This window comes from Papio anubis, unplaced genomic scaffold (genome assembly GCF_008728515.1).
Source record: "Papio anubis isolate 15944 unplaced genomic scaffold, Panubis1.0 scaffold66, whole genome shotgun sequence".
Classification (NCBI taxonomy): domain Eukaryota; kingdom Metazoa; phylum Chordata; class Mammalia; order Primates; family Cercopithecidae; genus Papio; species Papio anubis.
Genome location: NW_022166823.1, coordinates 186,528 through 330,706, shown reverse-complemented (window position 1 = coordinate 330,706; position 144,179 = coordinate 186,528). Strand labels below are relative to the sequence as shown.

Here is a 144,179-nt window from a genome sequence, read left to right as displayed (position 1 = left end):
CATGCTCATGGATAGGAAGAATCAATATCGTGAAAATGGCCACCATACTGCCCAAAGTAATGTACAGATTCAATGCTATCCCCATCAAGCTGCCATTGACTTTCTTCACAGAATTAGAAAAAACTACTTTAAATTTCATATGGAACCAAAAAACAGCCCGTATAGCCAAGACAATCCTAAGCAAAAAGGACAAAGCTGGAGGCATCACGCTACCTGACTTCAAACTATACTACAAGGTTACAGTAACCAAAACAGCATGGTACTGGTACCAAAACAGATATACAGACCAATTGAACAGAAGAGAAGCCTCAGAAATAACACCACACATCTACAACCATCTGATCTTTGACAAACCTGACAAAAACAAGCAATGGGGAAAGGATTCCCTATTTAATAAATGGTGTTGGGAAAACTGGATAGCTATATGCAGAAAACTGAAACTGGACCTCTTCCTTATACCTCATACAAAAATTAACTCAAGATAGATTAAAGACTTAAACATAAGAACTAAAACCATAAAAACCTTAGAAGAAAACCTAGGCAATACCATTCAGGACATAGGCATGGGCAAATATTTCATGACTAAAACATGAAAAGCAATGATAACAAAAGCCAAAGTTGGCAAATGGGATTTAATTAAAGTGCTTCTGCACAGCAAAAGAAACTATCATCAGAGTGAACAGGCAACCTACAGAATGGAAGAAAATTTTTGGAATCTATCCATCTGACAAAGAGCTAATATCCAGAATCTACAAGGAACTTAAATTTACTAGGGAAAAAAAAAAAAATCAAAAAGTGGGCAAACAATATGAACAGACACTTCTGAAAAGAAGACATTTATGTGGCCAAGAAACATTTAAAAAGCTCATGATCACTGGTCATTAGATAAAGGCAAATCAAAACCACAATAAGATACCATCTCATGCCAGTTAGAATGGTGATCATCAAAAAGTCAAGAAACAATAGATGCTGGAGAGGATGTGGAGAAATAGGAATGCTTTTACACAGTTGGTGGGAGTGTAAATTAGTTCAACCATTGTGGAAGACAGTGTGGTGATTCCTCAAGGACCTAGAACCAGAAATACCCTTTGACCCAGCAGTCCCATTACTGGGTACATACCCAAAGGATTATAAATCTTTCTACTGTAAAGACACATGCACACGTATGTTTATTGCAGCACTATTCACAATAGCAAAGACTTGGAACCAACCCAAATGCCCATCAATCATAGACTGGATAAAGAAAATGTGGCACGTATACACCATGGAATACTACGCAGCCATAAAAAAGGATGAGTTCATGTCCTTTGCAGGGACATGGATGAAGCTGGAAACCATCATTCTCAGCAAACTAACACTGGAACAGAAAACCAAACACCACATGTTCTCACTCATAAGTGGGAGTTGAACAATGAGAACACATGGACACAGGGAGGGGAACATCACACACTGTGGCCTTTCAGGGGTTGAGGTGCTAGGGGAGGGATAGCATTAGAAGAAATACCTGATGTAGATCATGGGTTGGTGGGTGCTGCAAACCACGATGGCATGTGTATACCTATGTAACAAACCTGCACGTTCTGCACATGTATCCCGTAACTTAAAGTATTAAAAAAAAAAAATGGCAAAGTAATGTCAGGGAAAAGATGGAGTAGGTAGCTTCAAGGGCCCATCCTTCCACAGAAACAAAACAAAAATGATCTTAAAAAACCTGTCAGATTCAATGTCATCAGAACTCTGAAAAGTAGTCCAAGGTTTACAACAACCCAGGGAATGTTGAATAGAGAAAACAGCAGCTTAAAAATAGTAGGGGAGCTTTGTGGTGCTTTCGTTTGCCCTTGATTTACTTTTCTCTGCAGCTGGGTGATGGTCCTGAAGGTGACAGCCTATATTCCCAGTGTAGGACACTGATACCTCGCTCCAGCGGCAGTGGAGCAGACCTTGTTCTCAATTGTATTTGTCTGTTTTGAACTGTCTGAGGGCTACTTGAAGGACTGTTGCAAGTCACTTGGTTTTATCTTATCTGACTTGGAACTCTATCATGGTGGAAAAGTGGCTAATTGAAGAGTACATTCCTCTAAATCACTGAAAGGCAAATGAACAACCCACTGTCACTTGAGGTGAGAGATTACTGTTGAAGCAAACAGTATACAGGATGACAACTTGGGAGGAAAATCTGGGGAGAGAGATTCTGTGAGGAAGTAGGGTATTGAAAAGCTCTCTACATACACCAGGAAATTTAGAAAGGCACGCACATGCTCAGAGGAGAACATATGTTCAGAAATGACCTGAAAAGACTGCAGGCTTTTACCACTGACTGATATTCGGCTTAGTGCAAGCAATAAGAGAAGGCTTTGGCAGAGTTGTAAATGGCCTGGTTAAGCATTGAAAGAGGGCTCCAACACAGAGTCATTGCACAAAGAGTGGGCAAATATTTTTCCTTTTTTGTTTGTTTGTTTTTCATCCAGACATTCAAGGAAATCCCTGTTAACACAATGGGTAAAAATAAGTGAAAAGAATAGAGGCCTTAGATACCACACAATACAGGAAATGTCAGTTTTACAAAAAAAAAAAAAAAGTCATTTAGAAAACTCACTATTCATTTCCCAGAGCTGCTGTTACCACATGGCACAAAATTGGGTGGCTTGAACAATAAAAATTTATTTTCTCCCAGTTTTCTGCAGGTTAGACCTCCAAAATCAAAGTGTCAGAAGGGCCATGCTCTCTTTCATTACCTCTTAGTAGCTTCTGGTGGTATCCATTCATCTTTGATATTCCTTGGCTTTTAGCTGTATCACTTCAAGCTCTGCCTCTGTGGTCACATGGCATTCTCCCCATGTGTTTCTGTCTTGATATGGTATGTTACTCTTCTAATAAGGACATTGTCATACTGAATGAGGGTACACCCTAATGCCCTCATCTTGACTGCATCTTCAAAAACCCTATTTCAAAGTAAGGTCATGTTCACAGGTTAAGACTTCTACATATCTTTTTGGGAGACACAATTAAACAGTCACTAAACAAACCATTATAATCCACAATAAGATAAAAACAAACTGAGCAGGAGGAAGAATCTGACTTTAAGAGATACCACATTATAAAACAACAACAACAACAACAACAACAACAAAAAAACAGAGCATGCAAATAAAAAATTATGGTCCATTCCCAGAATAAATGAACAGAAACTGTCCCCAAGGAAACACAGACACTGGACTAGACAAACACTTTAAATAAACTGTCTTAAATGTTCTCAAAGAGCAACAGGAAACCATGAACAAAAATAATAAAACCAGGAGAATGATGTCTGAAAATAAGATACTGAATAGGTAGAAATTATTTAAAAACCATGAATTTTGGACCTGAAGAGTACAATAACTGAAATGAAAATTCACTAGAGGATTTCAACAGCATATTTAAGCAAGCACAAAAACCAGTGAACTAAGATAAGTAAATTGAAGTTATTCCATCTGAGGAGCAGAAGGAAAAATAAGTAGAACTAAGATATCTGTGGGATGCCATCAAGCATATCAACATATGCACGATGGGAGTCACGATAAGAGAGGAGAGAGAAAGGAGTATAAGGAATATTTGAATAAATAATGTTCAAACACTTCTCAAACTTATAAAAACGTGAGTCTACACATATAAGAAGCTCAAGGAACTCCAAGAGGAATAAATGCATAGAGATCCATACCAAGACACATTATAATCAAACCATAAAAAGACAAAGAGAGGCTCAAAATCAGCAAAAGGAAGTGACTCCTCATGTACAAAGGCTCTATAAAAGATTAATAACCCACTTTTCATCAGAAATCATGATCTCCAGAAGCCAGTATGATGACATATTTAAAGTAACAAAATAATTAAAAAAAAAAAAAAAAAAAAAAAAAAACCTGTTAGCCTAGAATCCTATATCTGGCAAAACTATCCTTCAAAAATTAAGAAGAAATTAAGATATTCCTAGATAAACAAACACTGAGGGAGTTCATTGCTAGTTGGCCTGCCCTACAAGAGATACAAAATACTTCAAGCAGAAGTGAAAAGACAGTAAATAGTATCCTGAAGCCATGTAAACGAATAAAGAACACTGGTAAAGTAACTACATAGGCAAACACAAAAGCCAATATTATTGTATTATTGGCTCATAACTCCTATATGATTTAAAGAAAAATGAGTAAAATAATTATAAATCTATGTTAATGGGGCACACAATGTATAAAGATGTAATTTTTTCAAATCCTAAAGGAAGAAGGACAGATATATGGGGGCAGGATATTTTATACTGTAGAAGCTAGGTTAGTATTAATTCAGACTATATTAACTTCTTTAATGTATTATAATATAGTTTGAATTAATACTATTCAACACTTTTGCATCTTTAAATTTTTTCACAGTAGTATTTGGAAAAATAGGCCAGCTGTGGTGGCTCACATCTGTTATCCCAGCACTTTGGGAGGGTGAGGCAGGAGGATTGCTTGAGGCCAGGAGTTTGAGAACAGCCTGGGAAACATAGAGAGACCCTGTCTCTACAATTTTTTTTTTTAATTAGCTGGGTGTGATGGCACATTTCTGTAGTCTTAACTATGCAGGAGTCTGAGGCTGGAGGACCACTTGAGCCCAGGAGTTCGAGGCTGCAGTGAGTCAAGATCACACCATTGCACTACAGCCTGGGTGACAGAATGAGACCTCATTTCAAAAAAGAAAAAAGATGTTAACTGTATTCCAAGGTTAATCACTAAGAAAATAAAATATGCAGAAAAGGGAATAAGAAGAAAATTTAAATGGTACACTACAGATCAGGCATGTGATTTATGCCTGTAATCCCAGCATTTTGGGAGGGCCAAGGTGGGTGGATCACTTTAGGTCAGGAGTTTGAGACCAGCCTGCCCAACATGGTGAAACCCCATCTTTACTAAAAATACAAAAATTAACTGGGCATGGTGGTGCATGCCTGTAGTCCCAACTATTTGGGAGGCTGAGGCATGAGAATCACTTGAACTCAGGAGGCAGAGGTTGCAGTGAGCTGAGATCACACTACTGCCCTCCAGCTTGGGTGACAGTGAGACCCTGTCTCAAAATGGAAACAAAACCAAAACAGGTATGCTACAAAAACGTCAAACAGAAAAGAAGGCATTAATCGAGAGACCTAGGAACAAAAAACATAAGCCATGTAGAAAACACATCACAAAGTGAAAGAGCAAGGCCTTTTCTAAATCGGGAATTAATTTAAATGCAAATAATTAAGCTCTCCAGTTAAAAGGCAAAAGTTGGCAGAATGGATAAAACAGCATGATCCAACTATATGCTGTCTATAAGAGACTTATTTGCAATCCAAAGACAAAAATAATGTTGAGTGAAAAAATGGAAAAAAATTATTCCATGCAGGATGTAAAAGAAGAGAACTGAGGTGACTGTATTAATATTAGACAAAAATAGACTTTAGGTAAAAACTTGACGAGAGACAAACAATGATATTATATATTGACAAAAGAGTCAATGCATCAAGAAGATATAACGGTACAGATATTACACAGCTAGTCCCCAAATATATGATGTGAAAATTGATGGAACTGAAGGGAGAAATGGATATTTCTACAATGTTTTCAGACTTCAGTGTACCACTTTCGATAATGGATAGAACAACCAGACAAAAGATCAATAAAGAATTAGAGGACTTGGAAAGACATAAACCAAACTCCTAGCAGATATATACAAAGCACCCCACCTAAAATCAGCAGAATACACATTTTTCTCAAGTGGTCACGAAACATTTTCTGGGATAGATCATACATTATGGCGCAAAACAGGTCTCAATAAAAATAAAAAAAATCACGTATCAACAGAAAGATAAAGTCATATGAAATGTTCTCAGGTCACAAAAAAATGAAACGGGGAAATCAGTAATGAGAAAAACTGGAAAATTCACAAATGTGTGGAAATTAAACAGCACCCTCATAAAAACCAGTGGGGAGAGAAGTTACAGGGACGTTAGAAAATACTTTGAGATGAAAACAAAACATGATTCAGAATTCCTTTGGTACTAAAATAATAACAAAATTCTGCTGACTGAACTAAAAAAATTGTAGTAGAAAATATCGAAGACAGTTTCCTACCCATCCTATACACAATACCCACCCCCTATAACTTAAATAAAACAGAACAACTTTCTCCTTTCTAGAGAAAACCACATTGGAAAGAAAGTCTCTGCAAGAAGTCTTGATACACGTGCTTTTACAAGGCTGTTAGATAATTACTTCGTTTTGGATTCCACATTGACTTGATGTGTTGATGATCATTCTATTGTATTTATCATCTCAAGAGCAAGCTGAGTGGATATAAAAAAATATAAGTTGAAATAAGAAGCATTTTCAAGATATAATTTAGGTGTTTTTTTTGCAAATTACAATACAGTTGGCCCTTGAACAACACAGGTTTAAACTGCACGGGTCCACTTACATGTGAAAAAGCTCACAGATAAGCCATGTAGCCTAGAAATATCAAACAATTAAGAAAAATTTAGGTATATCATGAATGCATAAAATATATGTAGATATTAGTCTATTTTATCACTTACTACCATAAAATATATATGAATTTATTATAAAAAGGTAAAACTTATCAAAACTTACACACACAAACACAGACTGTACATTCACAGTGAGGAGAAATGTAAAACAAAGATGCAATATTAAATCAAAACTGCATAAAGTTAACTGTAGTACATGCTGCACTACTGTAATAATTTAATAGCTATCTCCTGTCACTATTGTGGTGAGCTCATGTGTGTGAATATCTGCTTAAAATTCCAAGTGATGCTAATCATCTCAAAATGAGCAGTTCATCTCTCCAGTAAATTGTATATTACAGTAAAAAGTGATCTCATGGTTTCCTCTTATTTCTTATTATGTTTAGTGCAATACCATAAATCTTGAATAATACCATGGGACCTATGTGAACTGCCACTAGTGATGTTGGAAGTGCTCCTAAGATGCATAGAAAAGTCATGACATTATAAAAGTTGGATTGCTTGTTATGTACTGTAAATTGAGGTCTGAAGCTGCAGTTGCCTGCTATTTCAGAAAGACAGTTTCTTAAACAGATGGTGTAAACTTACAGTATCAATACAGTACAGTACTGTAAATGTATTTTCTCTTTCTCTTGATTTTCTTTTTCTTCTTCTTTTTTTATTTTTAGATGGAGTCTCGCTCTGTCGCTCAGGCTGGAGTGCAGTGGCACAATATTAGCTCACTGCAACCTCTGCCTCCCGGGTTCAAGCAATTCTCCTGCCTCAGCCTCTGGAGTAGCTGGGATTACAGGCATATGCCACCAAGCCCAGGTAATTTTTGTATTTTTAGTAGAGATGGGGTTTCACCATGTTGGCCAGGCTGGTCTCAAACTGCTGACCTCGTGATCTGCCCCTCCTTGGCCACCCAAAATGCTAGGATTACAGGCATGAGCCACTGCACCTGGCTCCTCTTGATTTTCTTAGTAACATTTTCTTTTCTCTAGCTTATTTCATTGTAAGAATACAGTATATAATACATGGAACCTACAAAATATGTTTTAATTGTTTATGTTATCTATAAGGATTCTGTTTAATAGTAGGCTATTAGCTGTTTTTTTGAGAGTCAAAAGTTTTACGTGCATTCTTTTTAACTTTTTTTTTTTTTTTTTTTAAGGTTAGTCAAGTGAAGCAGTTGGAGTGAAGAAGGAACAAAGAAATCTGGAACTGGTTGTGATCACCAGTTGTAACACTACTGCACCCAAACCAGCCTATAGATGCATTTTTGACTGTGTGATGGGGGTGACTGTCCCAATCCCAGAGTTGTTCAAGGGTTGACTGCATTAATTCTTCCAATCAATAAATATGGAATATCTTTCCATTTTTCTGTGTCGTCTTCAATTTCTTTCATCAGTGTTTTATAGTTATCAACCTGGAGTTCTTTCACTTCCTTGGTTAAGTGTAGTCCTAGGTATAATTTTTTTGTAGTGTTTGTAAATGGAATAGTTTCTTGATTTCTTATTTTAGATAGTTCACTGTTAGCATATTTCCTTCACTTCCCTGCCAGCTCCTTTCATTTGCCAAAAATCCCTGTATTTCAAAGTGATCAATTAAACCCAACAAAAATGAGAAAATTTTGTTGTTCTGTGACCCGATCAAAGGTTACTTTTCCTTCCTGTGAGTCTTTAACATCTTTGAATCGCTCATGATAGATATCATTGTCTAGATATATCCAGGCACATGTAAAGAATGCAATAAGATAAAAAAGAGTTTGAGATTCTCTGTTCACCTTTCTCTCTATACAGCCACATTTACTTCATTTTTTAATTTTCTTTTTTCTTTTCTTTTTTTTTTTTTTGCCTCTCCACTCTTTGAAACAGCCACATTTAACTTTCCAGTCACACTTAGTTGTAGTGTCACTTTAGAAAGGAAACAAAGAAAACAGAACAGGGAAGGAACAGAAAAATAAAGGTCAAGCGCTAATAGCCCCTGAGAACAGTTAACTGAATCCACTAACATACTTAAAAATAAATAAATAATTTAAAGTGGCAAGGTCTGCCTTGCGGAAGATTTTAGGAAGCGTAGTGCGTGAGAAACAGGTAGCTAAGACTACTTCCGTTTGGCGGGGCGGGACGGTAGCCTGTTTCCGCTCGGGCATTCTGGGAAGTGTAGTGCAGGAGTCGTTGCAACCTTGTGCACTTCCGCTGCAGGAGGGCGAGGCAGCCGTCATCAATCCCCTCTGGGAGGTGAGTCAGCGCGGAACCTCTGCATCTACAGCGAGCTTTCCTGGCCTGGGCGTGGGACTCGCAGGTGCCTGCCTTCGCCCTCAGTAAAGAGAAGCTACAGAGGGCGGGGTCGATGTTTTGCTTGCTCTTTGCTTTTAGGGCGGTGCATGGGTCTCCAATTTGGGAATGGCTCCTGGTCGCACGTCTGGTTTGAGGGTGTCCTGGGCGCTCAAGTTCCCTGGTTTTCCCCACCTTCCACACGCTCTGCCGCCTTCTGGCAATATAATCTTGGCATATAATTTCTCCGTTTCTCCTCTGTAAAGTGAATTTCATAGTAGTACCTATCTGGTAGGAGTTTCGTGAGATTTACGTAAGATAGATGTAAAAATGCTTAGGACCGATCCTGGCACACACTGAAAAGGTGGCTGGTTGTTGCCAATCTCTTATTTCTTCCCGGAGAGGAGAGGCGTTCAGTCTCTGAAAGTTTCTGTGAGCCCGCGGTGGGTTCTGAGCTCCAGGTGCAGCGCCACTCACCCTTCTCTGATCCTTGCACTCCGCGGGGCTGTTCCTGGCTTCCTAACGGGGGGAGGGGGGCGTCAATTTTCTCTCCATCTTTTTTATTTTTCCTTCTCCTTTAAGGCATGAGTGTGTCTCACCTCCATGTGGTGCCTGGGGATGTCCACTGTCATTCATCCTGGACCAGAAACACAGTTTGGATATCTTCCAACCCCCTTTCCTTCCTCAGCCCTGACTAACCGGAGGGCTGCAGAGAGGAGGGTCTCGACCCCCTGACTCTTTGTAACATTGTCCCAACGTGAGAGGACTTAATACATGCTATTGCTATTTCTGCTCAGTTGGAGAACAGATTTCCTTCACTCATTAGCAATATTATTTTTCCTGCTGGGCAAAAGCTCAAATATTTATGGAATAAACGGGAGGTTGGATTAGGCATGTGTTCATGAATGAGTAATAATTGTTAATACAATGAGTGCCAGGGTCTCTTCTATAGGCTTTACATGCATTCATTAGCTTAATCTTCATAACAATGATAATATTATCATTCCTATTTTACAGATGACAACACTGATGGGTAAAATATTTATCTTCCCAAAGTAAAACAACAGGAAAGCGCCTGAACTGGGAGTTTGAGCTCAGGCAGAGTGGGTTCTTGACCTTTGTGCCACACTCTCCTTCAGCCCTGAGAAATGTCAGTCCCATGGGGGTGCAGTGGCTCATGCCTGTAATCCCAACACTTTGGAAGGCTGAGGCGGGAGGGTGGCTTGAGCCCAGGAGTTCAACACCAGCCTGGGCAACATAGTGAGACTCCATCTCTACAAAAAAAATTAAAAAATTAGCTGGATGTGGTGGTGCACACCTGTGGTCCCAGCTACTCGGGAGGCTGAGGTAGGAGGATCGCTTAAGCCCAGGAGGCAGAAGTTGCAGTGAGCTGAGATCATGCCACTGCACTCCAGCCTGGAAAAGAGAATGAAAGTGTGTCTCAAAAAAATTAAAAATAAAAATAAAAAGAGGAAAAGAAATGGTTTCACAGCTTAGGCAATGACTGGGAGATGCTCAAGAGTAATAATCAAAGAAAAAATTTTTAAAGGATTTGCAGGGAAGAACTCTGAGGAGATGACATTTGAGTAAATACCTGACACTGCTATTAAAATAAATAAATAGATAGGGTTTACATTATCCACAATCTATGACCCTTTTATGAATGATTTCACTTTTTTTTTTTTTTTTGAGACGGAGTCTCACTCTGTCGCCCAGGCTGGAGTGCAGTGGCCGGATCTCAGCTCACTGCAAGCTCCGCCTCCTGGGTTCACGTCATTCTCCTGGCTCAGCCTCCCGAGTAGCTGGGACTACAGGCGCCCGCCACCTTGCCCAGCTAGTTTTTTGTATTTTTTAGTAGAGATGGGGTTTCACCGTGTTAGCCAGGATGGTCTCGATCTCCTGACCTCATGATCCGCCCGTCTCGGCCTCCTAAAGTGCTGGGATTACAGGCGTGAGCCACTGCGCCCGGCTTAATGATTTCACTTTGAAGGATGACCTTGATGTTAATTGAGCAAAGCAAATGAAATTAAAAAGCAAGAAGAAATTGACAGATAAAGTTCATCTTCTCCTCCTCCCAATTAGGAATAGTCTCAGAATTTTGTAGCTCAAGAGAATCTTGGAGATCAATTAGTACAATCCTTGTCTGTGTGTCATTCTTTGATTCCGTGTGCATCAAATACTCACTATACTCTAGGTGCTTGGGATAAAAAGATGAGTAATTGTTCATTATCTCACAGGCAAAACAGATGCTTGATTTACTAATTATACCCCAAATGCCCCAGCTACTCAGAATGCTTCCAAGAGGAGGGATTACAGAGAAGGACAGGGAAGCTGGTCCTCTCTGGAGGCAGAGTGGCAGGAGCAAAGGCACGAGAGGACTTGACAACCTAGGAATGAACAAAGTCTGGAAATTCAGGCCTAGAAAAGTGGCCCTGGTACATATAGTGAGCAGAGCTGAGCCAGGCACTCCAGACCCCATTTGCTTTTTTCTACTAAATGTTGTGAAATGTCAAGTCTTGCAAAATCCTGTTACTGAGCAGAGCAGGAGGGTGCAGGGAAATATAGGACCAGAACAAAGGGAATTGGATGTTAAGAATTGATCTCTCCCTAGCTTTGAGAAGAGAATACATTGCTCTTTTCCCTACTAGAGTGTTTCTGCCTGAAGTAGGAGGACCCGTGAACGGGAGTAGCTATCTGTATTGAACGCTATCTTGTATATACTCACTGAAACCTCTTAATAACCCTACGAAGTAGATGCTGTTGTTGTCCTCACTTTATGGGCAAGGAAACAGGCACAAAGAGCTAGTACGTCAGAAGAGTCAATTAGGATATTAGGTTCCTCATCATCTGGCTCCAGTATCTCTCAGCAGATCATTTTCAGCAGTTCACACCCTCCAACTCCCCTTTCTCTGATCTCTAAGACATGACTCCTTCCATGTCTTCATATTTCTGATTAGAGAAGGAGACACGATTAAGAGACAGGCTCCGGACTCAGCTGGATTTAGATGCAGTCTCACCTCACCAGCTCTGTGACCTTGGGTAACTTAATCTCAGTAATCCTCAGCTTCCTCATCCACTAAATGGGAACAACAGTCATCATGTCATCACTTACTGAGAGCTTATATAATGTGCCCGACACTGAATCAAGGCTTTTCCCCACTATTTTAAAAATTGAGTCATAATTCATATACCATATAATTCACCCTTTTAAAGTGTACAATTCGGCGGCATTTAGTGTATTCACAATGTTAGGTTGTACAACCATCACTATTTTCTAATTCAAGAACATCTGTATCACCCCCAAAAGAAACCTCCTATTCCCTAGCCATCATTCTTTACTATCTCCTCTCTCAGCCTCTGGCAACTATTAATTTATTTTTTGTCTCTATGGATTAGCCTAGCCAAGACTATTTGATTTGCTCACTTAATCCCAAAAGCAACTCTGTAGATTAGGATCTATTATTAGTACTACAGTATTTTTCACTTAAGTGAGACACATACTGTCAAACTTTCATTCAAAATTAGAAAAAACAATCGCAGAGACACATTTTAAATTAGTATTTCCTTGCGACAGTGAGCATGGGAAAGGGAGATACACCACTAAGACTCTCCTGTCTACATGAAGAAAATTCATAAATATTTATACCTTTTATAAAACTGAACACTGATATCAATTAAATATTACAGGACAACAAAGTAGTAAGTAATGTAGCCAATCAGAATTATAGACTTTTCAGAGGTAAAGGTGAATTTCATAAGATAAAGCATTGTACAGTCTTTGAAATCTGGATGTTATAAAAGATTCTTTTGTTGGAAATGATGGCAAAAGACATTTGTAACAACAATTTTATGATGCATAATATCATCTGCTTTTGTGCAACTACAGGGAAATCATTTATAAGAGTTTCCATCTGTTCACACATTTGACCCTTATAATAATCTTGCAAGAAAGCACTATTTTTCTCATTTGCAGGTGACGGATTTGAGGAATGGGGAGGTTAATGAGCTTAAAGAGTTAGTAGCCAAGCCAGGATTTGACCCCAGACCTTGTGACCCCAGAATCCACTTTTGTAGCAAGTACATTCTGCTGCCTTTCATTTCCCACAGTGTCCAGTATGAGAATGATAACCCTGGAAACTACAAAGGGCTCTTATGTTAGGCTTGCTACTTAGAATCGGGCAGGTTGTTTACTGCAGAAGGGCCCCTGGCTGAGCGGCTAGTGATATGTGCTGAAGAAAGGGTCTTTTTTTTTTTTTTTTGAGACAAAGTTTGGCTGTACTGCCTAGGCTGGAGTACAGTGGCACCATCTTGGCTCACTGCAACCTCCACCTTCCAGGCTCGAGCCATCCTCCCACTTCAGCCTCCAGAGTAACTGGGATTACAGGTGTGTGCCACCACACCCGGCTAATTTTTGTATTTTTTTGTAGAGATGGGGTTTCGTCATGTTGCCCAGGCTAGTCTCGAACTCCTGAGGTCAAGCAATCTGCCTGCCTCGGCCTCCCAAAGTGCTGGGATTACAGGTGTGAGCCACCATGCTCGGCCACCTTTTAAAAATTCACCCAGAACGGCCATGTGGGCTATGTCCTATTTCTCATGGCTTCTTTCTTTTCCCAGTTCTGCCTTCGCAGGACCCTGCCCTTCCCTAGAAGGAGCAGGAGAAAATGACCAAGTTTCGGGTGAGTTGAGTTTTGATTTTTATCTCTTAAAATGACATCTCTTTCCCTCAAAGATTAGACACTTTTTTTTCCTCTTCCTTGAGAAAGATAAAGGAGGAAAACTGGTATTTGGGATCTGCTAGTTACTTGATTGTCGATTGGTTCAATTTTTTGTTTATGTCTTTAGCTTTTGTTTTGTTTTTAGTTTTGGTAGTTTTATTTTATCTTCTTTATTTCATAAGTAGTAGTACAAAAATTCATAGATATCAAAAAATGGGAGAAAACGTCCACATTACTACACTAAAATACAAATCATCTATTTCCTCCATACTACTTTATATGTATTTACATATTGTGTGTCTTATATGTATACTCATCAGTGTATTTTACAGAACTACAGTCACATTCTATATATAATTTTCTTTTTTCAGTTAATGTTATCGCTGGAGTTTTGTATGATTTAGTGTTTATGTATTTGTCTCAGAAGGGTTTTCATTTTGTGTCTAATTTTTCAGAGGCTATGAACAAACATACACAATATTGTGTCTCTAAATGTTATTTCAATTTGCAATACTTTTTCATGAGGCTTTAAAAATGCAATATTTACTTACAAAATTACATATCTCTTAAGTGGTCAGGTCAATAACAGTTGTATATCCCACTCTGACAGTTGTATAATTGCATTAGCCCACCACTCAGAACAAGATATAGGACACTTATATTACCCCAAAAAGGTCCCTCCTGTCTCTTTCAAGTTAGTTCCTTACTCCCCAGAGGCATCCTCTGTTATCCCTCAGCTGAGGCCCTAAAGTCCATTGTGTCATTCTTATACCTCTGGATCCTCATAGCTTAGCTCCCATTTATGAGTGAGAACATACGATGTTTGGTTTTCCATTCCTGAGTTACTTCATATAGAATAATAGTCTCCAATATCATCCAGCTTGCTGTGAATGCCATTAATTCATTCCTTTTTATGGCTGAGTACTATTCCATCATATATATATACACCACAGTTTCTTTTCCCTTTTTTTTTTTTTTTTTTTTTGAGACGGAGCCTAGTACTGTTGCCTGGGCTGGAGTGCAGTGGCGTGATCCTGGCTCACTGCAATCTCTGCCTCCCGGGTTCAAGCAATTCTCCTGCCTCAGCCTCCCGAGTAGCTGGGATTGCAGGCACTTTCGACCACTTTTTTGTATTTTTAGTAGAGATGGTTTCACCATGTTGGCCAGGCTGGTCTCGAACTTCTGACCTCATGATTCACCTGCCTCAGTCTCCCAAAGTGCTGGGATTACAGGCGTGAGCCACTGTGCCTGGCCACACAGTTTCGTTATCTACTCATTGATTGATGGGCATTTGGGTTGGTTCCACATTTTTGCAATTGCAAATTGTGCTACTATAAACATGCATGTGCAAACACCTTTTTCGGCATTGGTACTAAATTGACCCAACATTTCTAGGACAATTTCGTAGTATCAGTCAAGTTATAAAATACATATTCCGTGTGAGTCAAGGTTTACAGTGCTGGGGCATTTACTGTTGGAATACTTACAAATGTCACCAAATACACAGGGGTTATTTTTTAGTAGCATACACTTTTGATGTGACTGTGGAAAAGTAGTCTATGAGACTGGCATGTGGGATGGAGAAAAGGAGGAAGCTACTTAAAGTTGATTTGAGGCCTTCACAATCCAGAACATTTTCCTGCCTGTTCTTTCTACCTGCTTAGTGCTGCCTCTCTCCCAGTAGATATTGGCCATCAGATTGAGATTACATCTACTTGATGTTGTAGGAGATGGTGACATTCAAGGATGTGGCTGTGGTCTTCACCAGGGAGGAGTTGGGGTTGCTGGACCTTGCCCAGAGAAAGCTGTACCAAGATGTGATGCTGGAGAACTTCAGGAACTGGCTGTCAGTGGGTGAGCACAAGCACCTCAAATTGTAACTGAAAGTCAGCCCTCTGGACCGTCCTGCTTTCAATTATTTAAGACTTTGAGATGCTTAAAATGCTTCCCTGAACTTGGGGATGTGAATTTCCTAATTCCCCAGGGATACCTTGTCTATACTTTGTCTATTTTTCTCAAATTGCTGTTGTGAAATCTTGGTGGGCTTTGAAATCAGTTGGTGAGTTATATTGTGTTTAATGAAGTAGAAATATTATAGCTCCTTGTCAAGAACTGCACTCAGTGCAGCAAAAATTGTAAGCAGAAACAGGAAAGATGTGATCAAAGTAGACAATGGATAGGATCAGATTATCTGATCACTTGATTCAGTGATTGACACTTATGTATTTGTGTACCGGATCACAAATTAAAAGGTATTCAGATAACAGTTCATGATCACAATTTTGAAAAATACTACTTAGAGCGCATGAAAATGGTAGTGTTGGAATTAAAATTTTTGACTATAATGTATTCACTTTATATATATGCCATTTCTTTTTCACAGGCTATCACCCCTTCAAACTAGATGTGATACTACAGTTGGGAAGAGAAGACAAACTGTGGCTGACGGAGACAGAAATCCAAGGAGATGGCTGTTCAGGTGAGAACCATGCAGCTCTGAGTCTTTGCGTGGTACAACCCAGTCCTCTCCTCCTCACCACCTCCTAGGCCACCAGCCTGGCCCAAGCCCTCAGCATTCATCACCCCGGTTTACTGCAGCAGCTTGCACATGACCTTCCTCCTTTTACCTCCCTCCAGTCCATTCTCCACCTAGCAGCCAGATCTTGTAAGTCAGATCATATTGCTTCTTGGCTCAAAACCCTTCTGCAACTTCCCATCTCACTCATTAATTCCGAAATCTGTATGAGCCTTCAGGGTCCTATGTGACCTGGCCACCCACTCCCTGTGAATTTATTTTCTATCCTTTGCCTTTCACTCCTTTCCAGCCACACAAGACTGCTGTGTGTTTCTTATACATGCCCAGTGTGCTTTTGTTTTTTATGTTTTTTTAAAGACGGGTCTCATTCTGTGGCCCAGGCTGAAGTGCAGTGGTGCAATCATGGTTCACTGCAGCCTCGACCTCCCGGGCTCAATTGATCTTCTCACCTCAGCCTCCTGAGTAGCTGGAATGGGACTACAGGCACATGCCACTAAACCAGGCTAATTTTAAAAATACATACATATATTTTATATATATATGTATGTATTTTTTTGGTAGAGATGAGGTCTTACCATGTTACCAGGCTGGTTTCAAACTCCTGAGCTCAAGCAATCCTCCCACCTCAGCCTCCCAAAGTGTTAGGATTACAGGCGTGAGCCACTGTGCCTGGCCTGCATGTATTTCTCTCTACCTGAAGCCCTGCTGTTCTGTCTGCATGGGATGTTCTTACCTCATACATCCTCTTGGCTCCCTACCTACTTCCTTTGTATCTGGTCAGATGTCATCTCATCATAGAAACATCACAGAAACCTGCTTTGACTACCCTGTTTAAAATACCTATCCTTGGTTGGGCGAGATGGCTCATCCCTGTAATCTCAGCACTTTGGGAAGCCAAGGTGGGAGGATCACTTGAGGCCAAGAGTTTAAGACCAGCCTGGACAACACAGCGAGACCCCACCTCTACAACAAATAAAAAAATTAGCTCGCAGTGAGCTATAATTGTGCCACTGCACTGTAGCCTGGGTGACAGAACAAGACCCTGTCTCAAAAATAAATAAAATAAATAAATAAATACATTTAATTAAATACCCATCTCTTTATTCTGCCTTTGTGATTAACCATCAATCACCAGCTGACATATTCATGTATTATATTTTGTTTACTTTTTTATGGTCTCTTTCCCCACTACAGTGTAACTTCTTGAGTGTAAGAATTTTACCTGTTTTCTTTTCATTTTTCTTTTTCTTTTCTTAGAGATGGGGGTCTGGCTTTTTCACCTAGGCTAGAGTGCAGTGATACAATCATAGCTTGCTGCAGCTCAAACTCCTGGGCCGGGACTACAGGAGTACACTACTGTGCCCAACACTAATTTTACCTGTTTTAAAATTGCTGATCCTTATTGCCTTTCATAGGCTTGGCACATAGTACACGTTCATTCAATATTTGTTGAATGAGTAACTGAATGGGTTAATGGACTGATGTCAGTAACGTCAGTTAATGGATGAAGGATAGGTGTTTTCATTTGAATAGTAGTGAAATGGCTCCCTCACAGCTCTCCCTAACCTGTGTTATCTGCGTGACCTTTGGTGAGAGTTGCCTTATCCATACACCCAGGGACAACCTCCCTGCGCTGCTTTCACCCCTCTCTTTCTATTCTTTCTCTTCCTTATTTCATTCCCCCTTTTCTTCACTCCTTCCTTCATTTATCTTTAATTTGAATATACATCATAAATACCTAAAATATACGAATTAAAGTCATTCCTACTTGACTTTACCCACCAAAACCCAAAACTAAATCAAACAAACAAAAAAGCAAACCAAAAACCCAGGAGAATCTCTCTGCTTAGCTGAGAGAGACAGACCCTGGATTTTGGAAGTAGCTGGGGTAGTAAAATCTTTTCAATCTTCTTATCTTTTATTTTCTTGTATCTCCATGCTGCATGAAAGTTTACTGCATTGCAGTCAGGAATGCTGGATGCTGACTTCTTTGGCTGACTGCCTCATTTTTAAAAATTTTCTTTTTTTTGTTTCTGACTGCCTCATTTTTGTGTACAAACCTAAACTTGGGAATTTGATCCCAGTTATTGCCATTGTCCTTTTTTTTTTTTTCTTAATAGGTAGCTTCCCAACTTCTTCTTTGCCTCCTTGAGCAAATCTTTACTTTTTTTTCTTTTTTTTTTGAGATGGAGTCTTGCTCTGTCGCCAGGTTAGAGTGCAGTGGCACAATCTCGGCTTACTGCAACCTCTGCCTCTCAGGTTCAAGCGATTCTCCTACCTCAGCCTCCCAAGTAGTGGGGACTATAGGAGCACGCCACCACACCCAGCTAATTTTCGTATTTTTAGTAGAGATGGAGTTTCACCATGTTGGCCAGGATGGTCTCCATCTCTTGACCTTGTGATCTGCCTGCTTTGGCCTCCCAAAGTGCTGGGATTATAGGCATGAGCCACCATGCCCAGCCACAAATCTTTATTTTTTTTTTTAATTTTTGGCCAAATTTTTATTGAAATATATACAGAAAACTGTACAAATTATAAGTGTATAGCTCCCTAAATTTTCAGAAAGTAAAATGGCTTGTTTTACAGTTCTTTTTTACTGAGTTAAAATTTACATGTGCACACCTTAAGTGTGCAATTGGATGAGTTTTGACAAAAGGATATAACTATGTAACTTACAGCCCTTGGAAAACTGAACAAATCTGACAGTGTATTCTACCCTCACCTCTCTTCAGAGTGAACATCAGAATTTTTCAGGGTTTCACACTCTGCCTGTCCATCTAGGTACCCAGCTCCACCTACACAAAATATTCCTGAGGTCTATTTTCACTGGACAGAAGTACAAATTAAAGGGCATCTTCTCCCTCAAGGATCAATAAAACAAAACCTCACAGAGAAGGGTGCTGAGTGGATCTCACTGTCTTTACTTCTCCTGGAGAAAGTTCACCGGCAGGGAATAAAGAGGTGTCATTAAAGGACTATTTCAGCACATAGTTACTCTTCTGACGTATGTTCAGCCTAGTTATAATTTTTATGACACCTATGTTAGTCATCAATTATTGTATAACAAATTACTGTAAAACTTAGCACCTTGGCCAGATGCGGTGGCTCACACCTGTAATCCCAGCACTTTAGGAGGCTGAGGCAGGCAGATCACCTGAGGTCAGGAGTTCGAGACCAGCCTGGCCAACATGGTGAAACCCCATCTCTACTAAAAATACACACACACACACACAAATTAGCCAGGTGTGGTGGCGGCTGCCTGTAATCCCAACTACTGGGGAGGCTGAGGCAGGAGAATCACTTGAACCCTGAAGGCAGAGGTTGCATTGAGCTGATATCATACCATTGCACTCCAGCCTTGGGAACACGAGCGAAACTTCGTCTCAAAACAAAACAAAAACCTTAGCACCTTAAAACAACGAACACTGGTTTACAGTTTCTGTGGGTTAGGCATACGGGAGCAGCTTAGCTGAGGGGTTCTCGCTCAGGATCTCAAAAAGCTGTTGTCAAAGAGTGACGCAGCTGCAGTCCCCGGAAGGCTTGACTGGGACTGAAGGACCTGCTTCCAAGGTGGGCTCGTTCACATGGCTGTGGCAGGAGGCCTCGCATCCTTGCTAAGTGAGCCGTTCCCTAGGCTGCTGAAGTGTCCTCAAAACATGGCAGCTGGTTTCCCCCAGACCCAGTGATTCAGGAGAGTGGAAGATAGAAGCGCAGTGTTTTTATGACCTAGCATCAGAAGTGACAGATCATCACTTCTGCCATATTCTATTGGTTTCACAGACCAAGCTTGATACAGTGTGGGAGGGGACTTCAAAAGGGAGTGGATTGCAACGGGGAGTGATCACTGGGGACCATCTTGTATTAGCCATTTAGGTTTATCAGAAAAGTCAGTCAAACCAAGTGGCAACAATTTTCAATGCCTTTACTCTCCTATAGGGTGTGTCAGCTATGGGAATATGTTTTCTCATTTTTTTTCACTTATCATGTTCACTAATTGAATATTATATACTTAGAACCTCATTGAAAAGAAGGAGAATTCTCCCAAATCTAGCTCATCAAATGTATATTTTAAGGACTAAATTAAGGAAATAATGGTACTATCTTATGGGTTCATTCTCAAGACAGAGAAGATATTTTTCTATATTCTCTTCACTTTTGCCAAAGATGTCCCCTCTTTCTCTGAGAATTCTTGGCATCACTTAACAATCCACTTATAAATGCTGAAGGAGAGATTCAGGCTTTTCTAACCATTTTGGACTTTTTATCATATACAGATGCAGGTTGTACAATGTAACCATGATTCTGAGGCTTACATATAGCCAGGATTTTGTAGATTTTATACATCTGCCATGGAAAAGAGGAGAGGATTTTTAAGTGATTATTCTTATGGACAAGGAGGTAAAGTTACTCTTCTATAACATCTTTCTAGGACATCTTTTTGTTGCTCTGTATGTGTATTTGACCACATACATAAGTCTTGGTATTGGCCAGGCATGGTGGCTCACACCTGTAATCCTAGCACTTTGGGAGGCCAAGGCAGGCAGATGACTTGAGGTCAGGAGTTCAAGACCAGCCTGGCCAACATGGTGAAACCCTGTCTCTACTAAAAATACAAAAAAATTAATGGGGTGTGGTGGCATGCACTTGTAGTCCCAGCTCCTCCAGAGGCTGAGGCGGGAGAATCACTTGAACCCCAGTGGTGGAGGTTTCAGTAAGCCGAGATCATGCCACCACACTCCAGCCTGGGTGACAGAGTGAGATTCCGTCTCAAAAAAAGAAAAAAACAAACAAAAACAAAACAATCTTGGTATAGCTCTAAATGAGTCTCATTAACATTTTGTATATAGAAACCAGCCTTTTTTGTTCCCATAGGCATGAAAAAAACCAATGATAGGCCGGGCACGGTGGCTTGTAATCCCAGCACTTTGGGAGGCCAAGGCGGGCAGATTATGAGGTCAGGAGATCGAGACCATCCTGGCTAACACAGTGAAACCCCATCTCTACTAAAAATACAAAAAAAAGAGCTGGGCATGGTGGCGGTTGCCTGTAGTCCCAGCTACTCGGGAGGCTGACACAAGAGAATGGCGTGAACCCAGGAGGCAGAGCTTGCAGTGAGCCGAGATCACACCATTGCACTCCAGCCTGGGTGACAGAGCATGACTCCGTCTCAAAAAAAAAAAAGAAAAAAAAAAAAAAAACCCAATGATAAAGTCAAGCTGAATTCTCCACTGGTTTATTAAGGTTTCCCAGTGTGGTCAACCTGTGAAATGTTTTTTATTTCTGAACAAATATTCACTTGTCTTCATTTTCATTTCTGAGTTCTCTTTATCATTCCAGGACACAGGAATCAAAATGAGATAGATATCCTTCAAGAAGTAAGATTAAGATTCCTTTCATATGAAGAACTTATATGCTGGCAAATATGGGAACAATTTACAAGTAAATTAACCAGTAATCAAGACTTCATAATAAATCTTCAAGGCCAGAGGTCCAAGTTGCTAAAACAAGGTGATTCCCCCTGTCAGGTGTGGACAGGAGAATCTATTCAGGTCTCTGAAGATGAGAACTATACAATAAAGGGGCAAGGGGAGAGTTCAAATAGCATCAAAAATCAAGAGCTTCCAATGAGGACCACCTGGGATTTCTGGAGGAAAATGTATCTGAGAGAACCACAGAATTATCAGAGTAGGTGTCAGCAAATTGATGTAAAAAATAATCTCTGTAAATGTGACCATTGTGTTACGCAAAGGATTGCTTATCAACATGATGGTCATGGAGTACACAAAAGAGAGAAAGCTTTTAGCCACAATAATTGTGGAAAAGACTGTGTGAAGGAATCATCCCAACATAGCGTAATCCAATCAGGAAAGCAAACCTCTAATGAGAATGAAAAAGGCTTCAGTGTTAGCTCTAATCTTGAACTTCACCAGCAACTACACTTAGAAGACAAGCCTCAGGTAAGTGTCGAGTATGGGAAGGGCATAGGTTACAGCTCAGGGCTTCCCAGGCATCAATGTGTCCACATAGGAGAGAAATGCTATCAGAATGGTGACAGTGGTGAGGGCTTCAGTCAGGGCTCACATGTGCAACCTCATCAGAGAGTCAGCACAGGAGAGAACCTCTACAGATGTCAGGTATGTGCCCAGAGCTTCAACCAGAACTCCTGTCTTCCCTCCCATGAGCTTACTCACCCGGGAGAGAAGTTGTGTACATGTGGCACGTGTGGGAAGGGCTTCCATCATAGCTTAGATTTTGACATTCACTGTGTAGATAGTGCTGGAGAGAGAGCCTGTAAATGTGATGTATATGATAAAGGCTTCAGTCAGACATCACAACTTCAAGCCCATCAGAGAGGTCACTCTAGAGAGAAGACATACAAATGGGAAGTAAGTGACAGGATATTTAATAGGAATTCTGGTCTTCATCAGAGAGTTCACACTGGAGAGAAACCATATACATGTGAGGTATGTGATAAGGGCTTCAGTAAGGCCTCAAATCTTCAAGCCCATCAGAGAATCCACACTGGAGAGAAACCCTACAAATGTGATGTGTGTGATAAGAACTTCAGCCGTAATTCCCACCTTCAGGCCCATCAGAGAGTCCATACAGGAGAGAAACCCTACAAATGTGACACATGTGGGAAGGACTTCAGTCAGATCTCTCACCTTCAGGCCCATCAGAGAGTTCACACAGGAGAGAAGCCATACAAATGTGAGACATGTGGGAAGGGCTTTAGTCAGAGTTCGCATCTCCAGGACCATCAGCGAGTCCATACTAGAGAGAAACCCTACAAATGTGATGTGTGTGGGAAAGGCTTCAGTTGGAGTTCACATCTTCAAGCCCATCAGAAAGTCCACACAGGAGAGAAACCATACAAATGTGAAGAATGTGGGAAAGGCTTCATCTGGAACTCATATCTTCACGTTCATCAGAGGATCCACACGGGAGAGAAACCCTATAAATGTGGCATGTGTGGTAAGAGCTTCAGTCAGACCTCACATCTTCAAGCCCATCAGAGAGTCCATACTGGAGAGAAACCATACAAATGTTTTGTGTGTGGTAAGGGCTTTAGTAAGAGTTCATGTCTTCAGATTCATCAGAGAGTCCATGATGGTGATAAATCCATTAATCATGATGAGTGTGATAGAGGTGCTCTTCAAGAGTTAGACTTCTCATTTTCCTAGAAAATCCGCACAGCAGAGAATATTTATAAAATGTCATGTTTTAAGAATTCACGAGTGAGCTGAGTTTTTATAGTCATCTGAATTCCATTGAAGAAAACCTATTTTTTTGTATGAATATGACCAGTTTCAAGCAGAGCTCAAAATGTCACAGTTGTCAAGAGAACACAAAACAAAGAAACCCTATAAAGAATGATACAATACATTTGAATCAGAACCTTCACATTCAATAAGCAGTATGCAGGAGTGAAGACTTCAAAATGATAAGGTCAGAACTTTATCAAAAGTATAATGAGGGACATGACAAAATCTGTGTCCACTAGAATCTAAGCTCCATGCAGGAACATTGTTTGCTGCTGTATGATCATGACCTTGAACCAGTACCTAACAAGTAGTGGCTTCCCTGGAATTGTTTAATTTGATAGGAAAAATCTATCATATATAGGACATATATTTGAACATTTTAGTGAGCTCAGCCCCAATTCTTCATTATAATTGTACTGAGAAAAGGATTCTTGCAAGAAGCCTTAAAATAAATTCAAGGAAATGACATTTAATTAAAACACAGAAAACCATGCAGTCTACAATTTGAGTAATATTTTAGCAGTTGGCTTCTGTCCTCAGTTCAGCTTCATTTTTCAAGCAGTAACAGGCCAAAATTTCTATCTGATCATTTAAGACTTTTTCCATACAGTGTACAGCTGTGCTGTTTTTTTGGTGGGGGCTTTTACTATCTTTCTTTCTGGGAGCTTTTGTGACAGAAACAGACTGAATGAAGAAAAAATTCCCAACTGGTTTTTAGTTCCATAAAGCTTCATGAGAAAGGTTTTGCAAAAAAGGGGAACATCATATGGCATGCATTTTAGATGTTAGACTAACCTGTTAAGGACACAGCATTTTGGACAACACCCCACACTTCTCAGACACCATTACACGTTATGCAGTGTGTAATGATCAAATCATAGTAATTGGATGAAGGGTTTACTCAGGTGTATTATTTAGTGGAGGTGGCAGAAAGTTTCCCACTGGTTTTTTTTGTCCTGAACCTTACCTTCCAGGACAATGAGTACTTAAGTTCCATGATATCTTGTTTCATGCTACCATCAGAAATACAGGGCCAATAAATGAAAAAGAAAAAATAAATAAAAAAGATAAAAACAAAAAAAGAAATACAGGGCCAATAATGCTCTGCTTTGTCACCACCAGATTACTAGGGTGGGCTGCTGGAGCTCATGGTTGTTTAAATCAAGATGTTTTCAATTGTGAGAAATAGAAAATCACACTCCAACTAGCTGGAACAAAATTTATTGGCATGCATAATTAAAAAGAAGAGGCTGGGCACGGTAGCTTATGCCTGTAATCCCAGCACTTTGGGAGGCTGAGGCGGGTGGATCACGAGGTCAGGAGTTCGAGACCAGCCTGGTCAACATGGTGAAACCCCATCTCTACTAAAAATACAAAAATTAGTCGAGTGTGATGGCGGGTGCCTGTAATCCCAGCTACTCAAGAGTCTGAGGCAGGAGAATCGCTTGAACCCGGGAGGCGGAGGTTGCCATAAGCCGAGATGGCACCATTGTACTCCAGCCCAGGTGACCAGTGTGAGACTCCATCTCAAACAAAACAAAACAAACAACAAAAAGAATACAGGTAGGACAGGACTAGGTTTGGTTGAAATAGGGCTCTGGGTCAATTCTGTAATTCCCTCACCTCTGCCCTTCTGGTTGAGTTGATTCCCATATTTGTTCATTCCAACCTACTGAGGAAATTTACTTAAAGAAAAAATGCTCAGTTAACATTCTCATATCACACTCCCTTTTCTGTGCACTTCTAAAGCAGCTATTTTCTGAACCTCTTTTTGCTCTTAGTCATGTAGAGACTTTTCATTTTCCTAAATACATCATATCTAAATAAATATTCATAGCGGTACTGTGGGTTATGGTTTGCCATTTGAACCATGCATCAACCTTCTGGAGAATCTTTTAAAGTATACACATTTTTCCAGAGTAGAATTAATATTTTTTTCTAAAAATAAACACTTGAAATAGTTTTTATTAATATATTAATAGTTCTATATATTTATGGGATGCATGTGATATTTTGATTTGTGCACATACAATGTATAATGATCAAATCATGGTAATTGGGATATCCATTACCTCAAACATTTATCATTTCTTTGTGTTGGGAACATTCTAAATCTTCTATTTATTTTGAAATATACAATAAATTATTAACTGTAGTTGTCCTACTGTGTTATTGATTAGATAGAATAAATAAGTTCTAGTGTTACTGACACTGTTCTATCTAATCATATTTTTGTACCCATTAACTAACCTCTCCATCTTTCCCTCACCCCTGTCCATCCCAACCTCTGATAACCACCATTCTAAATCATTTCCTCCTTGGGATCAATATTTTTAGTTCCCATATAGGAATGAGAATATGTAAAATGTGTCTTTCTATGCCTGGATGATTCCACTTAACAATATCCTCTGGTTCCATCCATGTTGCTACAAATGACAGGAGAAAGAAAATGTGGTATATACACACACAATATTGTCCAGCCATTAAAATAATAAAATCCTGTCATTTGCAGCAGGAGATTGTCTGGCTTTTGTTTTTTATTTTTTTTATTTTTTTTATTTTTATTTATTTATTTTTTTGAGACAGGTCTCAGTTGACCAGGCTGGAGTGCAGTGGTGCAATCTTAGTTCACTGTAGTCCCAACCTGCCGGACTCAACCAATCCGCCTCAGCTTCCTGAGTACCAGGGACTACAGGCATGCACCAACATGCCCAGCCAATTTTTTGTAAAGACGGTCTCACTGTGTTGCCCAGATTAGTCTGAAACTCCTGAGCTCAAGCGATTCTCCTGCCTTGGCCTCTCAAAGTGCTGGGATTACAGGCATGAGCCACTGCGCCTGGCCTGAATAAAGAATTTTATCTATATATACTTGGTCTAAAGAGAAAAAGATCTGCAAACAAATCATGAACACTAACAAAGTTTGTTATGTGCATTCATGTTATTTAGCAACTCCAAAACTAGTTGCCATGTACTGGAGAACTGAACAGATGAGTAAACATACTGATGATGCTGGGAGCCAATTTCTGACTCTTAGAGAAAGAAGTAAATATGGAATGGGAAAATACCTTAGCAAGAATCCTGCAATACTTATTTAAAATGAGAGGGATCATTATTTTGCACAGACACACACACACACACACGACTATTATCCCAATAATGATTAGTATGCACAGCACCCAGATCTTGGTTTCTAAGTATCATTCCCCACTAAAAGCAATCAGAGCTCTGTGGCTGGGACAGGGAATATACAAGATAAACCTAATATATTATTGTACCAGAAAACAAAGGTTCATATGGACGACAGACAGGTAGAGAGATATGGGGGTAGGGGAAGGAAAAGCTCTTCTAACAAACAGTAGGATGCCAATTCCTAAAAATAGAAGGAATGACAGAGTCAGAAAGTCATCATTTTGCAGTCATCACAATAATAATTGATTCAGACAAGAATCATCAATGAACACTAAAACCAGTGGGTGAAAGATGAGATCTTCCACACAAATTGCTCAAAGATCTTCCTGCAAATTGCTTATCAATTTCAAAGCCAAAATAGCCATTTTTTAGTGGAAAAACCTGGGAGACACCAGTTTATACAAGTTATCAATGCTAACACCAACAAAACACATCATGTGTTTCCTATTGTGATGCACTGAGAAGTATGCATTATTCATGCAATACTCAATCTACAAACATTTAACTTGAATCTAATCATGAGGACTCAAATTTAGGGTTGTTCTACAAAATAGCTTGTTGTCTTCAAAAAGGCTCATTTCATGAAAGAAAAAATGGCTATGGAACTGATCTAGGTTAAAGACTAAAGAAACATGACAATGAAATGCAGGGCATGACACATTTTAGATTGGACCCTGAAATAGAAAATGCTATAAACATTATAGGATGACTGTGGAAAATGAATAAACTGTAGATTAGGAAACATTACTGTATCAACTTACAATGGTCTTAAAATATGTTTACAGATTATTTTCCTACCCCCTTGATTGTGGATAGGCTTTTCACTGTCTCAACGAACTGAGGCAGAAGTAATGTTGGAACTTCCAACGCTAGATTAGGAAAGGCCATAGTACTTGCGCTGGCTTTTATCTGGATACTAGCTTTGAGCCACCATGTAATGTCCAGTTTCTGTGAAGTCACCATGCTGAAGAGGTCACATGCCTGAGGAACCAAAGCTGTGTCGTTCTCTCAGTTCAGGCAGTAGATGTGGAAATGAACAGGTTTAACTGCAATCACATTAGAGACCCCAAGAATATGTGGGATTCTTTTGTATTATTCTTGCATCTTTTCTTAATGTTTAGAATTAATTCAAAATAAAAGTTTTAGAACATTTACAAAACATTACAAAAATGTTAAAAATTACTACACTAGCCCCCTTAAAGTAACAAGATCATATGCATACATACATACACACATCACATACACATATATACACATTCACACAAAATCCTGTCTCTGCCCACTTTCCTAAACTTATTCTGAGTAACTACCAATGCCAATAATTATAAATTTACCTCCTCTCATTTCACTCTGTATTCCGCTGAATGGATAAGCCATCAAACATTTTGTCAGTCCAACTGATAAATGCAAATTTTGCTGTTATCAACAATGCAACTATGAACATCCATTTACATACATCTGTAACCGAGTGTCTCAGTCTTCAAATGCATCTTAAAACTTTTTTCCCTTTCCTTCCTGATATGGTTTGGCTGTGTCCCCACCCAGATCTCATCTTGAATTCCCATGTGTTGTGGGAGGGACCTGGTGGGAGGTGATTGAACCAAGGGGTCAGGTCTTTCCTATGCTGTTCTCATGATAGTGAATAAGTCTCACAAGATCTGATGGTTTTAAAAAGGGGAGTTTGGCTGGGCGCTGTGGCTCAGGCCTGTAATCCCAGCACTTTGGGAGGCCGTGGCAGGCAGATCACGAGGTCAGGAGTTCGAGACAAGCCTGACCAACATGGTGAAACCCCGTCACTACTAAAAATACAAAAATTAGCCGGGAGTGGTGGCGTGTGCCTGTAATCCTGGCTATTCAGGAGGCTGAGGCAGGAGAATTGCTTGAACTTGGGAGGGGGAGGTTGCAGTGAGCCGAGATCGCACACTACATTCCAGCCTGGGTGACAGAGCAAGACTCCATCTCAAAAAAAAAAAAAAAAAAAAGGTGGGGGTTTCTGCACAAGCTCTCTCTTTGCCTGCTGCAATCCAGAGACTCCGTCTCAAAAAGAAAAAGAAAAAGAAAAAAAAGGGGGAGTATCCCTGCACAAGCTCTCTCTTTGCCTGTCATCCATGTAAGACGTGACTTGCTCCTCCTTGCCTTCCACCATGATTGTGAGGCCTCCCAGCCATGTCAAACTGTAAGCCCATTAAACCCTTTTTCCTGTATAAATTACCCAGTCTGGGGTATGTCTTTATTAGTAGCATGAAAACTTGCTAATACACTTCCCAATCTCAGAACGTAGCCTTGTACTTTAAAACTCTTTGTATTTCCTTTTCCCACCAGGTACTTCCATGCACAGTGCTTGCATATCTAATTATGTGTTTGCTTAGAAATTCCGGGGCTAATTATAAAACAGCCCAGACATAGAGACCCAGCTGCATAATCCTCTCACTTAGGGAGAGTTACAATTAGTTCACCACTAATTGGGCCAAAATCAGGATGACACAAACTATTTCTCTGGATGGGCAATTACTCAAGATATCCATTGGAACAAGACATACAGATCTGCATTTTCCTGTATCACTCCCACACATATGTCCCACACCAAGTTTTCCTTCTTAAACCCCCTCAGTCAACCCAAAAAGAAAGACTGGACTTTTAAGGCATGAGCTTGGCCATTCCCCAACCACTTGCATTTAATTAATAAAATTGCGTTTCTTTCACAACACCTTACTTGTGTTTTCAGCCTTTGAGTGGCAAGCAGTGGATTTTAGCTGGTTACAAATTTCGTGCCCCATGTTACAAACTGTGTGTTTTGAGCAGCTCAGCCTGTACACCTGGTTTCCAATGAATGGAGCAATTGGGCACAGCAGATGCCAGAACTTACCCATTCATGCTACCAGGCAGTACAGCAGTCACTTGCAAATGCTAGCTGCTTATGGCTAGCTGACCCTGCAGTTGGGACCTTACGGAATTCCCAACAACCGTCAATACTGTTTGTCTTGGGGATTTGCCCTTCTCTCTTCTTCATGGCATCAGCTGCTATAATACTGTGTTGGAGTGAGGAAAGCCACATCTGGGAAGCTGATGGGCTTCAAGAACTGGGCAACCAGAGTGCATCCAAAAATCCTCTGTCTTTGCTATCTGGGCTTTCCAGCTATCAGGACCTAATGCAGGTCACTCCATGGTCCCATCTGGGTTTGAGACAAGATCTCAGGACTTTTCTCTAAAATACCCTGAGTACCAGTCTGGAACACTCTGTCTACACTGGATCCATCTGTGGTTTTTGTCTGTTTAGTGATTCGTATCCTTCTGAGGATGCTTTGGCAGTTTCCATCCCACCAGCCAAGACCAGGTCCAACTGATTATCAGAGGGCAGCAAGATAGGCTACTCTTCTTGCTAGGGGAAAAGCAGGTTTTATCATTTTGGCCACCAATTTTGTAACTCTGAGACTTTAGAATATTTTAGACACTTGTGTCAAGCTTTGTGGGGAGAATGTGTGAGAATTCTTTTCTAGACTATCTGGGAATCCAGCTGGTTACATATCTATGGCCGTTTTTGTACACATTTTAAATTGATGGGAAAATTACAGCAATAAAAATTCAGAGCTCAAATGGTTAACCTGCAACTATAAAGTTAAGCAGAATCTTCTAAAGTCTCTATTTATGTTTCTCTTTTGTTTTCAGCCTGTGCTGACTCTACTGTTAGTAAGCTACTGATGTTGAGATAAAACTCACTGTTTCAAAGTAATGTAGATAATTTTTTATTCTTATACAGTTCAGCTAGTTCTGGCTAAAATATAAACATTGCAAACTCCTTTAAAACTTAATTTAAAAAAGGTAAAAGAGGTTTTTAAAAATTAAAACTGCCATAAAAACTGTTTTACCCAAAATTTTGATCCACCCTTTTTCTTGGATTACCTATCAGGGCAAACAAAGTTTAGCCATGTAAACAGATTCCATTTCATAAAAAAAAAAAAAAAAAAAAAAAATTTGGATACAGCTGTCTTTTATAAAATGGTGAGTCTGTATTGCTATCTTATGGCTAGAACTCTAAGGTAAAAGCTATTGGATCTTTGTTTGTATATATGTGTATACATATTTAGATATGTTTATGTGATTGCATTATTACATGTATGTAACATGTATTGTTATGTGTTGCTCTAGCATGCTACCAAATGACCTTATAAGTAGATGAGTAATTATAAATTAGGTAAGTACAAATGCTTTTCAAGTTCACACAATAAAACTGGTTTTAAAATCATTAGTAAGATTAAAATGTCTTCAGAATTGTCAGCATACATTTTTGTCTGGGTTAATAAGTTTTATAGTTTTATAGTTGCCTTGGCTAAATGTTTTAAGGTGTCATAGTTTGGCACAAAGGTTCTGAGACTATAAACCCAACTGAAAACAGAGTAATCTTTGTGCAATTTTTTTTTTAAAAAATAAAATTTACAATTGTTAGTTTAACAGCTAAATCTTCTGAGTTACTGGCAAAATGCCCAGTGTTTAAGGTTCTTAGTTAGATGCATATCTGATATTCAGACTGTAAAAATGGTTAACAGGGAAATAACTTTAAATAATGACCAACTTTATGTGATATCTCAGTTTGCAGTAGTAATCTAGATAAGCTGTTAAAAATGAGAAAATACTGAGTACATATAAATGAGATAAATGCTTATAGACTTTTTGTGTAATTTAAAACCCTAAAAATTTTAAATTAAATAATACTCATTCACCCTTTCTACTTTCCCATACATTATGGCATAGAACGGTTGAGGACAGTGTAAATCCAGGTAATGGGTCAAGACTTTTATGAACTGAAAATAAAGTGCTACTAAAATCCTAGAGAAATCAAGGGCCAGACCAACAGCTAGCCAAAAAGTAGACAGTAACTCAACCATCCATTCATCTGTCAGATTGGATGGAGTAAGACCATGGATACATCACACTGAGGTGAAGGCAGCTCCTCCTGAACCTGATGCCTCAGACAACCGGACTGCTTGGTCATGTAAACCAAGAGGACCTAAAGTTATTTATTAAAGAAAAATCATACAAATAAGTAACACCCTTCTGTTAACATAAATTGTTAATGAATTGTACAGTTATAAGTACGTTCTTTATCTTTGCTAAAACTAACCTGTTTGCTGAATGGGCACAGCTGGTGAGTTACCTCTAAAATAGAAGACTGTTGGATCTGCAGGGTGCCACCCCTTTCTTTAATCACAGGCTTGCCATGGTGCATACAAACTGCTAACCTGAGCACTTGAGTATTTTTATACTTGGGGTAAAAATACTAACCTGTTTCCCTTCTATGATTAGAGCAGCACTTACCATGAGTTCCCCACCTCTGAGAAAACACATAAACATATTTTCCTTCTGTTTCATAAACAGGTTAACGCCACCCCCACTACAGGATATGCCATACACGATGGCATAGGATGGCTGATGGCAGCGTAAATCCAGGTAATGGGTCAAGACTTCTATGCACTGAAAAACACAGTAACAGTACACCCTGCACTATCTCCCACGATATGGGATGATTACCTCTTCAACAATGTGGCCAAACCCTTGGACTGACTAATAACATGTGACCAGGACGCACAATCAAAATAGCATCCACCTCCATAACAGAGCTTTATCCTTCCCCCTGGGGTTTGCTATGGGTCTGCAGCACCCATGGTTGGCCTTACCGTTGGGGACCAGCCTTAACACCACCCGTAGGGTACCCGAATTCCAGTGGCAAAGTGGCGACAAAGGAATGAGAAGACACAGGTTAAGAGTTCATAAAGGTGGGAGCCAGGGGGCCAGAGCAAATCAGAAGCTGCAAAGGCCCAGAGTTTCGGTCTCTACACTATTTATTGAGTATAATCACTTAGATCTAAGATGTTCAGGGCAAACCAGTGAAAGGGAGGCAGTGCGTTATACGCGTGATCTATAGCAGTGGTGGTTTAAGTGAATCTCCTTTGTGCTTAAACAGTGTTATCTTTAATTTATCGGAGAGTAGCTGGTGGGAGTGGGCTTAAATAGGAGCCTGCGTATCTGTCTACACTTCAAGGCTTTAAAGGAGTGTCTTTTTTCTTGAACACAGTGTTTACAGGTAAGAGAGCAGGTCTCGCTCTGAGTATGGGAACATGATGGCAATTAGGAGGCTTTCTTCCTCAGAGGCCTCTTGTGGCTTTCCACAAATTATTGTCCCATATTTTTATGGCCAGTTTATGTAGGCATCCCCAAGCCCTTTTCCCAACACTTACAACTGGACTGGTAGGCGCACCTTCCCTACCAGGATGTATCCTTTCCCATTTAGACTCTCTCCATGCCAACTGGGAAAGTGTAAAGGCTAGACAACCCCATCAAAAATAGGCATCAAGGTGGTTGTACCCACTAGGCTTCCCCCCCCCCCCCCCGGCAGTGGCCATAGATGTAAAATTACAAATAAAAGACCTGGTTAAACATACGGCTGCTACTTTTAATAATATCCATCATGCCATTCCCTTTCTCACTGAAAGACCCTCACAAGATTAGACAAGTGGCCCTGCAGAACTATACGGCCTTAGATACCCTGACTCAGCACACGGCAGCCCTTGTGCACTGATTAAGACTGACTGTTCTGTCTGGGAGCAACGGACCACAGTGCCTGTAATCCCAGCACTTTGGGAGGCCGAAAAGGGTGGATCACTTGAGGTCATGAGTTTGAGACTGGCCTGGCCAACAAAGTGAAACCCTCTCTACTAAAAATACAAAACTTAGCTGGGCATGGTAGTGTACACCTGTAATCCCAGCTACTGGTGAGGCTGAGGCATGAGAATTGATCTTGAGAGGCAGAGGTTGCAATGGGCCAAGATTGTGCCATGGCACTGCAGCCTGGGTGACACAGCAAGACTGTCTCAGGAAAAAAAAAAAAAAAGACTAAGTATTATGTATATATACCACATTATTCTCACAATATGACCCAAGCTGTGCATGCATTGGACACCCATATTTCTGATACAGATATAGGATCCTCTCCCAGGACCCTTGAACAGTGTGGTCCAGCTGACTTCCTCATAAAAGACTTTCATATACTGTATGGTTGGTATTCTTCTCATTGTCCTCATCAGCTGCTGTGGATTTTACCTCTGCTATACACTGAGGACAGACTTTCTCAAAAGTTCCTAGGTCCTTGGTCTTCCTACTGTAAGGCTCCAGCAAGTTCCTGCTACAGATCTGGGAATGCGGATATATTTCCAACTCCAAGTGAATAGATTCCATTCTGGTACTTCCCAACTACGCCCCCTTTCAGCAGGAAGCAGCCAGATTAACTGTGTTGCCCACTTTCCATAAAAATAGGATGAAGTTCGACAGTGGGGAATTCTAACAGAGTATTGCAGCTTTGAAATGCATTTAAAAACTTTTCTCCCTTTCCTCCCCAATCTCAGAATGTGGCCTTATATGTTAAAATTCTTCATCTCTCCCTTTCCCACCAGGTACTTCATGCACAGTGCTCCCTTGTATAATTGTGCTTACTTAGAATTCCAGGGACTAATTTTAAAGCAAAACAGACACAGAGACTAAACAAATCAGCCGCGCAATCCTCCCACTTAGGGGCAGTTATGAACAGTTCATCCACCACCCCTGGGCCAATATCAAGATGATGCAAACTGGACTCCAGATGGGCAGATTACTCAAGAAAACCATCAGAAGACGACATGCAAGACCTGCACCTGACTGCACCGCTCCCACTTACTTCCCACACCAAGTTTCCCTCTTAAACTCCCTCACTCAGCCCAAAACGTTGGAATGGTCTTTTAAGGCATGAGCCTGGCCATTTCCCAATTGCTAACATTTGATTAGTAAAACTGCTTTCCTTTCACTACATTTTGCTTTTCATGTTTTCAGCCTCTGAGTAGCAAACAGCTGGACTTACGCCGGTTACACATCCATAACACAGGATTACATGCCATATAATGAGATAAAGCAAACAAGATTTAGCTGTAAGGGATTATCATCAATTTTATCAAAGTGAATCACTTTTACTTTGATAAAATTGAAGTCACCATAATTTTTTGAACAGTTAAAATATCATCCCAACCTTCCATGTCACAGTAAACAACTGTTAGCATATTAATATCCTTCTATTATTTCTATGCATATAATCACATCATTAGGTGGACAGACTTCTATTAATTGGATCCATCCCAGGAAGGAGCTAACCTAGTTTTCTCATGAACAATGTTTTCTCTGGTCATTATAGACCTGTGATCATCTTAATGGCTGTATATTATAAGGATTTATCAAGACTTACTCAAATATTTTACTGACATTTTCCTTTTTGAATTCAGGATAAAGATCCTTGTGTACAATCTTTCTCGCTTTTGTCACAATCTCCTGAGTGAAATTTCTAGTGCTAGGACCGCCAGGTCAAAGAGTATTTATTGTCCACTAATACCAAGAGGTATTAAGCATAGAATGCTGTGTAAACAGTAATCCATCTAAATCATTACATTGAATACAATTTCAAGGTTGGGCACAGAGGTTCACATCTATAATCTCAACACTTTGGGAAGCCAAGGTGGGAGGAATGCTTGAGGTCAGGAGTTTGAGAACAACCTGGGCAACATTGCAAGGCTCTATTCAACAGAATAAATAAACAATAAGATAAAATTCCAATAAAGACCCAACAGGTTTCTTGCCCTGCCACTTCCTTTTAAGGGGATAAATGTGACAAATTAATGTGCTTGAAATCTGCCAAAGCTCCTTCTAAAGTGGTCTAGATGCAGGAAAGACTATACGTAGAAAAGCAAGTAGACCTGAACCTGAATGAAAATAATGAAACCAATGATTAACAATTCAAGTTTACTAAGAAACTTTTTGTCATCAGTAACTACTTTTAACACTTTCAGAGTTACAGTAAAGCTTAGTGTCCAAAAATTCTAATCATGTAAATTGCAGGGTCACATTAGATAAAAACAGTATTGTTCAGTCTATAAACTAATGACGCTAAAAATCATACTGTACACAACTAATACACTGTACAAAGAACTAAGGCTGAAGGATGGGAGCCAGTCGTGTCTTTTTTCCAAATCTGTATTAGTATGGATGGCAGTATTACACACTTTTCAGTACTTACTGAAACTAACGTTATTAAGGCTACTTGTAGGATTCCTCTTGAATATAAATTAATATAAATTTATGGTACAAAACAGACTAGAATTTTCAAGTATTTGTCCTAATTATAGGTATTTTCTTCACTTTCTTCAGTAATTGCTGGGCCCTATTATGAGCTAAGCACAATTCTACATGGTAGAGATACAGTGGTGAAAAACACCTCCTTACATAGAGGTTACATTTTAGTTGACATCAATTTTTTCTGTCAATCATATTTTTGTTAAAGGAAGGCCTCTCTCCTGCGCAGACTCTGACAAGACTTTTCTGCTGTGTTACATCTTGAGAACTGGGACACTTGGTAACTCTGATATAAACACTGATCATATTTACAGAACAAAGTTTTCTCTCATCTGTGAAATATGACGTTTGTAAAGAATCATGTCCTGACCAAGTCTAAAACACAGCATTTGAGAGACTTCTTCCCCGTCAAGATTCTTTGAAGCTTCTAGTTTTACAAGAACTTTTCAAAATCATCAGCATGGACTTCCCAACGAAGACAAAGATGTGAGCTCTAACTGAAGGCTGAACCACACCTCTCTCATTTCTACAGATTCCCTCCAGTGTGGACTCTCTGATGGTAGACGAGATGTGACCTCTGACTGAAGCCCTTACAACAGACATCACATATGTAAGGCCTCTCTCCAGTGTGGACTCTCTGGTGTGTGTGAAAATGTGAGGCCTGACTGAAGCCCTTCCCACACTGCTGACATGTATAGGGTTTCTCTCCCGTGTGGACCCTCTGATGAGCACTGAGACCAGCACTCCAACTGAATTCTTTCCCACATTCCTCACATTTAAATGGTTTCTCTCCAGTGTGAATTATCTGATGGACTTGAAGATTTGACCTCTGGCTGAAGGCCTTACCACAAGTGTCACATTTATATGGTTTCTCTCCGGTGTGGACTCTCTGATGGGCTTGAAGGTGTGAGGCCTGACTGAATCGCTTCTGACATGCATCACACTTGAATGGTTTTTCCCCAGTGTGGACGCTCTGATGGGCTTGGAGATTTGAGGCCTGACTGAAACCCTTACCACACTCTTCACATTTGTAGGGTTTCTCTCCCGTGTGGACTCTCTGATGATTGTGAAGATTCAAGCTCCAATTGAAGCGCTTCCCACACACTTCACATTTGTATGGTTTTTCTCCAGTGTGGACTCTCTGATGTGCTTGAAAATATGAACTCTGACTGAAACCTTTACCACACACGTTGCATCGAAATGGTTTCTCTCCTGTATGGACCCTCTGATGGCTCTGGAAACTTGAGGCTGAACTAAAACCCTTACCACACTCTTCACATTTATATGGTTTTTCTCCTGTGTGGACTCGTTGATGACTATGAAGATTAAAGCTCAAACTAAAGCACTTACCACACTCATCACATTTGTATGGTTTCTCTTCAGTGTGGACTCTCTGATGGGTATGAAGATTTGAGCTACAACTAAAGCGTTTACCACAATCCCCACATTTATAGGGTTTCTCTCCGGTGTGAATTCTTTCATGGGCCTGAAGATGTGATCTCTGAGTGAAGCCCTTCCCACACACCTCACATTTATAAGGTTTCTCTCCAGTGTGAACTCTGCAATGAATGTTAAGATCTGTGCTACGACTGAAGCCCTTCCCACAACTGTCACATCTATAGGGCTTCTCTCCTGTGTGAATAGGCAAATGAGCATAAAGATGTGAGCTCTGATTAAAGCTCTTACCACACTCGTGGCATGTATAGGGTTTCTCCCCTGTGTGGACTCTCTGATGAGTTTGCAGATTTGAGCTCTGACTGAAACCTTTACCACATTCATGACACCAGTAGCGTTTTTTTCCAGTACGAACACTTTGTTGAACAGGAATACGTGAGGTATGACTAGTGTCCTTCTCGTGCGTACTATACGCTGGAGACTTCTTTCTCAAGTGTACCTGCTTATGAAATTCGAGACTGGAGCTATCATTGAAGGCTTCTTCACATTCATTACCCTGGTAGGTTTTCTGTCCTGTGTGAACACTACACTGGGTAAGAGATGATACCTTTAGGGTATCTTTACCACAGTCACTATTGCTGTGCGCTTTATCTCTTTTGTGCAGTATCTTATCATCACGGTGGCGTGAAATGCAACTGAAAATGTCAACATATGGAGCGAATATACATAATTGGTTTTTCATCTGAGTCTGCTTACAACTTCTCTGATAATTCTGTGTCTCATTCAGATATATTTTACTCCAAGAATTCGGAACTTTCCCAGTTGGAAATTCGTGATTTTCAATGATCCTGGAATGATCCCCTACGTGATTCACTAGAAGGCTGTCATCCACAGAAGCTTGAACAGATTCTCCTGCTCCCACCTGACAGGGGGAATCATGGTGCTTGGGGAACTCAGAGCTCTTTCCTTCAATATTTATCATGGAGTCTTGACTTCTGGCTAATTTACTCACAACATGTCTCTTGATTTGCCAGCATGAAAGCTCTCCCAGTGAAAAGCACCTTAATCCTGCTTTGTGAAGAGTCGCCATCTCGTTTTGATTCCTGTCTCCTGAAAGGATAGAGAGAATAAGGAATAAAGGACCAGAGACTGACATTAGCAAAGTAGAGAAATTAAGAAGACCTAAGCTCTAATTTTCCCCATGGAAATGTTAAAAAAACTAGACTGGCTGAAATAAATTTATAGGAGCTCCGAAAAGCAGCTGCAACCAAGAGAACACTAAATTTTTTTAAAAGCCATATTTAAGATAGAAAATTTGAGATCAGCCCAGGGTGAGTGCTTAAGGTATATCGTGGGTCTTTTCTGAGTATGTGTCTTGCTGTCTGTGTGTATTCTCCAGTATACACAACTCCAAAATGAATGCTTTGTCCAGATGTTTCCAAATTTTACACATAGTTCCTTCGGTATCGGGCTTTAGTTCGTGATGGAAATTTTCAGCTTATCTTTACCATCATGGATTTTCTTGGATTTTATGGCCTGTGGAAACACAGAACTACAGATCTAAGAATAGGACAGGGGGTAGAAACCAGCCAGCTGCAGAGCAACAAAATGATATCTCAGTAAGTACCTGGAAAGGAAAAATTGACTTCCTTGCCTATGAGAATGGTAAATTAAAAGTCACCTCTTCTTTGGCTACAGGAACTGAATCATAAGTAGCAACTACATAAATCAGGCAAAATACATGCCTCAATTATAGGCTCTCATTATACAACCTGCACAGTTAGAAATGTGCTCAAAATAACTGATAGACAAATCCATATTTATAGCTGGAGATTTCAATACCGCTTTCCAACAGCTAGTAAAGCAAGTAGGAAGATGCATGGTGGCACTCATGTAACCCAGTCCATGCTGTGAAATGGACAGCTGCCCTGGCCCCTTGGGGGTCAGAAGTCACCATGCCAAGGACTGTGTGAAGGGCACTAAGTTCCACTGGGACCCAAGCTCCAGTTCTTGAGAAGCCAAGAGGAGGGAGCATCAGACTTCCTTCCAAACAGTGGTGCTGGTAGCCTCCAAGTCTCTTCCTCCAGGCCGCCTGTGGATATGCCATCCAGAAACCAGTCCAGCCCAGCCAAGATGATGACCTGTGCCCTTGTACGCTGCTCAAAGACTACCAGAACTTTCCCAGAGTTGAGAAGGTTGATGACGCTGTGAAGACACTTGTCTTTGGAGATGGCTAACCAGTAGAAGCCAAAAATTAAGCCGAATAGTTCATAAAAAAGGACATGGCAAGCCCTGAGGACACCAGTTCCCCAGAGACTAGAATTATTGACTTGAACATCAAGGTCCACGGTTTTTTTTTTTTTCTTTTGAAATGGAGTTTTGCTCTGCCCCTCAGGCTGGAGTGCAGTGGCACGATTTCGGCTGACTACAACCCCTGCCTCCTGGGTTCAAGTGATCCTCCCACCTCAGCCTCCCAAAGTGCTGGGATTACAGGCGTGAGTCACTGCGCCTGGCCAAGATCTGCAGTTACGAAAAACACATGCCGATACATTGAAAGGACAAAGCCCACAAATGCTATCTGCTGATGAACATCAACCAGAGGAAAAAGATGCTCAAAAACCTCCATAAGACCTATTATGACAACTCTGGGAAGACATGTAGGGAACTGGGGACTGAAGACACCTTTCCCCTCTGAATTATTAAACAGCCCACTGACCGTGGCTTTTGACTAAGAAGGCTCTGTGAATCCAGGTTTTCCAGAATGCACAAAAGCTGAAGAAACAAAAAAAGTCTTAGCTGCAGCAGCGGCAGCAGCAGCAGCCAGACAATAAAACAAAACAAAAACAATCAATTATGTTAAAAAGCAAACACAACCAAAAACAAGTAGGTAATAAGTGAAGATATAGGCTTGAAGCAATATTATCAACCAAGTTGACTACTTGGCCTTTACAGGACACTCTATCCAATAAGAGCAGAAAATGTTATTTTCAGGTGTACATGGAACATACTCCAAGACAGACCATATTCTAGGCCATAAAACAAGTTCTAACAGAAGCAAAAGGAGTCAAGTCATACAAAGGGTATTCTAACCACAACTGATTTAAATCAGAAATTAAGAATAGAAACATCTCTGCAAAATCTTCAAATATTCAGAGCATAAACAACATACTTCTAAATAAACTGTGGATCAAAAATAATTCAAAACTTTAGAAATTGAGTGAAAATAAAAAACCAACATATCAAAATTTCTACTTAAAGCAAAATTTATAAAGCAGAAATGTGTCAAAGAAACTAAAAACACAAGAACAAATTAAATGCAAAGTAAGCATAAACAGAAAATAAGAGAAATAGCTAGTTCTTTGAAAAGAACAATAAATAAACTCTAGCATGCATGATAAAAACAGAAAGAAGATACAAATTACAAATATCAGTAATGAAAGGTGACATAATTATAGATCCTGTATACATTATTAAAAAGATAAAGGACTTATGAATTTTATGGCAATAAATGCAACAATGCAGATGAAATGGACAAATTTCTTTAAACACACAAAATAAGTTTACTTGAGAACATACAGATAATCTGAATAGCCCTTATCTACCAAAGAAATAGAATTCATACTTACAAACGTTTCCACAAACAAAACTTGAGGCTTACAGAGCTTCATCTATGAATTTCACTAAACATTTAAGGAAGAAACAATACCAATGCTAGACAAACTCTTCCAGAAAAATGAAAAGCTGTAAATACTTCTCAACACATTTTAGGAAGCCAGCATTATTCTAACACCAAAATAAGACAAACACATTCCAAGAAAAGACAACTACAGACTAATATTCCTAATGAACATATTTATAAAATTCTTAACAGAATGTTATCAAATCAGATCTAACAATGTATAAAAAGGATAAATCACGACAAAGTAGTGATTATCTCAAGATAATCACTACTGATTTAACATTCTAAAATTAGACCTAAATGCTTCCCTCAGAAAATCAGAAACAACGCAAGTATATCCACTCTCGCCACCTTTATTCAACATTACTGAAAGTTCTAGTCAGTGTAGTAAAACAGGAAAAAAACAACATAAAAGAAATACAGATCATAAGGGAAAAAATGAGCCAGATAAATAATTTGAAATACTAATTTTAAGGAAGCTCAATGAGATACAAAAGAAATTTGAAAAGCAATACAAAAAATCAATTCAGGATATCAATGAGAAATTTACCAAAGAGAAAGAGATAGATAACTTTTTTAAAAAGCCAAACGAATAAAAACTTCTGGAAATGAAAAAATCATTGAAGAAATTACAAAATACAGTTGAAAGCATTTACAATAGACTAAACAAGCAGAAGAAAGAATCTCAGTACTTGAAGACAGGTCTTTTGAATTAATTTAGTCAGACAAAAGTAAAGAAAAAAGAATAAAGAAGAAAAAACAAAGCTTTAAGAAGTATGAAACTACATAAAGCAACCAAACCTACGAATCATAGGTATTCCTGAGGGAGAAGAAAAAGTAAAAAGTTTGGAAAACTAGTTAAGGAAATAATTGAGGAAAACTTCCTAATCTAGCAAGAGCTTTAGACATCCAGATAAAAGAGATCTAATGAACTCCAGGAAAATACATTGCAAGATGGAACTCACCACAGCACACAGTCATCAGACTAAGGTTTATATAAAGGATAAAATCCTAAAATCGGCAAGAGAAAAGTGTCTAGTCACCTGTAAAGGAAGCTCCATCAGATGATTCAACTTGTAGAAACCTTACAAGCCAGAAGAGATTGGGATTCTATTTTCAAGTTACTTCAAAAAACAAAAAAATTGTGTATCCTACTAGAATAAGCTCTATAAATGAAGGAAAAATAAGCCTTCCCCAAATAAACACTGAGGGAGTTTGTCACCACTAGACCAGCTCTACAGGGAATGCTCAAATGAGTTCTAACCATGAAAACAAAAGGTTGATACTTGCCATCATAAAAGACACAAAAGTATAAAACTCGCAGGCCTTATAAAATAATTACACAAAGAAAGAAGATAAAGAAATCAAATGGCAACATAACTCATCTTACTGATAAAGACACAGACTGAAGGTAAAGAGGTAGAAAAAGATATTCCATGCAAATGGAAACCAGAAACAAGCAGGAGTAGCTATTTTTAGATCAGATAAAAAAAAGACTTTAAATCAACAGCAGTAAAAAAAAGACAAAGAAGGTCATTACGTAATGATAAAGGGATCAATAAACAAGTAAGATATAACAATCCTAAATATATACACACCCAACATCAGGGCACCCAAATTCATAAAACAAGTATTATTAGACCTAAAAAAATACACAGCAATACAATAACAGTGGGGGACCTCAACACCCCACAGACACCACTAAATAGACGACTGAGACAGAAAATCAACAAAGAAACACTGGACTTAAATTTTAGGTCAAATGGAGCTAACAGATATTTACAGAACATTCTACCCAACAGCAGAATATACACTTTTCTGATTAGTGCATGGATTAGGTCACAAAACAAGTCTCACTACATTTTTAAAAACCAAAATCATACCAACTATCTTCTCATACCTCAGAATAAAACTAGAAATCAATTCCAAGAAGAACTCTAGAAACTATACAAATACATGAAAATTAAACATCATCCTAAACAATCTTTGGGTTAATGACAAAATTAAGACAAATTTTTAGATTTCTTGAAATGAATGAAAATGAAAATACAATATACCAAAGCAAAAGCAGTGCTAAGAGGGAGGTTTATAGCGTTAAATGTCTACATTTAAAAAAAAAAAAAAAAAAGATAAAAAATTAACAACCTTATGTCTCACCTCCAGGAACTAGAAAAACAAGAACAATCCAAACCTAAAGCTAGCAGAAGAAAGATAACAAAGACCACAGCAGAATGAAATAAAATAGAGAACCAAGGAACCATACAAAGGATCAATGAAATGAAAAGCTTGTTTTTATCTTTGAAAAGATAAAACTGATAAACTGACAGTAAGACTAGCCAAAAAAAGAGAAGATCCAAATAAACATAATCAGAAATGAATAAGGAGACATTACAACTAATACTATAGAAATACAAAACATGATCAGAGACTATTACGAACAATATACTTGAAAACTAGAAATTCTAGAGAAAATGAACTAATTCCTGGAAACATACAACCTCCCAAGATTGAACCAGGAAGAAACAGAAATCCTGAACAGACCAGTAATGAGCAGTGAGATTGAATCAGCAATGCAAAACCTCCCAAGAACAAAAAAGCCCAGGACTAGACAAATGTACAGTGGAATTCCACAAAAGGAACAAAGAACTGGTATCAATTCTACTAAAACTCTTCCAAAAAATCTAAGAGGAGAGAATCCTCCCTAACTCATTCTACAAAGCCAGTATCGCTCTGACACCAAAGTCAGACAAAGACACAACAAAAAGAGAAAACTACAGAGCAATATCCCTGATGAACGTAGATGCAAAAATCCTCCAAAAATAAACACAACCCCCCCCAAAACACCCCAAACCAAATATAATAGCACATCAAAAAGATAAGCCACCACGATCAAGTGGGTTTTATTCCAAGGATGCAAGAATGGTTCAACATACACAAACCAATAAATGTGATTAAGTCTATAAACAGAATTAAAAATCACATGATCATCTCAACAGATATGGAAAACCATTTGACAAAATTCAGCGTCCTCTCATGATAAAAACCTTCGACAAACTAGGCACAGAAGAAACATACTTCAAAATAATAAAAGTCATATATGACAACCCATAGGTAACATGCTGAATGGGGAAAAGCTAAAAGCATTCCCCCTAAGAACTGGAATAAAACAAGAATTGCCCACTTTCACCACTCCTACTCCACATAGCACTGGAAGTCCTAGGAAAAGTAATCAGGCAAGAGAAAGGCAGAAAACTATCTAAATTGGAAAAAAGAGTAAGTCATTTAGTATCTGTTTTCTGACAATCTGATCGTATACCTACAAATCCCTAAAGACTCCTCCAAGAGAATCTTAGATTTGATAAATGACTTCAGTAAAGTTTCAGGATTAAAAAAATCAATATACAAAAGTCAGTAGCATTTCTATACAACAATAATGATCAGGTTAAAAACCAAATCAAGAACATAATCCAATTTATAATATCTACAAAAAAAATTAAAATACCTAGGAATGTATTTAACCAAGGAGGGGAAAGCGCTAACCAAGGAAAATTATGAAACAATAATGAAAGAAGTTGCAGATGACATTAAAAAAATGGAAAAATATCCCATGCTCATGGATCAGCAGAATCGATATTGTTAAAATGACCATACTGCCCAAAGCAATCTACAAATTCAGTGCAATGGCTATCTAAATACTAATGTCATTTTTCACAGAATGAGAAAAAACAATTCTAAAATTCATATGGAAACATAAAAGAGCCTAAATAGACAAAGCAATCCTAAGCAAATAACAAAGCTGGAGGCATTATATTATTTGACTTCAAATTACACTACACAGCTCTAAGTAACCAAAACAGCACGGTGCTGATATAAAAATAGATACATAGATCAATGGAATAGAAAAGAGAACCCAGAAATAAGTCACATACCTATAGCCAACTGATCTTTGACAAAGTTGACAAAAACATACACTGGGGAAAGGACATCCTATTGAGTAAATGGTGCTATTTAATCCATCTTGAGTTCATTATCTGAGATCTCCTGAGATCCATGACAGATTTTAGTAATAGCCATTCTGACGGGTATAAGATGATATCTCACTATTGTTTTAATTTGCATTTCTAGAAATCACTGGTGATTTCAACCACAGGAGACAACCTGAAAAAGCTCCAAGTGATCAAAGTAGAAACAACTTGGTAACAAAATAAACAATGCAATACTGGATTATAACACAAAGTATACAATAAATACATATGAGCCCATACTGCTTACAGAATGGATATTAAGTGACAATAAGGAATTACTGTTGTAGATAGACACTGATAAATCTATGGGTGATAAGACATTCTCCAGAAAAAAATATGACATTCTCCAGAAGAAAACAGAAGGGAATAGAAAAAACAGGAACACTGGAAAGTTGATAACTGCTAAGACAGTATGGATATACAGTTTGTGGCATTATTTACTTTTCTATGTTTTTTAAGTTTTCAAAATAAAAAGTTTAAAGTCATAGAAAGGAAAACAAATAGGTCATCCAAATTATGTGTATGTTGGGGGAAGGGTGGAGAAGCAGAAATTATCCATTTAAACTATCAAGTCAATTTTCATTAACAGAAAAAGATGTAAAATGAATGTTAAAACTGAACTGAATGGTGGCATTACAAATGGTATCCTACTAAGTCATTTTTATCACATATCTCCCTCAGTTTGGTGGATTATATGATATCTTAACAAAGGACATAAGCAATTTTAGAATTAATCAAAGTTCTATGTTTTATACATTTCTGAAGTATATGGAAATATATACATGTAGACTATGATTATACAGAACACTCCACCCAGTAACAGCAGAATACACATTTTTCTGAAGTACATGCAGAACATTCTCTAGGATACTCCATATGTTAAACTACAAAAAAGCTTTAATAAATATAAAAAGATTAAAATCACACAAAGTATCTCTGCTGATCAAAATGAAATGAAACTAGCAATGAACAGCAGAACAAAACCTGAAAATTCCATAAATATGTGAAAATTAATACACAAACAACCAACAGATCAAAGAAGAAATCACAGGGGAAATTAAAAAATATCTTGGGATAAATGAAAACAAATCCACTGCAAAAACAGTGCTAAGGGGGAAATTTATAGCTATAAATGCTTACAAAGAAAAGGAAGAAAGGTCTCAAATCAACATCATAACCTTACACCTTAAGGAACTGAAAAAAATAACAAGCCATTGCCATTGCCGAGACCAAGATGGCTGCAAGACTTGCTGCCTTCTTCAAGAATGCCTGGGCCAGAGTCGGTGCTGGTTGTGTCCTTCACCATTGCAGGCCACGCTATAATTCTGCCCCCACTCAGCCCCTACACCAAGTACGCCATCATGATCAACCAGGCCACACCCTACAATTACCCAATGCCTGTCTGAGATGATGGCAGTGTGCCTGGTGCCTGGTGTCCAGCCAACCCCAGGACTCCTAGGGCCCAAGCCTGGAGTGGCTGAAGAAACTGTGAGCACCTCCACTGACAGGGAGGAGGACCCTCCCCAGTGGCTTCCAGTAAAAATGTGAAAACCAAAAAACAAAACCAAATTAAACCCAATGCTGACAAAAGAAAGGAATCTAATCTTTTTTTTTTTTTTTGAGACAGAGTTCCGCTTTTGTTGCCCAGGCTGGAGTGCAATGGTGTGATCTCAGCTCACCGCAACTTCTGCCTCCCGGGTTCAAACGATTCTCCTGCCTCAGCCTCCCGAGTAGCTGGGATTACAGGCATGTGCCACCATGCCCAGCTAATTTTATATTTTTAGTAGAGGCAGTGTTTCTCCATGTTGGTCAGGCTGGTCTCAAACTCCCAACCTCAGGTGATCTGCCTACCTTGGCCTCCCAAAGTGCTAGGATTACAGGCATGAGCCACCATGCCCGGCCAGGAATCAAATCTTATGAAGATAAGAGCAAAAATAAATAAAATTGAGAATAAAGGATAGAGAAAATAAAACAAGAGTTGGCTCCTTGAAAATATCAATAAAATTGACATTTAGCTACATTGACTAAGAAAAAATAGACTCAAATAACTAAAATCAGAAGTGAAAGTTGGTATATTACTACTGAGTTTATAGAAACAAAAGGATAAGAGAGTATCATGAACAGTTGTATGCCAACAAATTAGATAACCTAGATGAAATGAACAAATTCTCAGAAACCCACAACCTAACACTGAATCAGGAAGAAACAGAATATATGAATAGACCTATACCTACAAAGGATATTGAATCAGTGATAAAAAACCTCCTAGCAAAGTCCTGGACTTTCACAAGTGATTTCTATTAGACATCTGAAGAATTATTAGCACCAATTCATTTTGCTCTTCCAAAAAACTGAAGAGAGGGGGAATACTTCCTAGTTCATTCTATGAGACCAGGATTCCCCCAATACCAAATACAAAGATACTATAAGAAAAGGAAACTACAGACCAATGTCCCTTATGAACACTGATATAAATATCCTCAACAAAATCCTAGTAAAGAGAGTTCAGCAGCATATTAAAAGAATTACACCATGACCAAATGAGATTTAGTTCTGGAATGCAAGGATGGTGTAACATATGAAAACCAATCAATGTAATATACCACACCAACAGAATGAAGAAGAAAACACATGATCATCTCAATTGATGTAGAAAAAGCATTTTACAAAATTAAAAATCTTTTCATGATAAAAATATTTAAAACAGGAATAGAAAAAATCTAACTCAACATAATAAAGGCCATACATTAAAAACCCACAGCAAACATCATATTCAATGGTGAAAAATGGAAAGCTTTTCTTCTAGTACCAGAACAAGGCAAGGATGCCCACTTTTACCATTTCTATTCAACACAGTAGTACTGAAAGTTCTAGTCAGAGATATTATGCAAGAAAAATAAAGAAAAGTCATCTAAATTGGAAAGGAAAATGTAAAATTATCTTTGTTCACAAAAGATGTATGTAGAAACCCTAAAGATTACAGAAAAAACCTGTTACCAATTAAATATTGTTACCAAAATCACCCAAAGCAATCTATAGATTTAATGCAATCCCTATTAAAATCCCAATTTCTTCTTTGCAGAAATACAAAAACTCATCCTAAAACTCACATGTAATTGCAGGAGACCACAAATAGCCAAAACAATCTTGAAAAGAAGAAAAAATACGGAGGAATCTTTTTTCCTTTCTGATTTCAAAACTTATTATAAAGCTACATTAACCAAAACTGTCATAAAGACATATAGGCCAAAGGAACAGACTAGAGAACTCAGAAATAAACTCTTGCATGTAGGGCCAAATCATTTCTGATAATGCTGCCAAGACCATTCAATGAGGAAAGGACAGTTTTCAACAAATGGGGCTGGGAAAACTGGATATCCACATGCAAAAGAACGAAGGTCAACCCTTACCTTACACAAAGATCAACTCAAAATGCATCAAAGCCCTAAATGTAAGAGCGAAAACTGGCTGGGTGTGGTGGCTCACGCCTGTAATCCTAGCACTTTGGGAGGCCGAGGTGGGTGGATCATGAGGTCAGGAGTTCGAGACCAGCCTAGTGAAGATGGTGAAACCCCGTCTCTACTAAAAGTAAAAAAACAATTAGGCAGGCGTGGTGGCAGGTGCCTGTAATCTGAGCTACTCGGGAGGCTGAGGCAGGAGAATGGCTTGAACCCAGGAGGAGGAGGTTGCAGTGAGCTGAGATCGTGCCACTGCACTCCAGCCTGGGCAACAGAGTAAGACTCCGTCTCAAAAAAAAAGAGAAAAAAAATGAAAACCACACAACTTCTAGAAGAAACCATATGGCGAAAGCTTCACAATGCTGGATTTTATAGTCTCTTGGATGTGACAACAAAAGCACAGGCAATAAAAGAAAAAAACAGACAAACTAGACTTCATGAAAACTAAAAACTTTTTTTTTTTTTTTTTTTGAGATGGAGTCTCACTCTGTAGCCCAGGCTGGAGTGCAGTGGCGTGATCTTGGCTCACTGCAACCTCCACCTCCTGGGTTCAAGCAATTCTCCTACCTCAACCTCCCAAGTAGCTGGGATTACAGGTGCCCGCCACCATGCCTGGCTAATTTTCTTTATTTTTAGTAGAGACAGGGTTTCACCATCTCAGGCTGGTCTCCAACTCCTGACCTCGTGATCCACCCACCTCGGCCTCCCTAAGTGCTAGGATTACAGGTGTGAGCCACCACGCCCAACATAAACTTTTTATATCAAAAGACACTGTATCCACAGGGTAAAAAGGGCAACAACCAGAAAGGAGGAAAAGATTTTCAACTCATACATCTGATAAGGAACTAACATCCAGAATATATAGAGAACTTCCAAAACTCAGCAACAAAAAAACCTGATTCAAAAATGTACAATGGACTTGAACACATATTTCTCCGAAGAGGATATATTAATACAAATGGCCAATAAGCATATGACAAGGTGCTCAACATCACTAATCATTGGGGAAATGCAAATCAAAACCACAATGAGACACCACTTCAAACCCATTCAGACGGATATTATTTAAAAAAAAAAAAAAAAAAAAACAGAAAATAACAAGTGTTGGTGAGGATGTGGAGAAATTAGAAACCTTGTGCACTGCTAGTGGAAATGTAAAATGGTGCTGCTGTTGTGGAAAACAGTGTTCAAGGGTCAACTGTACTATAATGAAATATTATTCAGCCATAAAAAAGAGGAAAATTCTGACACATGCTACAACATAGATGAACCTCAAAGATATTAGGCTAAGGGAAATAAGCCAGACACAAGAGGGCAAATATATAATTCCACTTGAGTACGTGGAATGGTCAAATTCAGAGTCATAAAGTAGAACAATGGTTAACTGGTGCTGGAGAGAGAGGTGGAATGTGGAGTCATTGTTTAACGGGTACAGAGTTTCGTTATGAACAACGAAAAACTTTTGGAGATGGATCGTGGTAATGGCTACACAACAATGTAAATGTACTTAATGTCACTATATACTCAAAAATGGTTAAAATGTTAAAGTTTTATGTTATATATATTTTACCACAATTAAAAAATAAATATATGTGAATAAGCCTTGGTGGTATAGTGCTTACACATAAATTCAGGCAAATTAAGGACATGGAGAGTGAAGGGAAGATGGAATTTTTTTTTTTTTTTGAGACAGAGTCTCGCTCTATTGCCCAGGCTGGAGTGCAGCAGCGTGATCTTGGCTCACTGCAAGCTCTGCCTCCCGGGTTCATGCCATTCTCCTGCCTCAGCCTCCTGAGTAGCTGGGACTACAGGCACCTGCCACCACACCCAGCTAATTTTTTTTTGTAGTTTTAGTAGAGATGAGGTTTCACCGTGTTAGCCAGGATAGTCTCAATATCCTGACCTCGTGATCTGCCCACCTTGGCCTCCCAAAGTGCTGAGATTACAGGCATGAGCCACTGCACCCGGCCAGAAGATGATATTTTAAGAAAGCCTCTCATGAAATGACTTCTGAGCAGAGGTATGAATGAAATAAGGAAGAGGGGCTGGGCGCAGTGGCTCACGTCTATAATCCCAGCATTTTGGAGAGGCTGAAGTGGGCAGATTGCTTGAGTCCAGGAGTTCAGGAGCAGCCTGGACAACATGGGGAAACCCTGTCTGTACAAAAAATACAAAAATTAGCCGGGTGTGGTGGTGTGCACCTGTAGTTCCAGCTACTCAGAAGGTTGAGGTGGGAGGATCGCTTGAGCACAGGAGATGGAGATTGCAGTGAGTGGAGACTGTGTCACTGCACTCCAGCCTGGGCAACAGAGTGCGACCCTATCTCAATCAATCAATCAATCAATCAATCAATCAATCAATCAGAAAGAGGACAGAGGTTTAAGAAAAAACAGCATTCCAGCCAGCGAACAGAAAGTAAAAGGCTGTGATGCAGATGTCATATTTGAGGAACAAGTGAGGATGGCAGAGACAAAGGGAGGGGAAAAAACAGAATACTAAAGCTAGGTGAGTAGGCAAACATTATACAGTCTTACAAGCTCCTTAAATACACTGGATTTCAGTCAGTGAAATGGGAAGCCAGTGGAGGGTCTGAAGCAGAGAAGTGACATGATGTGACAGATGTTTTTATTCTTTTTTTTTTTTCTGAGACAGAGTCTTGCTCTGTCACCAAGGTTGCAGTGCAGTAGCGGATCTCGGCTCACTGCAACCCATACCTCCCAGGTTCAAGCAATCTCCCCATCTCAGCCTCCTGAGTAGCTGGGAATACAGGCACATCCATCACATCTAGCTAATTTTTTTATATTTTGTAGAGACACGGTTTTGCTATGTTACCCAGGCTGGTCTTGAACTCCTGACCTCAAGTGATCCACCTGCCACAGCCTCTCAAAGTGCTGGGATTAGAGGCTTGAGCCATTGCGCCCAGCCATGACAGATGTTTTTTAAAAAAAATCTCTCAGCTGGGTGGAGAAGAAATTATCCTGAATGAAGGAAAAACAACAGCTGTTAACTATGATTCCAGCTGCACAGTTCTCACCTGAATGCTTACCTCTTTGGGTCTGAAACTCTTTCATCCAAAGCTTTTCTTCCCTCTCCAACTGGGATATCATATCTGGTTTGAAGGACTGATGTCCTATAAAAAGATAGTATTTAAGTGAAAATGTTGAAGTGTTAAAAGCAAAGAGTACTGAAAAATTCTGGTTCCAATCACATGATGTAAATCTCCTCCCTGCCCCTCCATGCAATGTTCAGGAAACTTCTTTTTTTTAATCACAACACATTATAAGAAATACATTTACTACCATTGGAAATACATTACCCTATGTAAACTATTGAAATAAAATATTAAAGGACCTGTTTCTAATCTGTATCTGTTTTCATCACATCCCTTACTGCAAGCAGCAGCAGTTATTGCCACAATATGCACCATTCTGGCTAAGGGGCTCTGATATTGTTACTCTATTTTATTACAGAAATGCTGATGCAACTTACTAATTTCCTGACCCACCAATGGATCATGACGGACAAGTTTAAAGAAAGCAGGAGGAGCCAAGCTCAACTGTTCTTTTATAGTTCATTTCTAAAAGAAAATCATTTGTCTTGGAACAAAGGCCAGAAACATCTTGTCTCTATGCTCTAAAGAGACAGAAAAACTCTAGTCTCTGAGCAGTCCCAAAGCCTTAACAAGGGGACAGAGGCCAGGAATGCCACTAACATCCCAAAATACACAGGATAGCCTGATACAACACAGAATTATTTGGCCCAAAACATCAATGGCATGGAGGTTGAGAAACCCTGCTGAATTACAGAGGGTGCCTGTCCTTACCCACTGAAACCAGGTTCCTAAAGTTCTCCAGCATCACATCTCGGTACAGCTTCCTCTGGGCAGAGTCCAGCAGCCCTAGCTCCTCCTCAGTGAAGGCCACAGCCACATCTTTGAATGTCACTGCCTCCTAGAACATCAAGCACACGTAACCTCAATCTCGTACCCAATGGCCACTGGCACCTAAGCAACTCTTTCTGTAGAGTTACTATTCTTTCCTTTCCACAATCACACCAAAAATGCTAGGGGGAAAAAGGAAAATACCTTGTACATGTAACGTGGTGCCCTTTATATAGTTAAATCCCTTAGAACTGTCATTGTTAAATCACGGCATACACACATTTTACCATTTGACTGATAGCACCAAATTTTATAAGAAATTTTGCATTAATTTCTTCCCAACAGTGTTTAATGGTACCTATCTTCTCTCATTGGATAGTACCACTATTTTGTCAATCCAACAGGCCTTCATAAAGCTCTGAGACAAGTATGCAGTTCATTCTCTGGGTTCTCAGGAACATGCTATATTGGTCAATTGCAGCAGCATTTAGGGTCAAGGTTAACAGTGCAGGCTCTTGAGTTTGACTGCCTTAGTTCACATTCCAAGGGTCTATCCACTGTTAGTTTTGTGACATTGCTCAAGTCACCTAACTTCTCAATACCTCAATTTCCACATCTGTATAAGAAGACCTCTATCATAGGGTCCTTGAAGGGATTAAATGCGTGAATACTATAAGGAACTTAGGACACTGTGTGACATACAGTAAGTACTCAATAAATGTTAGTCATTACTCTTATTATCATCACCATCATCTCTTTCATCCCATTCATGGCTGCATGATAGCTCACAAACATGATCTACAATATATTTAACCATTCTAAATAATGCACATTCAATCATTTTAAATTCAAAAATGACAAACAACGCCACAAAAAACATATTTTTACATAGATCTCGGCCAGCTCATATGGTTATTTCCTTAAGATAAGTTCCGGCTGGGCGCGATGGCTCACTTCTGTAATCCCAGCACTTTTGAGAGGTCGAGGTGGGCGGATCACTTGAGGTCAGGAGTTCGAGACCAGCCCAACCAACATGGTGAAACCCTGTCTCTACTAAAAATACAAAAATTAGTTGGGCATAGTGGCGCAAACCTGTAATCCCAGCTACTCGGGGGGCTGAGGCAGGAGAATCGCTTGAACCTGGCAGGTGGAGGTTGCAGTGAGCCAAGTTCATGTCACTGCACTCCAGCCTGAATGAGAGAGCAAGATTCTGTCTCCAAAAAAAAAAAAAAAAAAGATAAGTTCCAAGAAGTGGAAATTACATTGTAAAAAATATATATACACCTTTGTTTTGCTGGTCTTTGTTTTGCTGGTATAATGTTAATTTTCTCAACTAACTCTTCCTGTAAGAGATTGTAAGTACTCCCGATTCTCTGTACTGTGGCCAAAACTGGACCTTATATTATTTTTTTAAAATCTTGAACAATTTGGTGAGTGATATAAACAGCTATTTAATTTTTTTAAAGATGATCTGATATTATTTTTCTTCACATATTGCCTTTCCTTAATCCTATTGGGATTTTTCATGTATCAATAACATTACTATTAAGGATATTAAGTCATTTTCTAGAATATATAAATTCCTACCCCTGCACCTGTTTCCTATTTGTCTCATAAATCTGTATATGGCATTTTTTTGTATGGAAATTAACATTTTTATTTTTTACACTGCTCATCCTTACATTTGTTTTGGCTGGAGTTCTGATCATCCACGTACTAAACAACTTGATGACACACCTGGCAAAGAGTCATGCACTGAGAAAGGGAATCTGGTGAAGAGCAATGTTATTTTTGGAGCTCTTCATCCACCAGGACATGCCAGGGACACATACACGTGTAGCATAGCCTCAGGTCCCTGAATAGTCTCTTCTGTTTTTTTCTTTTTTGAGACAGTCTCACTCTATCGCCCAGGCTGGAGTGTAGTGGTGTGATCTCGGCTCACTGCAACCTCCGCCTCCCAGGTTCAAGCAATTTTCCTGCCTCATCTACACGAGTAGCTGGGATTACAGGTGTATGCCATCACGCCCAGCTAATTTTTGTATTTTAAGTAGAGATAGGGTTTCACCATGTTGACCACACTGGTCTCAAACTCCTGACCTCAAGTGATCCACCCACCTCAGCCCCAAAGTGCTGGGATTACAGGTGAGCCACTGTGCCTGGCCTTCACCCAAATGAAATACCTGAAACTTCTGGCTTAGGCACTGAAAGCTTTAACTTCAGCTGGGCATTGAGTGGACTTCACTAAGTCTAAAGGTTCACACCTGTCTATGTTTAAAATGCAGGTAAGGCCATCTACATCCTCACAAAGCTGTTCCATGGAGCAAATTTCCTGGCGAATCTCCAAGTGCTATAAAACTTTTAAACTAAGTATGTACATCTTTAAAATATAATAACATGTTAATGAATAAAACAGATACTTAACTATAATACAAGGTTTTACTTAGAATTAAAGAAAGAAATCTAGCTCTTGTTTGAAACTAAAATTACTTTCTCTGAGTTTGGCATCAGTCAGATGCTACTGCACCAAGCTATACTTTATTCTTTCCATAAAATGAGGTGTCGTGTACGAGAAAATGAGTCTAAAACTTTAAAGATTTAAAAAATGGTAGAATTCTCAAAATTCCTATTTGGGAAGAGAAGTTATATGGGGAAAAACTGCTATTGTCAATGTCCTTAAAATGGCAAAATTCATAGATTACATGAACATGGAGAATGAGGAAAAATAAAATCAGGTAAACGATGGAAAATGACATGATAAAACGTAGGTGATATAAAATTAAATTTAAAAAACTCAAAATTGTACGTAAAGTACGATTATATATATTTGTGAGTGCAAATGAAAAGGAAGGTGGGAAATTATTGGTAAACATATTTGTAATGTGACAGTTGTTTTCCATTTAAAAAATGTATCTGTTAGGCCAGGCAGGAGGATCACTTCAGCCCAGCAGTTCAAGACCAGCCTGGGCAACACAGGAATATCCCCTCTCTATTAAAAATAATTAGCCGGTTGTGGCGGTACGTGCCTGTGGTCCCAGCCACTCAAGAGGCTAAGGTGGGAGGATCTATTGAGCCCAGGAGGCCCAGATTGCAGTAAGCCACTGCACTCCAGCCTAGGAAACAAGGTGAGACTCTGTCTCTAAATATATATATTTAGAAATTTATATTTACATATATAAATATATTACACATAAATAGATTTTAAAATATTTAAGATATATATATATATAAATGTTTATACTATTATTTGGAAATAAAAGGCAAGAGCCTGGCATATAACAATCTTTCAAGCACCTTTCGTTCCCTTTACTCTTCCAAATGGGAAAAATGTGTCCAATCTTTGTGCAATGAGATGTCATTTTAAGAAACAGAAAGGCAAAATAAACTTACCTGGAACTTGGTCATTTTCCCCCTCTTCCTTCCGGGAAAAGGCAGAGTTCCGGGGGAGTGAACCTGGGGGAGGGAAAGGCATCATGAGATAGGTTAGGGATGCCACTAGTCAACATGGCACTTTATGTGGCACTTTAGAGAAAGGTCTCCCTTTCTCTAGGCAGGCACAGTTACACACAGCTTAGTGAGAACGGGAGCTGGATCCCAGCTACCACTGGGCCCCCTCACCCAGCTGCTTTTGTTCATGAACATTTCATATTAACAGACCTAAATCAAATGCAGCTCCCTGCGTACTCCTTCTGAATCTTAGTCTCCAAGGAAATGAGACAAAGACAGGCAGGGTAATGTAACAGAGCCAAAATGCCTGGCTTCAAATTTAGGCATTTCTACTTATTTTCTACTGATCAGTATAAACAGTATAAGCAGTATAAACCTTAAGTGAATTATTAATCTCTCTGTGCCTTAATTCAGTCACCTGTAAATGGGGAAAATAATGCCTGTATTCTCTATTTCCTGCAGCTTCTGACAAGCAAGTGCTATTATGCTTCATAAAACTGCCCTTTTGAGTATGCTTTCTAGAAAATGAATTTTTCAAGAAACCCAGAACTCAAAGATAATTGCTCTGTCCTGTGAGTTACCATGACCCTCAGAAAAGTCTGTAACTGTGATTGGTTGTCTAACATAATTAGGTCCGTTGGTAATGACAGTTAAACTGCTACGGATTTTTTTTTCCTCCAATAGATGTAATTACTTGCAAATGTTACTCAGCTGGAGGAGCCTCAAGAAAGTCTCTTTTTCCATATGCATGAAAGCAATGACTACTAAAACCCTAAAACTCTCTAAGAAATGCTGTTACACTTAAGTTAACCACACGGGATTACTGGTTATAACCACATACTGAACATTTATTAGCTCCTCAGGACACCTCTGGCACTCTGCAAATCTGTAATGACGATAGCTTCTCTGAGATAAAACACAGAGGACATTCCCCAGGCTCCGGCTGGAACTAATCTCCTGTCAAGAGGCTAGAAAAGTACAAGAATCCAGGAACGGCCCCACCTCAGGCAAGGATTAGAGAAGGGACAGCGGCTCCGTAGCTGGATCTCCGACCCCATCCCAGGTTCAGAGGAGTTTCCAAACAACAGGCGTATTTTTGAGTATAACAGAATTAACGGCGGCATCCAACATTTTCCTATGCACTGGTTTTAAGCTTATTTCTATAAAATCTCATTTAATTCTCACAAGAACATCACTGGGAACGCACTAACCCTTTACAGGCACGAGGAAACTGAGACAAGGAGAGATTAAGTAACTTGCCCAATATTTTGCCGCGAGGAGCAGGCAGGACTGGCTGGTATGTGCGTGAGGCTGGCTAGGGCAGCAGAGAGGGCGGGAGACCCTCAACCTCGAAGCACGACGCAAGCCCGCCCCCAACGCAAGAGGTTCCGCCGAGGGGACGCAAACTCCCGCAGTCTCCCAACCCTGCCCTCGAGCGCGGGCCACAGCTTCTCTTCCCCAAGCCAAGGACCGGTTCATCGCTGGCCCCACGCCCAGGCCAAGAGGGCTCGGAGAAGTCTTGGAGACCCGGAGCTGACTCACCTCCCTGGGAGCTATCTCAGGTCCGACCTCGCCTTCCTGGAGCGGAAGTGCCTGCGAGTGCCCACGGTTCGTGGACTCCACTTCCCAGAATTCCTAAGCGGAAGCGTCTCAGAGTTCTCTCACTCCTGGACTACAGTTCCCAGAATGCTCCAAGGGTCGCGCTTCCCACCAGCTGGGTTTTGTTTTGACTCAAGCCGGTTGGGTTTGAGACACTTCTCTGGCGCTACTACTGTCAGATTCCTTTTAGTTTTATTCATTTTAAAAATTCATGAGAAAATAATTGTAAAATTTTTAAAGTGATGGCATATAAAAGTGAAAAGTTCAGCTTGTATTATGAAAATAAGCTAGAAACCAAAATTTTTAGCAGAAACAAAGGGTAGGCTAAAAATGGGAAGCGTAAAAGTGACTTAGGCTGAGCTCCGATGGACGCCGAACGTTAAGGAATACCAGATCTCAAACTTGTGTCAAATGCCGGCTCCCCGAATATCATCAACTCAACCTGTTGATAAGACAAACAACGGAATTTGTTGCTGATTGCAGCAATGGAGGACAACACTTCGACGGAGCGTTGGCACCTTCACAGAGAAAGTGTCAAGGCAAGGTTGGAACTGATTGAGAACTGGATGTTTAAGGCGGGTCTTTCATTGCAAGGGATTTTATTAGTATTGCATAATGATCATGATACTACAGTCCGGGATTGGTGGATATAGCAAGGATTTTTGGTACTTTCTTTGGAAGAGATTGAAAATTTGATGGGTCTCTGCGGAAGCATAATGAACAATTAAACAGTTTGCTTGGGCAGGAATCTCCTCGAATAAAGGCCTGCTGATGAAGACAGCTGAACAATCATGTTAGTGCCGAAAGTAAATTGTGATGAAACGGGAAAAGTTCGCTTGTCCCCCTCCCAGGGCATGTAATGGGGGTGTGGCTCGTTTCTTCGTGCCCAGCTGCTCAAACCTCTAGAGGGAGCCTGCACACGGCAGGTTGCAGAGCTCCAATCCAACGACAGTGTCTAGGGGTGAATGTTTACAGCTCCTGAAGCCCCAGTGGGCGTGTTTCACAGGGTACTTTTTTAGTTTAGCCATCCATAGGAGGCTTGTGTTAGCTCAATTAGACCCCTGCCTTATCGCAAGCACAAGAGGGGTCTTGTATCCCAGAGATTCTTGCCTTGGTGTACCAGAAGAATCGTATCACACATGGGCTTGGAGAAAGAGTGCAAGGTTTTACTTGCACATAAGTTTACTTATGAATGATCTATGGGGAAAGCTCTTCCCAAATACCTAAGGCTTTTCACCTTTCATGGGGATCGGGCTAATGCACAGCTGTTCATTTGGAAGAGGGTATTACAATTCATGAACTCCAGGGCTTAATCTCCACATTTGCCTAAGTTTGGAGGATCCTGAGATTTTTATTTTCCTTTACATACCCAATCTGCTTTAAAAATTTCCTGATTACCTAAAAGTATCTTATGACTGGTTTGTCAAATCAATATCCAGTCCATTCATTTTATTTATCTACTTAGGTGTATTTATTATTGAACACTACTGCATCATCCCCTTTTTCAGACCCTGGCCTGTTGAAGGAATTAGGTCAGTTGTTATGATGTTACACATTCTGGATTTCTCCAACTTTTTTGGCCTCTGTCCCTAGTTCCTGGGAGATGGCATTTAAACTCTTAAAATATCCTGAATTATAGAAGCTGTTTGTTATTCACAGTGGGCCACTCACACTCTATCTGACAGATTGTCTCTGACAGAGACACATCATGGGCCTCTAGATAAGTTATGCTAGTGAGATTACTTCAGATAGGTGCTGGTTACACCAGACAGATCGATCATGTGATTTGAAGTTTACGACTCTGAGCCAAATAACATCAGCCTGTGTAGAGGATGGGGGCTAGAGATTGAGTTACACGTCAGTTCTCAATCACACCTATGTAATAAAGCCCTAATAAAATCTATGAACACAAGCTTGGATAGACGACTTTGGTTGGCAAGTATTCTCATACAGCTGTGTGCTGGGAGGGTAATGTGTCCTGATTCCAAGAGAAAGAACCATGGAATTTTCTATCTGGAACCCTCCCAGACCTTGCCCTATGCATTTTCTACCTTTGGTTGGTTTTGATTTGTATCCTTTTGTTATAATAAAGCTGTAATTAATAAATATAATTTTCCTGGGTTCTGTGAGTTGTTTCAGTACATTATTAAACCTGAGAGGCTAGTGATCAGAAGTGGTCAGCTGGTCAGAAGTGAGGGTGGCATGGAAACCCTTGAACTTGCAGTTTGGAATGAAAAAAGTCTTATGAGGACTGTGCGCTTAATCTGTGAAGTTTGACCTAACACTGGGTAATTAGTTCCAGAAGTAATTACACCACTTAATAATATGGGCTAATACCTTTATGAACCTCAGGGCAGAAAGTATTTTGTTTAGAGACAGGGTCTCATTCTGTTGCCTACATTGGAGTGCACTGGTGAAATCATCATAGCTCACTGTAACTTTAAACTCCTGGGCTCAAGTAATCCTCCTGCTTCAGCCTCTTGAGTAGCTAGGACTACAGGCATGTACCACCATGCCTGGATAATTTTTTAACGTAATTTTTTTGTAGAAATGGAGTCTTCCTATGTGGCAGAGGCTGGTCTCTAACTCTTAGCCTCAAGCAATCCTAATCCTCCCACCTCAGCCTTCCAAAGTGCAGAGGATTACAGGCATGACCACCTTACTTGACCAAAGTTTTCTTAATATGTGCATACCTGGGAGATATTGCAGGTTTGGGTCCAGACCACCGCAATAAAATGAGTATCTCAATAAAGTGAGTCACATGATTTTTTTGGTTTCTTAGTGCACATAAAAGTTATGTTTATACTATACTGTAAACATACCATTTACCTGTGTAATAGCATTATGTCTAAAAAAAAGGCAATGTACGGCCAGGCACGGTGGCTCACGCCTGTAATCCCAGCACTTTGGGAGGCTGAGACGGGCGGATCATGAGGTTAGGAGATCGAGACCATCCTGGCTAACACGGTGAAAGCCTGTCTCTACTAAAAGTACAAAAAAATTACCCAGGCATGGTGGCGGGCGCCTGTAGCCCCAGCTACTTGGGAGGCTGAGGCAGGAGAATGGCGTGAACTCAGGAGGCAGAGCTTGCAGTGAGCCGAGATCGTGCTACTGCACTCCAGCCTGGGCGACAGAGTGAGACTCTGTCTCAAAAAAAAAAAAAAAAAAGAAAAAAAAGAAAAAAGAAACAAAAGCAATGTACATACCTTAATTTAAAAATACTTTGTTGATAAAAAAATGCTAACAATCATTTGAGCCTTCTGTGAGTTGTGTAATCTTTTTTCTGGGAGAGGGTCTTGTCTTGATGTGTATGGCTGCTGATCAGGGTGGTAGTTGCTGAAGGCTGGGGTGGCTGTGGAAATTTCTTAAAATAAGACAACAATGAAGTTTGCCCCAGTGATTGACTCTTCCTTTCATGAAAGATTTCTCTGTAGCATGTGATGGTGTTTGATCGCTTTTTACCCACAGTAGAACATCTCTCAAAATTGGAGTCAGTCTTCTCAAACCCTGCCACTGCTTTATCGACTAGGTTTACATTATATTCTAAATCCTTTGTTGTCATGTCAACAGTGCTCACAGCATCCTCACTAAAAGTAGATTCCATTTCATGAAACCACTTTCTTTGTTCATCCTTAAGAAATAACTCCTTATCAAGTTTTATCATGAAATTGTAGCCATTTTGTCACATCTTCATGCTCCACTTCAAATTATACTTTTCTTGATATTTGTAATACATTTGCACCACCTGAGTGCTACTGTCCATTTCAGAGTCTACTTCCCAGGGAATGCAACCTGTAACAATGCTTCTCTTTGGGCAAAAGGCTCCTTTCTCTAAAGGCTGCTAATCTTTGACACATCACCCAGTCAGTGCATATTTCTCTTGGTACCATGCTTAGCTAAGCAATACTTCTTTCATGGATTCTGGATTGAGAAATTGCATTTTCCACTTCTATCATATAACTGGGTATTTGTTAACTCGATTTCCCCTATCAGTAGTAATGATATTATTAGTATTAATATTTTTAAATTACAAAATGATAATCTACTATTTTCTTTTAAATTATTATAATACTAAAGATACAGTTAACATCTCCTTCGACCACCACAGCTGCCCAGTACTCTTCATTCCCTGTCTTTAAGGTAGAGATCATTATCAGTTTAGTATCTATTCTTCTGGACTCTTTTTTATTTTTATTTTTTAATTTATTACTATTCTGGACTCGTTTATATGCATTTAAATGTGTAGAATGTGTACCCTTGTAAGACTTAAAGAACATCATTCACCTTATATGCTACATAATATTTTGCAAATCTGTTTATACAGTTTATATGATGAAAGACATTGAAATTATTTTCACTTTTTCCACTATTACAAAAAAGCTGCAATAAACGTCTCATTCATGCCCTCCTATGAGGTGTGAGCATTCTCCATGGGAGGCGCAGAAAAAATGCAATTGCTAGGTCATGTGGTAAGCATATTTAAACTTTTAATAGCTACTGCTAATTAATTCCTCAAAGCAACTGCACTAGTTTCCACTCCCACAAACAGTTTATGAGAGTAGCAGATTCACCACATTTTCTTGAAAAAATTTAGACAACCTGGCAGGGCGCAGTGGCTCACACCTCTAATCCCAGCACTTTGGGAGGCCGAGGTGGGCAGATCATCTGAGGTCAGGAGTTCGAGACCAGCCTGGCCAACATGGTGAAACCCCATCTCTACTAAAAAAACATATTAGCCAGATATGGTGGTGCATGACTGTAATTCCAGCTACTTGGGAAGCTGAGACATGAGAATCACTTGTACCTGGAAGGCGGAGATTGCAGTGAGCCGATACCATGCCACTGCACTCCTGTCTGGGCAATAGAGTGAAGCTCTATCTCAAAACAAAACAAAACAAAATTTTGACAACCTTAAGGGATAAAAATAGATCTGGTTGTAGTTTTGACTTCCCTAGTTACTAAGATGGTTGGGTATCTTTACATATTTTCACTGTCAATTTGAACTTTTAGTGACTTACCTGTTCATTATGACATTTTTTTCTATTTTATATATATATATTTTGCAATATGTGTTGTTGGGGTTTCCTCTCTCTGATTTCTAATCCTTTGGTTTTGTTCACACAGTGAAATATTATTTATCTCACATATCACTGTTAGGGATATTCAGCTGTGTGGGCACTTTTATTGTCTCCAAGGAGGTAAAATCTTACCATAGCCCTAATTGCAGTATCACATAAAGGGTCTGAACACACACATGTATGGATTCTAATGTTAAGACTCTTGCTATTCTTCAAACCGTTAGATCCCTGTGTTGGGTTGGCTGTTATTAACTTGGCATCACCAACAACCCCTTCTAACAACTTGTCTGTATTGAAGAAGAAAAGCAAGCATCTACCGTTTTCCCAGGATCTCCTTCCCAAGATGGTTTTACATTACAGGCAGCAATGGAGGAGACTGTTATATAACATTTAGCATGTGGAAGACAATGAGAAGAAAAGACCCAACTTAAAATGGGCAAAGAATTTCAAAAGGTAGTCCTCCAAAGAAGTGTCCAGTACACACAAATGGCTAATGTAGAGTCCTCCAGTCACCCTCTTTTTCTGTGTCCTGATCAAAAATCACAGAATGCTTTGACCACTCTGTGACCCAACCAGCTGCACATTTTTCCAGCAGGCTTGAACCCAAACCGGGGCCTTAAACATTTCCAGACATTGACAAAGACTTTATCTCTCCTTCATATTTGAAGGATAACTTTGCTAGATACAGTATTCTTGGATGATAGATTTGTTTTGTTTTGTTTTGTTTTGTTCCAGCACTTTGAAAATGTCTCTCCACTTCCTCCTGGCCTGTATGGCTTCTGTTAAGAAGTCTTTTGCCAGATGAATTGGAGCTCCTTTATATGTGATTTGCTTGTTTTTTTCTTGCTGCTTTTAGAATTCTTTCTCCTTGACCTATGAGAGTTTATTACATGCCTTGGGGTAGTCTTAGTTGGGTCAAATCTGTTTGCTGTTCTATTACTTCCCTGTACCTGCATATTCATCTCTTTCTTAAATTTTGGAAGGTTTTCTGTTATTTTGTTGAATACACTTTCTATTCCTTGCTCTTGCTCAACTCCCTCCTGAACATCGATAATTCTTAGTTTTGGTCATTTGAGGTATTTTCTGTATCTTTCAGGCAATGTTTGCTCTTTTTCCTTCTTTGTTCTCTTCTGTGTATTTACAAATAGCCTGTATTTGAGCTCACTGATTCTTTCTTCTGCTTGATACATTCTGCTATTGAGAGCCTCTAATGCATGTTTCAGTTCAGCAAACATATTTCTCAGTTCCAAGACTTCTGATTTTAAAAAATTATTTTATTCTCTGTTCAGGTTCTCTGATATACTTCTGAATTGCTTCTCTGTGCTATCTTGGAGATTACTGAGTTTCCTTAAAACAGCTCTTCTGTAGTCTTGGTCACAGTTCACATATTGTCTTCCTGTTAGGATCCGTCACTGGTTCCTTGCTTTGTCCATTTGTGGGACACCATGGCTCCCTGTTTGCTGTTGTTGCTTGTGAATGTGTGTCTGTCTTTGCATCGAATGATTACATATTCCAGTTTTCTCTGTCTGGCTGGTTTTGTTTTTTATTGGATATGGCTCCCTAGAGATTCTTTTTATTTTACCTGTTGATTTTCTTCTTTCCTGCTAGGTTACTGACTTCTTTTTGGTACTAGATGGCACATTAACTCCAGGCTTGCCTCCGTTCTAGTAAATAATCATAGTGCCACCCATCCCAAAAGGGGTAGGTCCCACAGAGGATATCCTAGTTGTAAGAAAGCTGGCTAGTGGTTCATGATTGGGGACCTACAGTGTAGTGATGCTGAACAGCCACTCTGATTTTTGTCTCCTTTGGCTGAGTTGCAGAATAGAGTTTCCATGACGGGAGCAGTATTCCCACCTCCCTCCTTTGTCTCTGGCTGTCCTCAGGGATATTTCTCTCTTCAGTTACTCCTGATGCTCTCTGTAGGTTGAGTCAGGGACAAGTCTCCTGCCAGGGAACCCAAGATGGTGAGGAGGCTGGTTGTCCACCTTAACATTTTCCAGTGTAGAAACTGTGAGACAGGGAAAATTTTCCACAGTCTTGGTGCCAGGCAGATTAGGGGGAAGGGCATGTGGATAGGAAAGTCCAATTCTCTTACCATCTGCTCAGTTTTTTTCACTTATTTGTATCCTCAGGAACTGTCTCCTTCTATTTGAGTTCTGGGATATTGCTGGTGATAATCTTGGTGCTGTATATTTGTCTTTAGTTTTCTATTGAAAGGAGTGAAGCCAGCTTGCTTCTACATTGCTATTTTTGGAACCAGAATTTAATCTCTACTGCTGACTTATGAGTTGTACTTTAAAAAATTCTTAAATGGTTACTCTAGGGCTTAAAATATATTCCTATATTTTTTCACAGTCTATCTTCAAATCATATTATGCCAATTAATGTATGGAGTACCAACATATACCTCTAATTTCTGCTGGTATATTTCTAATTTCTGTCTTCCCTGTTTTGCAGTGTTCTTACAAAACATCTTACTTTTATATATCCTCTAAATTAATAAAACCTCATTCCTAATTTTGCTTTACTGAATTATATTTTGGAGTAATAAATTATTTTACACTTAAAATGATTGAAATAACTATTTTCATAGTTATGTCTTTTGGTAGATCCAAGTCTATTTCTGGTATGCTAAATATCTCTTACAGTGCAGGTCTGCTAACAGTGAATTCTATCAGCTTCCATTCATCTGAAAATGTCTTTATTTCGCATACCTTCTGAAAGATTTTTTTCCACCAGGCTTAGATTTTTGATTGATCATATTTTTTGTTGTTGTTTCTAAATGTTAAAGATATAACTCCATTGTCTTTTGCTTGCATGGTTTGTGATAAGTCTGATGTTTTTCTCATTCTGCTTCTTACATGTAATGTGTCCCTTTCCTCTGTCTGCCATTAATATTTTCTTTGCACTGTCCATCCATTTTTAGCCACTTGACAATAATCTAGTTTTGTTCTTTTTTTAAAAAAAATACTGCTTTGGTATTCTGAGGTTCTTGAATCTGGGTGAAGTCTTATTATTTTTGGAAAATTCTCAGTCATTATCTCTTTAAATGTCTTTTCTTCCCATTCTCTCCCCCTGCCCTTGGGTTTCCAAGTATGCAAATATTAGATTTCTATTGTTTTCTTCACACTTTTTCTTTTTGTGTTTTACTTTCTGTGATTTCTATCGACCTATATTCAAGTTCTGACACTTTTCTTAACTATGTTGAGCCTACTCATAAGTCCTTCAAAAGCGTTCTGATAAAAGTAAAAGCAGTAGCATAAATTTTCTTTTCCTAGCATTTCCCATTTGACTATTAAATTTTACTGAAATCCTTATCAGCTCATGCATATTATCTGCCCTTTTCACTGGAGTCTTTAGTACATCAATCAGTTATGTAAAATTCCCCAATATTTCCAAAATATGGTTATCTATAAGTGTGGTTTTATTGATTGGTCTGCTATCTATTGGCAGAAGATTGTTCTCAACTTTTGATCTTGTATTTTTAAAACAAAATGCCAGAAAACATATACAGAACAGTAGAGACTGAAGAAAACATTAATTTTTGCCTAAAACTGGGCACACATGTTCTGCTAGGATGTCAGAGTGGAGTGCTGAATTAATCTTGTCAGGAATTAAGCTGGAATTGGGTTTTGTTGTTGCAATATATATCTTAGTTGTACCACTGGCTTCAAATTTCTCTAGTGCTATCTTGTGCTTAGGGTGAGAACTGGAGTGCTAAAGTTTTCTCAGTGTTCCTGTTGCCCCATCCTCAGCTTTTGGCCATCCCTTTGCACTGGGGCCACAGAAGGATTCTCCATGTTCTTCCCTTTCCTCATGGTAGCCTGCTGTTGCTTCTCACTAGGAGTAGGCTGGGGACCAGCAGTGTCCTTTGTTGTCTTGGTTAGTCTCAGTTGTTAGTGGGAATCAGAGTGTGACAGATTCTATGCATTTTGCATTTTAGGGAGCCAGAACCACACAGGACTAAAATGATACAGAATATCTCTTCCTTCGGCTGTGAAATAAGAAAGCAGGTGAGGCTGCTATACTGTGAATAATGTGACGACAAGAATTCACAAGAAAAGAGAGGTGAGAGAATTAAAGGAAAGCAATATAAAATCCCCCTACCTTACCCAGACCCTAGCCTTACACTATCTGTATCTTTTCATTTATATGAACTAAGAAATAGTTTTGGTTTAGGCAACTCTAAATTTTCTGTTACTTAGAACTAAAAGCATTCCAATTGATAAAACCACCATGAGCTCTCCCCTGTAAGTGATGATATCAAAGACATGCTTTAGAAGCCCTGGATTTCTGATGACACTGTGCAACTTGAACCAGCACCTTGAAAGCCAAGTTATGCCAGTGCTTTGGTCACCATATTCATCCAGCAAGGGGAAATCTGATGGAAAAGCTGTGAGCATCAATTTATAAAACTGGATTGCACTAGGACATCCTAGGCAACATGGATTTTGAGACGTAAGGAAATTTCACAGAAATATAAAGTTACTGGATACCTAATTTATCTGTATTCTCAAAAATCCAGGAAATTTAAAAAATTAACTTCAGGGGGTTTATTCTTTACTGTTGGTCCTAATGTCATACAACGAAATCGAGTAATCATATCATGAGTTCTTAAGTATAAGGGATAATATCAATAGCTGTTCACTGCTTTGGTATAATTGGTAAATGTCCATTACAAATATTTTTAAATAAAGCACACAAAAAAAACCACTAAGCCAAAAATTTTGCTTTCCAGAGAAAACTACTGTATATATAATAATGAGTAATCTTTCACACATTATCTATAAGCATATATTTGAACATACATGTAAACAGACTTAAATTAGCTGGTTATTATGAATGTACAATCCAGGTTTTTACCAAATAATATGCATGACCTATTCTTGTCATTTTAGAGCTAAATCATACTTTCTGTAGATCTACAGTATAGAACATATAGAAACTTACCCAAATTCATATTGATGGACATTTACTTCCAGCTTAAAACATTACTATCATTGTAAAATCCTTCCTTCCTGCTAAAATTGCTTAATTATAAATTACTGTTCTATGATTTCCAGATCGGCATGCACATTTTACATTTTGATACATATGGGCGGCTTAATAAATATTTTGATATATATTAAATGACAAGCTTGTATTTTTCACTTTCACCAACAAAATGCACCTCTTTTTTTTTTTTTTTTTTTTTGAGACGGAGTCTCAGTCTGTCACCCAGGCTGGAGTGCAGTGGCCGGATCTCAGCTCACTGCAAGCTCCGCCTCCCGGGTTCGGGCCATTCTCCTGCCTCAGCCTCCCGAGTAGCTGGGACTGCAGGCGCCCGCCACCTCGCCCGGCTAGTTTTTTGTATTTTTTAGTAGAGACGGGATTTCACCATGTTAGCCAGGATGGTCTCGATCTCCTGACCTCGTGATCCGCCCGTCTCGGCCTCCCAAAGTGCTAGGATTACAGGCTTGAGCCACCGCACCGGGCCAAAATGCATCATTCTTTAAGACAGACACTAGCAAGTAAATGGCAACTCTATCCTACTAGTCAATACATTGATAAATATGCTTAGAAAAATTCAAGATTTTTCCCCTTTTTTGTGTGTCAGTGGGAGAAGTATGGGAATGGAAAACTTGACAAAATTAAAATCCTTCAAACTTGACCCTGCTTAAGGAGGTGTGGATTGGAAAAGGTCACAACATTTACAAATCAGTCAGATCAAATGGACTTTGAGAGAAATATGGAGAATAAAAAAAAACAAGTATTGTGATTTTGACATTTATTAAAAAGTATTTGTTATCAGTAACCATTTTGGATACTTGCAAATATTATAGTAAAACTCTGCCTTAACTCACAGGGCAGGAGTAGAAAATCAATTATGTAAAATACAGTGTATTTTTGCAATATTAACCAGAAACATTGTTTATCAGTTTGTACTGATATTTAAAGTGCACACATGTGTACATATACACCTACACAAAGCTAAACTTCAACAGATGGCATAATGTATAGAGACCAAACGTTAAGAAGTGCAGTACATCTCTGCTCAAGATGGAACAAAGGATAGGAACTAACCCCAGTAGGGTTACAACAAAATTAATGTTATTTCAGATCATAATAATGCATATTGTTCTACATTTCAAATATTTACTTGAAATGATTTTATTAAGATTACTTGCAAGATTCCTCTTTCAAATACATTTTAAGTGAAGTTTTAAAAAATGAGCTTAAAAGTTTTCAAACTTTTACCTTTATATACTTTTACTTACTTAGCAAAAAGTACTGAGCACCTACACTGAGTTATGAAATGTCACAGTTTTGTAGACTAGCAACGAACAAAGTCCCTTCTCTCACCAAGCTTACATTCTAGAGAACATGGATTTCGGTATGCTCATCACTGTACTTTTATTAAATTCCTCACCATACCCATATTTTATAAGCCTTAGCTCCTGTGCAATGATTGATGTTAAAGTTCTAACAAAATCCCTCGTGAAACCCCTCTCATTAAATGTCTCTGTTGTGTGGTCTCCCGGCCATTATGAATGTTGAAGTTGGGCAGAAACATTACATTTTAATTTTTAAAAATTCTTTTTCTACTGAAAGAACTCTAGTGACTGGAAAATTTCAGCTCCCATTTGAGGACTTCAAAACAAAACAGAATCTTCATTTCTGTGTAGATTCTCTGATGAAGGGTAGTCCTTACCAAAGTCTTCACTTCTATAGAATTTATCACTAGTATGGACTCTTTGATGAATCAGAAGACCTGAGCTCCAACGGAAACCCTTACCACATGCATCACATTTGTATGGTTTCTCTCCTGTGTGGACTCTCTGATGAGCCTGAAGATTTGATCTCTGACTGAAGCCCTTTCCACATACCTCACATTTGTATGGTTTCTCCCCAGTGTGGACTCTGTGATGGGCTTGAAGACTTGAATACCCACTGAAACCCTTACCACACTGTTCACATTTATAGGGTCTCCCTTCTGCATGAACCCTTTGGTGTGCTTGAAGGCGTGAGCTCTCACTGAAACCCTTTGTACACACCTCACATTTGTATGGTTTCCCTCCTGTGTGAACCCTCCGATGTGCTTCAAGGCGTGAACTCTGACTAAAGCCCTTCCCACACATCTCACACTTATACGGTTTCACTCTAGTGTGGACTCTCTGATGACCTTGAAGATATGCTCTCTGACTGAAGCCCTTTCCACATACCTCACATATATATGGTCTTTCTCCAGAATGGACACTCTGATGACTTTGAAGGTATGATCTCTGACTGAAACTCTTACCACACTCATCACATTGGTATGGCTTCTCTCCCGTGTGGACCCTCTGATGGGCCAAAAGTGTTGAGGCCTTACTGAAGCCTTTACCACATTCTTCACATTTATAGGGTTTTTCCCCTGTGTGAACCCTCTGATGAATTTGAAGATTAAAGCTCCAACTGAACCCCTTCCCACACTCCTCACATTTGAATGGTTTTTCTCCAGTGTGGACTCTCTGATGGCCTTGAAGGTGTGAACTCCGACTGAAGCCCTTCCCACACTCCTCACACTTGTATGGTTTTTCTCCAGTGTGAACTCTCTGATGGCCTTGAAGGTATGAATTTCGACTGAACCCCTTCCCACATTCCTCACATTTATAAGGTTTTTCTCCAGTGTGTACTCTCTGATGGGCTTGAAGATATGAACTCCGACTGAATCCCTTATCACATTCCTCACATTTATAAGGTTTCTCTCCTGTGTGGACTCTCTGATGAACGTTTAGAACTGATCTATGATTGAAACCTTTGCCGCATATATTGCATTTGTATGGCTTCTGTCCAGTGTGGACTCTCTGATGATCTTTAAGTTTTGAGCTCCAGTTGAAGCTATTCCCACACTCCTTATGTGGTTTCTCTCCAATGTGAATTTTTGGATGACCTTGAAGATACAAATTATGGCTGAAGCTGTTACCACACACATAGCGTTTATATGGTTGTTCCTTGGTGTGCACTATCTGAAGGTCTTGAAAATGTGAGGCCAGACTGAAGCCATTACCACACTCCTCAGAATTGTAGGAATTCTCTTCCATATGAACCCTATGCTGAATGTCAAGATTTGAACTACAAATGAAACTCTTTCCATACTCTACATCTGTGTATAGTTTCTCTTCAGTGTGGATTTTTTGATGGACTTGAAGACATGAACTCTGATTAAAGACATTCTCATTTTCCTCACATTCATGGGGTTCATCCCTAGTATGGACCCTAAAAATACTATTAAGGTCTAAGCTATGACTGAAGGCTTTCTCATAAATGTTGCGCCTATAGGACATCTCACCTGTGTGGATAAGTTCATAAGTGTTAAGAGGGGAATAGTGATTGAAATTCCCACCATACTCACTACATTTGCATGGTTTCTCCTCTGTATGCACTCTCTGATAGGATTTCAGATGTGAATTCTCAATATCATCTTCTCTCTGAATATTTTGATGAATGTGAAGAAGTGAACTATAACTACAGCCCTTTCCATGTGAACTGTATGTATAGGGCTTCCCTTTCAAATGGAACTGCTGATGAACTTCAGAGCTGGAGTCATTATTGAAGGCTTTTCTATACCCAGTACATGGATAGGGCGTCTCCTCTGTTTGAATTGAATCCTGATTAAATAATGATACCTTCACGATATCTTCTCCACAGTCATGGCAGCTGTAGTTTTCTTTTCTGTGTACTTCCAGTTTATCATTGTGATGTGAGATCCAACTGACGCTGTCACACTTACAGAAATTATTTTTCATGGAAATTTGCTGACATCTACACTGATAATTACATGACTCTTTCAGATACATTTTTCTCCAAGAATGATGTGCCCTCCAAGATGGATACTCTTGACTTTTTATATAATTGGAGCCATTCCCTATATGAGTCAATATATAGTTCTCATCTTCAGAAATCTGAACTGGTATTCCTGCCCAAACCTGGCAGAGGGAATCACCTTGTTCTTGCAACTGAGAATTCTTCCCTTGAAAAACTTTCAAGAAATCTTGACACCTGATTAACCCACCTGCACTTTGTTGCCAGGTCTGACAGGAGGAAAGCTCTTTGGGGGAAAGGTAGCTTACTGTTACTTCCTGAATACTCTCCATCTTTTGTTGATTCTTCCTTCCTATACGGATAAAGAGAATTCAGACGTGCATGAGTGAATGCTTTATTCAAGAGATTTGAAGATTTTACACTTAGGTCATAACATGAAACTTGAATGAACCAGAGGAATATTCATGCCACCATTTCTAAGAATATTTACAAAATGCCTCTTCTTTGGCTATACCAGTTACAGGTTGAGTATTCTCAATCCAAAGATCTGAAATCTGAAATGCTCCAAAATCCAAAACTTTTTGAATGTTCTACATGATGTTCAAAGGAAATGCTCATTGAAACATTTCAGATTTCTGATTAGGGATGCTCAACTGGTAAGTATAATGCAAATACTCTAAAATCTGAAAATATTTGAAATACGAAACACTTCTGGTCCCAAGCATTTTGGAGAAGGAATATTCAACCTACATACAAATAGCATTTACATAATTCAGGATATTTGTATGCCTCAAAATAATGACGTTGCAGCACAACTTGGACAGCGAACATGATAGTTATGTTCAAAAGGCCTAGTAAAATCATAAACATGGCTGGGTGCAGTGGCTCAAGCCTGTAATCTCAGCACTTTGGGAGGCTGAGTCAGGTGGCTCACCTGAAGTCAGGAATTTGAGACCAGCCTGGCCAACATGGTGAAACCCCATCTCTACTAAAAATACAAAAATTAGCCAGCCATGGTGGCGCACACCTGTAGTCCCAGCTACTGGGGAGGCTGAGGCAGGAGAATCGCTTGAACCCGTGAGGCGGAGGTTGCAGTGAGCTGAGATCACGCCACTGCACTCCAGCCTCGGCAACAGAATGAGACCCTGTTTCAAAAACACAAAATGCAACAACACAACCATAAACATGTTATCATGGATTTATCATGGGCTTCCAGGAAATCTGAAGGGGAAAAGATGATGTTCTTAAATTCAAAAAAATATAGTTGCAAATGGACAAACGCCTTTTGTCCTAATAACTTTTTCTTTTTTGTCTGGCACATGAACATGATAATGTTGTTCATTTGTAAGGGTATAGTATGTGTTAAATGATATGCTGAAGAAGGTAAACACAGACCTTTACTTTATGCTTGAGGCATCACATATCCTGTCACAAATGAGCTATTTATCCTCATGAGAATAATAAGCTCTTCTAAGTCCCTGTAGGCCATTATAAATTTTAACTCTTTTCAAAAGATATTTCACAATTATCAATGGCCATGGCATAGGTCAAAATGTGAAAGACTGTGACAGAATTCAACTAAAAAAAAATCAGAAAAAAAGTATGGCACCTGTAGGTGTCCTCTGAGGTGCTCATGAGCCATGAACAAAACTCAAAGAATACTGACTTTGGCTTGTGCCGTTTTACTGGAAAATTATGTTAATGTTTAGGAAATTTGAGGCACCAGAAGGGGTTGAAGATGGGATATTTGAGTAGAAATATTTTATTACCAAGTTATTAAAGTTCAGATTATAAGCAGACAGCAGATCTTCATATACTAGTGACAAATATCCTCCCTAAGGACAACTGGTTAAACAGGGTTGAATTAACAACATGCACTCTTCTAACACTTAGAAGTAGATTAAGTCTCTATAATATCCAGAAGAAAAGCAGTAAAAGGAATGTTTTTTCATGAATATTACCCTCAAACATAATCCTGCCTTATTTCTTTGTGTTTGTCTGCCTCTCCACACTGGAATGTATTGTCCATGAAAACAAACACTGTTTTGTGCACTGCATTCCTTTCACTGCCAAGTGAACAGTAGTTGCTCAATAAACATTGATGAATAAATCATAGTTTGAGTTGCTCTCACTCATAGAACTAAAAGGGCATGTAACGTAGCTTTTTAAATGGGAAAGGAACTGGTGATGGTGACAACTTTGCTGGAAAGCTGAAAGGCTATAGGAGAGGTAGGGTGACAATTCAGAGTGATACTGCTGATGAGAAAAGCAAAGGTCACAAGAGTCTACTGTGGATGAAATAAAAATGTAAGATCAAAAAGACCAATAGGCAGGGCCTGTGGATTGAGTCTTTCTCATTTTTAAAGTAACTTTTTAAATGGTATAACTTTGAGCCAGGCATGGTAGTGCAGTCCTGTAGACCCAGCTACTCAGAAAGCTGAGGCAGGAGAAATGCTTGAGCCCAGGCATCTGAGGATGTAGTGACCTATTAATATAATCACACCTGTGAACAGCCACTGCACTCCAGCCTGGGCAGCATGGCAAGACTCTCTCAAAAAAACCCAAAATGGTGTAATTTTTCTTGAACAAAATCTTCCCTGTGAGCCCTACCCTATCCCAACTTTTAAAAAAGGAAAAAAGGCCACACTGATGACTCTGTGTCACTAGGCTCTGGGGCAGCACACTGATTGTGGGACAACACTTCAAGGTATGTCCATAGGTATGCATCTTGGTACTTTAAAAGCACATTTACTGATGTCTTTGCCTTCTCAAAAGCAAAGCTTTCAGTTATTATAATGATATTTTATCATATAATGATGAAATGAAGGGATATATTATAGGAGGCATATCAGATAAAGTATATAGCTTATATGTGAGAAGTTTGAGCTTCCAGCTTGGGTTAATCATAATCCTTGTAGTTTTGTTTTACTATTATAAAAAACACTCAATATACATCCATAAAGATACAGTGGAGTATGTCCTGTCTTTTGGGACTGATATAGTGGCTTGAGAACATGAAAGCAGCTTGTTAGTCTAAACCCAATTTCTTACAAAGCAACTGCTTCAATGCAAATTAGTACATAATTCATGATATAAAAATATCTCAAATATATAAGAGATTAAAGTTTCTCTCTGACCAGTGGGTTTTGCAATGTCAAGGACATAGAGGAAGAAAAAAAACAAAAGGTCATTTCACTTTGTTTCAAATTCTTCTAAAAAGGACCACACACGTTAACAACATTAATTTCCTTTAGTCAATGGTACAGACTGAAACACCTTGTTACTTTATTTAAATATCTCAACATTTAAGTTATATTTCAATATCAATGGTAGAGTGGTAATAAGAAATCATGTTAAGCTTATAAATGAACTTTATTTGATGGAGAAAATAAGCATGACAAAAAACGACAAAGACCTCATTTGAGGTAAGAAGGTTGAGAATTTATTATGTCTTCATAGCAATCCTGCTTTAGCACTTAGAGGTTGAGAAAGTCAATCATTCAAGCATCCCAAATTGATCAATTCAATAAGAAAGGTGCTATATTTGTCATAAAAACAAATAATTCCTTTGAATTTAATACTTAGCTATAAGGAACTCAGAGAAAAAAATCTTTATGTCTTCTTCTTTTTCTTCTCCTTTAACAAAAGCTAAGTGAGAACATCAGCTCAGGTAACCCAGCTGAGATCACCTTCCATTCTTAATTTGCTTTTAGATAGAGAAACTAAGGCATTTTTGTGGGCACTACAAGGTATAGTGGTGACAATGTTTAGATCACAAATATTTAAGCTGCAAAAATATTTTGACTCCTTTCTTAACCACTGATATGGTTTTGCTCTGCATCCCCACCCAAATCTCATGTTGAATTGTAATTCACAATGTTGGAGTTGAGGCCTGTGGGAGGTGATTGGATCATGGGGGTGCTTTCTAATGGTTTAGCACCATCCCCTAAGTGCTGTCTCATGAGATCTGGTTGTTTGAAAGTGTGTAGCACTCCCCACCCTCTTTCTCTTCCTCTTTCTCTGCCATGTAAAACATGCCTCCTTCCCCTTCACCATCCACCATAATTGTAAGTTTCCTGAGGCCTCCCCAGCCATGCTTTCTGTATAGCCTATGGAACTGTGAGTCAAGTAAACCTCTTTTCTTTATAAATTACCCAGTCTCAGGTAGTTCTTTACAGCAATGGGAGAATGGATGAATAAAGAAAATTGGTACCAGAAAAGTGGGGCATTGCTATAAAGATATCTGAAAATGTGGAAGTCAATTTGGAAATAGGTAATGGGTAGAGGTTGTAATAATTTGGAGGGTTCAGAAGAAGACAGGAAGATGAGGGAAAGTTTGGAACCTCCTAGAGAATTGTTACATGGTTTTAAACAAAATGCTGATAATGATATGGACAATGAAGTCCAGGCTGAGGTGGTCTCAGATGGAGATGAGAAAGTTATTGGGAACTGGTACTGGTGATAGATTTAGATATATTTAGGTTTGTAAATGCATTTATACATTTTCCCAACACTGGTGCTATGCTTTAGCAAAGAGACTGGCAGCATTACGCCCCTGCTCCAAAGATCTGTGGAACTTTGAACTTGATAGAGATGATTTAGGCTATCTGGTGGAAGAAATTTCTAAGCAGCAAAGCATTCAAGATGTGGTCTGGCTGCTTCTAACAGCATATGTTCATATTCATGGGCAAAAAGATTATCTGAAACTGGAACTTGTATTTAAAAAAGAAGCAGAGCATAAAAGTTTGGAAAATTTGCAGCCTGACCCTGTGATAGAAAAGAAAAATCCATTTTCTGGGGAGAAATTTAAGGCTTCAGAAATTTGCCTAAGTAAAGAGGAGCTGAATGTTAATAGCCAAGACAATGGGGAAAATGCCTCCAGGGCATTTCAGAGCCGGTCATGGCAGTCCCTCCCATCACAGACCTGAAGGCCCAGGAGGGAAAAATAGTTCTGTGGGTTAGACCCAGGGCCTTGCTGTTTTCTACAGCTTAAGGACATGGCACCCTGCATTGTAGCTGCTCCAGTTCCAGCCATGGCTAAAAGGGGCCAAGGTATAGCTCAAGCTATTGCTTCAGAAGTTGCAAACCCCAAGCCTTGGCAGCTTCCATGTGCTGTTGGGCCTGTGGGTATGCAGATAGCAAGAGCTGAGGCTTGGGAACCTCTGTCCAGATTTCAGAGGATTTATAGAAACACTTGGATGTTCAGGCAGAAGTCTGCTGCAGGGGTGGAGCCCTCATGCAGAACCTCTACTAGGTCAATGGAGAGAGGAAATGTGGGGTTGAAGCCCCCAGAATCCCCACTGAGGCACTGCTTAGTAGAGCTGTGAGAAGAGGGCCACTGTCCTCCAGACCCTAGACCCACCAACAGCTTGCACCATGTGCCTGGAAAAGATGCAGGCACTCAATGCCAGCTCATGAAAATAGCCAAGTGGGCTATACGCTACAGAGCCACAGGGGCAAGGCCTTGGGAGTTCATCCCTTGCATCAGCATGGCCTGGATGTGAGACATGGAGTCAAAGGAGATTATTTTGGAGCTTTGAGATTTAATGACTGCCCTGCTGGGTTTCAGACTGGCATGGGGCCTGTATCCCCTTTGTTTTGGCTGATTTCTCCCTTTTGGAATGGGGGCATTTACCCAGAGGCTGTACCCCCATTGTATCTTGGAAGTAACTAGCTTGTTTATTAGAATATTATGCATCCATTACAAAAACAAGTTATAATCTTAGACTGGGAGGGATTTCCCCAAGGTAATGGCAAAGAAGAAAAATTAGTATATTAAAAATAAGAATATACATATCAAATTTTTACATTACTATGAGGTATATGATCATATTAGTATATGTAAAAAAAATTGAGGTATTTTAAAAGGTGACATTATGTTCCAGCTGACAGTATCAGGAAGGTAGATTGGCACGGCATGGCCTCAGCCTGTTTTTGTACAACCCAGGAGCCAAGAGTGCTTTTTACATTTTCAAAGTGGTGTAAGAAAAACAAAGACTATGTGACAAAGAGCACACGCAGCCAGGAAAACCTAAAGTATTTAATACTGGGACCTTTAGAGAAAAAGTTTAACTCCTACTCTCAAGGGTCATGTAGGACCCTGAATCTTGACCAAGATGGAAATGAACAATTATAGAAGTAAGTTAATTTGTTTTGAATTTTTTGTTGACTCTTTCTTCTTACCCAGCAGCATTCTTAGCTACACAGTTGCGACAGTGGCTTTTGATGTCAGTCTTGAGGACTCAAGAAACTATCAAAATGTTTCAATTCACACAAATGTCCAACTTGAAAATTCTACTTTAAGACTGTGGCTATGTCAAGAGACTGTTTCGGGCGAGAGTATGGGACAGAATGGGAAGATAAGAAGCTGGACATAAGAATACAAGCGTGTCTCACTTGAAAATGCTGCATGAGGAAGACCAGTTATAATGTTGGCATTGGTCATTTTTGATACTTACTTCAGCTGATTGGCTATTCTTATCTTTTAGGATTAATGGCTATCCATCTATGAATACCCAAGGACAGCTAAGCAGTCAGAATAGGTATCCATCAGATGAGAAACAGTATTCTAGAATATCCTTCAATTACACACATTTATTCTACACCTATTAGCTGCCTCAAGGTGAATGGAAGAGAGCAAAGATCATGCATCTATTACCCAATTCATTCAGAGAGAAAAGCAAGTCAAGGAAACTGACATAGAAGCATAATTGAGAGGTCTGAGGGGCAATCATGGGGCAGTGCCTCTGAAACAGACTGAATGAGCAAAAACAAACAATAGTAGGTGAATATGGAAAGTGAGAGCAGGTTGAGGGGACAAATACCTTAGGACCTAATAGGCCACTTTAAGTACTTTAAACTTACTATGTGTGAAATGGGGAACCACAGGAAAGTTTAAACAGAGAAGTGATGTGTTCTGACTCGTTCTAGAAGGGGCTCCATGGCTGTTGTGTTCCTGCAGCACAGTTCTTACCTGAACACCCATCTTTTGGGGTTTCCGTCTCCACCATCAAAAGCTTTTCTTCTCTCTCCAACTGGGATATTAGGTCTGGCTTGAAGGGCTGATGTGCTGTAAAGAAGGCAAGGAGAGCAAAAGTTTTTAAGTTTGATGACATTCAGTTGGACAAAACTAGACAAAAAGGTATACACAGACAAGTGTGACTTCCCCACATCCCTTCCACCCTGTTACCTTCCACTCACTCTAAGAAACTAACTTCATGATTTTCTATTTTTGAAATAGGCTCTTACTCTTCTGCCCATGCCAGCATGCAGTGGCATGATCATGGCTCACTACAACTGCAGCCTCAACCTCCTGAGCTCAAGCAATCCTCCCACCTAAGCCTCTACAGTAGCTGGAACCGTGGGTGTGCATCATTATGCCCAGCTAAATTTTTTGTAGAGACAGGGTCTCCCTATGTTGCCCAGGCTGGTCTTGAACTCCTGGGTTCAAGCAATCCTCTTGCCTCGGCCTCCTAAAGTGCTGACATTACAGGTGTGAGCCACTGTGCCCGGCCATTATTTTGGTTAAACCTTCCTTCTTGTATTTCTTCTTATAAAAATAAGTATATATATATATATATATGTCTGTACCCACACACTGTCTATTTACTTATTTTACCTTCTTTCTTAAATGAATTGTAGTATACTATTAATATTCTTTTGGACTTGGCTATTTTTAGGGAAAATTCCTAGAAATGGGTTGCTGGGGAAGGGGAAATACCTAGCTTTGTTAGATACTGTCAACTTGCCCTCCCTAAGGGTTGTACCAATTTGCATTCTTCCTTTCAATGCATGAGAGTTCCTCATTCCCCACAGCTTTGCCAAAAAATGTATATTGTTACATTTTTGAATTTTTGCCAATTTCATGGGTGAGAAATAGCATTTCAGTATAACTGTAATGAACATTTCTTTTGCAATAAACTGAACATCTATTCATATGCATACATATTTATATGTGTGTATATTTGTATGTATATATACACATACACACACACACACATATCCTAGCTCCATGTTCTGAGACAAAGAAACGTAGATACTACAATGACCATACCTAGCATCCAGACTTTGGCATTAAATACCATTCCCCAGTAAAAAAACAAAAACAAAATATGGATAATTGCAGAGCCAAGGCAAAGTACAGATGAGCACAAAATATTGTGCTCTGCCAATAAAGTAAGAAAGTGCTCAAAAAAAAAAATTGTGGACATGTTACAAGGTCACAGGAGCCAGCTTAAAGAGGCCAAACTTGGGACAATTTTAACATCTAAAAAGTTACAGTAATAAACTATAAACCTTTAAAAAATTTCACAAATCCCTACAAATAACAAATGAATTGATGCTTGAGAAGTGGGGGACTCTTGTTGACTGCAAGTTTATGCAGGTGCTGGCTGCTAAATGTGGAGGTGAAGTTAGAAAAATCGTCATTTTGTAACCGTCATGATAAGGACCAGATAAGGCAAGATCATCACCGGGTGCTAAATCTACAGGAAAATACTTGTGTTACCCTATGATTACAAATGGGAAAAAAAAAAAAGCAGTAATTATATAGTGGGGAAACTGCATAACATCGTGACTGAGTAAGCAAAGTTAACACCACCTTTGAGGGACAAATGACTCCATGTGCCTCCAGATGTGATTCCCTCAAAAGTGCACACTCTACCTACGTAGAGTTCCTGCTGCATGGATCATGTGAATCTAATTTTGTGGAATCATTAGGAATGTTCTATTAAAAATAAGGGAAGAGGTGATAATGTTCTTCAAAAATGTTACTGTCATGAAAGACGAAGAAATGCTGTGGAAATGTTCTAAATTAAAGAAGGCTAAAGAGACAGAACAACTATACTAGACTATAGACTAGATCCTGTTCTGGAGTGAGAAAAACAAGCTTTAAAGAATAAAATTAGGCCGGGCGCGGTGGCTCATGCCTGTAATCCCAGCACTTTGGGAGGCCGAGGAGGTCAGATCACCTGAGGCCAGGAGTTTGAGACCAGCGTGGCCAACATGGTGAAACCTCATCTCTACTAAAAACATAAAAATTAGCTGGGCGTGGTAGTAGATGCCTGTAATCTCAGCTATAGGTGGCTGAGACACAAAAATCACTTGAACCTGGGAGGCAGAGGTTTCAGTGAGCTGAGATTGCACTACTGCACTCCAGCCTGGGCAACAGAGTGAGACTCTGTCTCAAAAGAAAAAAAAATTGATACATATATAAAATATATATATAAATGGCTTTATGGATAACGTTACAGCATAAATGATAAGATAAAAGCATTATATCTGTCCTGAGAATAGGTAAGAGAATATTCCTCTTTTTCTAAAACAGACTGTGCAGTAAAGGAAAGAATTAATCTTGTCCAAAGAGAGATCTGGATTTTGCCTTGGCTTCTGGAAGGTAATCTCTAAGTCCCTGGAATATTCTGCCCAATTAGAGTGTCTTTTGTTTACCCAGAAGCCTTGGGCCACACACCAGATAATTAAACAACTGATTTACAGTGGGGGCTTTGAGCCACGTGTTATTAGCTTAATCTCTGGAGAAACTGGAATCTAAGAGCAGCCACCCAGGTGGTCAATCATATCTAGGGAACTAAGCTCCAACAAAAACTCTGGACACCAAGGCTCGAATGAGCCTCTCTGGCTGCCAATGCTCCTTGTGTATTGTCACACATCGCTGCTTGGAAGAGTCAGTGCTGTCCACAACTCCACTGAAGATGACAAATGGAAGCTGACACCTGGAACACTCATGGACTCTGCTCCCTGGGCCTCTTCCCTAAGCTGACTTCAATCTGATTCCTTTCCCTATAATGAATCATTAACCGTGACAACTGCTTTCAGTGAGTTCTGTGAGTCCTTCTAGCGAATTATTGAGCCTGAGTGTGGGGCTCAATACTCTTGGGTCTTGGGGACTCCTAATCTTGCAATTGGTATCAGAGGTAAGAGGGAACTTGGGGACTCCTGAACTCTGCATATACACTGAAATATTTAGAGAAAAACAGCCATGGTATATTCACTACCCTCAAGTGGTTCAGAAAAAGATATTAATGACTATATATATTTTTTCATATACATACATAAGTATGTATGGAGAGAGAAAGAACATGAACATAAATGATAGAGCAAATAGGGTAAAATGTTATTAGAGGTGAATCTAGGTAGAATCTCGGTGAATCTATATGGGTATTCTTGTCCTTTTGTAAGTTTTCGGTGAGTTTAAAGTTATTTACAAATACATTATTTTTTTAAAAAACCGCTCTAAAAAGTCAAGTTCATCAACAGTTACTGGTGCCCTGAAAAAAAAACTTACTAATCTGAAATAACTTACTAAACTGTTAGATGGCAAATCAATGAAGCAGGACCATATTTACTATTCCAAGGATAGACTGGAAAGAACCGTCAGAAACACCTTGTCTGCGCTGCACAGGGATTATTAGGACTCTCAGGCACCCAATCTCAGAGAATAATTTCAGGGGCTTCAGAGTTTCTAACAATTGAGCACACAAAGACACCCCAGGAGACTGCCGTTGAGTTACCAAGAGCACCTATCCTCACCTACTAAGAGCAGGTTTCTGAAGTTCTCCAGCATCACATCTCGGTACAGTTTCCTCTGGACAGAGTCCAGCAGCCCCAGCTCCTCCTCGGTGAAGACCACAGCAACATCCTTGAATGTCACCATCTCCTACCATACCAAACACACACATACTAAGTTTACAGAAGAAGGGCAGTGCTGAGAAGGTGTAAAGGATGGGAAGCTGTTCTGGAGTCTGGGCAACTTGAATCAAATTTGCAGTTCTCTTCTGTTTGCCTTCTTTAATGCTAATACCACTCACCAAAAGGGCTGCAAGAAAAGAAATCCTTACACTTTAAAATTACTTCCTTTGGTTAGCACTTATAAGTAAGCCTCTGGAACTCTGTTGCACCCTAGGTTACCAATATTTTAAATTGTATTAATAATGTCATTTGCTCCACAAAAGCTTTCGTTCTAACAGTGACTGATGCTACCTGTTTCTCCTCATTTACACACACACATCACTTATTTAATTTGCCAGATTTACAGGGTATCAGTCATCCTTACCGCTCAAATATCTAGCTCATCCTCTGTGCTCATCTGGAGACTGTTGCAGTGATGGGCACAGCTCTGGAGCCTGACTGCCTGTGTCTGGATCTGGGCGCTCTGCCCAATGCTAGCTCTATGATCTTGGACAAGTTTCCTTCCTTCTCATTTGTATGGTGAAACTTATCCCATAAAGTCCTAGTAATAAAATGAATGACCACATGTAAAGCATTGAAAAGCAGTGCCTGGCACACAGTAAGTACCCAACAAATGTTAGCTACATTATTAATATTTTCATCGTATCTTCTATCCCATTTCTGGGCTGCAAAGTAATTCAGAAAACTAATGGTCTAGAATATAATGATTTGATCCAACTAAAGCATACTTAGTTTGAGGTTACCTATACGAACAATGTTGCAAAAACAACCTTTTGCATTGATGTTAGCCTCTGGAATTCTGTTGATTATCTCCTCAAAATAAATAGCAAAAAGTAAAAATGGCAATGCTGAAGAATAATGACCTTTAAAGTTCTGAAATCATAATGGCAGGTGTTTTCCCAAGACAGATTTTTGCCTTCCATCTTAGCCTTCTTCCAAGAAAGTATAAATCCTAGTCAACACTGGATATGAAAGCTTTTAAAAAAAACCTTTCATAATCTCACAAGTAAATGTGGGAAGTAAAAACCAGTTATTAAAAAAATTCTCACAAACTTATTAGTAATAAAGTTCATTCTCTTTGCACACATTTGCTGTTCATCTCTATTTCTTGTTTTGTAATAATAATTCATTTGGGGGACAATGAGGTCTTTTCTTCCATGGACATTGTAAATATTTTTCATTCCACTTTGCTGTCTTGCAACTTTTTGCTGTAGGATAATTTTAAATTTTTAAATGAACAACTGTTCATTCCCATATTTCTTCTGGCTGCAGTTCTGAGCACAACAACTTCAGCTCTAAATGCAGAACTCTGCTTTGGTTTGATTTGCTTTGCTTTTTTGTCAGTCTTTCCACCCCAGTGATATGCCTGAAACTCTTGACCCAGAAGGCAAAGGCTTTAGAGTTGGCCAGATGCTTATCTTCCTGTATGAACATGAACCTCTTATCTTCAAGGTAACAGTGCAAATGACTCTACGGTCCCCCTCTAACAGTCATCTGGGGCCATGAATAGTGTGACAGATGCAAAGTGCCTATACATCCTATGGTATGACTAAAAACTTTAAGAGCCTGTATTGCTCTAATAAAATTAATAATGAAACACACACAGACATACAAACATATATAAACACATAGCTACAGGTACTAAGAAGAATCCAGCTCTTCTTGTCCAAAAACATCTATTTTTTCCCCCAACTTTAGCTTCAATATAATCTTGTTAGACAAAACCATATTTTGTGTATTCCACCTGAGACATCACTTTGGAGAAAATATTTTTAGTTTGGAGTCCCTAGAACATTATGGACAAATAATATCAAAATTCTCTCAGATTGCTTTTTGAGTCAAGATTATTTGTAGGAAAACTGATAACTGCAATGTAAAACTGCAAGAATCCTCAGGAACTTAAAAGCTTGTGAGTTGGAAATAATTTAAAGAAAAGAGCCGGGCACGGTGGCTTAAGTCTGTAATCCCAGCACTTTGGGAGGCCGAGGTGTATGGATCACAAGGTCAGGAGTTCAAGACCAGCCTGACCAAGACAGTGAAACCCCGTCTCTACTAAAAATACAAAAAATTAGCTGGGTGTAGTGGCAGGCGCCTGTAATCCCAGCTACTTGGGAGGCTGAGGCAGGGAACTGCTTGAATCCAGGAGATGGAGGTTGCAGTGAGCCAAGATCACGCTACTGCATTCCAGCCTGGACCACAGAGCGAGACTCCATCTCAACTGAAGAAAAAAAAAAAAAAAAGAAAGAAAAAGAAAAAGAAAAGGGGGGGAGAGGGATAACAACAGTTTACTTCAATAATATTAGATGATAAAAATTAACTGCTATTATTTTATGCAGATAAAAAGCCTAATTCAAAATTGTTATATATTACTGCAAGACTAGTTATATTTAAAAAAATGACCACGGACAAAAACAGATTTGTAAGCAGGGTAATAAGGTGTAGGATTTTAAAATTTCTATTCTTTTTTTGTACTATTATTTATGAAATAAATAATAAAACCCATTTACAACTAAAAGGAAATTTTAGAAAAGGACAAAAGCAAAAGCAAGAGCCTGATACATAAATGACACTAAATGCCTGTTGTCATTCTTTACCCTTGGCAAAGAAGGGGGAAAAAGATGTGTCCACTCACTGCAAAATGAGGTCACATGTAAAATAGCGGAAATGAAAACCAGCTCACCTGGAATTTGGTCATTTTTCTCTTTCTTGTTCTAGAGAAAGGCAGAGACCTGAGAAGGGAGAACAGGGTAATACGAAAGAAGCCACGATTAAAAGGGAAATGTATCTTTGTGCAAATTAGAAAAAGGTGTCCCGTCCCCCAGCAGATGTGGCCACACACCTGCGTTAAGGAGCAGGTAGCATGGGCTGGATTCCAGCTACCACGTGGCCCTCCTGGCAGGGTGCCCTCATGCATGGAGCAACCTGCACAGCTGTACCCAGTAGCCTCACATGCCTTACAGCTCCCAGCATGCTCATTCTGATCCTGGGAGAGGTGGGAAAGGAGAGGCAGTGGCATGTCACGTACCGGTTAAAAGTGGACTCTGGGAACAAAATGTCTATGTTGAAAACCCGGTGCTACTCTATACTTTCTGAGTAACCATGGTTAAATTCATGAACCTTTCTAATGTTTCAGTTCTGTCATCTGCAAAATCCAGACCATACAGTGCCAACAATATATGATTGTTATTAGGATTATCTGTGTGTACAGAGGAAACCCATTATAACTACACCAGGGATCTCTATTTCCTTGCAACTACAGAGATGCAGATAGTATTCTGTATCACAAAATTGCCCTGGGAAATGTATTTTGTAAGACATCTGGACAGCAGAGATTACTGCTCTGTCCCGGGAAAGTCACCCCTAACTTCTGGAATGTCTGTAGCTCTGGCTTCTTACTTTTATTTGTTGCCACGGTATATACTATATACATCGAGACCACCCTTATGAAAAATACAGTGGCTAGTAAATACTCCTCCTGAGCTCAGGGGAAGTTCAGTGGTACATCCCTTTTCCCACAGGGTACAACAAAAGACTAATGAAACCTGTGAGACTACTACGTTTCTTAAACAACAATGTGATCCTCTGTCTAGCTATGACAAAATCTCATTGGTGATGAGAACATCTAGCCTTCAGCAGTAAAAGAGCTGAGGTTTCTTTCACTTATCCAGTATTTATGGATCACCTTCTAAAAGGGATATAGTGCCCAGATAGATGCCAGGGTAGAGGGTGCATGGAGTCCTTTGAGAGAGCATGGAAGGGCCCTCAAACCCATACATGATGAGGGAGGATGGATGAGGATGGAGAAAATGAGGGCTATCTTAGTGTTGGAAGCTGACTGACCTATATTTGCCGCTCAAAGAGAAAGGAGTCATCAGACTATTGAAACAGAATGAGAGTTAGTGGGTATCTAGGGCAAGAGAGGAGGCAGAAAATGTGGTGAGAAGACCAACGCATATGCTTTAGAGGAACTAACTCCCTCAGTTAATCCCACAACCACCCAAGAAGTTGGGACAATTTGTAACTCCTTTTACAGTTGAGAATACTGAGGCATCAATATTTTAAGCGGCTTTGCCATTTTAGCTAGCAGAACAGCCAGGACTATTAGCCCAGGGTCTGTGTTCTCAATTACTAGGACAGTGGCTCTTAAGCTGCCAGCTAACCAGTATCAATGGGGAGGTTTAAAAAAGAATACCAACGCCCAGACCCAAGTCCAGGATCCATAAATGAGGATCTGTGGAAGAAGAGTTTTTATGAAATTCCCCAGATGACTACAGTGTGCAGAGAGGATTGCAAACCACAGACCGGGACATAAATAGAGGCAGTCTGCAGGATAAGTCCATGCAATTAACCACTAGGCCATTTGGCCTCTCAAGAAAATTGTCAGAGAACATTCAAGCCAGGAACAGAGAAGGGCCTGGGAGCCAGACCTCTTGATTCCCAGATCCCCATTTCTCTCTTTTAAAAGATACTCTTGGAGCTGTCGCTAAGAGGAAGGAGCAGTAACATGCACTGTAGATGTCTGCAGGCATGCACTCTGTGTGAAGATAGCCTTCCAGTTTAGACCTCTCTGATCACCTTTATCAAGCACGGGGTCACTAATCAGCCAAGGGACTTTGAGAATTCAAAAGAAAAGGGAATTCTTGTTAAATATGAAGTCACACAGTGGCCATCCTATAGACTATTGTTGCTTCTTCATGTTTGATAGAATTAAAGCCTGATTATGTTGCTTTCTTGGTTAAAACATTTGCATAGCTGCCTTTGGGATAAAGTCTAGATTCTTAGCAAGCCACACAGGAATCTTTCATGTCTGTCTGCTCATGTTCTCTGCAAATCTTCTCTCCCCTTTGATCTCCAGCCGTGTAAATCACTTGATCTCATAAAAACGTCTCCAGGCCCTTGCATGTGCCATACCTCCTGTACTCCTCTTTTCACTTAGAGCCGGGGTTGGAAAGCTTTCGTAAAATGGACAGATAGTGAGTATTTCAGGCTTTGTGGGTCACATGCTGTCTCTGCGCAATATTGTTCTTTCTTTTTACAACCCTTCAAATGTAAAAACCATTCTTAGCTGAAGAGGAGACACACAAAAACAAGCCACAGGCAATTTGCCCACCTGCATCACAGATCCCCTTAGCTTTTAACACTGAGCTTGTATGTGCTCTGCTCTATGATACCTTTAAGAAGGTTTTGCTGCAGGATTATTAGCTCCTAAAGCCCATTTCGCCAGCCTAATGAAAGCAGAATGCTTTGGCCAAGAGCCCAGGCTACAGAATCAAGCTGCCAAGCTTTAATCCTGACTCCACCACTTACTGGCAGCATAAACTGACACACATTAATTAACCTCTCAATGCCTCTGTTCTTCATCTGTAAAATGAAGATAAAAGTTGGGTTGTTATGTGAGATAAATGAGTTCAATACATCATAATACATCATACTATTCATCATACATCATAATATTAGAAAGTCAGTGTGAGTGGTAATAAAATCTGATCAACGTTAGCCGTTGTTACTACCATCCTCATTGTTATCACTATGAAATAAATCATTTGGTGGGTGGCTTCAGCATCCCACCAAAACTGATCAGAGATAAGGGACAGAGAATATTCACATCTTTTATTTCTCCTACATCTATTTTCAGAAAATTTGAATACACTCTCACTGAGTTGAAGGTCCCTATTCCTGCTGCCTGCTGGAAAGCTGCACCAACCACAGACAGGTACCAAATAATTCCTCTCTGCCAATCCCTATGTTTGGTTATAAGCAAATGGAGAATTTGACACAGTTCCCACTACACAGAAATCTGTAGCCAAATGGGAAAGACAGATCAGAAATAAGCAGCAGAAGCATCGGCGAGCTCAAAGACAGGTCAGCAGAAACAATCAAACCTGAAGCACATGAAAACAGTGTGCATTCTGTTAGTGATAGAGTGCTCTACAAATGTCAATGAGGTCAAGATGTTGATAGCATTATTCAGGTCTTTTGAATCCTTCCTGGTTTTCAGTCTTCTTGTTCCGATTATTGGTAAAAGAGTGTTGAGATTTCTACATAGAACTGTGGGTTTCTCTATTGTTTCTTTTAATTCTGTCAGTTTTTCTTCATGTAACTGTTGTTTTGGGGGTACACATTTAGGATTGTTACGTCTACTTGGGGAACTGACCCTTGGCATAGTGTCCCTCGGCATCCCTGCCCGTGGTCTGAAGTCTTTGATATTAATATAGCCACTCCGTAGTATAGCTCCTTTTCTCTTTTTAACTTTCAAACTAATTATGCCCTTGTATTTAAATGGAGTTCTTTCAGACCGCATATACTTGGTTCTTGCTTTTTATCCAATCTTACAATCTCTTTTAATTGATGTATTCAGGCCATTAGCATTTCCTATAATTACTGATATAGCTGGATTTCTGTATACCATTATCTTTTTTCCTGTTTGTCTTCCCTGATTTTGTCCCTCTATTACTCCTTTTTCTGCCTTCTTTTGGGTATTTGATTTTTTGTTTGTTTGTTTTGTTTTTATTTACTATTCCATTCATTTTATCTATTAGCTTTTGGCTACATGTCCTTTTTTTTTTTTTTTTTTCCAGTGGTTGCTCCAGGGTTGTAATATACATATCTAATCTTTCACAGTGTATTTAGCATTACTGTTTTACTACTTTTTGTAAAATACAGATGCCTTACCAACAAATAGTTCCCTTTACCTCCCCACTTTGTTTCATTTGTATATACTACTCTATATAACATAAACCTCTAGTCAAGAAAGTTATAATTTCTATTTAAAGTCATGCATATTTTAAAGAGTAGAAAAACTATTTTATATTTGCCAAAAAACTTAGTATTTCTGGTGCTGTTTCATCATTTCTGAAGTTCCTAGTTTCCATTTAGCATCATTTCTATTCAGCCTAAAGAACTTCCTTTAGTGCTCCTTTTAGCACAGGTGTGGCATTTTTTCCCTTCATTCCTGAAGGACATTTTCCTTGGATATAGAATTTTGTACCGACAACTCCTTTAAGAATCTTAAAGATGATGTTCCAAAGTTTTCTGGCCTCCATGGCTTCCCATGAGAAATCTACATATATCTGAATCATTGTTCTACCAGATATATAATGTGTCATTTTCTCTAGCTATATTCAAGAATTTTTGTTTATTTTTAATTTTCAGAAGTTTGATTATGATGTATCCAGAAGTGATTTTCTCTGAGTTTATCGTATTTGGTATTCAATGAGTTTCTGGAATCTGTAAATTTATGTCTCTCACCAAATCTGGGCAATTTTCAGCTAGTACTTCCAAATAAACATTTCTCTCCTCCCCTCCTGAGACTCCAAAGACAGGAGTATTCGACTTCTGATATCGTCCCACAGGTTCCAAAGGCTCTGCTCGTTTTTTTTTTTTTCAATGTTTTTTTCTCTCTGTTGCTTAAATAGCATTTTTATACTAATCTGTCTTCAAGTTCACTGATTCTTTCTTCTGTCATCTCCAGTCTGCTACTGAGCCCATTGAATAATTTTTTTTTACCTCAGATGTTATCTTTTTCATAAAACAAATCTTAATTTCCTAAGAATTCAAATCAGACAAAGTGTTTTCTCTAACTATAATAGATTTAAAGTAGAAATGAACAAGAAAAGGATATCTGGACAATCTCCAAATGTTTGGAAATTAAGCAGCATACTTCTAAGCAACCAATGAAATTAGTTACAAAAGATATTAGATGCAGTGAAGTGGAAATACTTTTTAGAAAATAAATTAGAGCATATTTTAAATGGAATCAAGACTGAAATGCAACATATCAAAATGTAAGAGATACAGCTAAAGCAGGTATTATAAAGAAATGTGTAGCAATGATGCATATATTAGAAAAGAGGTCTTAAAGGCAAACAGAAAAAAGAATATAATAAACCTAAGACAGAAATCAATGACATTGAAAACACAAAAACACTAGACAAAATCAAGCCTAGCAAAATACGGCTGGGCCAAATCCAGCCCACTGCTTGTTTTTGTACAGGATGTAAGCTAAGAATTTTACTTTTTAACGGTTGAAAAAAAATCCTAAAAAGATTATTTTGTGATGTGACAATTACATGAAACTCAAATTTCAGTGTCCATAAAGTTTTACTGTAACACAGTCATGCTCATTTGTTTATGTACAGCCTATGACTGCTTTTGCATTACAGCAGCAGGGCTATGTAGTTATAACAGAGACCATAGGTGGCACTCTCATTTCTTCATATTGTTGCTAAGCATAATTTAAACCACAGTGACTCAGCATTAGGTTAACTCAATTGGGTTAAATGCCATTAATTGAACAGCATTTCAAGTACCATATGTATTGCTGTACCACTACACTTTAATTTCTGTATTACTAGTACACGCTTATCAAGCCAAACAAGAAAAAAAAAAAAAAAAAACCAGAAAAACATACTTTGTTACACTTTGAAGGCACAATGGAGGTGAAATATTTTGTTAATGAATTAGATGACAAAGCTTATCATGCTTATTGTGCTTCCTATGCAGTGACAACATATCTATGCTAAAATAATCAGACATATGTCAACACTGTCACACTAAGCACTCATCACAATAGTCTCAATTCACAATAAATGGTCAGAAAAAGTAGAAAATTTTAAATAAAATGTCTCATCAGAGCAGAATTTTTTCACACACAAAAAAAATGAAAATGAGGTAGCAACTACAGTACATTTCGATATTCAGATATTCAGTTTCTTTTCTTTTTTCCTGTTTTAATTAACCACAATCCCAAACTATGTAAGATATTTTCTAATGAGCGAGTACAGAAAATGGTATCAAAAGTGCAACACGTTTAAGGCAGATTTGAAAGCCTTTCCATTTCTAATGCAGATCTGCTCAATATGTTTCACATGTAAGTAAACCAGTGGCTTTTATTTGCATTTTAATTGCTAGCACTGGCCATTTTAAAAGACAAACTATTTTTGGATAAAACCAATTTTTCAGACACTAAAATAAATTACACTGAAGCATGCAACCTTTTGAAATCTATTTTTTCATTGTCAATATAGCGCATCCCATTATTTCAGATCTTAAACATAATTAAATGTCAGAAAATGTCAGTGAGTTATCTTTCAGTAATGATTTGCTAATTATTCCACTTGGGCACTTTAAAAATCTTTAGATACTACAGTCTTTTGCTTCAAGATCTTCAAGTTTGGTAAGTTTAATCGATATTCAGCTTCTATTTCTGCCCCAAGCAAGGAAAGTAATTTACCAGTGATGAGTTAATTAAATCATGTTTGATTGTAGAAGGAAAAAAAATGTGTCCAGATAAAATAAATTTGTTTACAATTATTAGACTTTGGGCAAGACCAACTGCTCTAAGAGTTGAGGACAATGGGAACAACATTATGGACCATTAAAATACAAGGGAAATGATTCTGATAAATTTTATTTGGCTCTTGATGATTTCACAGATGTTACTAATGTTGCTCAGATGTTGTGTATTTAAGGAATCAATGCCAAGTTTGAGGGGTTGAATAATTAGCCTCTAGGAACAGTCTATATGGAACAACCACAGGTGAAAATATTACCGAAGAAGGTGCAAATATTAATTCAGTAAACCTGAGGCAGTTTTAAATGATGTGTTAAAATTGATAGTGGTAAAAGATATGTTGGAGCAGAAAGAGGCAGAGGTTGGATTTATAAAAACGTGTATTTAAAGCCTATGGTTACTCATTGTATTATTCATCAGCAGGTACTCTGCAGAGAATATTTTAATCTATCATGTGCTATTGAACCAATAATGGCAACAGTGAACTTCATTCAAACTCAAAGATTTAACCATCATCAGTTTCATGAATTTCATGAGAAGTAGAAAAATCCTGACTTGCCCTACCACATGAGAGTTCAATGTCTGAGCAGCAATAAAGTTTTATTGTGATTTTTTTTAAATCTCAAGGCTGAGACTGAAATATTTCTGAGTAAGAACTTCCCTCAAGCGTGAGTGACATTGGAAATTAGCTTTAGCTGCAGACTTGATAATGTTTCTTAATGAATTCAATCTAAAATTAGAAGGCAAAACAGTACTTATTTGTGAAGCATACAGTGTAGGAGAATTATTTCAAAGACAATTAATGTCTGAATCACAGGTAATGCTAAGCTACTTTACAAATTTCCAGTGCTGTCAAAAGTTGTTATCTCAATTCTCACATAAATTTGTAGCATATATATTATCTGAGCCCAAACTTCAGAATTGTAACAGTGTTTTCAGACCTTGATGCAAGTGCAAAGGACCTTTCCACATTTCAAAGTCCATTTCACTGCACACTGCATAATTCTCCCAACCTTCCACTGGAAGTGATTATTCTGAAATGTAGTGACAAACTAAAAGGTAAATATCAAGAGTCTACAAGAATTCTTTAAATGTCTTCTGTATTAGTTTCTATTGCTGCTATAATAAATTACCACAAACTTGGTGACTTAAAATAATGCAATTTATTCTTTATTAGTTATGGAGATCAGAAGTCTAAAATCAGTTTCCTTGGGTTAAAGTCAAGGTGTCAGCAGGACTGGTTGCTTCTCACCGGAATCCATTTCCTTGCCTTTTCTAATTTCTAGAGGCTGCTGGAATTCCTCGGCTTATGGCTGCAGCACTCCAATTTCTGCTTCTGTTAATCATGTCACTTTCTTCTAACTGTGATCCTTCTGCTTTTCTCTTATAAGAATCCTTGTAATTACACTGGGCCCAACCAGATAATCCAGGATAAACTACACATCTTAAAATCCATAAGTTTAATCACACCAGTAAATCTCTCATACCATGTGAAGTAACATTCACAAGCTCTGGAAATTAGGATATGAATATATTTAGGGAGTCATTATTCAGTTTACCACATCTTTCAACTCATTAATATTCACAATTGAAATCATTTGCTTGTGGATTAGTATCAGTACTTGGTAGGACCTATTTGTTTAAAAAAGTTCTTTTCAAAGATAAAATACATAAAATCTCATTACAAATCAGCATTAACAGATGAACATTTACAGTCAATTTTGATGACAGGGAATAGCAGCCTTGAACTTCAATTAAGTTGTACTCAATCATTATATCTTAAATTTTGTCAATTAAAGTTTCCTCTCATTATATAAATACCTAAATAATAGTACTGATAGTTCTAGTTAACTGGAAAAACGGAAATATTTACAGTCTGGGCCTCAAAAAACAGGTTTGCCGGCTCCTGGACAAAATTAATTCAACCCACAGGGGATTCTTTGCAAAGACTAGTAAAAATTAAACTCTAGATGAAGAACAAAAAAGACACAAATTACCAAAATCGAGAATGAAAGAAGAGATATCACTACAGACTTAACAGGCATTAGAAATATAAATGAATGCACATTAATGAATTCAAAGTGATAGATGAAATGGTTTAATTCCTTGAAAGACACAAACACAAAATACTGATGAGAGAAATCAAAGAGAAAAATGAAAAACATCACTCACAATTCTACATACTGCATTGATTCGTTCATGTGATGTTACGGAAAAGGCAATGGGGTTGGGGAGTAAACCAGGGGTTTCCTGGGGTTAAGAGCTGGGGAAGAGTTTGACTACAAAAAGGTACCACAAGGGCATGTTTCTGGGCAATGGAACTCTAGTGAATCTTGATTGTGGTGGTGAAGTCTACATGACAATGCAATTGTCAAAACTCAGAAATGTACACCAAAAAGAATAAATTCTCCATAAGTAGATAAGTTAAACAACAAATGTTAAAAAATTAAATAAGGCTGTTCTACAGGTAGTTGTCAAACTTTTAAGTGCACAACAATCACCAGCTCCAGTAAAAGTGAAGCAGAAAAAACATTTGACAAAATACAACATCCACTCATGACAGAACTTTCGCAGACTAAAAATATAATGGAACTTATAAAAATGCTTTCCCCTATGATCAGAAACAAGGCAGAGATGTGTACTCTTGACATACCTATTCAACACTGTACTGAAAATCAGCCAGTGTAGTGAGGCAAGAAAAAGATTAGATTAGAAAGGAATACAGATTAGAAAGGAAGAAGTCAAACTGACCCTATTAATAATACACAACATGTGTCTCTACAGAAAATCCCAAGGAATCTACCAAAAAACAAAAATTTCTAGTGAGTATAGCAACACCAGAGAATACAAGGTCAACGCACAAAAATCAGGTGTGTTTCTATACACTAACAATGTACAACTGGAAACCAAAATTTTTATTTTTTTATTATTATTATTATTTTTGAGACGGAGTCTTGCTCTGTTGCCCAGGCTGGAGTGCAGTGGCCCAATCTCAGCTCACTGCAAGCTCCGCCTCTTGGGTTCACGCCATTCTCCTGCCTCAGCCTCCCGAGTAGCTGGGACTACAGGCGACCATCACCAGTACCGGCTAATTTTTTTGTATTTTTTAGTGGAGACGGGGTTTCACCATGTTAGCCAGGATGGTCTCAATCTCCTGACCTCATGATCCACCTGCCTCAGCCTCCCAAAGTGCTGGGATTACAGGCGTGAGCCACTGCACCCGGCCGGAAACCAAAATTTTAAAACAATATGATTTAAAATAGCTCTAGAAGAATAAATTATACATTATGTAATGTAACATATGTCTAAACAAAACGTGTAGATCTGTATTCAGAAAATCATGAAACACTAATGCAAGAAATTAAAGAACACTTAAATGAAGGGACATGTTATATTCATGAACTGGAAAACTCAATGTGATAAACACAGATCTACTGATTTAACACAATGTCAATGAAAATCCCAGCTAAATATTTGGTAGATGTAAATAAGCCAATTCTAAAATGCATATGGAAAGGCAAAGGAACCAGAATCGCTAAAAACAATTTTGGAAAAAAAGAATAAATTGGGAGGAATCAAACTATCCAGTCTTAAGATTTACTATCAAGCTACAGTAAATATGATATCTTGGTACTGGTGAAGAGATATACACATAGATCAATTTAGCAGAACACGGTACAGAAATAAACCCGAACAAGTGGTGTTGGGGTGGTTGGTCATTCATATGTAAAGAAATATACCCCAACTTAACCATCACATATTATAAAAAAGTTAACTCAAAATGGATCACAGATTTAAGTGTAAAACCGTAAAACTTCTAGAACAAGAGAAAATCTTCATGACCTGCGGCTAGGCAGGCTTCTTAGAGATGACATCAAAAGCACAATCCAAAAAAGATAACATTGATAAATCAGATGTCATTAAAATTAGAAACTTTTGTAAAGACACTATTAAGAGAATGAAAAGACAAGCTACAGGCTGAGAAGAAATATTTGCAAATCACACATCCAACAAAGGACTTACATCCAGAATATATAAATAGCTCTCAAAAATCAACAATAGGAAAAATATAACCCAATGTAAAACTGGGCAAAGCATGCATACAGACACTACAGCAAAGAAGATATAAGGCTGGCAAAGAAACAACAACAACAAAAATATCTGCTGAACACCATTAGCCATTAGGGAAAAGTAAATTAAAGTCACAATGCTTAGAATGGCTAAAATTTAAAAAAAAAATAAGAAAAATACTAAGTGCTGATGAAGATGTAAATAAACTGGAACTTTCTACATCATTAGTGGGAATGCAAAATGGTACAGATACTACAGTTTGGCAGTTTCTTAAACATACATTTTCCATATGACTCAGTAACCCCACTCCTGGCTTCATACCCTACAGAAATAAGCACAAAAAAAACTGTACATGAATGTTTATATCAGCTCTCTTCATAAATGCCAAAAAGTGGGGGAAAAAGTCTATCAACCAGTGAATAGATAAACTGTGATATATGCATAAAGTGGATACTTCTGTTAAACAGAAGTAAACAGAAATGAAGTATTGATACATACAACAACTTGGATGAATGTCAAGAGCAATTTGCTAAGTAAAAGAATCCGGTCTCAAATTTTACATACAGCATCAGTTCATTTACATGACATTCTCAAAAAGACAAAAATAGAGTTTTAGTGGTGATGGTAGTTGCCAGTGGTTACAGATATGGTGAGGGGTGATTATGAGGGAAGACATGAGGGGAGTTTTTGGGGTGACAGAACTGTTCTTTTTCTGACTATGGTAGTTGTTATACAAACTATACCTGTGTTTAATAGAATTGTACACCAAAAATAACAAAATAGCCAATTTTACTGTAGAAACATTTTTTAAAAACTTGTTTTAAAAACCTGGAAACACGACCTCAGTTATAAGGCATGGTCTATAAATGTTATCATTTCTTTTTTTTTTTTTTTTTTTTGAGACGGAGTCTCGCTCTGTCGCCCAGGCTGGAGTGCAGTGGCGCAATCTCGGCTCACTGCAAGCTCCGCCTCCCGGGTTCACGCCATTCTCCTGCCTCAGCCTCCCGAGTAGCTGGGACTACAGGCGCCCACAACCGCGCCCGGCTAATTTTTTGTATTTTTAGTAGAGACAGGGTTTCACCGTGGTCTCGATCTCCTGACCTTGTGATCCACCCGCCTCGGCCTCCCAAAGTGCTGGGATTACAGGCGTGAGCCACCGCGCCCGGCCAATGTTATCATTTCTAACAACTGGTTTCTTAGGAAATTTTTTTTAGATTATCAAAACATAACCAATCATTGTTCTTCAACTCTTCAATACTCTGAAATAGTTGGTGGATTCTATAACCTACCAATATTCAGTGAGATTAAGGAATATCTCCAGGGGTTATTCCTATTCTATTTTGATACCTAATTCCAATTCTACACTGCAAATCCTTGATGCCAGCTGTCTGTTGAGTAGCTACTCTAACCATAAACCTTTAACAACCTTGTACGGTGTACTGGGCACACAAAGAAAAATATGACATGGTCCTAGAAATAGAAGAACTTTCAGTGTATAGATATAGATACAGAGAAATAAGAAACAAAGAGCTACAAGACTTAGGCAAGGCAAACTCTATACTGGAACACAAAATTCATCACCATCCTTCTCCAATATACAACTCTCTTGCATCCCCTAGCTTTCCCAAGTAAGGACCATTCTGTAAGTTGCAACGAATGAAAACCTTAGAGTAGCTGCTGGCATTTCCCTTTCACGGTCTTGGATATAAGCAATTTATGATCCTCAATGTTTGACAATTATGACAATCAATCAAACAATATTATACTAAGTCGATGTTAGAGATTTGCTTTAAAATACTGAAACAAAAAAATAGGGACGGGGCGTTGATACAAGATTGGCAAATGTTAACAAGGGTTGAAGCTGGGTGATGCTTCCACAGAATTATTTTAGTCATATTACATTTGGCTATGCTTATAAATTTCCGTAGTAAAAACTTAAGGGAAAATTAAAGCTATGAAGCTTATTTGGTTAAACATAGGTAAAAATTCAAAAAGAAGTCTACCGAAGAGGAAAATATTGAAATATTAATATTGTTATTGTTATAGCTTGTGGTTAGCATAATTTTTTTCTTTTACACTTTCTATACTTTCTTAATCTTTTACAATATGCAATCATTTATATAATTAGAATGTGAACCATAAATATTTCAAGTGAAATTAAATTACAGATAACTAAAACGACATCAAAAATTCAAAGCTCATTAACTTCGCTTTCAGGGTCCTCTAGAAAAATCCAAACATGTCTTCTGAAGTTGATACTAAACACATCAAGAACTAAAGCAATGGATGGAAACTATTTGAATTCAAATCCCAGCTCAGGCTCTTACCACCTGGGTGACCTAAACCAGCCTATGCTCTGTGTCTGTTTGCTTATCTTTAAGATGAAAATGGTAGTACCCAACCCAGCCTCAAAGGGCTCTTGTGAGGATTAAATACGTTAATTCATATCAAACTCTTAGAATAATCAACACTAAATGTTTAAATACTGTCTTTATTACTCATACCCAAGTACTCCCTCATCCGTTTCTGCATTTATTGAACAACTATCAGGGCATCTTCGAGCAGAATTGCCCAAGGAATGAAGGAAATATCGTCTCCCCTGGAAAGAAAGGATGATAAGTACTACTCAGGTGAGACTCCGCTGCCAACTGCCAAAGGATCATTCTCTCCTTCTCCCTGCAGCCTTTTTCAAGAAGTCAAGGCTAAAGAAGGAAAGGAGGATGGGAGAAATCAGCACTGCTGCATGAATTACAGCGGACTACCCAGAGAGCCGGGAGTGAACCTCTCCTAAAGAAAAATCTCTCACTGATCAGAAAAGGGCCAGGGATACTCTGCAGCTGGAGCTCTGACCCCATCCTGGGTTCACAGACGCTTTCAGGGAACTGAGTGCTTCTCAGAAAATGAAAAAGTGCTAATAACAAGAGACCCATCTTTTACCATCTGTCAGGCTCTGTTCTAACTCTTTTTATTTAACTCTCAAAAGAACTCCATTAGATAGGTATTAGTACCATTTTTTAAGAAAAAGAAACATAGGCAGAGAGATTAAGATATGCGCCTGTTATTACACTGCTATTAAGTGGCAGAGCTGGCTGATGGCCAGGGGAAAGGGCTGGGGGAGCACAGAACCCAGGAGATCCCCAGTCCCTGCGATGTAGGATCCTGGACTCCCAGCGCTAAGTGGGGATGCGCCAGCCGCCCCACACTGGAGAAGGCTCATTCAAGAAAACACAAATCCCGCCCTTCGCCGCAAGTGGATTCTCCTCCCCTAGAGCGACTGCCCGGTTGCTACCGGCCCCCAGCAAAAGGAACATCAGTATGGACAGAAGGAGCAGGACGCAGGGCGGGGAGGGCTCACCTTTCTGGGAGGAACGAAGGCCGCGGCCTAGCGTACCTGGGGCGGAAGTGGCTCTGCCTGCAGAGACCTCCTGGACTACGCTTCCCAGAATTCCCGACGGGATCAGGGAGCCGGCCTCAGCCTCCTAGAGCGGAAGTTGCCCGACTACACGGGGCTCCCAAACTACACTTCCCAGAATTCCTAGAATAACTCTCCACCTCTCTGCCTGCCTGGGACGCAAGTGCAGGCTGCCAAGCTGACAGCCCGGATCGTATTTCGAGTGTGCGGATCCCAAAGGAATTCCTTAACTCCCCCTTCCCGGAACCGAAATGCTTCCAAAGACAGAGAGCTCGTATATATGTTTCTCTATTTTCCCCAGCGGACCGTGCATGAAAGGCGCCTTTCCTGGCGCGTGTGTCTCTGACCCTGTGGATCTTATGGACAATTCCCGGAATTTCTTGCAGGGCAGCACTTCCCCTTAAGTCGTCTCTTTCTCGTTTGGATAGTCAGTATTTGTATAGTCACTATTCTCTTTTGGTTAGCCGTCTAATTTTCTACTGCTAGTCCAGCTCTACTGCCTTCCCCCTAGAGTTTGAAATTTATTTTTTCTTCAAAAGCGACACAAACCCAAATAAACTCAACCAAATCGGACTTTATCTACCTACCTATCTACCAACCAAGAAAATATCCCATAAAGGAGAGAACGGAGAAGCTTGCAATACAGGAAGAAAAAAAAAAAGAATTACAGAACGGAAGCGATGTGTGCGCTAAAAATGCAGGTACTGAAAGGAAATTGGGCTGACTTGTACTGGACACCGAATTTAAGGAATACAGGATCTCAACCTTTCTTTGGATTACTTTTTTATTCCATTTTGGTGTGGATGCGTCTGAAACTGATAGTGCTGTTGCTACCTACCATAATGTGTTTGTTGCAAGATCCACAAGAACGTGGATGCCAAGAATCCACAGAAAACAGATGCAGCCGTTGATGAGGCCATAAGCAGAAACAGCAATCGGTTCCCACGTTTCCTCTGCTTTAACTACTGATGATGAAATGCGAGTCACTGGCCGGGCGCGGTGGCTCACGCCTGTAATCCCAGCACTTTGGGAGGCCGAGATGGGAGGATCACGAGGTCAGGAGATCGAGACCATTCTGGCTAACACGGTGAAACCCCGTCTCTACTAAAAATACAAAAAATTAGCCGGGTGCGGTGGCGGCCACCTGTAGTCCCAGCTACACAGAAGGCTGAGGCAGGAGAATGGCATGAACCCGGGAGGCGGAGCTTGCAGTGAGCCAAGATTGTGCCACTGCACTCCAGCCTGGGCGACAGAGCAAGACTCCGTCTCAAAAAAAAAAAAAAAAAAAGAAAGAAAGAAATGCGAGTCATAAGCCAAATGGAAGGGCTGTAGTGATACAGATAAAATGTTACTATTATGGGAAGGGATACGTCCCTTGTAAAATCTTGAAATTTTTTTCTTCTTTGAGAAAAATCTATCACCTATTTTCACCCTGCTCTTGATATAGCAAACACTGTAAGTTGTCTTATGGAGGACAGGATGATTTAGGGAGGACGGTAAAGGGGTTGACTCAATCAAGAAAAGGAATCTGAAAATGCTCAGTGGCTTAAAAGGCACTATTAAGAGATGAGACTATTTGATTCTTAACAACTCCTTTCCAAGGAAATGTTTTTGAAAATACATATGGTTTACCTATTAAAGAGGATCAATCTGATAATGGGTAAGGGTTTTTTTGTTTTGTTTTGTTTTTTGATAAAATGAAAGGAAAATTTAAAAATACAAGGGACAGAATAATACTTTGTGTACTTCCACTTCTAGTAATAATAAAACTAGTGATTTGGAACAAACATCTGGCAGATGAAAAGTTAGCAAACTTTTTAAATGTCAAAAGGCATCAAAAGACAAGATAATGGAGAAATGGTGGGTCAAAATTCAGAAACAGTTGAGACAGTTATGCATTTGGGGCTACTTTTCTCCTGGGGATGAATGGTCTAGTCTAGGATCTGAAAAGCCTAGAAGCTCTGCAGCACTTTTGACACCTATATGAAGCTGGGGGAACAAAAGATTCTAGCAAAAACTAAAATGCACATCTTTTCAAGAGCACATAAGATTTGTACAAATGAGTAAAATAATAAGGGATTTCAAAACACTGAAATACTAAATATGTTTTTGAATACAATGAAATTTGGCTAGAAATCAATAAAAACACAACTAAATGATTCATGTGTGCATTTAATAAATATTGTCTCATCTCCAAACCCACCATTTTTCACTCTGCTTTATGGGGCTGGAATGGCGGAATCTGCAGCCAATCTTTCCCGACCTCCACACCCCCAATCTGGTTCTGTGTTGGGCAACTATTAGCAGAAGAGTATAGGGGAGGTGGGGGCAGGGAGATATACTATATCCTGTGCCTGCCAGTCAACAGTACTTTTTCTTGTAGCAGCTGCCTAATTTGCAGTTTTTCTAACACTTGAATAACCAATTTCATCATGGCTCCTTGTAAACATTATTAAACAACTTCCCAAAGACTGATCCTTAGTTGTCTAAGTCCTGAAACTGCAGGGCCCTGCTTCTGAGCTCAGAGACAGCAGAACCAGCCAACACTGGCCTCTCCTCAGAGGCCTGAGTTTCAGAAGAGCATGACCTTCCTCTAGACTTCTAAGTTTTAGTAATTCCTGTCTCTTCACTTTGTTTCCGCAGACCTCAGGTGGTTGCTGCTTGCTGCACGTGCTACTTCCAGCAGTTGCTACTTCTATCATATATTAGAGTTCTTTTTCTGCTCTTTCAGAAATCTAGCTACCAACTCTGTAATACGTGAATTTTTCTTTTCAAATAATTGGTAAGGTTTCTATCTCCTCAGTGGACCCTAAATTATAAACTGTGTTTGGAAATTAATTAAAGCACTTTTAAGTAAGCCACAGATAAAAGAGTATGGCATTGAAATCTGGTGTCATCGGTGAATTCTACCAAATATTTAAAGAAGAAATCATGTTCATCTTAAAATTATTCCTGAGAATAACAAAATAGGAAACACTTTCCAACTAACTTTATGAGGCCACTATAATAACACTGACACAATTTGTGAGAGGCTTCATTAGAATAGAAAATGACAGGTCTGGCTGGGCGCGGTGACTCAGGCCTGTAATCCCAGCACTTTGGGAGACAGAGGCAGGCGGATCACGAGGTCAGATCAAGACCATCCTGGCTAATACAGTGAAACCCCGTCTCTACTAAAAATGCAAAAAAAAAATTTGGGGGGCGTGGTGGCACGCACCTGTAGTCCCAGCTACTCCGGAGGCTGAGGCAGGAGAATCGCTTGAACCCGGGAGGCGGAGATCGCAGTAAGCTGAAATGGTGCCACTGCACTCTAGCACTCTAGCCTGGGTGATAGAGCGAGACTCCATCTCAAGAAAAAAAGAAAAAAGAAAGAGATAAAAAGAAAATGACAGGTCTATCTCATCATAAATACTAACTTGCAAAAATCCTGAACAAAATGTCGCCAACAATATATAACAGGGTAACACATCATGACCTAGGTATCAAAAACTGAAAAACAGAGTTTGATTAAATTCATCACCCATTCATCACGAGAAAATTTAGGCAACTAAGCAATAATAAAGATCTACAAAAATGGCAACAAATATCAAAAGGAACAGTGAAATACTGAAAACATTTCCTCTACGACGGGGAAGAAAATAATGATGTTCACCCCAACCATTTCTACTAAATACCACATTTGCTTCTTTATCCTTCAATCTTGCCAACTAATCTAATTAATTTTAATAATTTATGGGTAGATCTTTTAAATTTTACATGCACTCTCATGTTGACTTCAGAATTGCAACAAATGTGGCACTGCAGCGCCATGGGAACAGGGCAAATATTCAATACATGTTGCTGTTAAATTGAGTATTGTGAAATAAAACTGAAATTGACCTATACCTCCGACTATATGCAACAATCTAAGGCTGGTGGATTGTAGAGCCCGATTTGAAAAGCATTTCTTATGACACTTTAAATCTACTCAGTGTATAAACCCATAAGAAATGTGTACCAAAATACACATATAAGAATGTTCATACAGCATCATTCATCACAATGACTTGCTGAGAATACTCCAGATGTCTATCGATAGTATGGATAAATATTTTTGTTATTTACACAAGGTAAGAGCAAGGACATTGAACAAACTTTAGCTGTACATGCAACACCATGATTACTCCCATAAATATGTTGAGCAAAATAACTAGAGAAACCCAGTAGATGCAGTGTGATTCCATTGGTACAAAGTTCATTAGACATGCAAAATTCATCTGTAGGATGATTTTGGACATTTAAATAGTAAAAATATAAAGAAAAGCAAGGGAATCTTAAAACTTAGGGTAGTGGTTTCTTTTCATGGGGAAGAAAGCATCATGATGCTGTGAGAGTGGGGTTTTTGCAACTCTATCATACTTCACTTTTTGTTGTGGGTGGTGATTATACAGCTTTGTTCATTTTATGTTCATGCTTTCACATGTATATTTATATTTTAGACACTTTTCTGAATGTGAGTGATATTTAAATCTGTAAAAAAAAAAATGATATAGGACCAACAAACTGTGGTACATCAATACAATCGAGTATTATTCAGCCATAAAAAGAAATCAGATATGAAGTTATGAAAACACATGGAATAACCTTAAATGCATATTGTTAATGGAAAGAAGCTAGTCTGTCAAAGCTACATACTGTAATTCAATTATATGATAATCTGGAAAAGGCAAAACTAAAGGTCAGTAAAGTTATCAGTGGTTGTTAGAGGTTCAGGGGTGGGAGATTAATTGGTAGAGCACAAGGTATTTTTAAGCAGTGACACTATTCTGTATGATATGGTATGGTGGATACAGGACATTATGCTTTGTCAAAACCCATGGAATGTACAACACAAAGAGTAAGCCCTCATGTAAACCACAGACTTTAGTTAGTAATAATGTATCGATACTGGTTCATTAGTTGTAACAAATATGTCACACACATGCAAGATGCAAATAATAGAAGAAACTGGGCAGGGGAAAGGAGAGTATATGGGAAATATTAATACTTTCTCTGCAATTTTTCTGTAAACCTAAAACTGCTCTTAAAGTCCATTTTAAAAAATCAATGATATGCTTCAAAGGAAACTGAATACATGGCATATAACTTTTTTCAGAACTTAGAGGGAAGGGCTAAAAATAATGAGAAACTATAATGAATATAAGCATATTGATCAGGTGTATCTTATAAGCTAATGAGAAAAAATGAGGATTAGAGAAGGAAGCAGATGGTAACAAATAAATCATTAAGAGAGAATAAACAATTTATCCTCACGGGCAAAATCACATATTGGAGGGAGGAGAAGAAGCTGGAGGAGAAAGGGGAGGAAGGCGAGGGTGTGTAGGAGGAGGAGAAGTAGGAGGAGGAAGAGTAAGAGTAAAAGGAGGAAGAGACTTGTAGAGATGCACTTGTACACATTGAGAAATTTTTTAATGGCAAGGCTGAAGAATAAAGTATTGAGTCAATTCAAAGGAATGAAAAAATAAGCTTTGCATTTTAATTATTGTCTGCAACATTAAAAGTAGTAATAAAATATAAAAATAATCTATGGAATTTTGAGATGAAAAGATTGATCCACGGTCAGAGAATGTTTTGTTCATGTGCTGTATTCTTGGCATACAAGATTCAATTGTGAATCACTTCTAAATTATTTCTGGAAAATATTCTTCAAGAAATATTACAAGCCTTTGGCAACAACACAGATAAAACTTCCACAGACCGTCTTCCTAGTTTGTTTACATAGAACTGCTGAATAAAATGTGAACATAAAAATATTTATTTGAATAGGAGAATGTTTGAGGGCATACATATTAAAAATAAAGGCCGGGTGCGGTGGCTCACGCCTGTAATCCCAGCACTGTGGGAGGCCGAGGTGGGTGGATCATGAGGTCAGGAGATCGAGACCATCCTGTCTAACACGGTGAAACCCGGTCTTTACTAAAAATACAAAAAAATTAGCCGGGCGTTGTGGCGGGCGCCTGTAGTCCCAGCTACTCAGGAGGCTGAGGCAGAAGAATGGCATAAACCCAGGAGGCAGAGTCTGCAGTGAGCCAAGATGGCACCACTGCACTCCAGCCTGGGTGATAGAGCGAGACTCTGTCTCAAAATAAATAAATAAATAAATAATACATAAAATAAAAGAAAAAGAAAAAAACAAACCATATCATTTATTTATTCCATTATATCCCCCACTACCCACTCTCATTTTCTCCCCTGCTGCATCAGTAGCCAGGTGGATCTGTTTAACGTGTGTCTATTGCTGGTATGTCCTTTGGCAAAATGTATGGAATTTTGGAGAGAGATATATATATATATATATAGTGTTATAAAACTCTTTTAAAATTTTTCACTCAAAATTATGTTTTTCTCAATAGTTTACTACAAAAAAAATTTTTTTGAGACAGGGTCTCAGCTTGTCACCTAGGCTAGAGTGCAGTGGCATGATCACAGTTCACTGTGGCCTTGACCACCTGGGCTCAAGCCATCTTCCCATCTCAGCTTCCAAAGTAGCTGGGAGTATAGGTGTGCCCAACCACACCTGGCTAATTTTTTTTTTTGCAAAGATGGGGTCCCACTATGTTGCCCAGCTGGTCTCAAGCTCCTGGCCTCAAGTGATCCTCCCACCTTGGCCTCCCAAAGTGCTGGCATTACAGGCAGAAGCCACTGTGCCTAGCCCTGAAATTGTATAACATAAAGAAGAGTTGGAAGAATTATACAATAGTCACCCATATATTCTCAGCTTAGATTCTAAAATTGGCAACATTTATGTCTTAGCCATCCATCTAGCTATTTTACTTACCACTTATCCATCAGAACATTAACATTACCCCCACAAATTCCCTCATGACACTTCCCAGTCAGTCTCTAACTCCTTCCCCCAGGGGCAACCACCGTTCTACTTTTCCACCATAAATTTTACCAATTTTAGAATATGAAATATATGGAAGCATACGGTAAGTACTCTTCTGCATTACAATTCTTTGAGCAGAGTGTTTTTAAGATCCATCCATGTTGATGCACATATCAGTCATTTGATCCTTTTTATTACTGAGTGATGTTCTATTGCATGAATATATGTCTTTGGAAGCTTACTTACATTTTAATTGTTTAAATATTTTTATGAATAAAGATCCTGCAGCATACTTATAAAAGTCTTTTTGCAGGCATATGCTTTCTTTTCTCTGGAATAAATATCTATGATTAGAATTGCTTGATGTGTTTAACTGCTTAAGAAACCACCAGATCATCTCCCAAAAGATTAATTTTACATTGCCTCCCAAAATATGTGCAATTTCTGATTGTTTTGAATCCTAACAAGCATTTGCTGTTATCTGTAAATTTTTTTTTTTTTTTTTGAGACGGAGTTTCACTCTTGTCATGCAGGCTGAAGTGTAGTGGCATGATCTTGGCTCACTGCAACCTCTGCCTCCTGGGTTCAAGTGATGCCTCAGCCTCCCGAGTAGCTGGGATTACAGGCACCTGCCACCATGCCTAGCTAATTTTTGTATTTTTAGTAGAGATGGGGTTTTTCCATGTTGGCCAGGCTAGTCTTGAACTCCTGACCTTGGATGATCTGCCCACCTCGGCCTCCCAACGTGCTGTGATTACAGGTGTGAACCAGTGCGCCTGGCCTGTTATCAGTATTTTTAATATCTGCCATTCTGGTGGTTGTGTAGTTGTATCTCTCTGCAGTTTTCATTTGCTTTTTCCTGGTGATCAATAATGTCATACTTCTTCACGGGCTATATTAACAATTTGTATGTCTTCCTTTGTAAAGTAACTGTTCAAGCCCATTATAATTGAGATGTTGGGCTCTTTAATATTGTATTGTACAAGTCTTTATATATTCTGGGTGTCAGTCAGTCTGAAATTTGGGCCGAGTTTAATGTAGAATAAGGGGCAATTCTTTGCTTGACATCTTTTTCCCTGGATTTCTTTCCTCACTTTCCAGGTCCCGTGGTCACCTCAATCTCTGTCATCGAGATCTTCAAGCCATTGGAGACTACAGAATCATCCACAGATTCAAAGAAACAGGGATCAAAAATATTAAGAAAAAAAAACAATAAAAATTAGCAACACGACAATAAAAATAACACAAATAAAAAACACAATACAGTATAACAACTATTTACATGGCATTTTTATTGTATAGGGATAGAAATAATTCGAAGTATACAAATAATTTGAAGTATACAGGATGATATGAAAAGGTTACGTGAGAATACTATGGCCATTTTACATAACAAACTTGAGAATCCATGGATTTTGATATCCATAAGGGTCCCTGTACCAATTCCCCACCGATACCAAGGGACTACTGTATTCAGGATTTTTCACTTAGTTCATGAAGAATATTCATCTGTAGTTTTCTTTCCTTATAATTTCTTTGTCTGGTTTGGTATTGTCAGCTTAATGCTGGCCTCATGAGACAAGCTGGGGGTGGGTGGGAGTTCCCTTCTCTTTTCATTTCTGGGTTTATTTACAATTCACATCTTTACTGTTTAGTAGAATCCACCAATGAATTAATCTCAATATTGGTTTTTCTTTTTTTTTTTTTTTTTTTTTTTTGAGACGGAGTCTCGCTCTGTCGCCTAAGCTGGAGTGCAGTGGCGCAATCTCCGCTCACTGCAAGCTCTGCCTCCCGGGTTCACACCATTCTCCTGCCTCAGCCTCCCAAGTAGCTGGGACTACAGGCACCTGCTGCCACGCCCGGCTAATTTTTTGCATTTTTAGTAGAGACGGGGTTTCACCATGTTAGCCAGGATGGTCTCGATCTCCTGACCTCAGGATCCGCCCGCCTCGGCCTCCCAAAGTGTTGGGATTACAGGCGTGAGCCACTGTGCCCGGCCTTCTAGTTAATTTTTAATCGCATTTTAAGGTGTGAGCTGACAAACTTATTCAGCATCCCACATTACAGAGTTTCTCTATTGTATGAGATTTCTTATGACTGTGGGTTGTACTTTTCCATAAAGTTTTACCACAGCTATATCATCTGGAACATTTCTCTTTGGTGGACACACCAATGAATGAAGTTATCACTGAAGAAATCGCATCCATACCATTTTAGATGGTTGCACTGCCACATCAAGCCTTAAAGATTTAAAAGTTTTGAACTCTGAATTATATTGTTACTTCTGTATATGGACTCCAATGACAATGAAACATATTGCTATAAAATCCCTCCATGCTAGTCAAGATAGCCTAGGAAATGTTGCAGTAACAAAATAAACCACCAAAAATCTCAGTGGTGAGACACGATGAATTTTTATTTCTTACTCTAAAAAGAAATCCAACACAGATCAGATAGTGACCTTCTATCAACCCAGTCTGGAATAAGCAGCCTCCAAGGTCACCTTGGCAGGGATAGAGAAGCCTGAGGATGTGTGTAAAGGTTAGACCAGAAAGTGGCTCCTATCACTTTTGCTCACACTCCATTGGCTAGAACTCAATCACATGGGCACATTCTTAACTGCAGGGGTTACTGAGAAACAGAGCCTTATTTGCAAGGAAATGATAAACACAGCACTGCCTCTGCCATATCCTTCAAATACCACTTCTTTAGAGCTTCTCACCTGTGTACAGAATCTCATGGAAAACCTGAGTACTAATTTCTTTCATAGTAAGAGCATGGGTTTCATTTCTGAGCACACTTTTGAATGTTCTTCATACAGAGAGTATTTTTCTAGTGGGGACTAAAAAATATCTAAAGACTTTGGCTGAACTGAAGACCTTACCATAATCATCCCAATTAGAATTTCCTTCCTGGATACACCCTTTAAAGGAAATTTGACCTTTAACTACAACCACTACCAAAAACCACCCATTTGTCGAGAGTCACCTACTTTGCCATTGCAGCATACAGCAGTCAATGGGAACTTCACAGAAGTTCTTGAAATCCACAATCCTTGCCTGGCACACTCCAGTGCTGCAGGCTGACATCATCGATGGCAGTGTTGCTGTCTTTTGCTCCTCCAGCCCTCCCACAGGCTGAGTAAGCCTCTATCATCTGGAATACAGTGTGGCTTCTGTTTTCCTAATTTAACCCTGACTTACTATGTTTATAATGTTTCTCTCTGCTCACATAGTCTTTGATGAGTCAGAAGGTCCTTGCCATGCTCACAATGTGTGTACTGTGTCTCATCTATATGCACTCTCTGATGGGCAAGGAGGTATGAATTACGACTGAAGCCCTTACCACATGCCTTACACTTATAGGGCCTCTCTCCTGTGTGGACTCTGAGATGAACATGAAGATCTGAATTCCGACTGAAGCCTTTACCACACTCATCACATTTATATGGTTTCTCTCTGTTGTGATCTCTTTGATGTAAGTGAAAATATGAGCTGTAACTAAAGCACTTTCCACACACTTCGCATTTATATGGTTTTTCTCCAGTGTGAACTCTCTGATGAGTGTGAAGAACAGAGCTATATGCAAAATCCTTTCCACACACATTGCATTTGTATGGTTTCTCCCCTGTGTGGACTCTCTGGTGAATGTGAAGGTGTGTACTTTGGCTGAAGCCCTTTCCACACTCACCACACCTATAAGGTTTCTCCCCTGTGTGAAACCTCCAGTGGACTTGAAGAACGGAGCTTGAACTAAAGCACTTGCCACACTCACTGCATTTGTAGGGCTTCTCTCCAGTGTGGACTCGCTGATGGACAAGAAGGTTGGAGCTCTGATCAAAGCCCTTCCCACACTCATCACATTTATAGGGCTTTTTCCCTGTGTGTACTCCCTGATGAATACAAAGAAGTGACCTAAATCCAAACCCTTTCCCACATACGTCGCATTTGTAGGGCATGTCTCCTGTGTGGACTCGATGATGGTTGTGAAGGGAGGAGTTGCGCCTGAAGCCCTTGCCACATTCTTTACATTTGTAGGGTTTGTCTCCCGGGGGGACTTTCTGATATCTGGGAAGGTGTGAGCTCTGTTTGCAGCCCATAGGCCATTCGTGGAACTCATAGGGAGTCTCGCTTGAGTGGGTTTTACAATGAACAATAAGATCTTGGCTCTGAATAAAGTTCTTTCCATACTGGTCACATTTATAAGATTTTTCTCCTAGGTGAGCGCTGTGATGGACACGAGGATCTGTATCATCTGCAAAGGCCACCCCACAGTTATTACATGTGAAAGGCTGTGGTACTACACGGGCCGCATTATGTTGTTCAACTGTTGATTTCATACCCAAGTTTTTCCCACAGTCGGGGTGTCTACCAGGGTCCTCTCCTTTACATTCTTGGGACTCATGATGATCACGTGCGGTCCAATTGAGGCTGCCATCATGCCGAGTACGTCTATACAATTTCTCTTCCATGTAAATTCCCTTATATCTTCCCTGAGAGTTCTGGGGCTCGGTCATTATGTTGGCTTTCCTCCACGATTCTGGGGTAAGAACCTGTGTCAGGCCTTGCCATGCTGTGATATCTTGATTTTTGATAATGGCATTTACTACATAGTTTTCATTTTTAGAAATCTGAAGAGACACGCCTGCCCACTCTTCACAGAGGGAAACATCTTCTAAATGTGGGGAACACTCTTCTTGAAGGTTCATGACATAATCCTGACTCACAGTTAAATCCCGGATCCTTTGTTTCCAAATCTGCCAGCAACGAAGCACTTCTTGCGAAAGGTAACTTAACCCCTTTTCCTGAAGATTCAAAATGTTGTTTTTAATCCCATCTCCTATGAGAAGAAAGAGAATGTGGCTAAGAGAACAAGTCAATCATCTGTCCAGAGGTTTTGAGAAAATGAAATACGATGGGGTGGGAAGTTGTCCCTGTTCTAATTGTGAAACAATTAGAGCCATGGTAATTCTAACCTGTGAGCTGCCAATTAGAAATCAAGTGTTGTAGGGAAATTAAGAGAAATCTTGGCCAGGTGCAGTGGCTCATGCCTGTAGTAGCAACACTTTGAGAGGCTGAGGTGGGAGAATCACTCAAGCCCAGGAGATCAAGACCAGGCTGGACAATATGGTGAGATCCCATCTCTACAAAAAAAATTAAAAATTGGGTCAGTTTTGCCTATGATCCCAGCCACTTGGAAATCTGAGGTTGGAGGATTGTTTAATCCTGGGACGCAGAGGCTGCAGTGAGCCAAGATTGTGCCACTGCACTCCAGCCTGGGTGACAGAGCAAGATCTTTCCACCCCCACGCCACAAAAAAAGAAAAAAAGGAAGTCTTAGGAAAAATTTATGAAGGAAGAAATTCACCTCCCTGCTATAAGAGTAGTCGATAAAAAGCTTTCAATAATCTTGCTACAAAAGGTATGGGAAAGGCTCCCATTTTATGTAGTGTATGTGTGTATATAAATAATACATATTGATGGAGTGTTTTCTATATGTTGGGCAGAGTGAGGGACCCAAAGAGTCACAAGAGGTTTCAGAAACAAGCAACAAGTCCTATCTCCTGATAGCTTCCCTTCCTTCACATCACTGTCGTATGGAGGACTATCATGTATCTTTGTGTACAACCTGCACAACTGTACATGGTGAGCCTAAAGGGGATGGGGATGAAAAGGCAATGGGGATGGAAATGGGGATAAACATTGTGAAATATGGTCCTGGCATTGTGCGGGGATGCATATGTTAAACTTCTGAGATGAGCTTTTTTTTTTTTTTTTTTTTTTTTTTTGAGACGGAGTCTGGCTCTGTCGCCCGGGCTGGAGTGCAGTGGCCGGATCTCAGCTCACTGCAAGCTCCGCCTCCCGGGTTTACGCCATTCTCCTGCCTCAGCCTCCCGAGTAGCTGGGACTACAGGCGCCCGCCACCTTGCCCGGCTAGTTTTTTGTATTTTTTTAGTAGAGACGGGGTTTCACCGTGTTAGCCAGGATGGTCTCGATCTTCTGACCTCGTGATCCGCCCGTCTCGGCCTCCCAAAGTGCTAGGATTACAGGCTTGAGCCACCGCACCCGGCCGAGATGAGCTTTAAGAGACATCCTTTTTATTTTCCCCAAGGTTCTTTGTCTTCATGAAAAGATAGAAACCACTCAGATCCTACAATCCATTTCCTTAAGTTCTACCCTTTTAAGTTACTGCAGAATCTCAAACAGCCATGACTATGAGAATGGGGAACAGATACCGTGGCACTGTCAATGGCCTGGCACCCAGGGAAGCAAGACTGTGGTATATAACAAACAGGGGCCTGAGGCAGAAGAGGATGATCATATTCTTGGGACCCTAAGATGGGTTTCAAAATGGCATGAATATCATAGTCAAGTCCCACTGGATACCGCTTTGGTTCAAGCTCCTTTCTGGGTTAATTGAAAGTGACTTTAAGTTTATAAAATAGTATCAGGGAAAGGGAGACCATGAGCTGCTCCGAATGGGCTTAAGCAGTGGTTTCCCAATTGTTTTGATTGTAACCCACAGTAAAATCGGCATTGTGACTCAGTAGGAATAGGCACAAGCATCAACACAGACTGGTCACTAAAACAGAAGTTTTATCAGCTGATACTTACATACTATGTGCAATGCACTTTGATAAATTCTTTTGTTTTCTGTTCTATTAATCTACTTTGCTTTTTAAAAATTGCTAGTTATGACACAGTAATTTGATTTCAGGACTCGCCAAGAGGGTTTTATCCTGCAGTTTGAGAAACAACTGCAAGGATATGCAGATTTATGCAAAAGGCCCTGTGTCTACAGTTTACACTTTGGTTTCATGAGGTTATTTATTACAAACATAGGACCTAGGGCCAGATTAGGAGGGCTCAAATCCTAGTTCTTCTTACAAGCAGTTGTGATCGTGGGCAAGTTATTAATTCTGTGACTCAGTTGTTTCATTCATTGATATGGTTTGGCTGTGTCCCCACCCAAATCTCTTCTTGAATTGTAACTCCCATAATTCCCACGTGTCGTGTCCCATAATTCCCACATGTCAGAGCCCCCACACAGAGTCCTTACCAGGGCACTGCCTAGTGGAGCTGTGAGAAGAGGGCCACTGTCCTTCAGACCCCAGAATGCTAGATGCACTGACAGCTTGCACCGTGTGCCTGGAAAAGCCACAAACACACAACACCAGCCCATGAAAGCAGCCAGAAGGGAGACTATACTCTGCAGAGCCACAGGGGCAGAGCTGCCCAAGACCATGGAAACCCACCTTTTACATCAGTGTGACCAGGATGCAAGACATAGAGTCAAAGGAGATCACATTTGAGCTTTAAGATTTGACAGCCCTGTTGGATTTCAGACTTGCATGAGGCCTGTAGCCCCTTTGATTTGGCCAATTTCTCCCATTTGGAACAGCTGTATTTACACAATGCCTGTACCTGCACTGTACCTAGGAAGTAAATAACTTGTTTTTGATTTTACAGGCTCATAGACGGATTAGACTTGGCTTGTCTCAGATGAGACACTGGACTGTGGACTTTTGAGTTAATGCTGAAATGAGTTAAGACTTTGGGGGACTGTTGGGAGGCATGATTGGTTTTCAAATGTAAGGACATAAGATTTGGGAGGGGCCAGGGGTGGGATAATATGGTTTGGCTGTGTCCCCACCCAAATCTCATCTTGAATTGTAACTCCCACAATTCCCATGTGTCATGGGAGGAACCCAGTGGGAGGTGATTGAATTATGGGGGCGGGTTTTTCCTGTGTTGTTCTCATGATAATGAATGAGTCTCATGAGATCTGATGGCTTTAAAGAGGGGAGTTTCCAGCTGGATGCGGTGCCTCATGCCTGTAATCCCAGCACTTTGGGACGCCAAGGCGGGCGGATCTCGAGGTCAAGAGATTGAGACCATCCTGGCCAACATGGTGAAACCCCGTGTCTACTAAAAATACAAAAATTAGCTGGGCATGGTAGCACATGCCTGTAGTCCCAGCTACCCAGGAGACTGAGGCAGGAGAATTGCTTGAACCCGGGAGGTGGAGGTTGCAGTGAGCCAAGATAGCACCACTGCACTCCAGCCTGGCTACAGAGCCAGACTCTGTCAAAAAAAAAAAAAAAAAAGGGGGGGCAGGGGCGGTTCCCTGAAGAAGCGCTCTTCTCTTGTCTGCCACCATGTGAGACGTGCCTTTCACCTTCCACCATGATTGTGAGGCCTCCCTAGGCATGTGGAACTGTAAGTCCAATACACCTCTATCTTGTAAATTGCCCAGTCTCGAGTATGTCTTTATCAGCAGTGTGAAAACAGAGTAATACATCATAAAAGGGGGATAATAACAGTAACTATCTGTATTAGTCCACTCTCACGTTGTTAATAAAGACATACCCCAAACTGGGTAATTTATAAAGGAAAGAGGTTTAATTGACTCATAGTTCCATATGGCTGGGGTGGCCTCACAATCATGGCAGAAGGTGAAGGAAGAGCAAACAGACGTCCTACATGGCGGCAGGCAAAGAGAAAGCCTGTGCAGGAGAACACCCATTTATAAAACCATCAGCTCTCATGAGACTTATTCACTCTCATGAGAACAGCATGAGAAAGACCCCTGCCCCATGATTCAGTTGCCTCCTACCAGGTCCCTCCCACAACATGTGGGAATTATGGGAGCTACAATTCAAGATGAGACTTGGGTAGGGACATAGCCAAACCATATCTCTATCTCATAAACTAAACTTAGGTAACACATAACTGTATATGAACCTCTGAGAAATAAAAATGAGGTTAGATATTTATCAAAAAGTAATCAAATAAACCAACACTTAGATTACACTTACTACATACCAGTAAGTGTTGGCTATTGTAACTGCCAATGAAACCAAAGTTCTCCCTTGGTTCCTTTAACACTGGTTTATCCAAAACATTGGATAAACATTGATTTTTCTCCAGAAGCAACCAATAGATCAAGGCCGTTGGTGATGTGTGAATTTTATCAGTCTCATTCTGAGAAATATGAGGAAAGAATGAGAGCCTAAATGTGTGAGTAGGGAGGGAGGGGTTACTACATGCACTGAATGCCCACAGGCCAGGGGTATGAGATTTGGGGAGAGCTCCCTCACATCACAAGGGGCCACATCCTCACATTGATCTGTAAAAGCTCATTAACTGCAGGGTTCTAACCTGCACATGAATCTCTTAGGATTTTTCTTTCCAGTGGCCAATGCATCTTTTTGTGATCTAACTGGAATATTCTATCTGGTTTGAAATGATGATTTGAAGAAACAGGTTCAGTGGTCTGATGCTCAGTTACTCACCCACTGAGATAAGGTTCCTGAAGTTTTCCAGCATCACATCTTGGTACAGGTTTATCTGGGCTTTATCCAATAGTGCCAGCTCTTCCTTGGTGAAGACAACAGCCACATCCTTAAATGTCACCCTTTCCTAAAACATCAACCACACGCCACATCAATCATCCACACAAATGACTGGTCTTAGTCTGTTTGGGCTGCCTTAATAAAATACCACAGTCTGACTAGATTAAACAAAATAAACTTATTTCTTCCTGTTCTGGAGGTTGGAAAGTCTAAGATCAAGTACCACCAAGATAGGTTTCATTCAGGTTTCTTCTCTTGGCTTGTAGACAGCTGTCCTCTCACTGTGTCCTTACGTGGCATAGGGAGAATGACAGCAAGCTGTGTTGAGTCTCTCTCATAAGGACACTAATCCTGTTGGATCAGGGATTCCCAAAGGACAATATTAATCAAATTATAAAATATGGCCCAGGAAACAGGCGCAGATAAATCTACACTAAGGTGTTGTGCCAATACATAAGTCTGGTAGTGTTCCATGAGTTCATTTCTCATCACACACCAAGATTTGGTATTTTCATTTTTTCATGGCAGATTAATCTATTTTTATCATGTTAAAAGGAACTAAGAAGACAGGGTAACTAAAAGCATTGGCCCCTAGATTCAAAAAACACAAAAGAGAAAAGGGAGATTAGGATAAATAAGAACACTTCGATATCAACTAGGTATTAAAAAATAGTGGTATCAATGTGAAATTTCTTCAGTATGTTAGCAGTAATGTGGAAATGTAGGAGAATGCTCTTATTCTTAGGAGCTATAAGCTGAAATATTTAGGGATGAATTATAATGATGCCTGCAATTTATCCCCAAGTGGGTCATCAAAATAAAATATAGATATGTGTGTGTATATACGTATATTATGCATATGTTTGTGGGTGATTCTGAACAATTGATGAATTGAGGTGAAGATTACACATTATGCTATTCTTTCATCTTCCTGATAAATTGAAATTTCTCAAAATAAAAGAATGTGGGGAATAAGCTGATATTAATAACCATCTCCTAATCAAGAAACCAATTTTTACATAAAATATTTCTATCGCTGCATATATCACACTGCTCAGAGTTAAGTATTTACAGATATGTTCTCTCAATAGACTCTGCATCTCTAAATAAAGCAGAGCTTTCAAACAAAAGTTGTAAGCAGTTACAAAGGACTTCACAAGGAATATGTTACTAACAATTGTCCAACTACCAAAATCTGACAATGATTAAAACCAAAATCTAGGGGAGTCAGCACTGTTGTCCTAATAGCACCACTCTCTCAGTAGCACTACTGTTAGAGGCAACAAAATTGAATTGGAGTTAACCATTCAGGAAATAGATACCCTGAAGCCTGCTTGGGGTGTTCCAACGTAGGGAGAAGGGGTTAGGAATAGAGGTTCACCCAGCATACTCCCCATTCTCCATTCTCTGCCTCAACTATAGAGCCTGGGAAAATAAAACACTCATTTCTCCACCACCCTTGTAGCTGGATGGATCCCTTGTAGGAATCCTAGGCAGCGATTGTCACAGGATACAGGTACAAGGACAACCTCAAAATATTAAGAAACCAAATTTTATAAACTAATAAACACATGCAAAAATCTTTAAATCTTTTCTTCTATGAAGTATTCTTGTAAAACCATCTATGAAGTATTCTTGTAAAACCTTAAACCTAAATCTATTCAAGCATCTGGTGCTTCCACTTACAAGAAATACTGTGGATAGAATAACACATTGAAAGACACCAAAAGGAAGCAAACAAATGCATTCCAAATGTAGGAAAGAACACAGGACACCAAACTTGGTTTGTTTGTTTGTTTGTTTGTTTGTTTTTGAGACGGAGTCTCGCTCTGTTGTCCGGGCTGGAGTGCAGTGGCCGGATCTCAGCTCACTGCAAGCTCCGCCTCCCGGGTTTACGCCATTCTCCTGCCTCAGCCTCCCGAGTAGCTGGGACTACAGGCGCCCGCCACCTCGCCCGGCTAGTTTTTTGTATTTTTTAGTAGAGACGGGGTTTCACCGTGTTAGCCAGGATGGTCTCGATCTCCTGACCTCGTGATCCACCCGTCTCGGCCTCCCAAAGTGCTGGGATTACAGGCTTGAGCCACCGCGCCCGGCCCAAACTTGGTTTCTATAACAAGTCAATAGCAGGAGAGAATAAAGTAGAGGGGCAGATTTCTCTGGATTAAAAGAGATTATGAGATGTAACAACCAACTATATGATAGTATAGACCTTGTTAAGATCCCATTTGAACAAACTAACTGTTAAAAAAAATTTTTTTTTATAGATAATCAGGGAAATTTGATTATTGTCTGGGTATTAGATAATACCAAATAATTATTGATTATCTCATTAGTCCATTTTTAAGGAAATATATACTGAAATACATAGAGAGTGTGGTAAATTAGATTGCTGTTTAGAAATATCCTCTTCCATGCTCTCCAGTCCCACTAAAGGACCAGAGTGTGTCTCCTTACCCCTTTAGTTTGGACTTGGAATGGAACTTGCTCTGGCTACCAAAATGAAGCAGAAGTGATAACGTGCCAGTTCTAAACCTGGGCCTCGAGAGATCTCACGTGTCCACTTGCTCTCTTGCCCCTCTGTCTTCACTATGAGGACACACCCAAGCTAATCAAAACCAGCAGAGTGCTACCAAATATTCATGGCATTGGTTTTAGGTCCAGGAGATAACCATTGAGGACGCTGTTATAGGAGGCTGAAAAATGGTGACCTGGGTGATGTAGTGGTAAACATTTGGTAAACTGTTGCTGTAAGTCAGAAGATAGAAAATGGACATAATGAATCTTGGACTTGGGCAAGATGGTTTCTAGGCAGAAGGATAAAAGTGTGAGCTCATTCATTTTAGTTGCATATATAATAAGGGACTATACAAGAGTGAGGTACTCAGAGAAAAACCAATACAGTGTGAAATAACATGCCTCTTTAAAATACTTTGGGAAAGAAAAAAACGGAAAAAGAGATTAAGCAAATCTCTTTGGCAAAAAGTTAATTGTTGAAACTGCATGATGGGTACTGCAAATGGAGGATCATAATACCATTTGCTCTTTTTGTGTATTTTCATAATTAATTTTTTTCATGATTAAAAGAAAATCCTTCCTCCACACTGTGATGGTCTTTTTAATGTGTCAACTTGGCTAAGCTACAGTCCTCAGTTATTGAATCAAACACTAATCCAGGTATTGCTGTGAAGATAATTTGTAGATGTGATTAAAGTCCATAATCAGTTGACTTTAAGGGAGATTATTCTAACTAATCTGAGGATGTCTGATTCAATAAACTGAAAGGTCTTATGAGCAGAACTGAGGCTTCCCTGGGAGGGGGAGAAATTCCCCCCACAGACAGTAGCTTCAGTCTGTCCAAGAGTTCTGGCCTACCCTTCCTGATGGGCTGCCCTGTAGATTTTGGACTTGCCTAGTTAGCCCCCATAATCATATAAGTCAATTCCTTACAATAAATCTCTTAATATATATCTCTTACTGGTTCTGCCTTGCTGGTTGAACTCTGACCAATACATACCCATTCAAATCTTGCTACTTATTGAACTAGACCAGTGACATTTAGAGTATGGTCATGTATATGCTGCCCATGCACTCAGATGCTGTGGCAACACCAAACTGCTATAAAAGTTTCTGAACTTACTCTTGATTCTTTTTCCCTCATGGGGCAGTGACAAGCAGTTCATGGACTGGTACTGGTACTGGTACATGAACCACACTTAGAGTAGCACCAAAGCAGACATCTTGAAATCTGTGAGTTATTTCTTCACTTCTATAAAGGGAGTCAAACCGCCTGCCTCACAAAGTCATTATGAGCAAGATAAAGTACCTAATACATAGCAGTCACTCAAAAAATGCTGACCTCCTTTCAGAAAACAGAAGTGTCTGGTTCCTCAGAATGAACAGTATATTTAAAGAGAAAGAAACCCTTAACTTACCTGGAACTTAATCATATCGTCTTCCTTTTGGAAAGGGCAGGATTCTGGAAAAGCAGAACTGCAAAGAAGAAAGAATCCATGAGATCATGGATTCAACAAGTTATGAATGAACATTTGTTCCTTCCTTATCTGTAAAAGTTTCTCACAATTTCTCCACTCCCTAGATATCATCTCTTCTCACTCTGAACAGACTGAACTCCCACCTTCTCAAGACTTCCCTCAATTTGGCCCCAGTCCCTCAATCTCAAACCACTGTGTAACTCCTCTCTCTCTCCTCAAGGTTTTGGGTCAAAACCTGCACATTCTTTTCCTTTGCTCAGACTTGTGAATGAACTGACATAATCTACATCTGAATTTCGCAGGAAAAGAGGCCCCAGAATTGCTGATTAAGGGAGCAATCTCAGGGCTGGGCACAGTGGCTCACGCCTGAAATCCCAGCACTTTAGGAACACAAGATGGGTGGATCGCTTGAGGCCAGGAGTTCGAGACCAGCCTGGCTAACATGGTGAAACCCTGTCTCTACTAAAAATACAAAATTAGCTGCCTGTGGTGGCGGGCGCCTATAATCCCAGCTACTCAGGAGGCTGAGGCAGGACGATCACTTGAACCTGTGAGGCGGAGGCTTCAGTGAGCCGTGATTGCACCACTGCACTCCAGCCTGGGCAACAGAGACAGAGTTGTCTCAAAAAAAAGAAGAGAGAGAGAGAGAGCAATCTCAGGATGACAGGGACCTTCTGCTATTTCCACTTTTCACATGCAAGACTTGATTTTGTATGGCTAGGCCTGTGGTCTAAAAAACTTGAGGTTAGCCAAGATATACAAATTAAATCTCAATTTTTATTATTATGTTAATCAATAATACAAAATTTTAAACATCTACACCTTGACTCTTGGCTTCCTAAACTATCTCTCCAGCACCCATTCTATCCCCTGCTTTTGCAAATATTGATGACACACCTATGACATAAAAGACACATCCTCTGCTCTGGAAATGCTCACAGTATACTGAACTATAAATGTTCTCAGACTGCAGGTAGTCCAAAGTAGATAGACACAGACCTTCTAAGCTTGCCACTTCATATACACTAAAGCCCCTTCCTGTTCTGCTTTTATCAGTGGATTCCCTTGCCAATTAGCTTCCAGTTGGGTTCAGCCAATGGGGAAAGCCAGCAAGAGATCCAGGGAAGGGACAAGAGTGAAGTCGGGATATTTATCCCCCCAGGTAAGCTGTGGAATGGCTATGTTCCATATCCATTTACCAAAGGTCGTGGCCTCCATCAGGCAGCTGTCATCCCATAAATCTTTCTTCAGGTTTTAGTGACTGCCTCTTCACTTAGCCCTTCAGTCCTAAAGGCAGTAAGTTATCCTGCCTCAGAGCTATCACTAGCTCTGAAATATTGCAATATCCTTTGTTGATTACCACAGACTGCCTACAACTTTATAGATTGTGCCTTTATTAAGCTCTTCTCAAATTACCCAATTTGAGTGTTCTGTTTATTTTTTCTTGGGATTCCATCTGATAAACCCTGTAAACACAATTGTCTCTGGCCTTTGTGGAGACACTTACTGTATAAAATTGCCACTTTAGGCACTGTGGAAACTACAAAGATTAAAAAATAAAAGCCCAAAACCATGTTTCTGCCTTCTCAGATACTGCTTTTCAGACTATCTGTGATAAAGGACGAGTTTTAAAAGTATTATTACTGTTACTTTCAGTCTGTCACAGACTGATATTTTGGTAAGATACAGTAAAAAGAAATCACTGGAATAAGGAAATTAAGAAGGTATGCAATTTAAAGCCCAGTTGTTATTATTATGTTAATCGATAAGACAAAATTTTAAACATCTAAACTCAAGTTCTCAAATTATCTGGTCACAGACCAATATCATTTATTGGCACTGGTCTGTTGGCTACCCTTTGAATTGCAGCTTACAGGGTTATAGAAACAGGTTAAAAGACTATGAAATGTCTTTTTGGTAAATCCTTGGACTCCTTTTCTCTCCTTTCCTACCTTTAAGAGACATCATTAATCATATCTTATTTTGGGTTTCAACAAAGGGCAAAATAAGGAGTATTCAACTCATTAGTACAGCATGAATTACATCGTTTTACAATAATTAAAACCTACAAGGAAAACACTCCTCCTTTCTCCTGTCGAAAAACTACAAATCCTAAAAACAAAAATAACCAAGCTGTAGTCTTTTATCCACTGTACCTGGTAAGGATCTTATCATTTAACAAGCACTCAATCAATGTTTCTTGATATTAACAAATGCAGAAATAGAATTGGCTTGGATATTATACATTAGATGCATTTGCAAAGACATAAACTCACCCTCTACTTCCAGTACCTGTTCTCACTTAAGAGCCAAAAATGGGACAGGTTTATTTTCAAGCACACATCTACACACATGCACTCACACATATATGGTTGGGGGTTTGGTTTCCTGAATTTCTGGCTTCAGACACTACCTGCCTGTATCAAGGCAGGGCCGTGGCAGGAACCAGAATGGCATATTCAAATTTGAGGGGAATTTAATAAACAGACAGCTTACAATGGTGTTGGCTGGGGGTAAGGAAATCACAGTGGATAAGGCTCTATCCTGGGAAGTGACAGGGAGGTGCCATTATAATACCTGGGTCTTAAGAGGTAAGGGGAGGGAGCAGTCCCTGGAGCCAGGAACTGAGAGGACTGTGTGGCCAGGGCCACCCAAACCATGATCTGTTGTTAGAAGGGCAGCTAATCTGTGACAATCCTGCAGAGAGAGAACTGGGGGACAAGATACTCCAAATCACAATTCTTCCTCTCTCCAAACTTTTCTGTTGAGAATTCCCATTGGCCAAAGACAAGCAAGGCTAGAAGGCAATTGTGGCCTTTCAGGGCAGACAGCAGGGGAAAAGGTGGGGCAGCCAAAGACATGGGGCACATGGCACCTCAAGACTCTTGTTTTTTCCCTACCTGCCAAAGTCCACACAGCTCTCGCACACAAATGCCTTTCTCATCCTTCAACCTGACAACTACTCTGATCTGAGGAATGCATCAGGAATGAGACCAGAAGCCCATATCAACCTCTTCAGGGAATGAGGACCTAGAGGAAAAGTGCAGCTGAATCTGGAACTGCAATTGCCCAGAAACACAATCAGAAATGTAACAAATGCTGCTATTACACCTAAAATAATTAACACAAATTCTCTAACTTTATCAAATATACAGAGAGCGTTCAAACTTCAAATTTGTTGAGTGCAATTTAACAACTTATATTTGCTCATCTGCTTTATAATCCTCAAAGTCCCTACTCCCTGGCTCACAGCATGTGAGGTGAGAATGGAGTTAATAATTTGGGGCAGTTTTTTCTTTTCTTTTCTTTTCTTTTCTTTTTTTTTTTTTTTTTGAGACGGAGTCTCGCTCTGTCGCCGAGACCCGGAGTGCAGTGGCGAGATCTAGGCTCACTGCAAGCTCCGCCTTCCGGGTTCACGCCATTCTCCTGCCTCAGCCTCCCGAGTAGCTGGGACTACAGGCGCCCGCCACCACGCCCGGCTAATTTTTTGTATCTTTTTTAGTAGAGACGGGGCGTCACCGTGTTAGCCAGGATGGTCTTGATCTCCTGACCGCGTGATCCGCCCACCTCGGCCTCCCAAAGCGCTGGGATTACAGGCGTGAGCCACCGCACCCGGCCTGGGGCAGTTCTTTTCAAAATAAATTAGGTGACATTAAACTCCAGAGTTATTGCGGTCTGAGTTGTTTCTTTATTGCCAGAAGCCAGAACCTCTGCCCTGACGTTAGAAATGCCCCGCTGGAGTCAGAGCTGCCAAAATCCAGAGTTCAGACCCAAGACAACTCCCCCTCCAAGAACCTAGGGGTGCTGAGCCGGAATCGGCCCCACCAAACTGAGCGGGAACAGCCCAAGCCATCCTCTATACCCTGAGACACGCTGATTAGGCAAATCCCTTATCCCATTCAGGGACGCACAGACCCAGCCATTACTCCTGAACCCTGAGCCAGGGCCCCCCTGCCCTCATCCAGAGATGCACATCCCAAGACTGACACTAAGCTTCGACCCGAGGACGCACAGCGCGAGTCGCTTTCACGAAACGTGAAGAAGAGGCACTGTTTTCTCAAACCCAGGGCTGCTCCCCAAACCGAGCCCAAGCTCTCCCCATCCCATCCCTGGTAGGTCGCGCCGCTGAACTTCCCCAGCCTACCCCACCCACGAGGCCTTATCATTGGTCACCAGTCCCCTCTTCCACTTCTCCTACTTCAGTCCACAGGGACGGGTCACAGCTGCACATCCGACACCCCTACTCCTGGCTACGCCTCCAAGAGGGGCGCGGTCCAGGCGGGACTCACCCCAACATCCCAAACAATGTCGCCTGAAGCATGCGTCCGGTACCACGGCGCATGCGCTAGGAGGCCTATGGACCACAATCCCCAGAAAGCCCCGCGCGCCACTGTGACCATTCGCAAGGCTACCCGGGTGAAGTCAGGGGTTGGCCGGAAGTGCTTTGACTTCCGTGCATTCGTCTAAAATAATGGCAATCATAATAACGATAAAATAATGAAATGTAAAATAAATCACTAATGAAATGTTAAATAAATCACTATCAACGATGAAAAGAAAAAGTTTCAATATTTTACTACTTGGAAATGAGCACTTTACCATTTTACTGAAGACTTTTATGATGAAGACTTTTATAGCCATGTCCTTCAATGTTATAACCACGAAACTTTTCAATTAAAATTCATTTAAATATTTTCCCTCCCCGCCCCTCACCATGTTTTGTTTCTGTTGATGAAGACTCTGGATAATCTACACTTGCGATATAACATAGCCCTGTAATTTGTTTCCTAGTCTCAGGAGAAGCAGAAAGAATTAACAACCACTGTCTGAATCCTTAACAGCGGAATTGCAGGAGTACTGAGAGCCTCCTAGAAGAGACACAACACAGCATAACAAGAAAACGGGAAGTTTTCAGATTCTTTTTTGAAAATTTCCCCTTGTTTGGCCTTAGGCTTTATTTTGCTGTATGTTATTGCATTTAAGATTTAAGATTTCTATTAAAGAAAAATTTGGGTACCCTAATGGGGTAAGAAAATTGAATAAGAATTCCATTAGAGGCCCACAGTTTTAGCCTGGACGAAAGCCCTAATAACGGGTGAGAACAATCTCTCCTAGGAATGGTCCGCTGGTCCTGCTGGCAGAGGCTCTGTTTGGAGTATCTGGCTGGCATTCTCTTTTCCACGCACGCTCAAGCTGTAGGGATTGTGAGGCAGTTCCAGTCCTGGACTAGACAGGTAAGTGAAGACCCCCACCTCTAGGCAATGGGCAGGAAATGGTTGAATAGTATCCAACTATAGCTTGACATTGCAACTTAGGGCACATAAAGGGACAGTGAAATTCTTTTGGCTTATCTGTGTCTTTTGATGTTTACATGTTTGATGTTCTTATACGTTGCTCTAAGTTGAAGGATTACTTGATTTAATCTGACATACTTGAACTTTAACGAGTTCAGGAATATTTTTATTTTTGGCCTAATACAAGGTTAATTTTTGTGACATCTGTGTCTATTGGAAAACCATGTGTGTCCTCTATCCGATGGATATGCATACATTTATGTTTTCACCAAACTTGCTAACTGTGCTATTTAAATTTGCTACGTGCTTATTTGTGTGCTTGCTTAGATTTTTTCATTATGCATCTGTCAATTATTGAAAAGTGCATGTCAAAAAGGCTCCCAGGCTGGGGGTGGTGGTTCACGCCTGTAATCCCAGCACTTTGGGAGGCTTCTTAACTTCTTACATTAGTAGCACAAATCCTAGTATAATCTTGATAACCAAATTATACCATAACAGAACAAAAAAAAGCCAGAAAACTAAAGGAAAATGATTTCTCAATGCATAGAACTGCAAAATTTTATGAAAAGCAGCAAACAAAATCCATCAATATATTAAAATTGTTATAGTACAACAGTAATGCATGGAAATTCATCATTACTACTTTTAGCAATATGATTCATCTTATTAAGAAATATTACTTTCTAAAACATATCACCATGAAAATACATGTCAATCAACAGGTTGAAAGTAATTTTCTTGTTAATACATATAACAGAAGAAAAAAGATCAAAACCTAGAAAACATACACAAAAAGAGTTCATAAATAAGATGAATACCTAACCAGAAAGAGACAAGGAGTAAATAGCAAGGGAAATACAAAGAAATAAGCTTATAAGAGGATGAAGAGGCAGGGAGAGGTGGCTCACACCTGTAATCCCAGCACTTTGGAAGGCCAAGGCAGGAGGATCGCTTGAGACCAGGAGTTTGAGACAACCCTGGGCAACATAGTGAGACCTCGACTGTACAAAAAAATTTAAAAGGAAATTAGCCAGGTGCAGTGGTGCACACCTGTAGTTCCAGCTACTCAGGAGGCTGAGGATCGCTTGAGGCTCTGATCCCACCATTGTATTAAAGACAGGGTGAGATCCTGTCTCAAAAAAAAACGAGGATGACCAATATCTCCTACCTGGAAAAATTCTCAGTAATATAATGCCATAATTGTCCGCCTGATGGAACAAAATTAAAAATTAAAAGGATTAATAAGAGCCAGTTTTTGGTTTTTTTTCGAGCTGGAGTCTTGCTCTGTCTTCAAGGCTGGAGTACAGTGGCGTGTGATCTTGGCTCACTGCAACCTGCGCCTCCCAAGTTCAGGTGATTCTCCTGCCTCAGTCTCCCAAGTAGTTGGGATTACAGGTATCTGCCACCATGCTCCACTAATTGTTGTATTTTTAGTAGAGACAGGGTTTCACCATGTTGGCCATGGTGAAAACTCCTGACCTCAAGTGATCTTCCTGCCTTGGCCTCCCAAAGTAACAGCCAGTTTTATTGTGTGCTTGAGGAGATGAACATCTCATCTACTCTGGTTAGACTATAAATTGGTTCAGCCTTTTAAAAGAAAATTCCTAGGCCAGGCACAGTGGCCAGGCCTGTAATCCCAGCACTTTGGGAGGCCGAGGCGTGTGAATCACCCAAGATCAGGAGTTCGAGACCACCCTGACCAACACGGAGAAACCCCATCTTAAGTAAAAATACAAAATTAGCCAGGTGTGGTGGCATATGCCTGTAATCCCAGCTACTCGGGGGGCTGAGGCAGGAGAATCGCTTGAACCTGGGAGGTGGAGGTTGCAGTCAGCTGAGATCATGCCACTGCACACCAGCTGGGGCAACAAGAGTGAAACTCTGTCTCAAATAATAATAATAATAAATAAATAAATTGTAAAAATTAAAAATGAACAATAAAATAAAATTCCTTTTCAATTATTAAATTTACCATTTCTAGGGAATGATCCTACAGAAATACACATTTATAGGAATATGTACAAAAACAGTTCACTGCAGAGTTATTAAGATAAAAGAGTAGATGTTCACCGATAGCAGTTTATTAACCTAAGATACCCATAGTATGAAATGTTATGCAGAGTGAAAAAGAATAAGGTAACGTATATGTATGAACATGGAACGATCTCCGAGGCAATGTAAAAAACCAAACCAAGACAAGGTGCAGAATAGATAGTCAATATGGCAGCACTTAAGTAAAAACAAACACACAAAACCCAAATTCTATTCCTAACTATAAACAAATATGTGTGTAAATATATAGAATCCGATCTGAAACAACGAAGGTGAAATTGTTAATAATGGTAATTCTGGGAGAGAAATGAAAGTAACGAGAGAGGAGGTTGATACAGCAATGGGACTTCCTTTTTTTTTTTTTTTTTGAGACGGAGTCTCGCTCTGTCACCCAGGCTGGAGTGCAGTGGCGGGATCTCAGCTCACTGCAAGCTCCGCCTCCCGGGTTCACGCCATTCTCCTGCCTCAGCCTCCCGAGTAGCTGGGACTACAGGCGCCCGCCGCCACGCCCGGCTAAGTTTTTGTATTTTTAGTAGAGATGGGGTTTCACCGTGTTAGCCAGGATGGTCTCGATCTCCTGACCTCGTGATCCGCCCGTCTCGGCCTCCCAAAGTGCTGGGATTACAGGCTTGAGCCACCGCGCCCGGCCAGCAATGGGACTTTCATTTTACCTTAAAAAAATTAAAACATAAGCAAATATTATCTTAAACATACATGTAATTTGCATTAACAAACAGAGAAATAAAGTCCTAGAAATATGCAGACATTAAAAAAAAAAATAGTGATGTGAAGTCATTATCCTCAGCAAACTAATCAGGGAACAGAAAACCAAACACCACATGTTCTCACTTATAGTGGGAGCTGAAAAATGAGAACACATGGACACAGGAAGGGGAACAACACACATTGGGGCTGACATGGGGTGGGGTTGGGGGAGGGAGAGCATTAAGAAAAATAGCTAATGCATCCTGGGCTTAATACCTAGGTGATGGGGTGATAGGTGCAGCAAACCTCCATGGCACACGTTTACCTGTGGAACAAATCTGCACATATACCCCAGAACTTAAAAACAAAACAAACAAACAAAATAAAACAAAAACAAAACACTAGTGGCAAAATAAACAAAGTCTCAAACTGAAAAAGTGACAGACCAATTTTTGGTTCAAATAATTGTTCTCAACCCAGGTGCCATAAAGTGAGGACAAAGAATTTGATTACATATTGCAATTAAAACATATAGCAAATGACTAGAAAAACTATTCTCAACACCTACGACGGTTAATAGCTAATTTCCTTAAGAGGGAATGGTCACAAAACAATGAAGGGAGGAAAATGAACACTTGAAAAATGGGTGAACAGCTAGGCCTGGTGGTGTGTGCCTGTGGCCTCAGCTACTCAACAGGCTGATGCAGGGGAATTGTTTGAGCCCAGGGACTGGAGGCTGCAGTGAGCTATGATTGGCCCACTACAGTTCAGCCTGGGTGACAGAGCAAAATCTCGTCTCTACACTTTTTTTTTTTTTTTTTTGCGACGGAACCTAGCTCTGTCTGCAGGCTGGAGTGCAATGGCGCCATCTCAGCTCCCTCAAACCTGTGCCTCCCGGGTTCAAGCGATTCTTCCGCCTCAGCCTCCTGAGTTGCTAGGATTATCAGGCACGTGCCACCACGCCTGGCTAAATTTTATATTTTTAGTAGAAACAGGGTTTCACCATGTTGGCCAGGATGGTCTCGATCTCCTGACCTCATGATCTGCCTGCCTCGGCCTCCCAGAGTGCTGTGATTACAGACGTGAGCCACTGCGCTCGGCCTAAAATCTTTTTTAAATTAAAAATTAAATAATTAAAAAGTGGGTGAAAGACATGACAAGGCAGTGAAATGAAAAATGTCAAAAAGACATCAACTACGACCACCTAGATTGTTAGCAATAAAATGAAAACCAACCTCTTTTTTATATATCAAGTTGACAAAGATTCAACATGTTTTATGCATAATCTAAGTGAACCCCTAAATGAATTATTGAGGAAAATAGACATTTGCATTTGAGTTCAAGAAAAAAATCGGTTTTCCATTTCTCACATCACACAAGAATCAACCCACAGAAATTCTGTGAGCCATATCACCAGGATTTTCTCCTGGTCATTAGGCACACGTCTACATTCTTTCCAAGGACACCGTGGGCCTTCAATCATTGTGACCTGTGGGCAGTATTAAATTCCGGGGCTCCCTTCCATAGGGCGGCCTCCCTCAAACAGTGACAGCCATTTTCAGTAGCTGTGGAAGCTGGCTATATCGAAGGTTTCCACCACTCCCTGTTTTAGTTTGTCAGCCTGCTGGGCAAAATAACCGTACCAGAACCCCTTTAACCCTGCAAGGACATTGCAAAAAATTGGGGCCAATTTAAAGCGTTTACGCGTGGTGCGGAGATTTTACCTCTAGGAAGTTTTATCAGAAGCTCTCAACTGAATCCTTTTTGGTTTTATGGAACTTCATGCATGAATGGAGTTTAAACCATGAACTGTGGTGATCAACTCAGCCTGGGCTCTCCAACCCTCCACCAGGTAGGGTTTAGGGGCATGCCATTCTAAGTCTGTGTGGTTTACCTAGTGATTTTAAAACAGATTAAGCATAACTGAAAACTTAGGTAGATGATTGAGTTATCAGGACCACCTGTGATATTCCTGGCTTAATCACCCTCATCCAGTAGATGCTTCCTCAGCGGCCTGAAGAGTCTCTAGATGGACCCAGAGCGAAGGGCTGTTTACGGCACCTTTTCCTTTTTTCTTAAAAGTGCAACATGAGTAATTCTTAAGCTGCCATGCATGCAGGTGGGGAGGCTGCCACAGATCTGGGATCTCAGGGGTTTGAGGTTTTACAAGGATGCTGCTGACCTCAAAACCACAATGTCAGAACCACAGCACAGGATGGTTTTTCAGTGTTTAAGTGCATTTTAAATATACCCCCATGGCCAATGAAACTTGAAGTTTGGGTGTCTCAAAACCGTGGCCTTCCATCAATCAGGAGAGCAGAACTTTCCCTGGGGTGCAGACCTGAGAGGAGGGGCCGGAGCTCTGAAAGAAGGGTGACTCCATGCCCTTTCCGCTGATGACTCGCTTAAGGGCTATTAAACCAGCCTGAGTGAACTGTGGTCACCCATGAGAGAGCGTCCGGGTCTCTGCGTGGACTTGGAGCTTCCAGCGTCTTGCGACTTGGAGAAAGCGGATTCAGGCTTGGACAAGGCCACTTGGGTAAGGTCCATCTGTCTCTCTCAAATTGGATTGCTTTTTCCCTTCCTTTCCAAAGGCCCCACCTACACACACACACACACACACTCTGCTCTTTATTGGGGTCCAGAAAGACAGTAGGAGACCCTGGGGCTGGAACCCCTAATCATGTCTGTCAGAACAGTGGGGTCTTGCATGCAGCTCACCTCAGTGCCCCAGCCAGGACTCTCACGGTCCCGTGCTAACCTCTTTAACCTGCTCCCCTCCCTGGGGCTGAACCAAGAGGCTCCTCTGGGGATCTGGGGCTGCCATTCTCATGGGAACTACCCACTCACCTCCGTGTCACCAGAAACCCTGGCTCCCATTCCCTTTCCCTATGCCGTGGGCGATCAGCTGACTTTTACACTGAGACTCTCCATTACTACTCAATTCTTGAAAAGCACCACGTTCATAGATAATACCACATGTTCTTACACTGCCTCTTGAAGCTCATCCCCGGCTCTGGGGGTCCTCCTGTCTCTGACTACTCTCCAAACCCCAGTTTCGCTGGAGTCAGCCCCCCACACCCGGAATCACCTTTGGGCTGGAAACCTCAGGGCTCCTCCTATGTCTTTCTGTCTCTTCACCCCAGCCTCAGGGACTCTCACCAGTGATGAGTTACTCTAACCCGTTCCCCGGCCTGCGAGGTCGGCCCCATGCACCCAGTCCCCCAGAAACTCACAGGTCTCAGGAGATTGCTGGGCGGTCCCCAGCCCTGACTCTCAAGATTCATGCCTGCCTACCACTTCTCCCTCCCTCCCAGAAACTCAGACCCAAGGGGCAGCTCTACCAGGGATGCCCAGAGTACTGAAATATCCCTCGGGGCTACCGCGCGCATCCAACATCGGCGCAGTTTACGCTTTGCATTTCCCCGGCTAACCAAACTTGGGATACTGATGTCATTGTGTCTCCGTGTCCTCCTCTGATTCTTCCTGATCACCCGTTCCTCAATAATATACCTGTTGCCCCCTGCCATCATCCAGCAGCTCACCCCCAGCCCTCAGTGACTCTCCTGTCTTGCTCAGGTTTCACCACAAATTCTGGGGTTTCACTGGTGCTCCCCAGGTCTCTTCTCCCAGACCACAGGGACTCTTCTGTCTCTCAGCTCTTTCGCCAGCCACACCCCGGGTACAACTAGGTCAGTTCCAGCAGCCAGGGATCTACAAACTCACCAATTTCGCTCAGTTGCTCCACAATCTCTCCGTGTCTTGTCCACAGGCCACGGGCTCTTCTGTCTCTCTGTTGCTCTCCAGCCACCCCAGGAACAGCTGGACAGAGTTCAGGCAGAGACGCCTAGAGCCTCACCATTTCATTGAGTTACTCCCCAGTCTTTCTGCCACATGCTGTCCCAGGCCACAGGGACTCTTTCCAATAGCCTCTCAGCTACTCTCCAGCGTGCCCAAGATTTCAAGCTGGGTGTAGTTCCAGGCTGGGAATCCCCTACAAACTCACACCTCACTGAGATATTCACAGTCTCTCTCGCTGTCCCTACCAGCCCTTGCAGGACTGTGTCCTGTCACCCTCCCAGCTACCACTCCAAACAAGCTGGACTTCAGCGGGGTGGATTCAAGGTACCAAGTACCTACTACAAACTCACCAGTTTCACTGGGTTACTCTCAGTCTCTCTGGTGTCTTCACCCCAGCCCTCAGGGACTCTCTGTGCAGCCTTCTCCAACCAAACTGAGATTTCAGTGGATCCAGTTCCCGGGCACCAGGAATCCTTCCTGGAAAACTCCTGCCAATTTCTTCAGGTTACTCCACAGTGTCTCTGTCTTCACCCCAGCCCTCAGCAGGCATCTCCTGTCCCATGCTCTCCAAACACACCCAGGTTTCAGCCGGGTCAGCCTCCTACACCCAGGGAAATACCTGCAGGCTCACAGGGCCTCACTTGGGGATCACTACAGTCTCTCTCAGGGTCCCGCGAGACTCTTCTCAGTTCAGCTACTCTCAAGCCATCTCTAGATTCCAGCTGGAGTCAGTTCCAGACACTTTGGGACACCACCAAACTCACCAAACTTCACGGGTTCCTCCCGATCTCTCTAATGTTTTTTCACTGCCCCCAGCCCTCGAGGTCTTCTCTCTCTCCAGCTGCTCTCCAGCCATCTCCAGATTTCAAGCTGGGGTCAGCTGTTGCCACCAGGAATCACCTACAAACTCCCGGGCCCTGCTTCCTTGCTTCTTACCTCCTGACCTTCAGGACTCTCTCAGTGTCTCCCAGCTTCTCTCCATGCTTCCCCAGTTTCTGCAGCAGTCACGGCCCCAGGCACCCAGGTGAACTAGACTCACCGGGCCTCACAGTTATTTCCCTGTGACCTGTGATACCTACGGGATGGCTCCCGTATCCCTCAGTGACGCAAACCCATCTCCATTTACACTCAGGCACTCAGGGCTCACAGCTATTCCTGTTCGCACGTCGCTGGATTCGAGGCTGGCCAATCCCCGGCAACGCTGGCCTTGCAGTTCCCTGGCCATTTCTCCACATTTCTGGTGAGACTAACCTGCCCAGCCACAGAAGAGTCCCACTACATTTAAAATACTCACAGCAAGGCCTGTCCATCACGCTGCTGTCACTCTGCGCCAGCGGGGGAAACCTCTAGCGACCCGATAGCACCACCCAGACTATCATCGCCCCGCAGCTGTGCAGCGGGACCCTCCTGCTTGCCGACGTGGCTGCCAGCGCCCGTACTGACAACAACCTCCAGCATGTCGGCGTCCCTGCGGGTGACAATACCGCTGACATGGCTAGCATGACCGTCCTACCTGGCAGTGACACTGTTGATGTAAGCCTCCCACATTGCTGGGACCACAGGTGCTTACCTCCACTACTGGCCTTTTTTTTTTTTTTTTTAATTTTAGAGTTGGGGTTTCACCATGTCACCCAGGCTGGTCTAAATCTGCTGGGTTCAAGTGATCTTCCTGCCTCAACCTCCCAGGGTGCTGAGATTACTGGCATAAGCCACCATATTCAGCCTATGATTGTTTTTGATGCCATTATTAATAGAATTATTTGCTATATTTCATGTTCAAATTGTTCGTTGTGATTTTATGGAAATTTAATGGATTTTTGAATATTAAGTTTGTATCCTGAAACCTTGCTGGATTCATGTATTAGTCCTAATAGATCATTTAATGCATTCCTTAAGATTTTCTATATTCAGGATAATATCTCTGAGAAACAATCTTTTTTTTTTTACCTAGTCCTCTGTTTTCTGGATGCTTTTTATTGCCTAATTTTCCTGATTAGAAATTCTGGCAAAATCTTGAATAAATATGGCAAGAGTTGAGGTCTTTGTTTTTTTTTTAAACTAATTGTTCATAATTGTCATTTATTATAGAGATTGGCTCTCACTTGTTGCCTTGGCTGGTCTCAACCTCCTTGGCTCAAGTGATTCTCCCAGTAGTGGGATTATAGGCATGAGCACTGCCCCTGGCCTTTTGTCTTGTTTGTGATGTCAGGTGGAAAGTGTTTACTATTTTGCCAGTAAACATGATGTTTGCTGTGGGGTTTTGGTGGATGTTCTTTACCGGGTTAAAGACGTTTTTTAGTTTCTAGAGTCTTTTTATCATGAATCATGTTGGATTTTGTCAAATGCTCTTTTGTGTCTATTGAAATCATCATGTGGTTTTTGTGTTTTAATAATCTAGTATATGTATTTTACATTGATGTCTCCAAAAACTTTCTTTCAGGATTCATATTTTTAGTCATGATGGAAATGTTTGTGTTTTTACTGTTGACAGATATTCTTTTTATGTGACCTCGCAGTCCACACATATTTGAAACATGCAAAAATTTAGTTTTCCCCTTGTATTTCAAATATTTAAATGTGAGAAACCATTTTTTTGTTTCAGTAACACCAGGAGTTTTCCCCTTCCCCTTCCTTCCTTCTCTCCTTCCTTCCTTCCTTCTTTCCTTTCTTCCTTCCTTCCTTCCTTTTTCCTTCCTTCCTTCCTTCCTTCCTTCCTTCCTTCCTTCCTTCCTTCCCTCTCTTGCTGCTTCTGCCCTCTCTCTTTTATATTCATTGTGTGCATCCTATTTCTTGTGTTTTGTTCGGAAATCCTCGACAGTTGCAGGAAATTGTGTTATTGTTTTTATTTAGTGGTATCTCTCTTTCATGGTTCTCCATCAATTGTAAACATCTGTTGGTTTCCCCCAAGTCAATAAGTATTTTTCCCTTCAGTACACCTGTTTTTCTTTATACAGCTATTTCTGGAGTATAGGATTACATACTGATAAACCCAGTGCACTCAAAAATATATTTAATATCCCAATAAACCCATCATAAAGTTAAAAAATCATAAACCAAACCATCATAAGTCACGGTTTGCCCGTGGATATGGGTTTCATCAGTTCCGTTGTATTCCATAATGCTGTACGCCTTTAACAATGGCAAACTGATAGAGAGTGGATATTTATAGCATTTTAAAAATCAGTTATTAGAGGCATCCCACATAATATTTTGTCATTTATATGAGAGAGGATGAGGGCTGAAAGTTCATCTTGCGTCTTGGAACAGATTCATGGGCCCACATTTTATAGGGACTGGTCCTCAGTTCTCCATGATTCCATGGAGAAAGTGATATTCAAGTTGGGTCATGAAATCTGAGTAATAGTTCAACAATAAAGGAGAGGATAGACAGAAGAACAATAACGGCAAAGTCAGCGACTTGTGAAAATGGAAGACGGCTGGAAACTAGGACAGTTCATATCCAAGCACAAAGGGGCGGGTTTGTGACCAAATGCCTGGAGGCTTTGGATGCCGTGGAGCCCTTGACAGTTTTTGAGAATATATCAAAACAATTAAATAGTCTATTTGGAAGACAGAGTCCTGGCACTTCTAGGATGTAATTTTTGAACAATAATGAGAACGGAGAAATAAGGAAATGTGTTATCACTCTAACTGAAACCTCTTGCCATGGCACAGAAAAAGACATGTCTATCTTTAGACATGTCTGTTCTATCTTGGGAACAGAACTGTATCCCAGATAATATCTAATTATATAGAATAATGTAGTAAGCGATGAAAACAGTATTTCAATCTATAGGGAAAGCATAAATTTTTCAGAAAATAATGTTGACAAAACTCGACAAACCTTTGGAGAATTAGAAAACATGATGTTCCTTTCATGTCACACACAGGGATTAAAAACAATAGGAGCATTGGATGTGAATATAGACATGAGTTTATTGGGAGTCACGGTATGGAAAGTCTTCACGATCCTACAGGAAAATACAGAATCCACAATTAAAAGACACATAAATTGGGACAAATCAAAGTGTTTTAAATTTAAACTTCTTTAAAGTTCTTTACAAAGGATAGAAAAGGAAAATTCACCACCATTGATATATCGACGCCTGTTCAACATTTCCATGATCAAGGAAATGCAGTCAATAATAAGTCAGCATGTTTAGTCTATCAAGTAGTGATAAAATTAAGAAAATGATTATTTCTAGTTTAGCCACACTGAAGTTGGAAGTAGAAGCTTACTGGAGGACAAGGTAGTATGGGATCTAAAAATTAAACTATCCTAGGCAACCATTACAAATGATTTCATTATGTAGTGAGAAACCATCTACAGTATATTATCTGTGATTGAAAAAAAACATGGTTACAAGGTTTTATGGGCCATTTGGGAGAGGGGATTTAAAAAAAATGTGTGTAGACTCACAAACATCAGAAAATAAATAAGCCAACATATTAATAGTGTGTTCACGTGTGCTAGGATTACAGAAGACTTTAAATTTGTTAGAATTTTTTTCTTTCTTTATATTGAATATGCACACCTTTTGAAATAAACCTTTAAACATAATTTACACCAAAACAACCAGTAATACTTCCTATCCAACGGTGATAGATATGGACTTTTTTGAGAATATTGTAAGGTTTTCTTCACGAATATGTCAGGAATGAGTAAAGACGTTCTAAAAACACAAAAAATTAGCCGGGTGCAGTGGCGGGCGCCTGTAATCCCAGCTACTTGGGAGGCCAAGGCAGGAGAGTCGCTTGAACCGGGAGGCGGAGGTTGCAGTGAGCCGAGATCATGCCACTGCACTGTAGCCTGGGCGACAGAGCGAGACTGCATCTGAAAAAAAAAAAGAAAGAAAGAAGGGTGGGGTGGTGCTGAAACCCAACCATAGGACACCATGCAGGGACAGCTCTCCTTGCTGAGCAGTGGGCAGAACTCGAAGGGGTGCGCGTTTATGGCCCTATCTTGACCCTAATTCAGAACTCCCCGCCGGAGGTTCTGGGAAATGTCCGACCGTCTGGAGTCACTCACTTCCGCTTCTGTCGGGCACCCCACTGAGCTCGTCTCAGACAACGGGGAAGTGTATGAGGAGGTGGGTCTCAGTGGGGGTCTTCTGTCCGTCCTCAGGAATTACAGTTGATTCTCCAGGACCCGCAGGAAGGGGTGGCCTGTAGTGCAGGATCGGAGCCAGGGAATTTCCGCAAGCTCTGCCTGGCCAAGAAGTGGCTTCAGGAGTCAGAGGCACTGAGCATCCTGGCTTGGGGCGTGGGGCGGGGCCCGGGCTTGCAGCTGTGGCTTTGAGATGACATCTCTCAGTGTAGGAGACTCCAGTCACGACAGTCTCAGATCCATGATCAATTCTCTCAGGGTAGCCGCCCGCCCATTTCTGTACTAATTTAAGAGTTTTGGGTCTGTGAAGTCATTTTTGTAAAGAGCTGCAGAAGTTGATTCCTTGTGTTCTCTTTTTATTCTTTTGAAATTTACTAAGCATTGTGTAAGTTGTGAGAGATGGTTTTCTTTTTTAATTTCTTTCTTTCTTTTTTTTTCTTTTGAGACAGAATCTCACTCTGTTGCCCAGACTGGAGTGCAGTGGCGTGATCTTGGGTTACTGCAACCTTCCACCTCCTGGGTTCAAGCAATTCTCCTGCCTCAGCCTCTTGAGTAGCTGGGATTACAAGCACACGCCACCACATCCAGCTAATTGTTTGTATATTTTTGTATTTTTTTTTTTTGTATATTTTGTATACTTAGTGGAGATGGGGTTTCACCATATTGGTCAGGCTGGTCTCGAACTCCTGACCTTGTGATCCACCCACCTCAGCCTCCCAAAGTGCTGAGATTACAGGCGTGAGCCACCACCCCCGGCCGAGAGATGGTTTTCTGTATTGTTGCTGGCTCTGCTTTTGTAGCTATCTAGGCACACACAAGCAGAATTCCACTCTTAAGTGCCACACAGCACAAGAGAGTCACGGCTCTGAGTTCACATTTTGAGTTCGTGTGTTAATTCCCATTGTCGCCTGAAAGGTGTTGCATTGGACAGCAACAATGGCGTGGCCCTTTGTCCCGAGAGTCCTGTAGGGAGGCAGGTCACTTTCCTAGAATCCCGAAGCCAGTAGGGGGGTAGATTACAGGATCAGGTAGATTACAGCCAGCTGACACTGAGAGATCTCACCCTGTGGTGTGTTGGGAACTGTGATTAAATCATGTTATCTCACTGCTGAGTTTTCTTTCACAGCCTTGCCTTACTGGGACTGTTTCCTCTCAGAGAGAGCTGTATGGAAGAGGGAGAAACAACCCCTGATTTCTTGGCACTAGACCTCCTGTTGAGTGATCTTTGGTTTCTTGCTTTTTGTGGCAATGCCAGCTCTCGTCATGACCTCATTCTTTATCCCATGGTTTACAGATGTCCACCCAGTCTGCTTCACTGCGGCTGCCTTGCCCCAGAAATGGGTTTCTTCTAAGGGGTGAGGAATTTTGCAGTTCCTTTATTTAGTGTATCTCCTCCTTGTCTCCTAGTAGTGGGTCATTGGGTCGGTAAATCACTCAGGTTTATAGCATTTCAGGGCCGTGTTAGGATGAAACACGGGGAAGAAATAATTACAGTAACTGTGATGGTGTGTATAACTGACTGGTTAGTATATACCAAGTATCATGATTATCATGATGAGGCTTTCATTACTGTGTACCTGTTGCCTGGACCAATGCCTGGCATAAAGTACCCTGTGAATAAATATTTGGATGAATAAATATCATGCTATCGTATTTTGTGAGCAATGCTGTTCGTTTTTATTAGCCTCATGTCACAGATGAGAATGCTGAGGCTTAAAAAGGTAAAGAAACTTAACAAGTAAGATCTGTCTAGGGCCTTTGTAGTAGAAGTAGAAGTCAGGGCCTTTGCAATTGGACTTCCTTCTCAACTCTTTTCATCTCAGATCTTTGCACAGCTGATTATTTCCATGCAGCTTTTAGAGACTGTCCCTGACCACCTGCTTAATGCTGCCCCTCCCACTGCTGGTACGTATATTTCACGTGTTACATTCTCCCTGAAACACCGGAATCTGTCATGTTTGCTTCATTTTCTTCATAGTCCTTTTTTCAATGAAAGGTCGCCTCATCTGTAGACTGGTTTACCCACCAGAACACAAGCACCATAAGAAAAAGCCCTTGTACTTATTTACTGCTGTATCCTTACTGTTTCTTGTAGTGTCTAAGATGTCGATAGACCCTGAAAATGTATTTATTAAATGAATGAGTTTCTACATTCCTGGGTTACTGCTGGGATGGATGAATGATTGTAATGATAGTAGTTTATTGGAAATGTTCTACATGCCATGTTGTAGAGTCCGGCCCCACAGGGTCGGTGGGTTTCTCTCCCCATGTGCAGAGACGAGAGATTGTAGAAATAAAGACACAAGACAAAGAGATAAAAGAAAAGGCAGCTGGGCCTGGGGGACCACTACCACCAAGACACAGAGACCGGTAGTGGCCCCGAATGCTGGGCTGCGCTGATATTTATTGGATACAAGGCAAAGTGGCAGGGTAAGCAGTGTGAGCCATCTCCAATGACAGGTAAGGTCACGTGGGTCACGTATCCATTGGACAGGGGGCCCTTCCCGGCCTGGCAGCGGAGGCAGAGAGAGAGAGAGAGGAGAGAGAGATAGCTTACACCATTATTTCTGCATATCAGAGACTTTTAGTACTTTCAGTAATTTGCTACTGCTATCTAGAAGGCAGAGCCAGGTGTACAGGATGGAACATGAAGGCACACTAGGAGCATGACCACTGAAGCACAGCATCACAGGGATACGGTTAGGCCTCCGGATAACTGCGGGTGGGCCTGACTGATGTCAGGTCTTCCACAAGAGGTGGAGGAGTAGAGTCTTCTCTAAACTCCCCCTGGGGAAAGGGAGATGCCCTTTCCCGGTCTGCTAAGTAGCGGGTGTGTTTACTTGACACTGACGCTACCGCTAGACCACAGTCCGCTTGGCAACGGGCGTCTTCCCAGACACTGGCATTACCGCTTGACTAAGGAGCCCTCTGGTAGTCCTGTCTGGGCATAGCAGAAGGCTCGCACTCTTGTCTTCTGGTCACTTCTCACTATGTCCCCTCAGCCCCTATCTCTGTATGGCCTGGTGTTTCCTAGGTTATAATTGTAGAGTGAGGATTATTATAATACTGGAATAAAGAGTAATTGCTACAAACTAATGATTAATGATATTCATATATAATCACATCTATTATCTATATCTAGTATACATATTCTTATTTTATATATTGTATTATAGTGGAACAGCTCATGCCCTCGGTCTCTTGCCTCGGCACCTGGGTGGCTTGCCACCCACACCATGCAATGGGCTGTGAGCTTTATTCAAATAGCTATGTCTGTGTCAAAGAAAGAAGGCTTATTTCTTTCAGCTTTTCAAATAAGAATTGTTATCCTTATTTAATAGAAATACAGACTGTGGAAAATACTGTGGTCCAATGAAATGATAGGAAGCACTAGGCTAGGGACCAGACCACCGGGATCACAGGGAAGAGTGGCCAAAATGATGCTGGAAACATCACTGTGGGCCCAATGCTGAAGAATCTTGCAGGTCATGCTAAAGAGTTTGAAGACTGTGTGTTGTTGTTGTTATTATTGTTATCCTCATGTCTCTGGTTAGATATTTTCTCCAAGAAGCCTTCTTTGATATCCCCCACTATATTAGGTCCTCACTGTGTCTGGCACCTCTCTCATCATCGCACTATACTGTGGTTTCTCATCTTCAGACCCAGCTACAAGCTTAGAGGGGAGGGACTGCGTAGCTTCTTCAACACGTATTTGTTAGGTGACTACTGTGTGTCAGCTAGTGATCCTGACACCGGAAATATGGTGGTTATATGTGCAATTAAGGAAAAAGGGAGGCAGATAGAGATAGGGAATGCAATATGAAGGTTAGAGAAGGTTTCACTGACAAGGTGCTGTGTGAGTAAAGACCTAATGAAGCAAGGAAACGAGCAATGCAAATATCTGTACGAAGAGTTTTAGCCAGAGGGAACAGCAAGTTCCCTCTGAGATGGAGGCTTGCATGACAGAGTAAGTGAGAGCAGCAGGAGATGAAGTCAGGTAAATGGGAGCCAGATGATACACCATCTTGTAAACCAATGGAAGGACTCTGGCTTTTAGTCTTTTTTTTTTTTTGAAATTTATTTTGCTTTAAATTCGGGGATACATATGCAGAATGTGCAGGTTTGTTACATAGGTATACACGTGCCATGGTGATTTGCTGCAAGCATCAACCCATTATCTACATTAGATATTTCTACTAATGCTATCCCTCTCCTTGCCCTCCACCCACCAACAGGCCCCGATGTGTGATGTTCCCTTCCCAGTGCCCATATGTTCTCATTGTTCAACTCCCACTTATGAGTGAGAAGATGCGGTGTTTGGTTTTCTGTTCCTGTGTTAGTTTGCGGAGATTGATGGTTTTGAGCTTTATCCATGTCCCTGCAAAGGATATGAACTCATTCTTTTTTATAGCTGCTTAGTATTCCATGGTGTATATACGCCGTATTTTCTTTATCCAGTCTATGATTGATGGACATTTGGGTTGGTTCCAAGTCTTTGCTATTGTGAATAGTGCTGCAGTAAACATACATGTGCATGCGTCTTTATCGTAGAGTGATTTATAATCCTTTGAGTATGTACCCAGTAATGGGATTGCTGAGTCAAATGGTATTTCTGGTTCTAGATCCTTGTGAAATTGCCACACTGTCTTCTACAGTGGTTGAACTAAACTACACTCCCACCAAGAGTGTAAAAGCGTTTCTATTTCTCCACATTCTCTCCAGCATCTGTTGTTTCCTGACTTTTTAATGATTGCCATTCTAACTGTCATCAGATTGTATCTAATTGTGGTTTTGATTTGCATTTCTCTAATGACAAGTGATGATGAGCTTTCTTTCATATGTTTGCTGGCTGCATAAATGTCTTCTTTTGAGAAATGTTTGTTCATATCTTTTGCCCACTTTTGGATGGGCTTGTTTTTTCTTGTAAGTTTAAGTTCCTTGAAGATTCTGGATATTAGACCCTTGTCAGATGGGTAGCTTGCAACAATTTTCTCCCATTCTGTAGGTTGCCTGATCACTCTGTTGATAGTTTCTTCTGCTGTGCAGAAGCTCTTTGATTTGATTAGATCCCACCTGTCAGTTTTGGCTTTTGTTGCAATTGCTGTCAGTGTTTTAGTCATGAAGTCTTTGCCCATGCCTGTGTCCTGAATGGTACTGCCTAGGTTTATTTCTAGGGTTTTTATGGTTTGGGGTTTTACATTTAAGTCTTTAACCAATCTTGAGTTAATTTTTGTATAAGGTGTAAGGAAGGGTTTCAGTTTCTATTTTCTGCACATGGCTAGCCCGTTTTCCCAGCATCATTTATTAAATAGGGATCTTTTCCCCATTGTTTGTTTTTGGCGGGTTTGTCAAAGATCAGATGGTTGTAGATGTGTAGTGTTATTTTTGAGGTCTCTGTTCTGTCCCATTGGTCTATATATCTGTTTTGGTGTCAATACCATGCTGTTTTGGTTACTGTAGCCTTGTAGTATAGTTTGAAGTCAGGTAGCATGATGCCTCCTCTAGCTTTGTTTTTTTGTTTTTTGTTTGTTTGTTTGTTTGTTTTGCTTAGGATTGTCTTGGCTCTACAGGCTCTTTTTTGGTTCCATATGAAATTTAAAGTAGTTTTTCTAATTCTGCAAAGAAAGTCACTGGTAGCTTGATGGGAATAGCATTGAATCTATAAATTACTTTGGGCAGTATGGTGGCCATTTTCATGATACTAATTCTTCCTATCCATGAGCATGGAGTGTTTTTCCATTTGTTTATGTTCTCATTTCCTTGGGCAGCTGTTTGTAGTTCTCCTTGAAGAGGTCCTTCACATCCCTTGTAAGTATTATTCCTAGGTATTTTATTCTCTTTGTAGCAATTGTGAATGGGAGTTCACTCATGATTTGGCTCTCTGCTTGTCTATTGTTGGTGTATAAGAATGCTTGTGAATTTTGCACATTGATTTTGTATCCTGAGGAGACTGCTGAAGTTGCTTATCAGCTTAAGGAGTTTTGGGGCTGAGATGATGGGGTTTCCTAAATATACAATTATGTTGTATGCAAACGGGAACAATTTGACTTCCTCTCTTCCTATTTGAATATGCTTTATTTCTTTCTCTTGCCTGGTTGCCCCAGCCAGAACTTCCAATACTGTGTTGAATAGGAGTGGCGAGAGAGGGCATCCTTGTCTTGTTCTGGTTTTCAAAGGGAATGCTTCCAGCTTTTGCTCATTTCATATGATATTGGCTATGGGTTTGTCATAAATATCTCTCATTATTTTGACGTATGTTCCATCAATACCTAGTTTATTGATAGTTTTTTTTTAGCATAAGGGAGATTGAATTTTATCAAGGACCTCTTTTGCATCTATTGAGATAATCATGTGGTTTTTGTCATTGGTTCTGTTTATGTGATGGATGATGTTTATTGATTTGCATATGTTGAACCAGCCTTGCATCCTAGGGATGAAGCCAACTTGATCGTGGTTGATAAACTTTTTGATGTGCTGCTGATTTTGGTTTGCCAGTATTTTATTGAGGATTTCCGTATTGATGTTCATCAGGGATATTGGCCTGAAATGGTATTTTCTTGTTGTATCTCTGCCAGGTTTTGGTATGAGGATGATGCTGGCCTCATAACATGAGTTAGGAAGGAATCCCTCTTTTTCTATTGTTTGGAATAGTTTCAGAAGGAATGGTACTAGCTCTTCTTTGTAGAATTCAGTAGAATTCGGCTGTGAATCCACCTGGTCCTGGGCATTTTTGTTGGTAGACTATTAATTACTGCCTTAATTTCAGAAATTGTTATTGATCTACTCGGGGATTCAACTTCTTCCTGGTTTAGTCTTGGGAGGGTGTATGTGTCCAGGAATTTATCCATTTCTTCTAGATTTTCTAGTTTATTTGTGTAGAGGTATTTATAATATTCTCTGATGATAGTTTGTATTTCTGTGGGATCAGTGGTGATACCCTGTTTATAGCAGTTTATTAACTTGATAGACCCATAGTATGAAATACTATGCCCCCAAAAAATAAGGTAACTAATATATATGAACATGGAAATAACTCTGAGACAATGTAAACAAAACTAAGGTGCAGAATATCTAGTCAATATGGCACCATCTAAGTGAAAGCAAACAAAAACTGTCAAACTCTATCTGTGCTCTATCTGTACACAAATATGCATGTGAATATATAGAAGCTGATCTGAAACAACAGAGGTGAAACTGATGGTTATTTTGGGAGAGAAATGAAATTAAGGGAGAGGTGGTTGATGTAGGAAGGGGGCTTGCATTTTAACATAAGCCAATTATTATCTTAAACATATGTGTAATTTGCATTAGGAAAAAGAGAAATTAAGTCCTAGAAATATGCATATTTACAAGACACTAGGAGTGAAATAAAGTCTCAAACCAAAGAAGTGACAGACCAAGTTTTGGTTCCAAAGAAGAAATAAAGTCCTAGCAACATGCAGACATTCTTAAGGAAACAAGTGGTGAAATAAAGTCTCAAACCAAAAAAGGGAGGGACCAATTTTTGGTTGAAATCGTGCTTCTCAACCTACATGCCCTGAGGTCAGGTCTATGAATTTGATCGTATATTAAAGGAAGAACAGAGATCAAATTATTGGAGAAAATTATCCTGAACACATGACAGACAGTAGCTACACAACACAAAATGGGGGAAAAATGAATAATGGAAAAATGGGTGAACAGTCAGGCATGGTGGTGTGCCCCTGTGGTCCTGGCTACTCAGGGGGTCGATTCAGGACGATTGCACAGAGACCCTGTGTCTAAAACGACTTTTCAAAATGAAAACATTGAAAACAGTGGCATGCCCCTGGTTGTTTGACCTGTGCTTCTGACAGGCCGGCTAGAAATCAGAATTCCACCACCATTTCCTTTTTGAATTCCATTAATCTGCCTAGAGCAGCTGACAGGACTCAGGGAAACACTTATGTTTAGCAGTTGATTCTGAAGGAAACTGCAGAACGGTACAGGTGAAGAGATGCATGGGACCAAGTTTTGGGGGAGGGGTGCACTGCCTTCCCAAGTGTTCCATCCAGAAGGAACCAAGTCTTTTTGGGACTAGACGGAGGCTTCATTCAACAGGCCTAAAGGAAGCAAACAAACCTACCCCGTTGGTAAAAGGAAAAAGAGTGAAAAATGTATTGGGTGAATACATCACATTTCTATGTGAAGCAGAGAGTGTGATTCTGTTTTAGAGATGAAGAAAGGAATGGCGGATCTCAGACTTAAACCCAGGTCAGTACGACTTCATGATCTGCCTTTCTGCTCTGCATGCTGCCTGCCTGTGACAGCTTCATGCAGGGCCCCATGTCCAGATTATGAAGAGGCATGATTCTTAATGGCTGAACTGTTAGTGGTTAAAATAGGGTCTGACATAGTATCTATTGACTGGCCAAATGTCAATAATAGCCATTCGAGAGGCTGAATGTGATATGCAGTCACTCCTGATGGCCAGATTGCACAATCCCATGTTATGCTGTGACTCCAGGGTTCAGTGCAACAGGCTGAGGTGTTTTCGGTATTCTTAGCAACACATCTGGATGCAA

The 144,179-nt window shown here is 40.1% G+C and overlaps 4 protein-coding genes, 1 long non-coding RNA gene and 1 pseudogene across 16 annotated transcripts; 3 read left to right on the top strand and 3 right to left on the bottom strand.

Annotated features, from left to right (window-relative positions):
- Positions 1-7,289: 7,289 nt before the first annotated feature.
- LOC116273417 lies at positions 7,290-7,886 on the top strand. Its single transcript, XR_004181757.1, has 2 exons — positions 7,290-7,339; positions 7,683-7,886. It is a non-coding gene; the product is annotated as an uncharacterized LOC116273417 (long non-coding RNA).
- A 795-nt stretch (positions 7,887-8,681) lies between these two features.
- Positions 8,682-24,619, top strand: LOC116273416 (zinc finger protein 233-like). The gene is given in 6 exon segments (XM_031662460.1): positions 8,682-8,751; positions 13,402-13,463; positions 15,230-15,356; positions 15,886-15,981; positions 21,376-23,118; positions 23,121-24,619. Coding segments are annotated over 5 exon segments (2,010 nt in total). The 5' UTR covers positions 8,682-8,751; positions 13,402-13,448; the 3' UTR covers positions 23,150-24,619.
- A 10,672-nt stretch (positions 24,620-35,291) lies between these two features.
- LOC116273415 (zinc finger protein 235) lies at positions 35,292-59,558 on the bottom strand. Of its 3 annotated transcripts, none has more exons than XM_031662457.1 (5): positions 57,060-59,558; positions 55,461-55,523; positions 52,017-52,143; positions 51,228-51,323; positions 35,292-38,141 (listed from the first exon to the last, which is right to left on the bottom strand). In XM_031662457.1, exons 2-5 carry the CDS (start codon positions 55,473-55,475, stop codon positions 36,163-36,165), a joined length of 2,217 nt encoding a protein of 738 aa, XP_031518317.1. In that variant the 5' UTR covers positions 55,476-55,523; positions 57,060-59,558; the 3' UTR covers positions 35,292-36,162. The 3 variants fall into 3 exon arrangements, with proteins under 3 accessions (XP_031518317.1, XP_031518319.1, XP_031518318.1); XM_031662459.1 differs by having other exon boundaries at positions 51,240-51,323; positions 57,060-59,557; XM_031662458.1 differs by lacking the exon at positions 57,060-59,558 and adding an exon at positions 56,520-57,032.
- On the top strand, positions 45,805-46,340 carry LOC108583291 (annotated as a pseudogene).
- Positions 59,559-67,949: 8,391 nt separating the features above from the next.
- Positions 67,950-99,527, bottom strand: LOC116273418 (zinc finger protein 112). 5 transcript variants are annotated; one of them, XM_031662468.1, is made up of 5 exons: positions 98,407-99,527; positions 84,369-84,417; positions 81,530-81,656; positions 77,955-78,050; positions 67,950-71,333 (listed from the first exon to the last, which is right to left on the bottom strand). In XM_031662468.1, exons 2-5 carry the CDS (start codon positions 84,381-84,383, stop codon positions 68,830-68,832), a joined length of 2,742 nt encoding a protein of 913 aa, XP_031518328.1. In that variant the 5' UTR covers positions 84,384-84,417; positions 98,407-99,527; the 3' UTR covers positions 67,950-68,829. The 5 variants fall into 5 exon arrangements, with proteins under 5 accessions (XP_031518328.1, XP_031518330.1, XP_031518329.1 ...); XM_031662470.1 differs by lacking the exon at positions 81,530-81,656; XM_031662469.1 differs by lacking the exon at positions 84,369-84,417.
- Positions 99,528-107,726: 8,199 nt separating this feature from the next.
- On the bottom strand, positions 107,727-123,034 carry LOC101011076 (zinc finger protein 285). Of its 6 annotated transcripts, none has more exons than XM_003915674.4 (4): positions 122,967-123,034; positions 118,618-118,675; positions 114,626-114,752; positions 107,727-110,170 (listed from the first exon to the last, which is right to left on the bottom strand). In XM_003915674.4, exons 1-4 carry the CDS (start codon positions 123,017-123,019, stop codon positions 108,540-108,542), a joined length of 1,869 nt encoding a protein of 622 aa, XP_003915723.3. In that variant the 5' UTR covers positions 123,020-123,034; the 3' UTR covers positions 107,727-108,539. The 6 variants fall into 6 exon arrangements, with proteins under 6 accessions (XP_003915723.3, XP_009192955.2, XP_031518325.1 ...); XM_009194691.2 differs by having other exon boundaries at positions 118,618-118,661; positions 122,967-123,010; XM_031662465.1 differs by having other exon boundaries at positions 122,876-122,975.
- Positions 123,035-144,179: the final 21,145 nt, after the last annotated feature.

Excerpts from the sequence above, each read along its gene's own strand:
- LOC116273415 (XM_031662457.1), bottom strand. Across the intron at positions 51,324-52,016 it reads TAGGAACCTGGTTTCAGTGG|GACATCAGTCCTTCAAACCA; the intron begins GTAAGGACAGGC and ends ATCTTTTTATAG. Across the intron at positions 38,142-51,227 it reads CCAAAGAGGTAAGCATTCAG|GAGACAGGAATCAAAACGAG; the intron begins GTGAGAACTGTG and ends CTATCCTTTCAG.
- LOC116273418 (XM_031662467.1), bottom strand. The coding sequence starts at position 84,704 with ATGCCACTGCCTCTCCTTTCCCACCTCTCCCAGGATCAGAATGAGCAT. Across the intron at positions 81,657-84,368 it reads GAAAAATGACCAAATTCCAG|GAGATGGTGACATTCAAGGA; the intron begins GTGAGCTGGTTT and ends TTGGTATGGTAG. Across the intron at positions 78,051-81,529 it reads CAGAAACCTGCTCTTAGTAG|CACATCAGCCCTTCAAGCCA; the intron begins GTGAGGATAGGT and ends CCTTCTTTACAG.
- LOC101011076 (XM_003915674.4), bottom strand. The coding sequence starts at position 123,019 with ATGCGCCGTGGTACCGGACGCATGCTTCAGGCGACATTGTTTGGGATG. Across the intron at positions 118,676-122,966 it reads ACATTGTTTGGGATGTTGGG|TTCTGCTTTTCCAGAATCCT; the intron begins GTGAGTCCCGCC and ends TCTTCTTTGCAG. Across the intron at positions 114,753-118,617 it reads ACGATATGATTAAGTTCCAG|GAAAGGGTGACATTTAAGGA; the intron begins GTAAGTTAAGGG and ends TTGATGTTTTAG.